We start from the raw sequence: 142,837 nt of genomic DNA, 5'->3' as shown, positions 1-142,837 counted from the left end.
AGCTAGTTGCAAAAAAAGAAAGAGAGAGAGGAGAGAGAGAGCGAGAAGAGAAGAGAGAGAGATAGAGAGAGATAGATAGAGAAAGAGAAAAAAAAAAAAAGAAAGAAAAAGAAAAAAAAAAGAAAGAAAAAAAAAAAAACAACATGCTGGCTACTTGTATGTTAAATAATTATTATCACACAATTAAATGACCAAAAGTCTCAGTGAGTAAAGATGTTTTCAACTCCAGCCTAATGACCTGAATTTGATTTCTGGCACTCAGACGGTGGAAGGAAAGACTGACTCCCCAGAGTTGACCTCTGACTGCCACACACCATGACATACACTCAGCTACATATACATGCATGTACACATATACAAAAAAATTAAAATATGAACTAACCTTCAAAATACCTGTGTTGTCCCACATAGTAGCTACTAGCCAAAGATATTTAAGAGGTACATTGGGGGCCAGGTAGTGGTGGTGCACATCTTTAATCCTTGCCATGGAGAAGCAGAGGCAGGTGAATCTCTATGAGTTCAATGCCAGCCTGGTCTACAGCAGAAGTTCCAGGACAGGCTCCAAAGCTACACAGAAAAACCCTGTCTCACTGGGCGGTGGTGGCACAGGCCTTTAATCTCAGCACTCGGGAGGCATAGGCAGGCTGGCCTCTGGTCTATAAGAGCTAGTTCCAGGACAGGCTCCAAAGCTACAGAGAAACCCTGTCTCAAAAAACCAAAAAAAAAAAAAAAAAAAAAAGAAAGAAAGAAAGAAAGAAAGAAAGAAAGAAAGACCCTGTCTCCAAAAACAAAAAACAAAACAACAACAATCAAAAAAGATAGGTTCGGGGCTAGAGAGATAGCTCAGTGGTTAAGAACACTGGCTGCCTTTTCAGTGAGCCCAAGTTCAATTCCCAATAACCACAAGGCGGATCACACTTGGCTGTGACCCAGTTCTAGGGGAACCATCCATATTCTGGTCTTTGTAGGCACTGCATGCGTGTAGCACACAGACTTTCAAGCAAACACTAATACAAATAAAATAAAAATAAATTTTGAAAAAAGTGGCTAGGTAATTGATGAAGTGTTTTTTTTTTTCTTTTTTCTTTTTTTTTTTTTGGTTTTTCGAGACAGGGTTTCTCTGCAGCTTTTTTAGAGCCTGTCCTGGAACTAGCTCTTGTAGACCAGGCTGGCCTCGAACTCACAGAGATCCGCCTGCCTCTGCCTCCCGAGTGCTGGGATTAAAGGCGTGCGCCACCACCGCCTGGCTCTGACGAAGTGGTTTTTAAATTTATTATATTTTAATTAATTTAAGTAAGTAGCAAAACACAGCTACCCGAGTCCTGTATTGAGCGCGCAGCACAGTCTTAGATTATAAGAAACTTAGGAGAGCAAAGATGTAGTTCCCAGAATGCTTGCCTAATGTGCATGAGGTTCTGATCTTCATTTCATCCCTGCAAAAAGAAGAAACAGAGGCAGAGACACAGGAAGACAAACCCTGACTACAGACAATAACCAAATGCCATACATGAGCTTACACTGAATTATGGATCAGAGGTGGAGAGAAATGAGAAAAAGGATTTGGAGGCCTATAAAGAAGGAGAAAGTCATACTGTTAGATGACACTATTACATTGAAATTAACTTTGCTTAAGATGTAATTTACTTGGTTCTATAGGAAGTTCCAGGGTACAGTCTATCCTAACAGAGAGGTTATAGAGGTGGGAACTGGTACCACTGTGTCCACAGTCAGGAAGCAGAGAACAAGGAAGGCAGGTGCTCAGCTTGCTGTCCGCTTTGTACTTAGTCTGGGACCCCAGTCCGTAGGATGGTGTCACCTAAAGGTAATGAAGGTCTTCCTACCTAACTTAATCTAATGTGGAAACTCCCTCAAGATGTGTCTACAAGTCTGTTCCTGGCAGGGCAGGGGAGGGGGGGGGGTCCCTGTAACTTCACCGCAGGCGGTAGGCCGGGAAATGCACCTGGAGACACAAGAAGAGGGAGTGTTCAGCCCAACTTAGTTGGTGCTGAGTCAAAGAGAGTCTAGCAACAGGCAACTGCATGTTGCCAGCATATTTAAACACAGAACAATTTAGAAAAGTTTCCAGAGAACAATCCTTACAATTCCAGGTGCACAATAAAGCTTAAGGTTTGACTGTGCAGAAACTCCTTTACAAAGTATATGTGACCATGAAGATGGGTTCTATAGCTTAGGGCCTAGGATCTGGTGTGGTCTCTAACAAAGATAACAGAAATCAACAGGCCGTGAGTGTTGGGAGCAGTGAGACCCCAGATCCTGAATTTTTTGTAATCCCCTGATCTGAGTGCCTACAGCTGTTCTGAGTATGAGACCTTCAGGAGTTCCTGATGGCAGAAGAGTGGTTTCTGGTGGGTTTGGCTGGGGCGTGGCTATCTCTATATAATGTGCCCCTGAACAAAATAAAGGGGGCATTCTTGGGGAATTCAAGGATGACCCCTGTCGCTGTCTCTCTGTCTGTGTGTGTCTGTGTATTTTAACCTCCAGCCCCTTGCCCGAAGCTCGGTAATTGGGTAATAGTGCACCGAGTGCAGACAAGGGGGTGCGGTGCAAGGCACGTGAGTACATGTGACATCTCCCCTAAGAATGGGCTCTATTAACTAGAGCTAAAGATAAAAGCCTAGGGCTGGAGGTCTGGGATAAACATTCTGGGAGACTTGGGTGAGGTCTGGCTCTACAGATAGCAAAGGTCACTAGGTCAATGACAATATCTACTCCCAGTTTTCTGGGTTGAAAATGGGTATTTATTTCCTCCATTATGGAGACACTCCTGCGTTGGTAACATTCCTGGTCTCTTCGATGTTTCTCGGCTAGCAGGAGGGCCTCTTGCCCTCTACATGTTCCGATGGTGAGTCTACATTCTATAAAGTTGACAGTCAAGACTAGTCATCATAATCAATAAGCCCACTGAAAGAGCAAAGTGGTGTGAATGTTTTCTTCTGCAGGCTCAAAATTTTTCAGAATAAATGATGAGAAGCAAAAGTGGAAAATGAGGAAGGCAGACATCCACCGAAGATTGGCAGTGACCGTGCAAAGGTGACCACTGTTCCTGGCTTCTAAACTCTGTTCCCAAACTGTTTGAGTAATTCATATTTCCAGATTCTTTTTTTGGGGGGGGGGGGTGTTTGTTTGAGGTTTTTGTTTTGTGTTTTGAGACAGGGTTGCTCTGTGTAACAGCCCTGGTTGTCCTGGAACTCACTCTATAGACCAGGCTGGCCTTGAACTCATAGAGATCCGTCCACCTGCCTCTGCCTCCCAAGTGCTGGAACTAAAGGTGTGCACCACCACCATCCAGCTCAGATTTCCAGACTCTAAATGCATTTTCCTGCCTCCTGTTTATACTGCTTTCCCTGAGAAACTGTAATCAGAATTACAAGTTAGTGAGATGGGAAGACACCTGTCTCCACTCAAGGAGTGAGATTGCTTCTTTTCTCGTTTCCTTGTTGGTTTTGGTTTCTTGAGACAAGATGTCTGAAGGTGGCTTCAAACTCATTATCTAGATGAAGTTTACTTTGAACTTCTGACCTTTTTAAAGTTTGTTTTTCTTATGCCTGTGTTTTGCCTGCATATGTGTATGTGAGCCGTGTGTGTGTGGTGCCAGTAGAGGCCAGAAGAGGGCGTCAGTGTCTATAGCCATACCACCAATGAAAACATCTGATCTCATCAGAAGAGGCCATTGGATCCCTGGAACGAATGATGGCTGTGAGTTTGTGAGCTGCTATTCTGGTACTGGGAGCAGAACTTGGGTCCTCTGTGAGCGTAGGAGGTGCTGTGATTGTAACCACTAAGCCATCTCTCCAGCCTCGGATTTTTGACTTCTGATTCTCCTGCCTTTGTCTCCTAAATGCTGAGATTATAGACCTGCGCTCTCAAGCCTGGCCTGTGATCAGTCTGGCAGAAATTCTGTGACTTGGGGGAGCAGCAGACTTGTACATCTCCCTTCTTAAATCTTGACTCCCCACCTTTCTGATTTAAGAATCTACAACAAGTTCCTCGTCCAGATGCCCTGGGTCAAATGCAAACCTTTGAAATTCTCATTTACTTTGCAACATGCTGTAAGTCAAAAAATTATAAGCTGTCCTGCCAGAGTCCCACTCCGATGGGGTTCAGGTCCCGAAGAGGAGGTATGGAGTCCATGGGGTGTGGGGGAGATACACATATGACATGATCTGAGGGTTAATCAGGATGACTGCCTGATTCTTGAAAAAGGAATACTGTGAGTTTGAGGCCAACGTGGTCTACAGAGTGAGTTCCAGGACAGCCAAGGCGGTTACACAGAGAAACTGTCTCAAAAAACAAACAAAAAGAAAAGAAAAAGAAAGAAAAAAATACACTTTTTATACCTTATAGTTGCACATGAGATTAAGTGGAAGAAAGGGGTCTATAAATTGTGTAGTTTGAGGTGAGGGATTGAGGAAACTAGCACTGACCTTGACAAGTTATAGGCACCAGTCATGTGTTAAAGGAAGGGCCACAAATTCCTCTTGCCAGGGATAAGAATGACTCCTTTTTTAGCCAGCAGGAGCTTTCTTCAAGTCCCTGAGAGAATGGGGACTTTTGTCTAAATGCCTGACCTTGGGAAAAGGACTTTCTTGGGGCATCAGACTCTCTATTATAGAATATTGCAGTTTTTTATATGGCTTGGTTTATGCAAATAGCTAAAGCTCAAAGCGAGCGAAGATGAAGCTAGACAAATATTTCTGTGAGCCTGAGTAGACCTTAGGATTTATAAATCTTGATTATCAAATATTCCTTACTTATCAAACAAATCTTATTTATCAAATATGCCTTACTTATCAAGCGCATGTTACTTATCTGAATTTCTAACAGTTCAGGGTTACCTTGTGTGGGAACAGACAGTTATCGCGATTTATGGTTTCACGTGATGGGGACTTTCTCCAAAGGATTATTTTCTTTAAAAAAGCAGCCATTTTATCCATTTCATCCTTTAAAGCCCAAACAAAACTTCCCAAAGGGAAAGGCATAAGGGATCTCTCATAATGCATCGTGAGAAGCATTAAAAACGAAGGCAAAGGGGTGCTGGAGAATTGGGATCCGCAAAGCAGAAATGCAGGAATTGTTGTCAGTCAGCAGCAGTAGCCATGTGATCCACGCCCCTGTCATATGATATATATATATGGTTTTTCAAGACAGGGTTTCTCTGTAGCTTTGGAGCCTGTCCTGGCACTCGCTCTGTAGACCAGGCTGGCCTTGAACTCACAGAGATCCATCTGCCTCTGCCTCCCAAGTGCTGGGATTAAGGGCATGCACCACCACCATCCAGACTCAAAAATATACATTCTTGAATACCTTATTATTTTTATGTGTATGTGTGTTTTGCCTGCATGTATATGCACCACCTTCATACAGTGCCTGCAAGACCATTGTGAAGTTACAGATGGTTGTGAGGCACACAGTGGTTTTGAGTCACCAGTGCAGGTGCTGGGAGTTAAACCTGGGTCCTCTGGAAGAGCAGCCATGTGCTCTTAACTGCTGAGTCATTTCTGCGCCACCACTCCCCACCTGTTACATAATTAAGTCACCAAACGTCAAGCAGAAGGGCAATGACATAAGTACAAGGGCTGCCCTAAGAAGGGACAAGTTCATGGTGAGATGACTCTTCAATAGGCTTTCAAGCCCCGTTCCTCAGTTTAGAATCTGGTATGGGAATCACATAGGTAATTTACAGACTAAGAGGCCTTCCTACTGAAGAACCTAGATGATTCTTAAGCATGCTAAAGTTTAAAACTTCCTTTTGGGGGGAAGTGAGGGTGTTCAAGACAGTTTCTCTGTGTAGCCCTGGCTGTCCTGGAACTCTTTCTGTAGACCAGGCTCTGCAAACACAGCGATCCGCCTGCCTCTGCCTCCCCCAAATCCTGGGATTAAAATTATGCACCACCACCACCTGGGTAAATCCAAGGCTTTCAGAGTGTAGGAAGATTTAGCTGTGTAGAAAAAAATATGAATGTTTTATTAGGTGAAACTTCCTAGGTAAACATACAAAATCAAAATTGGACCTGGGTTGTTAGAGGCCGAGACTGTGGCTTCATGGTAGAGTGCTTGCTTATTGTACAGAAGGCTCCAGGTTCAATCCAACAGACTGACCTGAAAGGGGAAACCCTGAAGGGGGTGTGGGATGAGCCTTCTGGCCTTCTGTGGTAGTTTAGATTTGTAATCCCAGCGTTTGGAGACTGGAGCATAGGATTGCTGTGAGTTCCTGATTTGTCCAGGGCTACATAACAGGGCACTACAAAAAACGAAAAGGAGAAGAAGAGGACATAAAGACCCTGTTGTGAGGGAGGAGGGCAATTCCCACTTAAGACCATACTAGATAAAGTTGGTAAGTTGATTAAGAGGGTGGACCATGAGCATAGAAGACTTTAAGTATTTATGGGAAGGTTGGTCAGTTTGGGAAAGACAGTCAGTAGACAATGAAGAAACAATGATGTTTTGGAGAAGCTTCATGGGATGAATTAAAGAGCAAACAAACAAGTCCTCAGATCCTGAAGACCGGGGAGCAGGTCAGTGGAGCGCTCCATTGTGGGCGAGATGCATCTGCTCTGCAGGCCTTAGCTCTGTGTGAATTCTGCTAACCAGCTGTACCACTGGAGTTTCCAACAATAGCTCTGGCCTATCTGGGAGCCCGGTTTGTACAAAGGCTAATTAACAAAAAGTAAAGCACAGAAATGCTAAGACATTTACAACGAACAAGAGCGTGAAGGCCAAGAAATGATAAAGGCGTGATGCTGTATTCATTTTAGACCAAGGGCAATGCACATTTGGGGAGGGATGATGGGCTGAGTAGATAGATATCTAGGCGGAGGTGTTGTATTCTAGAGGTGTCTTATAAAGGAGCAGATAGAAGCTGGGAGAAAGGAAGTTATTGCAAAATTTGTGTACTGAGGCTTACTGTCATCCTAGTGGCCAGACTCCCGTGACCAAGGCTATTTTCCAGCCTTGACTTGGAAGGACAGCCCTCCAGAAAGTATCCAAAACAGACCAACGCAAACCAAATTAGTAAAAGCCCAGGTTTAATGTGTAAAACATTCCCAGATGATTTTCTGGCCTCCAAGAGAGGAGACAGGGAAGATAGACCAAAAAACATGTCTGTTTTCTGGGGTGCAGTTTAAATACCCTGTGGGAGTGGTCTTGAGAATCTCTGGGGAGGAGCCGTGTTTGGCAGCCTTTCTGAGATGAGGCAGGGTTTGGGGAGAGAGAGATGGGGGAGGGGGAGCTTCCACCGGAACAGTGTCCCCAATGGGTTGAATTGGGGTTGCTTACAGAGCATGAATGAACTTAGTTACAGGAGCACCGGCAATTTACCAGTGACTACACCACCGAAGGAAAAAAAAGCCTTTTGTTAGGCTTGGTGGCGCATGCCTGGCTTTAAATCCCAGCACTCAGGAGAGGGAGGCAGATCTCCGTTAGTGCAAGGTTAGTCTGGTCTACACAGAGCATTCCAGGACAGCCAGAGCTACATAACGAGAGGCCCAGTCGCAAACAAACAAATTGCCTCTCCCCTGACACCATCAATTGCCAATTCCTCAGGGAACGGAAGGTTTCCTGAGTTCCTCCCTGCTCCGTGACGGACTGATGACGAGCCCAGTCTCTGAAGGTCTTATGCAGAGGGTCACGCTGCTGTTCACGTGTTCACGGGCATAACAGCCAGAAGACATAATTACACAACACCCCACCTACCTCTTCCTTTGGTTTTTACATTCTTCCTAGCGTTTCTTCTACAATGTTCCCCGAGCCTTGGGTGGGCTAAGATGGGCATTCCCATGTTAGGGCTGAGTCACTTCTTCTCAGCACTTTGACCAGCTAGGGGACATCTGCAGTGGATCATTGACGACTACCAGAAGAAGCTTCTCATGCCAAAACTGACAGCACTCATCTATGGGAATAAATATAACACTTAGAAGGCTGTTTGACAGGCACAACTTACCCATTTAACAAGACAACAGTAGGTGCTTCCACACTGAGTCTTAGGTCTCCCCAGCCACAGGCTTTTGACGAAGTTTACAGAAAGGGACGTGAATACTCTATTCGGAAGTTGGCCTTAAATGCAATTAAAAAATATTATAGGGGGTGAGGCAGGGAGCTGGAGAGATGACTTAGTATTTAAGAATACTTATTGCCCTTCCAGAGGATCCAGGTTCAATTCCCAGCACACACTTGAAGGCTCATAACCATCTATGACCATAGTCCTAAGTGATCCTGTGCCTTCTTCTGGCTTCCGTGGACACCAGCACACACATGATACACAGACATACATGCAGGCAAAACACTCATATACATAACATTAAACACAAGCTTAAAAATGATAATAAAAATGAAAGTGATTGGTTGTCCCCTCCGTAGTCACCCCAATAGTGCACCACTGGACACAACTTGCTGGCAAGTTGAGTGTAGCACACACCCAGGGTTCACCATCAATGGCCACCCGCCTCCAGCAGCCTGTGTAGCCCCACCTAGCAGAGAAGCTTCCGGTTCAGTTCCAGCTTGATTTCTTTGTGCACTGCAATCAGAGCATGCAGTGTCTTCACAAATGGGGTCCTGCTGTCTAGTTCTGCTAATCAGTCAACAACCTGTATTGGTTTGGATCCTCAGAGGCATCCCTGAGAAACATTTTAAGAATCAGAATGTGGTAATTGACTTTTGAAAAGGAGGGATTGAGGTAAATGAATGTAGATACAAAGAATTAATAATGCTCAAAATATGAAGTCTACATGGAGGAGAGAAATGAGGAGGCTGAGAAAGGAGCTATTTTTGCAGTGACGTCTAAGAGGAAGGCTGTGATGGATTTGCCCAAGTGGAGATACCTGTCTTTCTCAATACTGAACATAACTGTTCGGAGATAAACAACAAATAAAGTTGTTAAGTTTCAAACCAAGGACAAACAAGGTGCTATTTAACATATCAAAGCAGACCTGACTGCCAGGTTATTTTTCCCAGCATCCCTTAGTCCCTACCAGTTACCGGCTATAGCTGGCTTAACCCACCCTTTTACCCTGAACTCTCCAGTCCAGAGACTTGGCTGCCCTTCCCCCAGAGGCTCTTCCCTATATAATCCAGACATTTTGGTTACCCTCCCTTAATGGACCTTTGACATCCTGGCTGCTGCACCTGGTTCCCCTTTCTCCCCTCTCCCTTCTCATCCTCCTCTCCCCACATGGCCCAGCTCAGTCTGATCATGTCCACTTTGGGCTCTCCCAGATGTCCCTACCTCTGGCTATGCTTTCCTGCATGTCCATAATAAACTTTCTGCTCCCCCATGCCTAGGAGCAGCCATGTCCTTTCCTTTCTCTTTTATTTCTTCTTTTCATTCAGAAGTGAAGACAGATATATTTGAAGCCAAGAGAAATATGCTTTTCTCTTAATATAGAATAATCAACCCAGAGACCAAGAGTTAATTAATCCTTAGGAAATACTTAAAGGGGATAGGATGGAGAGATCTGTTGGAGGAGGGCTGCTTGTTGGTTCCCAGCTAACACTGCTTGGCCCATTAGCTCTAGCTTCTTATTGGCTAACTCTTACATATAAATATAACCCATCTCCATTAATCCGTGTATCACCACATGGCAGTGGCTTACTCGGTAAAGTTCTGGTGTCTGGTGTCTATCACCGGCAGGGCTACACAGCTTCTCCTTGCTCCGCCCTTCTTTCTCCCAGCATTCAGTTTAGTTTTCTCTGCCTAGCTAAGTTCTGCCCTGCTATAGGTTCAAAGCAGTTTCTTTATTAATTAATGGTAATCACGGCATACAGAGGGAAATCCCACATTAGAGATCCACACAAAGAATTTTAAAAAGTGACATGGGAGTGAAAAAAAGAGGGAACAGTATCACAGAAGCCACATGGCAATAAATGTTAAAGGGTGTTGAACTATGTCAAAGCCATGGGAACTGAGAACATGCAATCCTTTAAATGTGAGTGGAGGAGAGGAGACTGGCAAAGCCAGTGATTAGAACAGGAAAACGTTGATGTGTGTGTGTGTGGGGGGGAAATGTTGCAATGAAAGGTATTAATTTGTATACTAACTCTAAGTTTTTATTTTTTGCAAAGGGGGGAAAGGAGGGAATAGTGGAAGAGACTTGCCTCCCCTACCCCACATTGGGCATGGTGTGTACTCCTGGGAAAGGGGAAGAAGCAGAGACAGAAGCAAGGGGATCAGGAGCTCAAAGTCAGGCTTGACTACAGAGATTCTGTCAAAAGAAAAAAGAAAAGAAGAAGAGGGTTGGGAATATGCCTGGGTTTAGTCCCCAAAACTATAAAACTGGGTGTGGCTACAGAAGAATCACAAATTTAAGGTCATATGTAGGTAGTTGAGGCCAATTTCTTACCAGTCACAATCCTATCTAAAGGTGAGGCAGGACAGAAAAGTTACAGGGAGGAAAGTTAAAAATATTTGCCAATCACTTTATGATTATTCAGAACAATTAGTAGCACAAAAGGAATGACCTTGTGTTCAAAAATTAATTTCGTGGCTGCTGTAAGAATGTGGAAGTCTGAATGAGGAACTTTCTCTTGCTTATTCTGGATTGCTATTGCTATACGTAGCATCAAATGCCCATGAATTTGCTTGTTATCGGTCATAAAGAAAACACATTTACAGGTTCGAGATTGACTGTGTCGTTGAGATAACGGGAAATGGACTCCACTTGGGACATGAGAGATGATGTAGTCTTTCATTAATGGCGTGGTTTATTTTAGTGTCATAAAACGTTTATAAAAATGTGATAAAAAAAAAAAACCATCTGGAAACCTTTAAATATGATTTTAAAACATCTGGGGGACAGATTTGACAGGCGAGATCATGGCCTGTGTAGTTCAGGCTTCCCCTCCCTCCCACACACACACCCACAACACACCCACATACACAAAGTTGTTTCAAAAAACACGCCATTGCCGCCTGTCTCTGGGAGAGGAAGGGGTGGGGGGAATCCTGGCAGAAGATGATGACCTTGGGTTTTTTTGATCCTCTTGTCTCCATCTCCCCAAGGCACAGATTACAAGCCTGCGCCACCACGCCGAATTTTAGAATTGTTTTAAAATAGATTTCTGAATGTTTTAAAGTTTGAAAACTTTATGTAGGTTTGCGCAAGGTAGTTAGGAAACTACATTTCCCAAGAGTCCACTCGGCAACTCTCCACACTCTCCCGGCCTCTTCACCAAAAGGTACACTGGGAAATGTAGTGCTCTCAGCTGCCGGGCACACAAGGCTGGCGAAGGAAGACGGGAAGTGCGCCGCCAGTGGCAGGACAGGGACCGAACAAGGACTCTGCACACCCCCAATTTGGTGTGTGCGGTCAGAGAAGGGCCCAGGTCCTCTGTACCTAGCGGGTAGAGCAAGGTGCCAGTAGGGTTCACGCGCGGGCGAGTTGCTTGGAGGTCCCTGACTGGAAGGTGCCAACCACAGGGGGTCGAGCTCGTACCCGCCCCACCCTGGCTGCGGCCGCGCGGGGAGGAAGCGCGCAGAGGCCGAGTGCAGAAGTTTCCTTTTCTGAACAGCTTCAGCTAGACAGGGTGGGGATGCATGACTTCAGTCGGAAGAAAACTCGAAAGCCCAAGGGCTCAAAATAAGCGACTTCCCGAAAAACAACATTAAAAAAACAAGCAACAACAAAAAAAAACCCTCCTCTCCCCACCGCTAGCCATGGGCAGCCGAGATCACTTGTTCAAAGTGCTAGTGGTGGGAGACGCCGCCGTGGGCAAGACGTCACTGGTCCAGCGCTACTCCCAGGACAGCTTCAGCAAGCACTACAAGTCCACCGTGGGAGGTGAGAGGCCGCGCCGGGAGCAGGCGTCGGGGCTTGCAGCGGGTAGTCGCTGGGTGCTGGGGGGGGGGGGGGGGGGGGGGGGGGTCCCAACCTGCGCTGTCTGCCTGCAACGATCAGGCCGAAGCATACAGGTGAGAGATGGAGAAGGTGGAGGGGTCTGAGTAGGGCTGTCACGGCAGCCAGCTGTACTCTTCTCTGCCGTGAGCTTCCCCGAGCAATTAATTAACTTCTCCAATCAGTCGGAGGCAGCTTGAGCCTGGGTTCAAAGTGCGAGCTGGGGAGGGTTTGCTCTGTTTCTCACCGGCAGGGGACTGTGTTGATGAAAAGAACCGACTTGAGCTAAGGAGGGCAGAGCCTAGGAGTTAGGCAGTCAAGAAGGGCCGGATGTGGGTGAAGATTGGGGAACAGATTCTGGTTAGGAACTGATGAGACCTGTGGGTTGCTCTAATAAAGATATTCGTGTTGGACTTCGTGGGAAATGTGAGGAATTCAAGAAAGAATGTCAACTACACCCAGAGTGGCCTATCTTCCCACCCTTCTTCTCTAACGCTAGAGGAAGGGAGGGGAGGACAGAAAGAAACACCAAAAGTTAATTAATTTCTTTCCTGGTGTGGCCTTGAACTTAATTGAAGGGAATCACACCCACCCCCTACCCCCACCCCCCCGCACCACTACAAGTAGAAGGTAGTTAACAAGGTGGTGATATGAAAGAGTAACCTAAAATAAAAAACTAAAATTTTTATTTAAAGCTTGTACCAATATAGACTTTGAAAGTGTGCACCAGTGTTCATATGAAAGTTGTTTTTAATTAGCTATTTACTTGAAATGAAAACTTCAAAGGATATTGGCAAAGATGGGAGAGATGTCTCAGTGGGTACAGTGCTTTATAGCCAAGCCTGACTGCCATGAGCTGAGTCCCCAACCCCACAAGAGGGACAGAGAAGAGACCTCAAAGTTGTCCTCTGACCTCCATGGAAGCACTGTGGCATGGAGCAGGCACACAGACAGACAGACAGACACACACACACATATAAAACATTCTAATTTTTCAAAAAGTATCTGGCAAAATTAAGGGCTTAACATTTCAAAGAATTGCGTTTCCCTACAGTATGAATATAATTGACTCGGACAATTTGGGTTTGCTGGTTTGTCTCCCAGTGTTTATTATTATAAATTCTCCCTGGTTTTTACTTCTGTCACGATGTAGAATATGTTTCCAAACCGAAATTACTCTGTTTCTCTCCTTGACAACTAGGCTTCCCAAGCACAGTATGGCTTTCTATGCCTTTAATTCCACGCTCAGGAAGATCTTAAGTGGGTGCTAGCCTGTGCCACACAACTCGGGAGGTTCAACTGACCTGCCGGCAGATTGCCGCATGGCTCTTATACTTCGTCCTCTGGAACCTTTTCAGTTATCCCGGTTTTCTGCCTGACGTAATCACCAAAGGTCTTATGGACGACATAGAGTCTTTTGTTGTGTTTTCTCGTTTATACTATTTGCTCAGATACCAACAGTGAAGTTGAATGTAGAAGACACAAAAACAAAAATTGGTTTTTTTAAAACAACTTTATTTAACTTTATTTCATGCGTATTGGTATAATGATGTCAGATTCTCTTGAAATGGAGCTACAGACAGCTGGCAAGCTGCCATGTGGGTGCTGGGAATTGAACCTGGGTCCTCTGGAGAAACAGTCAGTGCTCTTAACCACGAGCCATCTCACCAGCCCCAAAAAACAAAATTGTTTAACTTAACTTCATTTCCTTTGTCTCCCTCATCTTTTCCCCTAAGAAACCCCCTAAAAACTCTCCGCAGAAAACCATATAACCTGAGAAGAGGAATTATTCCATAACCTTTCCTATCCTAGCCATGGGGATAATTAGTATCAAATAACTTGATCTGATAGAGGCGAAAACCCTGAATATCTTTGAGTATGAATTGTGTGTCCCGCCGCTTACCAGCCGTGTGGGAACTCCTCTCCCCCAACGGAAGGGCTTAAGCCTAAATGGAGTTTTAAGATTCAGGGTTGTCTTTGTGTATTTAATCTGATCTTAATCCCTGGATTAAAAAAAATATTTGTGTGTGTGTATGCATGAACATGTGTATCATGACATACATGTAGAAGTCAGAGGATGTTTTGTAGGTTTAGGTTATGGGGACTGAACTTGGGTTGACAGGCTTGGCAAAAGTCCCTTTAGCTTGCCCACAGAGCCATCTCACAGCCCCCCCCCCCCCCCCCCCGACCGACTAATTAAAGTATGATATGTGTATATTTTCAGTGGATTTTGCGCTGAAGGTTCTCCAGTGGTCTGACTCCTCAGAGATGGTGCGGCTTCAACTTTGGGATATATTGCAGGTATAAAATGGAAGACCAGACAGGAACAAGGAAGAAATTATTTAGCCAGTAACTGCCTGGGGTCGGGTGGAGGTAGGGTGGAAATTGGAATGGCAAAACTGACATCTTTTTTTTTTTTCCTTCCTGAAGCTACAAGTTGAGCTTCTCTGAGCTTTTGAGATGATTTTGGCAGCATATTGCCCCAAAGACAAGATGCCCACTACCCTCTGTGTGGGTGGAGATTGCTGTTAAGGTAGCAGATTGTCCCATGGTGGATGCTCCCCCTGGTAGGAGGGTGGGCTCTAGATCTTCAGCTGACTTTAGTGAGAAGCAAGATCTCCAGAAAACAAGACAGTGATAATGGTGAATCCCGTATTCTATGCTATCTTCAGAGTATTCGGATTTACTGGTTCACTGGACCTGTCGTGAAAGCGTTTCTCTTACTCAGCAACTGACAGATCAGAAGTGCCAGCCTGACTTTCTTAAAGTTGCACAGATAGTAAGTGGCAGCAGGGATGTGAGCACTGCAGTTTGGAGACAGAATCTACAGTGGAAAGTGACCGAATTTAGTAACCCTTAATGGGCTAGGCAAGGTCAGAAGGGAAGGGAAGGGAAGGAGCCCTTTCTACTGTGTACAAAAACACCCTGTCCTCCAATAAAGGAAGAGGAGAGGATATCAGAGAGGGTGCTAACTTCAGAATCACCCTTTTCCTTTTTTTTCTTTTTTTGTTTTGTTTTGTTTTGTTTTTTGTTTTTCGAGACAGGGTTTCTCTGTAGCTTTGGAGGGCCTGTCCTAGAACTCACTCTGTAGATCAGGCTGGCTTCGAACTCACAGAGATCCCCCATCTCTGCCTCCCAAGTGCTGGGATTTAAGGGCCTGTGCCCCACTGCCCGTCCCAGAAACACCTTTTGAGAGCTTTCTCTTCCTTCCCTCCAGGGCAGGAGCGTTTCACCTCAATGACGCGACTATACTATCGAGATGCTTCTGCCTGTGTTATTATGTTTGATGTCACCCAATGCCACTACTTTCAGCAACAGCCAAAGATGGGAAACAGGATCTGGACAGCAAGCTCACATTGCCCAGTGGAGAGCCGGTGCCCTGCCTTGCTCTGGCCACCAAGGTGTGTGGCCAGTTTAAGTAAATGGCCCCTGGCATCTGTCAGTCACTAGAGTAAAAAGTATCTAAAAGGCCCTGTGTTTCTGAGCATGTACATCCTGTTTTTTTTTTAAGCTAGAGTCTGTGTAGCCAAGGCTAACCTAAAACTGACAGTCCCTGCTTCTGTTGCTAAAATGCTATAATTAGTGCCACCGTGCCCTGGCCGCCAGCATGCCTGGTTTGCCCCTTTCAAGTTGGCAGTCACCTCTGCTTTCTTTGAAGAGATATTGAGAAAGTAATTTTCTCTTTCTCTCTCTCTCTCTCTCTCTCTCATCTCTCATCTCTCTCTCTCTCTCTTTCTTTCTTTCTTTCTTTCTTTCTTTTCTTATTTTGGTGGGGTGGTGTTTGCTTGCATATATGTCTGTACGCCATGTGTGTGCCTGGTGCCCAAGGAGGCCAGAAGATGGTGTCAGGTTCCGTTGGGTCTGGTGTTACAGAGCATTGTGAGCTGACGTATGGGTATTGGGAATTGAACCTGGGTCTCTGGAAGAGCAGTCAGTGCTCTTAACTGCTAAGCCAACTCAACTTTCCTGAGAGTGACTCTTATTTTAAAGGAAAAATCTTGGCTGCAGATTTTAGATGTTGGTGGTCTCAGCCATTGGTTGAAAATTGTTCTAAATGCACAGGTTCCCATGAAGGTTATGGTGTTGCCATTTATGTATTTTCTTTGTCAGAGTGATCTGTCTCCTTGGGCAGTGAGCCGGGACCAGATTGACCGGTTCAGTAAGAGACGGTTTCACAGGTTGGACAGAAACGTCAGTCAAGGAGAACAGAAACATTACCCGAAGCCATGAGGTGAGTAGCTCTTAGTGTTTCTGGGGACAGGCACACAGATTTGCTGTCCCCCATGGCTCCATAGGCCCTCTTTTCTGATTTCTGATCAAACAAGTTACAGATCACAGCCCCTGGAACGCCAGCTTGAGGATGGAGGGGTTGCTTAAGCCCGGTTGTCTTCATGGAGTGCTGCCTGGTGATGAGACCCTGCCTGCTGCATCGCCTTCGTCTCCAACTTCTTCTCAGGCTTATTTCTCTCTTTGTTTTTCTTTTTTTTTTTTTTAAAGAGTCCTCGTTGAAAAGATGATGAACAATTCCAGAGAAGATGTAATGTCTTTGTCCACCCAGGGGAACATACATCAACCTCCAGACCAAGCCCTCCTCTGGCTGGACCTGCTGCTAGTTCTTTAGGCTCCTTTTCTGTCCAGGTCGCGAGTCCGCCTCTTCCTGTTGGTTGCCCACCAGGCATAAAAGTCTATTACGAACATTTTCATTGTCTCTTGCCAACTGCTGCCCAGAGTCGAGGCCCCGCCCACTGGGGCCTTGGAAAAGGGCTGCCTGGAACCCATGTGCATTTTGGTTGCTACTTAGATGTTGTCTCTGACTTAACTGTTGGCCCATGTAGTCCAACTAGAGCGTCCTATGTGCCTGTGATCATCTCATCCCTCAACTGCGGTATGAGTTTATGGGAAGGATTAAAAATTAGTACCGTGTGCTTGTTTGTGTTTGTGGTGCCCAGGATGAGACTCGGGGCCTTGCACGTGCTGGGCAAGCACATTGCTGCTGAGTACATCCAAGCCTTAGCATCTGAGTTTGAAAATATTCTCAGGGTCAGCAAGATGGCTCAGTGCATAAACACATTTCCACCAAGCTAGAAAACCTGAGTTCTCTCCCTGGGGACCACATGTTGGGAGAATTGACTCACACAAGTTTGTCCTGTGACTTAGACACACTCACCATGGCGGACTCTTGCTCTCAAACATACAGAGTAAATAAGTAAATATCAAAAGTATGAATGAAATAATTCTCAAAGACAACTTGTGGTGCATATGCCTACAATCCTAGTACCTGGGTGGCTGAGGCAGGAGAATTAAATAAACATACAGGCACAGCTTGGGCTACATAGTGTCAGATCCCATCTTTCAAAATAATAATAGCAATATTTCTCTCCAGTTTTTTTTGAGATTTTTTTTCTGTTTTGATGTAGAAAAACATCATGAGTTCAGACTGAGAGAAAATAAGGTCAGATGGCCTTTTAGCCAAATTCCCATTTCTTACAGTATTCTCCTGTACTGGATTTAACATTTCAACATCAGATTCTGGGGTACAGAAGGAAGGCATTGGATTAGTTTGGGGCTACTGGTGGGAAAACAGGATCACTATATTTTTAAAACTTTTAGTCATAATTAGTCTTACCTTGTCTTGGCTTCAAGAATAGTCAAGTTTTGGGCTGGAGAGATGGTTTCAGCAGTAAAGAGCTTTCTGCTTTTAGAGAGAAGCTGAGCCTGACACCTAGCACCCACACTGGGAAGCTGGACCACCACCTATAACTCCAGCTGTAGAGGGATTCATTGTCTCTGGTCTCAAACACCTTTATTCACATGCATATACAGACATACACATACATACATGACATACACATATCTATACATAATAAAAATAAAAACAAAACAGAAGGTAAAGATCATCTTCAGCCACATTAAAAAAAAAAAAAAAGTCAAGCTTTTGGCTGGGAGTAGTGGTACTCGCCTATAATCCCAGATCTTGGAAGGCTAAGGCAGAGAATTTAAGACCATTCTTAAATTTAAGAGACTATCAAAACAATAAAAGAGTCTAGAGAGATAGCTCAGCTGCTCTTCAATGCAGAAAGATTCAATTCCCAGCACCCACATGGTGACTCACAAAGTACTGTGACACCAGTTTATGACACTCCCTTCTGGCATCCTCAGGTATTGCATGTAGTGAGCAGACATACATGCAGGTAAAACACTCATATGCATAAGATCAGGGTAAAAAACCAAACAACAGAAAAACTGCAAATGTAAAACTACCTATCCGTATTGTGATGACATTTCTTAGCACACACTTTTTTTTTCTCATTAGTTTCTTAACTAGTATTGGCAGGGATTTTAGGGGGTGCCCTGGGCTGATTTTTTTGTTGTTGTTTCTTTTGTTTTTTTTTAAAAACAGGGTCTCACTCTGTAGCACCATCGAACTTGGGCTGCTCTCTCTGTGCACAATGCTGTAAACAAAGCCAATGGACTTATCTAAAGTCGGTCTGTTCTCCACAGCCCTAGCGGTGTGAATAAGAAGGAAAGGGAGGGGAGGCTAATCAAACAGAATTCTACTGAGCAATTGGATTTTATGAACACAGTGAGTAGCCTGTGCTGAACAGCCACAGGAGGCCAATATGCCCCAACCTTGGCCTAAAGACTGAGAGAGGACACACTGAAAATCATTAGATAGCTTAAGATCTATAAATTCCGCCGGGCGGTGGTGGCGCACGCCTTTAATCCCAGCACTCGGGAGGCAGAGGCAGGAGGATCTCTGTGAGTTCAAGACCAGCCTGGTCTACAAGAGCTAGCTCCAGGACAGGCTCTAAAGCTGCAGAGAAACCCTGTCTCGAAAAACCAAAAAAAAAAAAAAAAAAAAAAAAAAAAAAAAAAAAAAAAAAAAGATCTATAAATTCCGAAGAAATTTGTTAACTTTTCTCCAGAACAGTGATTTACAGCCTACCCAAGGCTAATATTTTCAGTGAGTGTGAGATTATCTTAAGGCCTGAAATTATAGGCTAGGTCTTAAATAAATGTCCCATATCTGGCTCATCAGAACTATCAAAAGTTTATGTGTGTGTGTATATGTACACATGTGTTTGTGGGATGTGTGCATGTGTGGTGTATATGCATGTGTGTGTATGTTTCATGTTTTAAGCTTTTTAGAGAATCTTTAATCTGTTCAATGAAAATTCCCAGTGAAGGGCTGGAGAGATGGCTCAGAGGTTAAGAGCATTGCCTGCTCTACCAAAGGTCCTGAGTTCAATTCCCAGCAACCACATGGTGGCTCACAACCATCTGCAATGAGGTCTGGTGCCCTCTTCTGGCCTGCAGACATACAGACAGAATGTTGTATGCATAATAATAAAATAAAAATATTTTTTAAAAAAGACATAGACAAGTAGATTGGATCAAAAAACAGAAGCCTCCAAGAAACACACTCACCATGAAAGAAAGATATTACCTTATGTAGTGATGGGGTGAGCAGACCTGCTTTTTATCCTGCCCGGCTCCCGCATCGCTAGCTTAGCCCTAGAAATAACAACACACAAACCGTATTCATTTAAACACTGCCTGGCCAATTAGCTCTAGCCTCTTACTGGCTAACTCTCACATCTTGATTAACCCATTTCTATTAATGCGTGTAGCACCACAAGGTGGTGGCTTACTGGGAAGATTCTAACCTACGTCCATCTTGGGCCGGAGCTTCAAGGCGACTGCCTCACTGCCTTCTACCCAGCATCCTGTTCTGTTTACTCTGCCTACCTAATTTTCTGTCCTATCAAAGGGCCAAGGCAGTTTTTTTATTAACCAATGAAAGTAACACATAGACAGATGACCCTCCTCCATCAAACTTAGGGTGAAAGGGTGAAAAAAATATTACAAACAAATGGTCCCAGGAAACAAGCCAATGTTGCTATGTAATATTCAACAAAATAGCAGCTATAAAGAAAAAGTGAATTTTGTAGGAGAATATATTGAACTGTAAAATTCAATATATTTAATAAATTTAAATTTAATAGTGTATTAAATCAGACAATCCAGGCCCAGAATGTCAAATGACACATATTCATCTCATGCGGATACTAGCTTTGAGTTTTTAGATTTGTGTGCTTAATTTGTAGAGCTCAGGAAGCTAGAAAGGGCCCATGAGAGGGTGGCTAGTAGAACATGTATGGTATGAAAATAGAAGGGAGGATTCCTGAGGAATAAAGGTTTAAACAGGGATGGCAGTTCATAGACCTGAGAGTAATAGGTAAGAGTAGCAAAGATAACAATATATGGGAAGCCAACTCTCTGGGAGCTAATTAAAAATATATTTTATGGCTTTATTTTTTATGTGTGTGAGTGTTTTTGCTTGCTTGTATGTATGTGTGTGCATCACATGCACGTCTGGTACTCTCTTGTTTGTTTGTTTGTTTGTTTTGGAGACAGGGTTTCTCTGTAACTTTGGAGCCTGTCCTGGAACTAGCTCTTGCAGTCCAGGCTGACGTCGAACTCACAGAGATCCGCCTGCCTCTGCCTCCTGAGTGGTGGTACTAAAGGCGTGTGCCGCCACCACTCGGCGTCTGGTACTCTTGAGTTCAGAAGTGAGCATCAGTCCTCTGAACCCAAACTGGAATTAAAGATGTTTGTAAGCAGCCAGGCGGTGGTGCCGCACGCCTTTAATCCCAGCACTTGGGAGGCAGAGGCAGGCAGATCTCTGTGAGTTCGAGGCCAGCCTGGTCTATAAGAGCTAGTTCCAGGACAGGCACTGAAGCTACAGGGAAACCTTATATATATATAAAAAGATGCTTATAAGCTATCATATGGGTAATGGGAACTCAAGTGGGTCCTTTGCAACAGCAACAAGTGCTCTTAAACCACTGAGCATAGGGGCTGAAGAAGTGGCTCAATGGTTAAGAGCATTCCTTGCTCTTGCAAAGAACCCAGGTTTGGTCCCCAGAATCCACTTGATAGCTCACAAACATCTGTAACTCCAGTCCAAGGAGATCTGGTGCCCTCTCTTGGTCTCTGCAGGTACTGCATAAGTGTGATGCACAGGCAAAACACCCTACACATGAAAAATGAAAAAATATATTTAAAAGAGTTTTAATATGGGTATTCTGCATGGGTGGACTATGATAAAACCCATAATACATGAGTGATTAAATGAAAATCTCAATGCTGAATGTGGGACTATCTCCCTATAAACTATTTGTCAGGAAGCCCCCAAAACAACACAGGCTATTGCCACTGCTCTTGGCTGTCCACCAGAATTAGGTGATAAGACTCTGTGGCTGGAAATACAGCATACTTTAGTTGCAGGACATACAGAAATCAAGCAGAAATTGACATGATAGCTTTTATAGTGCCAGAAGACTCTATGCAGGCAGATGAGGGAGAGAAGCCATTAACAGTATTACTCACCAGCAAACCGTTCATGCTACAGTTCTGGGCTGCCAATTAAGATTTGCCCACTGATGCAATAGTGGCATAAAGGTTATGAAAGTAACCAACTACTTTTGGATTGGATTTGAGGCCTGTTCCACAAGAGGAAATTCATGCTTGGTGCTGTAAACTTAGTCAAAAGTCCGTGACTGGGAAGGCCATAGTCCCTAGTGGGGAACCTACCACACTTATTTCACTAAATAGACATGCTGCCAACCTGCCTTCTGAATATTTATGTTCATACGCATAGATTAGTGCTGCCCTCCTCATTGGCCAGAGAAGCTTGTCTCTGCAGTGGTTAACAGTTAATACGGAACTATAACTGTCAAATTGCTGAAATTAAGTGATTTCTGAGGGCTCAGCCCCAGACAGGACATATATATCAACCACCACTGCCACCTGCCCTGTTGAAAGGCTCGACGAACATCAAAGAAGAGGGATCAGAAAGGTCATAAGAGCTGGAGGACTGAGAGGAGTGCTGTGAAATGCAAGCTTCTGGACAAGACGAGGGCATTGCACTCGTGAACTTACTGAAGCTATGGTTCCCTTCCCAAGACCCGCACAGGATCAAGGTGACAGCATCAGTCAGCTTCCCAGCAGGCAGCAGTAACTGAACTCACTGAGTTTCCAAAGGAAAGAGAGAGAGGGAGAAAGAGGACATAAGAAGTGAAGAGGGGAATGTGCTGGAGGTAAACAGGAGGAGCAGGAGTGAGTGGGGATGACTTAAACAAGATACATTGTTTAAAATAAAGACTTCCTATTTATAGAGATACATTATTTAGAATAAAGCCCCTCCAACCACTAAGCTAATGTTTTGGCCAATAAGAAAAGGCAAGAATACCCTACAGTGTATTCTGAAAAACCCACTGAATGGATGAGAACAAGGCTGCCTTATCTCTGTTCTTTGAACAGAAGAACAGGTGACTAAATAGTTTTCCCTAAGGAAAACTAGTCATAGGGCAGCCACTAGGGGTCGTCAGCATTTGAGTGAAGATTTGTTATCTTTACTAATTAGCCAGGATTGGTCCACAAGGCTTTCATAAATGACTGGTAAGCTGCAATTGTATTTCTCACCCTTAACTCCCCCTTCCTTTGTTTTGAATCAGAGTCTCAGTCTGTAGCACAATTTGGCCTGGAACTCACTATCCAGCCCAAATTGGCCTCAGACTCCAAGCAATCATTTTGCCTCAGCTTCCTGAAAGCTACAATTAGGTGTGTGCATTATCTCCAGATAACTTTATTCTTTCCATGGTCTGCCTTGCTTCTTTGGGGCACTGCCCCATCCTATCTGAGGGTTGTTTTTGTTGCCAGAGGTTTCTGTCCCACCCTGTCCTGCAGTCGTTCAGTCCCAAAGAAAAACACAGAGGTCTACATTAATCATAAACTGGTTGGCCTATTAGTTAGCTCAGGCTTCTTATTAACTAATTCTTACATCTTAAATTGTCCATTATTCTTGTCTATGCTAGTCACGTGGCTTAGTACCTTTGATCAGTGAGGTGTTCTCATCTTCCTTCCTCTGTGTTGACTGCAGACTAACTCTTTCCTTTTCCCAGAAGTCTTCTGTTCTCATCGTCCCACCTCTACTTCCTGCCTGGTTGCCCCATCTATACTTCCTGCCTAGCTACAGGCCAATCAGTATTAAAACAATACAATATAAGTGCCGAGGTACAAGACCATTGTCCCACAGCATGTTTTTTCTTTTTTCTTTGTAGCTCTAGCTGGACTGGAAATCAGGTTGTACTCAAACTCCAAGAGATCTTACTGCCTCTGCCTTTGCCTCCTGAGTACCAGAATTCAAGGCAAGTGCCACTATGCCCAGCCATGAGGCTTTTTTTTAACCTGTCATCCTTTTGTATGCAGTGGCCCACATTTGACTTGATGAGGAGATGAAATTCTGTAAAATCCAGTGACCCAGTTGCCCAAGGAAACAGACCTCAATGCCTTTTCCCACCCCCGCCACAAGTATTAGTAGGTACCAGAAGTTTCCTCGACTATGTAAATCACTCACTGCTAACTAGAGCCAAGCATGATGTCACAAACCTGTAACGGCACTCAGGAAGCAGAGGTAGGATTGCAAGTTCCAGGCCAGCCTGGGTTACAAGACAAGGCCCTGTCTCAATAGCAATAGTAAGCATCATCATCATCGCTGTCTTCATCATCATCATCATCATTATCACCACAAAATAATTCCCAAGGCTGCATCTGGGAATAGGAAAGAAGTCGCAAGGAAACCATACATTAGAACCCTCCATGTATTTACGATTCAGACATAAATACCAGAAAATGCAGCCTATGTCTAGATACTGCCTGTTAGGAGAATTCTGCTGTAGTTTCGAGAGCAATCTAGAGAGTTTCTGTATAATACCGGTATGTGTACCTATTATAAGGAACATGACTGATTGCTAGCGAGCCCAAACATTCCAGTGTGGGTTCTGAAAGCCAGAAAACTAAGAGAACTGTTGTTCCTGTCTCATTGAAGCCTGTCAGGCTGAGCTCTCTCATACTTGAGAGAAAGCAGCCTTTTGTTCTACTAGGGCCTTCAGCTGATTGGCTGAGGCCTCCTCACATTAGGATGGGCTGTCGGGTCTATACAGTCTACCAATTTAAATGGTGATCTCATCAAAACACAAAAAAGCCAGAAGAGCATTGGGCCAACTACCTGGACTCTCACCCAGCCAAGTGAACATGAAATTAATTATCCACACATTCTTTATAATTCCTAGCAAGCCACGGGTAGTATTTTGATACCTTCACACAAATTCATTTTGATTCACATTCAAATTAAGAACTAATTATGCCAACAGGAGGTAAAAAGGAGGATGATTGGGAAGAGGAAGGTTAAGATTTCATGGTTTATTATGATATGACCCAAAAGACCTGCATATTTAATTCTGTCGCTCAGATCTGCAAGGTGTGTTGGCCTTTTCAATTGTCTTTGAAATAAGAAAACCAAGAGTTCTTTCTATTTTATGTCTGAGGAACAAATGTCTGAAAATTTGACTGACTGCAAGGCAGCTGGCTGCATTTGTAATTGAGCCAAGACATAACTGCACGTCTTCTCATTCCCTGGCTCTACTCTGTCACTTGGGTTTCTGGGAAACATTTGGCCTAAAAAACCCTTTTTGGAAATTAAGCCCAGACATTTAGAGAAACAGAATTGAGTCCTTCGGGATTTAAAGCTCTTGGTTTGCGTTAGGTATATTGCTTTTAAGAACACACGGTGTGTGGGATAGAGACACGTTATTAAATTTGGGGTAAACAAGCTGTAACTTGAATAGCAAGCAGTACAGGCATTTTGCACAATGTTTTGGTGGCCAGTTGTACTGAGATATACCGTCAAGTGTGTTGAATATCTTGGTTTTATTTATTTGTTTGCAAGTTTAGGGACTGTAACAGTTATTCTAATTTCCAACGGTTGCTAGTGGGAGCTAATGTTAACTTGAGTGTTGCTGTAAACCACATATTCCTAAGAAACCCACACAGACCATTTTTATTTCCACAGTGACAGTAAGAGAGAAATACATGAGGAGAGTGAAGCTCATTGATCCTTTTTGTGGTGCTAAAGGTCAAACCCAGGGTTGTAACCCCGCTTGGCAGGGTCAGCTATTCAGGGTCCTCTGAAGGGGCACTACCTGGAAGACATGGGCTGGAGAGAGAAACGGAGACCAAGCAAGATTCTATTGTCAAGGTCTCCCATTTATTGGGGTGAAGGTTACAGCTTATATAGCCCTTGAATGGGGTGGAGATAGGGGTAGGCAGGAACTTTGCCAGGGTAACGGAAGGTCATCAGCCAGCACCTGGTGTAAGCCGAAACATGTGATACATTAAAATTGGAATAAGGGGCGGTTCCGTTAACAGATAGTTCTCAAGATAGTTGGGATGTGGGGCGGGTTCTCCGTAAACATCCTTAGGGCAATGACCTCTGCTATCCTTTAGGACAATGGTCCCTGACACAGGGTCTCAGGCACAAACGCTCTGGACTGAGCTGCACTCCAGACCTACTGAATTTAAGTATCAGATTCTTGCCCTACAGCTGGTGATTATTCCAACAGTGTTCATCAGATCCTCTATTACTTCCTTTCTAATTTGAAAGCTCAAATGAAACTAAGCTTTAAATTAAGGGTGTTTCTGGAATGTGCTCTATTACACTGGTTTTCATACGCTGTCAATAACATCCTGCCTGCCTACCATCATCTTAAACTATATGTTGGCTTCGCCAGGGAAAGCATTTCTAGTTGTTCTTCATGCATTTTTTAAAAATTCTTGGCATTTATTCTTTGGAATAAACTTGAGAATATTAATAAATTTGTAATAAATTCTATGTTGATTTGAGAGAATCCTTGATTCATGTGTGATGGCCCAAGTTCAATCCCTGGAATATAACATGTGTGTGCCTGTAATCCTAGCACTTGTACAGTGAGATGTGAGGTGGAGACCAAAGGATGTGAGAAGTTCTGGGTGTCTAAGCTCAGAGACTCAACAAGCCCTGTCTCTACAAGGTGGGAATAGAGAGGTAACTCCTAAAAGTCGTCCTCTGACCTCCATGTGTTTGCCATAGCACACAACTCACAGACACATATACACAAATAAAGACATAGTAAGACTACACACATATGTACAGACAGATATGTGTATACAAATGAACTTTTTTAATATTTATTTATTATGTATACAATATTCTGTTTTGTGTATGTCTTCAGGCCAGAAGAGGGCACCAGACTTCATTACAGATGGTTGTGAGCCAACATATGGTTGCTGGGAATTGAACTCAGGACCTTTGGAAGAGCAGGCAATGCTCTTAACCTCTGAGCCATCTCTCCAGCCCCACAAATGAACTTTTTATGTAATTGTTAGTTTAGCTCTCTGGCTATAATTGGCACTTCTCTACAAAACAGTCCTGGCTGTCCTAGAACTCACTCTGTAGACCAGGCTGGCCTTGAACTCACAGAAATCCACCTGCCTCTGCTTCCTGAGTGCTGGTATTAAATTCATGTACCACCACTGCCCAGCGACTGACTTCTTTTTGGGAAAAATATCATACCTATACTATATATGTTCACATCGTTTTCCTTTTCAAAAGTATTTATCATTGTATTGTGTCTATGTGTGAACCTAAGGGCATTGTTTTCTTTTTTCAAATGATATATTATTGTAGGTGTGTCTATGAGTGGCCCTATGAGTATGTGGAAGTCAGAGGACAACTTGCAGGAGCCTGATCTCTCCTTGTAACATGTGTGTCCCAAAGGATTGAGTCCTTTAAAGAAACCCTGTCTCAAAAAGCAAAACAAAACAAAAAAACAATTCAGAAAGAGCTGGCTTAGGACTTTAGGTTGGGAGGAAAGGTTGTATTAGAACTCTTACACAAAAGTTTATGTGTAGAACAGTGTTAATTAGTTTAATTAGGTTAAAATGATGATTGTTACATTTTTAGGTCTCTCTCTCTCTCTCTCTCTCTCTCTCTCTCCCTCCCTCCCTTCCTGACCCCCCCCCCTCGGTTTTTTTTTCCCCTCTCGGTTTTTTGAAACAGGGTTTCCCAGTAGCTATGGCGTCAGTCCTGGAACTTGCTCTGTAGACCAGGCTGGCCAACCGTTAGGTCATTCTCTTAACCAATAGTAGTATATCTACCAGGTGCCAGGTACTTGTGACTTTGTAACTCTGTGTGTGTGTGTGTGTGTGTGTGTGTGTGTGTGTGTGTGTGTGTGTGTGTTATTGGGGGCCTTGAGTACCAGCCTCAGTACCCCCTCAGGGCTCAGAATAGGATGTCTATGGCAGGTGAGGATCTTAGGGTGGAAAATTAACTCAAGCATGTTATCTCTGCACGTTCTTTACTTTTCAGGCGAGGGGAGAAAATGAAATGAAGGGGCATAGAGGAGGAGAAGGAGGAGGAGGAGGAGGAGGAGGAGGAGGAGGAGGAGGAGGAAGAAGAAGAAGAAGAAGAGGAAGAAGAAGAAGAAGAAGAAGAAGAAGAAGAAGAAGAAGAAGAAGAAGAAGAAGAAGAAGAAGAAGAAGAAGGAAGAGGTGTTCTCCATGAGGTTTCTAGTTTTTACAGACATAGTTGGAAAATTCCATAGGCAAGGACAATGATAATATGCATATCAAAATCACAAAAAGGGCAGGTAGAAGCTGACAAAGCAGCACTTCAGAACAGGAACAGGTGACACCCTCCAGGAAAGAGTGAGCATTCAAAGGCAAATCCCTGACATTCCAAACCATTAGGTAAGGTTACTAACCATCCCTGAATCCTGAATTCACCCATTCTCTCATTCAATCTCTATTGTCATAACCAGCTTTGGGGACACCCTGATTTGTCTATTAGCTAAGGTGGGGCATGCTACCTTCCTGCTCAGGGCCTGTCTTCTATAGAAATTTCTATGTGGTCTGTTTGCAGGTAATTTTGTGGGATTGACTCTATGTAAATTTGACTGTTAGAACAAAGAGTGAATGTTATTGCTCTAAGGCCTCCTGGTGAGTGTAAGGGTGGTGGGGTGGGGTGGGAGGTGAAGCAAGGTCATTCCCCTTGCAGGGGAAGTCACACTGCTGAGGTGTTTGGGGAATGAATCCCATTTTGAAGGGATGAATCACTGCCTCACAAGGTTTCCACAGATACAACAGCAACTTTTCTAGAAGACAAGTGTTCCCGCAGCTCTGCAAAACGAGTGGCCCATAAGTTGTACACTTGTGGGCCTGCTTTATGAATCTGTCAGCTGTATATTTACTGTATTCTTGTGGGCTCCCACAGAGTGTGCGTGTGCGTGTGTGTGTGTTGGGAGAGCCAGTGTATCATGGCCTGTGCTGTGAAAGGAGAACAGAGGACATGGGTGTTGGTCCTTGCCTTCCAGGGTTTCTTTTTATTTGCCCCTGGGTATGCCAGGTTAGACAAATACTAGGTTTCAAGGATTCTCTTGTTTCTATTTCCCACCTCTCCCTAGGAGCACTGGCATTATAGATATACACTATTGTGCTCTGCTTTTATATTGGTTCTGGGGATTCAAATTCAGGTCCTCATGCTTACGCAGTGCATGCTTTCCCACTGGGCCGTCTCCCCAATCCCTTCAGCCTCTTCTAAAGGGCATTACTCTCTTGCAGGGGCTCCCACCTCATGATCTAGTCACCTTTCAAAGGCCCCACCTCTTAATACCAACATATTGGCGATTTCAAGATGTGAATGTAGAGGAACATGAACAGACCATAGCAGGAGTAGAAATGAGAACATGAAGTTAGCAGCAGGGTCAACAAATAAAGGAGTTTTCTATTTGCCATGTCAAAGCTAGGGCTGGTTCTACAGGCCTGAAATTCCAGCTACTTGGGAAAGTGAGGCAGGAAGATTCCAAATTCAAGGTCCTTCCTTCCTGGTCTACAGAGTGTATTCAAAATTATATCTCAAAACTTTAAAAAATGATATGTCTTCATATCTGAATCCCAGCACCTGAGAGACTGAGGCAGGAGGATTGCCTCAAATTCAAGACAAATCTGAGCTATAAAATGAGTTTCAGATTGAATGGGCTACAACTAAACAAAACCAAATAATAAACCTTAAAAAATGGAAGTTGGCTGAGTTCGAGGCCAGCCTGGTCTACAAGAGCTAGTTCCAGGACAGGCTCTAGAAACTACAGGGAAACCCTGTCTAGAAAAAAAAGAAAAATGGAAGTTGGGTCTGGGGATATAGCTCAGTGGAGGAGTGTTTATACAAGGCCCTGGGTTCAGTTCTCAGTAACACACACACACACACACACACACACACACGGTGGGGGAAGAAGAGAGAAGAAGGAGGGTAGGAGAGAAAGGTGGGGAGGTACACATCACACTGAGGCCTTTGTGCTACAGGATTTTTTGTTTGTTTGTTTTATTTTATTTTTTGTTTTTCGAGATAGGGTTTCTCTGTGTAGCCCTGGCTGTACTGGAACTCACTCTGTAGACCAGGCTGGCCTCAAACTCACAAAGACTCCACCTGTCTCTGCCTCTGCTGGGATTAAAGGTGTGTGCCACTATGCCCAGCATACTACAGGACTTTTTTAAAGTCTTCTTTTTTCTCTTACTGGAAAAAAAAAATACAATCATCACTTCTTTAAAAAGTCAAAATGTCAAAGTGACAAGCTGGTTATCCCACAGTTTTGGGTTATCTACAGTCTTTGAGGTGTGGGCCAGGCTGCATTCTTCCGGTGGCTTCCACAGAAAATAAAGCATATCTCCCATATTTTCCTTGCATTTTCCAGCTTCTAGAGGCTGCTCCCACTCCTTGCCTCTTGAGCGCCTCCGTTCTTCTCCAAATCCAGAAAGAGGATCATTTTTGCCTCCGCTCATCTCTCCAACCTTCTTGCCTCCTTTTCTATGTTCAGAGACACCTGTGACTGCTTAGGACCCTGTGGGGTAAACAAAGTTAGCCTCCCATCTCAAGGTCAGCTGGTAGGCAGTAACTTTCAATGTAGCATCATTTAAATGTAGATCATGGAGGCATCTATCTCTGGAACTGAGCTAAATGAACTCTCTATAAATTACCCAGTCTCAAGCATTGCATTATAGCCACACAGACTGTACTACATCAGCATGTGGGGAAAAAAAAGTACTTTAGAAATGCGATGAAAAACTAATCAAGAGATTTTGCACATTGAGGGCAAACAGTGACACAAGGAGCTGGAGTCAGGAGTATAAAGGCATGAGATTAGAAGGCGAAGAGAAAAACGGTCCTGGGTGGCAAAGGAAGCAACAATTAAAAGACAAGCTGAAAAGGGAGAGAATTACTTGTGTCTCTCATAGCCAATAAGGGGTCAGTGTCCAAATAATTTAGAAACTCATAGAACTTGATAACGAAAAAGCATATGTTCTAATTAAGAAATGGGCAAAGGGCCTGAATCGATATTTTCCCTAAGAAACAAACAAATGGACAACAGGTGTCTGAAAAGGTAATCAACTTCACAATTCATCAAGAAAACGTTAATTTAGGTTAGAGAGGAAGTTCTGTGGTCAGAAGCACTTGCTGCTCTTGTGGAGGACCTGAATGAAATTCTCAGATCTACATGGAGGCTCCCAACCATCTGTAACTCCAGTTCTAGGGGCTCCAACACCCTCTTCTGACCTCTCTGGGTACCAGACACACACATGGTATACATACAAATATGTATTCATTCACATAAAATAAAACATAAAATAAAGAAAGAAAAAGAAAATCAATATCCCAATGAAATATCACCTCTACCTTTTGGAATGACTGTCATCAAAAAGTAAAAAGGTGGTATGGAGAGATGGTTCAGAGGTTAAGATCATTGGCTGCTCTTCTAGAGGTCCTGAGTTCCATTCCCAGCAACCACATGGTGGCTCACAACCATCTGTAATGAGATCTGATGCCTTCTGTTGCTATTCATGCAAATAGAGTACTCATATACATAACATACATAAATACATAGATCTTTTAAAAAGTCAAAGGGTAATAAGTATTGGCAAGGATTTGGAGAAAAGGATTTCCTTATATGGTGTTAGTGGAATATAAACTGATGTTATTATGGTACCAGTACAAACTTTCCTCAAGAAAAAACTAAAAATTTAGGATCAGAGAAATGGATCAAGAGATGAAGGTTCACGCCATAAAGCCTGATGACATGTGTTCAATTTCCCAGGCCCTTCATGGTGGAAAGAGAGTGCCAAGTCCCCAAAGTTATCCTGTAACCTCCACATGTGCATCCTGGCACATACAGGAAAATAAATAAATAATGTCATCTAAAAATGTCAACTCTGTCATTTGATCCAGTATCGCCACATCCACAAAGGAAAGAAAACAAGGAAACAGAGAGATGACTGCACCCCATATTTGTTATGGCATTACTCATAACAGCTAGGATATAGAATCCAGCTATATATCTGTTGATGACTGAGTAAGTAAAGACTATGTGACATCCATAAGAATAGAGTATTACTCGTCCTTTATAAAAGAAGACGGTGCCATTTATGGCAACATGGAGGACGTGATACTACATGAAACAAATATTCCCCTTACATATGTACTCTTGGAACACTGGACTCAAGGAATATAGTAGAGAAGTTATTCCCATGGGCAGAAGTAGGGGAGATGATAGAAAGTAGCAGTTTTTCAGTTATAACATGGATATATTTTATAGACCTAATAACGCACAGCATAATAGCTGCAGTTAATAATGGTGGATTATCGTCAAGAGATGTTCTACAAGAATAAATCTTAAATATTCTTACCATACCACTTGCAGGTGATAGGCCTATTAATTTGATTCTGGTGATCATTTCATGCCATATCCTGAATATTATGTATTAGTGAAATGTGTACAATTTTTACTGGTCAGTTATAGCTTGATAAATCTAGCGGCATAACTGACAGAATTGGGGGCCCTGAGAAAAGAATGTGGGTAAGTGTTGTGTGGAGCTGCGGGCTGTGTTCCTGCCGCCTGGCTCCTGACCACCGGCTAGCTTATGCCCCGAAATAACAACACACAAACTGCATTCATTTAAACACTGCCTGGCCCATTAGTTCCAGCCTCTTCTCACATCTTGATTAACCCATATCTAATAATCTGTGTAGCACCACGAAGTGGTGCCTTACCGGGAAGACGTACGTCCATCTTGGGCCAGAGCTTCGTCGTGTCTCACCCAGAGAGCAGAGGCATGGCGATTTACTAACTTCCCTTCCCAGCATTCTGTTCTGTCTACTCCGCCCACCTAAGGGCTGGCCAATCAAATGGGCCAGGCAGTTTCTTTATTAACCAATGAAATCAACTCAAACAGAAGACCCTCCCACATCAGATAAGGAAGGTGATTTGTTTGGCATAGATAAGTTGAGGCTCTGGATACCTGTAACCCCGCCGGCAGGGTCAGCTATTCAGGGTCCTCTGAAGGGGCGCTAACCTGCAAGACATGAGCTGTAAAAGAGGAAGGAGACCAAGCAAGATTCTATTGTCAAGGTCTCCGTTTATTGGGGTGAAAGTTACAGCTTATATACCCTTGAATGGGGTGGAGGTAGGTAGGCAGGAACTCTGCCAGGGTAACTGAAGGTCATCAGCCAGCACCTGGAGTAAGCCTAAGCATGTGATTCATTAACATTGGAGTAAGGGGTGGGTTCCCTTAACAGATGTGATCCATTAGCATTGGAGTAAGGGGTGGGTTCCATTAACGGATAGCTCTCAAGATAGTGGGATGAGGGGTGGGTTCTCTGTAAACATCCTTAGGACAATGACCTCTGCTATCCCTGTCAGGATGATGTTCCCTGACAAATCTATCCTTAGGAAAATGGTCCCTGACAAATCCCCCTTCCTTTTATTAAGGAAGGCAGCTAATAAGTGGAGAGCACTGGTCAGAATCTAACCACATAGTCAGACCTATAGGAGAAGGGACTGGGGCAAGGAGGACCCTTCTCTCGAGTGGAGTCTCCTATCCTCTCCTGGGAACAGAGGGGTGTCTTATGGGTAGTATTAATTATTTTTTGGCCCTTAATGATGGCCTGTGATGAGGGCTCTTGTCTTAGGTCGAGTGGGGACCAGGTTTTTCTCCCCATTACCCGTCATAGGGTTCCCAGGGCCCTGTCTTAGGTTGGGGGCGGTCCCGCCATCAGATGCCCGTCCTTGAAGCTCCTCAGAAAGGTATCTAGCAAGACCAAAGTAAGCAGGTCTTTGACTGCAGGGTCCCTGTCTTAGGCTATGTGGAGGGCAATCCTCATCCCCTGACATCATGCCATGTTGAGCCGGCCTGTACGGCCTCTGTATGATGTGCTGTTCAGGGGAGGGCTCCACAATATTCCCGTCATTGGGCCTCTGCGTGGATATTAATGAAAAGACTGCGAGGAGCTTCTAAAACAAAAGGTATAAAAGATGTAATTTGGACACCAATGACTCCATCTCTGGACAAGAAGAAAGGGCACCTTCCAAACCCAGTATTCACCTTTTAGTCTGACCTATGGTATAAACTCCTTCCTAAGTGCCTACTCCAATATAAGATTACGAGTGCTGCTTGGCAAAAATTTTTTTCCAGGGATTCCAAGGTCTAACGGGTTTGGGGTCTGTAACAAGGGTAGAAAATTGAAGAGCAGCTGCAGGTCGTTCTGTCTCCGAAGTTCTGAGGTCCTCCGTGGAGCCACGAGTATTTAGGCGATGATAATGAACAGCAACGGAATCTTTTGTTATTTCGTCAACCTGGGTCTTAATAAAGCGGGTTAGTTTTGAAAAGGCCCATGGGCCAAAGGATAAAAGCAATAATAGTCCCAAAAGAGGGCCCAACAAACTGGGCAAGAGTGTGGATAGCCAGGGGGAGGTAGAAAACCAGTTTTGATACCAAGATTCCTGTTTTTCTCTGTTTCTTTTTCTTTCTTCTAAACTGTTTTTTACCTTTTGTATGCTATCCTGTACTAGGCCTGTTTTATCTGAATAAAAGCAACATTCTTCTTTAAGGGCGACACAAAGTCCCCCTTCTTTAAGAAAAACAAGATCAAGGCCTCGTCTATTCTGCAGAACCACCTCTGACAGAGAGACTAATGAGTCCTTTAGGTTCTCCAGGCCCTTTTGTAATTCCTGGATGTCTCTGTCCACCGCCAAACTGAGTTGGGCATATTGCTGTTGGGAGGTGATAAGAGAGGCTATCCCTGTTCCTGCACCTGTGGCTCCTAATCCCAAAATAATAGCTAAAGTGATGGCTGTAATAGGTTCTCTCTTGTTTCGGGGCATAGTAGTGCCCTGTTCCCAAAAGTGGAGGAGATCCTCTGACTCATGTATCGTCAGACGAGGCACCAGCCGCACAAGCACACAATAATCTCTATTGATCAAAAAGTTATTGGTAATTATATAGGTGGTGAGGCCCGAGGCACAAGCAAAATAAAATTCTTCAGGTGCAGAAATATAAGAAAAAGAGATATTAACAATAAATGTCTGATTGCAGGTATACTGCAATGGTTGGGGAAAGCGTAAAGCTGGTCCCCTAAGGCATAGTCCTATGCCAGAGACCTGGCCTATCATAATACCTTCACCGTCGACAGGATGCCACCTTAAATGCTTTGTATCATTAGTTAGATGGGGGGAGCCAAAGGCAGCCACACCTTCATAAAAGGGGGTGAAAAGCAAACCCAGCATTCCTCATATAGGGAATTATTAATGGCATGTAAAGCAGTTATAGAAGCATTGACCATAGATAGAATAAGATCAGCAGAAGAGGGAAGTCCTTGGGGTAAGGTGGGTTGAAAAGGAGGGGCTGTTACAGAGGAACCATTGGTTGGGGGTTGTTTGTGAGATGGACGACTAGGTTGCCCACTAGCCAAAGAATGTAATGCCTTATTGGGGCCTACTGCGGTAACGGAGGATTGGGGGACCGTTCTTAGTAACTTTATTTTAAAAGTCACCCCAAAATCCCTTCCGGCCTTATAGAGACGGAGCCCCCATTCTACCCCTCTAGAGCTGGCCCAGTCAAATTTTTTTCCTGCTTCTGAAAGAAAAAACAAGAGGAAATTTTCTCAGGGTTTACTTTCCCTGGTTGGATTATACAATTTTATCAAACGCTCAGGGAGCCACCTGGCATTTTGAGCCTTGGTATCATAAATACATGCATGGCCTTTTCCCCAAATAAGCACAGGGTCAGGGCCAGCCCAGACTCCCAACAGGGGGTCCTTCCATAGGGCTTGTGCATAAGTAGATTGGGTAGAAGGGTGCCACAATCTGTCCGCAGCGGACTGCCCTTGATTGTCCAAAGTTAGAAAATTGAGCACAAAGAGAGCATGAGCCAATATTGTCTTGGCATTGCCTTTTATGGGGTAAAGAGTCTCTTGTGTCATTAACTTAGAGATGGTATGCTTAAGAGTCTGATTGGCACGTTCAACAATGCCCTGGCCTTGTGGATTGTAGGGAATACCAGTACGATGTTTTATATTTAACTGGGCACAGAACTGTTTAAATTTTTGGCTAGTATAGCCAGGTCCATTGTCAGTCTTAAGCATTTGGGGATGTCCCATAGCAGAAAATGCAAGAAATAAGTGAGCAATGACCTGTTTAGTTGCTTCCCCCGTCTGAGCAGATGCATACAGGAAGCCACTATAAGTATCAATAGTAACATGAACATATTTAAGTTTACCAAAGGAGGGGACATGAGTAACATCCATTTGCCATAGTTCCCCTGGGATCAGGCCCCGAGGGTTGACTCCCAGATGAGGTTCAGGTAAAAAGGTCACACAATTCTTGCAATTTTTAACAATTTGTCTGGCTTGTTCTCTAGTTATACCAAATCTAAGACGCAAGGTTGAGGCATTAAGATGATGGAGTAAGTGAGCAGCCTGAGCCTCCTGTACAGGATCCTGTACAGAGACCGAGGCAACTAAACGAGTGCTCTTGTCCGCCAATTCATTTCCTCGTGTCAAAGGTCCAGGCAAACCAGAATGTGCTCGAATATGGCCCACAAAAAACAAATATGAACGGTCTCTAATTAATCTTTGAATTTTGGAGAACAATTGAAACGTAGGTGTTGAAGGCTGAATGGTAGGAACCATTTCTAGGACCTGAATAGCCCTCACAACATATTGGCTATCAGAGAACAAATTAAATTCTTGGTGGCGGATCAATTGGAATATGGTTAAAGCTGCATATAATTCTACCATCTGGGCAGATCTGTATGGGGTATCAATAGAGTAGGCCTTATCATTAATAACATATGAAGCTTTCCCATTTTTTGAGCCATCTATAAACACAAGTAAGGCATTTGGAATGGGCTGCAAGCGTGTATTCTTTAAAAATGTAAAAGGTGTAATATTAAGAAATTGGATAAGCCTGTTTCCTGGCATGTGGGTATCAAACTTTCCCCGAAACCCAGCAAGTAGCACAGCCCATTCATCATGTCTTTGTTGTAGCCAGGTTATCTGATCTCCCGAATATGGGGTAACAATAACATCTGGGTCACGACCAAAGTATCGAACCGCAGTCTTGATACCTGAGAACAGAACCTGATTCACTAAAAAAGGATAGGAGGGCAAAACCTTGGATGAGGTAGCAGGCGCATGTATCCAAAGAAGTGGCTGCTCCTCTTGCCACAGGAGCCCTGATGGCATATAATCAGTGGCAAATGTCAATAGATAAAGGATTTTTCCAGGATCAAAATATCCTGAGCCTTGCTGGGAGATAGCTTCTTCTACCCTTATAAGTGCGGCTTCTGCCTCTAATGTAAGGCTCCTAGGGGAACTAGGGTCAGGATCTCCTTGTAATATATTAAATAAAGGTTTTAAATCTCCTGTTGTGAGTCGCAAATAAGGGCGTAACCAATTAATATCACCTAAAAGTTTCTGAAAATCATTCAGGCAACGTAAACTCGTTCTTTTTATATGGATTTTTGAGGTGCGAATTAAGGTTGGTTCCAATTGAAACCCCAAAAACAAAAAGGGATAGCAAGTCTGAATTTTTTCTGGGGATATAATAAAGCCCCTATATTGTAAAGCCAAGACTAAATCCTGAGCTATTTTTTGTGCCATATCAGCCTTGTCTGCAGCTATTAACAAGTCATCCATGTAGTGGATGAGGTATGCAGAGGGGTAAAGTAACCTTATGGGATCCACAGATTGTGCCACAAAACGCTGGCATAGGGTAGGCGAGTTGGCCATGCCCTGTGGTAAGACTCGCCACTGAAACCGAGGGTTTGGGCCAACATGATTAGTAATTGGGATGGAAAACGCAAATCGCTTACAATCTGCCGGGTGAAGGGGTATAGAAAAAAAGCAGTTTTTTATGTCGATAACAATCTTGTGAAAATCTTTGGGAATAGCAACTGGTGATGGCAGGCCAGGCTGTAAAGCTCCCATGGGTAGCATGGTCTTATTAACTTCCCTTAAGTCCTGTAACAGTCTCCAGTCCCCATTTTTCTTTTTAATGACAAATATAGGGGTGTTCCATGGGGATGTGGAGGGCTCAAGATGTCCCTGCTCTAATTGTTCCTGCACCAACTGCAGGGCAGCCTGAACCTTTTCCTGAGGCATGGACCACTGGTCTATCCAGACTGGGTCATTAGACCTCCAAGATATCTTATCAGCCTGGAGTGCAGGAGGATCAGTGGCCCTTAGGAAAAAAGGTCCACGCCTAAGCCTAACCTACCTTGGTGTTGGCCAGTAGCAATAGGGTCTGTAAGTCCTTGTTCTTTCTTTCCTAATCCTTTACCAGGGAGGAATCCCATTTTAAGCATCTGTTTAGTGACAATTTCATTAGGACTAAGCATAATAACTCCCATTTGTTTTAAGATGTCCCTTCCCCAGAGGTTAACTGGGAGGCCTGGGACTATAAAAGGCTGAATGGTGCCTGAATTACCCTCTTTGTCTTTCCAGGTTAATAACTTAGAACTTTTTAAAGTATTCTGGGTTTGTCCTATACCTTGTAAGTGGGTGGCAGTGGAATCTACAGGCCACGCTTTAGGCCAGTACCTGGATGATAGTACAGTGGCATCCGCACCTGTGTCTAAAAGACCCTGGAATTGTTTATTATCTAGCCATAAAGTCATCATAGGTCGGGTATCAGAAAGCTGTTGTACCCAATATATGTCAGAAGAGCCGGGGCTCGAGGCACCACGTTTGTTTCCTTGGCAGGGGAATTGTCCCATCATAGGTAATGGCAGGGCTTGTGCTATGCGATGTCCAGCTCTAAGAGTTAAGGGGCCTTCAGTAGCAGTGGCAAGCAATTTAATTTCTCCTTCATAATCAGCATCAACCACAGAGGGAGTAACAGAAAGCCCCTTTAGGGAGCATGAAGCTCGCCCTATAATAAGATAGAACATGCCAGGAGGAGGAGGGCCATACAGCCCAGTCTCTACAATCGTGGTCCCATCCTCAGGGGTTATAATCCGGGTGGAGGAGGGGCACAAATCCAATCCTGCGCTCCCTGGGGTGGCCCTGTAAAGGGGTTTTGACGTTGGGTCGTTCCCCTTGCATGAGCTGGCTGGTACAGAATTGGTGAGTAAGGGCCCCCGATCGGGGCCCCTCTCCCGTTTCCCTGAACCGCAGTAGCTGAGACAGGGGTTAGGGAGTTGCCCATATTATCAGTCTTGGATTTGCAATACCTTGCCCAATGTTTGCCCCGCCTACATCGGGGGCAGGGTCCTGGAGGGCCACCCCCTCTATCCTCAGGACAATTTTGGTTATTCTCAACTATTGATCGAGAGGGGCATTCTCTCGCAAAGTGTCCCAGTTGACCACAGGTGAAACATGTCTTCCCTCCGGGGCGAGAGTGTCCCCTTTGTCCCTGAAATACTGCGCCGATGGCCAGGCTGATTGACTTTGATAGCTGGTGACCAAAATTGTCTACCTCATTGCACACCTTAATCATACCAGAAACATCAATGTTCCTCATTTTTCCCCTTAATGCAGCTTTACATGCAGTATTGGCATTCTCAAAGGCCAGCTGTTTGACCAAGGTCCCTTCCATTTCCTCTGGCCCCAAGATTCTTTCTGCTGTTTCTTGGAGCCGACCCATAAACTGAGCATATGGTTCCTGAGGTCCCTGGATGATTTTAGTGAGCGGGGTGGTAGTGGCGCCAGTGGAGGGAACTGCCCTCCAAGCTGCCAAAGCAGCCTGTGCCGTCTGGGAAAGTATCCCAGTGGACAGTCCTTTTTGCTTGTCTTCATCTGCAAACTTGCCTTTACCAGCAATTTTATCAACTGTCCAGGAGGCAGTCTGACTTAATGGGTTCCTTCTATTTTCGTTTGCAAGGGCTTCAGCCCTATCGAGAAACTCAGACTTCCAAGTCAGGTATTGTCCTCTATTCAATACTGACTAGACCACCCTGCTCCATTCTATGGGCAGCATAAATCCTTCTCCTGCCAATCCCTCCAATATAGAAAAAGTAAAAGGTGCATTCATCCCATAATTTTTAACAGCAGAGTGAAGATCTTTAATATGTTTAATTTTTAATTTTTTATATATGGGCCGGAAAGTTTCATATTCATTTTGTTCAGGCTCTTCCTCCGAATCAGAGGCCATCTGATCTTGCTCATAATTGCCCTCTTGCCTTGGCTCTAGCCCTGGGGGGGTTTCTATGGTATCAGGCTGAGACTCAGCAGCCTCTTCCACTTGTCTGGCTCGTGACCGGGTCAGGACTGGATAAGCCATTTTACGATTAAGTTTAGAGTTTGCCCGTTTGTCTAAAGTCGTGCCCTTTCCCATAGTAAACTGTAAATCCTGAATCTGAACAGAAAGGTCTGAGAGCTCATGTTGTAATGCAAGCACTTGTTTGAGACCTCCTATTTGCGCCTTAAGGGCAGCTTTTGTATTAAGTAATTCCTGAATCAAGGGAGTGGGCAAAGGCATGCTATCGGGGGCAGTCAGAACATAAGGCGGTGGCCGCGGAGTCCTTTTTGGATGACTAAGAAAGACGCGGGGGGCTTTATCCCCTCTACCATACCTTCCTTTCTCATAACTAGCCGCTTCTACCTCTAACTCATTTTCGGACCCTGAATCCAAAGGCTCCTCTGAACTTTGAATCCAGCGATCCGAGTCCTGCAGGCCGGGTTTGATTTCATTTTTAAAAGCGACCAGCGATGGATAAATGCTTTTAGGCGGCTTTTGGATCTCATCTTCAGCGGGCAAGGTCTCTTTTTGGGGAGCTGTTATAGATTTAATAGGTCCTGGGGAGGGGTCCTCGGGGATACTAATAACAACCGAAGGACAGGGGGAGGAACACCCACCCTCTTCATTTTTACAAGATGACGGGCGGGATGCCTCTAAGAATTCAGTGACTATCGTTAGGAGATGGGAACCATCCCCTCCTTTTTCTGGACTATTTATGACGTCCCTGATCAGGGACCAGTAACTAAAAACAATTTCTGGCACAGAATCACCTCCTTTAATCATCTTACTAAGATCTTTGCCCACCTTGTCCCAAATTTTGGGATGTATCTCTGGGCCTGTTAAAACTAACCAAGGGCATTTTTCATCTATAAAACAAAAGAATTCAGCTAAATCTCTCTTTTTAACTCTTACTCCTCTTTCCCTAAGTGACTGTTGAAATTCCCATATGAATTTCTCTTCCTTTGAAAGCGATTGTCCCATGTCCTATAGACGACAACGAACCTGCGCCTACCTCCGTCCTGCAGACCTGTCCGAGTATCACAGCTGGTCAGGACCTTCTATTTTCCTTCGTCCCGGGACTGCGCCTCGTCGTCCGATTAGTTGGCCGTACTTCAGGGTCCCTGTTCAGGCGCCACTGTAACCCCGCCGGCAGGGTCAGCTATTCAGGGTCCTCTGAAGGGGCGCTAACCTGCAAGACATGAGCTGTAAAAGAGGAAGGAGACCAAGCAAGATTCTATTGTCAAGGTCTCCGTTTATTGGGGTGAAAGTTACAGCTTATATACCCTTGAATGGGGTGGAGGTAGGTAGGCAGGAACTCTGCCAGGGTAACTGAAGGTCATCAGCCAGCACCTGGAGTAAGCCTAAGCATGTGATTCATTAACATTGGAGTAAGGGGTGGGTTCCCTTAACAGATGTGATCCATTAGCATTGGAGTAAGGGGTGGGTTCCGTTAACGGATAGCTCTCAAGATAGTGGGATGAGGGGTGGGTTCTCTGTAAACATCCTTAGGACAATGACCTCTGCTATCCCTGTCAGGACGATGTTCCCTGACAAATCTATCCTTAGGAAAATGGTCCCTGACAGATACCTGAGTGGAAATGTGTGTTTAGACATTGTGATCCTAGGCTCGAACACAGATGTGCAGGGAAGCAGCACAGGTTGGTAGAACAGACCCATACTGCTCACAGCTGGAGTCCTAGAGACTGTTAAGGGGTCCAGAGACAAAGCAACAGCATCATGAACATTCAGTGCTGCAAGCTGGCTATGCTCTTGCCTGTGCTGGCCTTTCTCCACCCGACCTGGGGCAGGCTTTGTTGACTCTGTTCCCCGGGGGGTTTCTGCTGGAGGAGTAAAGTTGCTGTTGGACTTTGAATTTGTTCTGTAGTGAAAACAATGTGACCCCTCCAGGGCACAGACACAGTGCTCCACATTCCTAAGGGACCCCGTTCCTTCTCCTGTCACTGTGGCGTGGGAAAGACCCTATATCCTCATCTTCCCTTTACAGATGAAGTCACCGCCTGGCGGATTTGAAATGTGTGGACATCGTCTAGGTAGTAAATTCCAAAGCTCAGTCAGGTGTTCCTTTTTTAGTATAATATACTTTTTTTTTAGAATGTCACCAGGCATGATGGCACATGCCTGACCAGCATAGGAAGAGGCTGGCAGATCTTGGATCTTGGAATTCAAGGCCAGCCTGATCTACAGAGCAAGTTCCAGGACAGCTAGGGCTACACAGAGAAACCCTGTCTCAACAAACAAACCAAAACAAACAAAAAAACAACAACAAATTTTTAAGAACTTCACACAATATATTTTGATCATATTCACCTTCACTCCTTAAAACTGCTCCCAGAACCACTCCCACGTCCCTATCCCACTAAATTTTGTGTCATCTATTTTATTTTATTTTTTTTTAATAACTAGTTGAGTCCAGTTGTTGCTCACATCTCCTAGATGTGGGACCATCCTCAGAAGAATGATGGACCTGCCAGGAACCACACCCTTAAAAACAACAACAACAACAACTGGCTTTCCCTTCCAGAGAAGCCATCAACCATCCACAGCCTTTCAGTTAGGAATGGGGGCTCTCAGACTCCGTCCCCTCAGTGTTAGAGTGTTGGCTGGCTTGATGTCGCACAGGCCTTGTGCGGGCAACGGTAGCCGCTGTGTGTGAGTGCAGCGGGCTCATCATGTCCAGAAAATTCAGTTCTACTCTGGCAGTCCTTGGCTTCCGGCTCTTAAAATCCTTTCCCTGCCCCTTCAGCAATGGTCCCAGAGCCTCACGGGGAGGGTGATACAGATATCCCTTTCGTAGTAGATCACTCCACTGACATTCATTACCCGGCCGGCTTTGGGTTTCTGTGCTAACCATTGTCCACCACACAAAGGGACTTCTCTGATGAACTCTGAGAGCAGTACTAATCTGTGGGTACAGACATACGACCTTAGAGTGCAGTCTGGCAGTACGTGCCCGCAACAGAACAATAGAAGCAGGTTCAGCCTTGGAGCCTGTAAGTTCCCCAGCCCTGAGTTCTCCGCTGGATCTAGTACCAGGCACCTGGTGAAGCGGGCCTTCAATCCAATCAGAGAGTGGATGCTTACTCACATAATATTCGTGCCACTATTGCGCCCATGGGTTTATCTTACCAAGATGTCATTATTGAAGTTCACAGGATTCACGGCTGGCGTTTTTCCTCCAGCAACCCACATAGCATCTCCCAGTACAATGAGAGATGCCATCAGGACAGACACTTCCTGGTCGGTACCGACTTGACTTTTCCATGTCTATGACCAATGAGTACAGTGTTTCCAGCCACACATGGAGTTCTGGTTGTAAGGTTGTGGAGGTCTCTGGAACACTTGGCACCAAGCTTTTTATTTGGCAACTCCATAGCTTCTAGGAACAGCATGGTAGCTCCAATTAAACTCTTTTTAATAAAAAAAGTACATGGACTATATAAAATAGTAGTTTTATATATAAAAAAAGAGTTTACATATGGCCTTTCAAACATCCTACCTGTTAGTTGTTCCTCGCTCTACCGTCCCATTCCCCATGTGACTGTCCTCATTATTTCTATTTTCACTTAATATCACCTGTGTTCTCCTACTTCTGCCTTAAGATATCTCTTCCCTCTCCCCACCAACAGTTCTTATTTAGTTTTCTGGATCCTTCGGATACTGCAGATTAAACACGCAAACCTAAACATTTATCCCCAAGATCCACATACGAGTGAGAACACGCAGCATGAATATTTCTCAGTCCAGGTTGCCTCACTCCTATGATATTGTCTTGTTCCATTCACATACCTGCAAATTTCATTTCTCTTTTAGCTGGATAGGATTCCACTGCGCATAGCTATTGTGAGTAGCTATGAACATGGATGAGCATGTGTCCCTGTGGCAGGAAGTGGAGTCCTTCGGTGCTATGGCCAGGAGCTGGACAGTTGACTCATTGCACAGGTCTAGTTCTAGCTTTCTGAAGAACCACCTTCCTGATTTCCACAGTGGCTGCACCAATTTGCATTCTTAACAGGAATGCATGAGGAGTCCCTCTTTCCCCCACATCCTCCCCAGCATGTTGTGGGTTTGTTTTTAGATTTATTTTATTTCCAGTTTGTGTGTCTGTCTGTCTGTCTGTCTGTCTACTGTCTTGTGTGAGTACCTGTACATGAGGAGAAGTGACTAAGGAGGCCAGACGAAGGCACCAGATCTCCTGAAACTGTGTGGGTGCTGGAAAGCGAACTTGGTTCCTCTGTGAAAGTAGCAAGCACTCCCAACCTCTAAGCCATCTCGCCAGCCTGTCTTTGGCTGCCTTAATCTTAGTCACTCTGAGGAAGGTAAGAGGAAATCTCAAAGACGTTTTAATTTGCACTTTCCCGATGGTTAACTTTAAAAAAATATTTCTTAGCCATTTGTGTTCTGAGAACCTTTCAATTCTACAGCCTATTTTATGCGTGCGTGCGTGCGTGCGTGCGTGCGTGTGTGTGTGTGTGTGTGTGTGTGTGTATATTGTTGTTGTTTTTCAAGACAGGGTTTCTCTGTGTAGCCCTAACTGTCCTGGAACTCTCTCTGTAGACCAGGCTGGCCTCGAACTCACAGCCATCTGTTGTTCTTTTTTTTTTTTAAAAATGGGTCCCAGGCGGCAGTAGGCAGCAGAAATGCTGTAGGTCCCAAATGGTGGTAGCGGGCCATGTGGCAGCAGACAGGGTGGGGGGCGGGGGAGGGGGAGGCCCTGGAAGCAGCCAGTCCCAGGCAGAGATGGCTGCCAGCCAGTCCCAGAGCAGTGGCTGGTCCCAGGCAGGGAGACACATGGCAGGCGGGCGGGCAGAAGACAGAGACACGGACAGACACAACATGTTTATTTCGGGGGGGGGGGGGGAGTTATGGAGGGGAAAGGGAGAAAGGAGGGCAGAGAGAGAGAGGGGGGAGGGAGAGGGAGAAGAGAAAGGAGAGAGGGAGAGAGAGAGCGACGGAGAGATAGAGAGACACGCGTGCACACGCCAAGGGACAGGAAGAGAGAGATTCAAGATGGTGGCGAGAGGGGTCGCTGGGAGTGGGTGTGGCTTGCCCCTTAAAGGGCCAAAAGAATAACACCATCTGTCTGCCAATGAGAGGCCATTGCTAGGCCTAAGTCTCTAGGTCTAAGTCTCTACATCCCCCAAGGTAATGAAGCAGGAAGCCATGAACAATGGCAATGAAGCAACGGTGCCTCTGACAGCATGGATGAGGGAGACAGCAGTGCCATACCTGGATCAGCCCCTAGCGCCTAGTCAAATACGGGAAAATCCTGTATCACCCTCCCAAGGCCCACCCAAACTTGCCCAGACATGCCCTAGGATGAAAGTAGTGTGCCCCCGCCAATTAGAAACAAATTAGTGTAACTGCTGCTTGCTTAGCCAGTCCTGTTTAGGGTGACCTAACATTCCTAGAATTCCCCTCAGCTGTGCCTAAAAGGAGCCTACATGGTCTTCCCCGAGGTTGCCATTTTGCCTGAATGGCTGACCCCTGCATGCTGGAATTTTATCTCAAGGAATAACTGCTCTTGCTAATTGTATATGTGAACGGTGGTCTCTGTGAAGGGCTCTGTGGACCCTAACACCTCTGCCTCCTCGGTGGTGGGATTAAAAGCATGGGCTACCACACCTTCAGAAAGGTCTTAAGAGTGCCTGAAATGGTTTCTTTTAAGTTTTCGGTCTAACATTAAGATCGTAGATCTATTTGGAATTAATTTGTGTGCAGGATGAGAGAAAAGGATCAGGTTCCATTTTTCTACATGTAGTTCTCCAGTTTTCCCAGCACCATTGCTGTCTTTTCTCCAGGGTTCTTAGCGTTGTAAAGAATACAAAACATATCAGGTTGCTATAAGGGCTTGGGCTTCCATCTGGATCCTCAGTTCTATTTCACAGGTCGCCTGGTTGTGTGCCAGAACATTGTTGTTCTTACCACTGTGGCTCTGTGTTGGAACTTGAAACTAGGAAAGGTGGTACACCCAGCAATGTTTTTGTTGTATAAGATATGTGGAGCTGGAGACCAAGGGCTAAAGCTGGGAGACTGAAAAATGCAGACACCAAGGCTCTGCTCGTTACTCCAGTTTCTGATCCGCTCCTGTACCAGAGGTCTCATCAGGCCTGTGTCTGCCTCCCTCTTGAGTAGACCAGAGGCCCCATCGCACCAGCCTTCCTGCAGCAGCACCTCTCTCCAGGTGGCCAGGTTCCAGACCAGTGTTGCTTCCCGGGACCTTGACACAGCTGCCAAGTTTATCGGTGCTGGGGCAGCCACAGTTGGTATGACTAGATCCGGGACTGGCATTGGAACGGTGTTTGGTAGCTTGATTATTTGGTCATTATGCCAGGAACCGGTCTCTCAAGCAACAGCTCCTCTCCTATGCCGTTCTGGGTTTTGCCCTGCTGAGGCCATGGGGCTCTTTTGTTTGATGATCACCTTCCTCATGCTCTTTGCCACTGGAGGCTACATGGGGTCACCTGGCCACCCCTGCTGCTTCAACTCCATGCCAGTCCTGATGCTGGAGGGTGCTAAGCTTTACCATTAAACGTTTCTCTGAGAGGGACTGCATTGAATCTGTCATTAGATAGCTTTAGTGGGATGGCCATTTGTAGAATGAAACGGCGGGCTGTGTCCCGCCACCCGGCTAGCTTTGCCCAAAATAATTACACGGAAACTGTATTCTTTTAAAACACTGCCTGGCCCATAGTTTCAGCCTCTTATTGGCTAATTCTCACATCTTCCTTTAACCCATATTTAGTAATCTGTGTAGCACCACGAGGTGTGGCTTACCAGGAGAGATCTTAACCTGCGTCCATCTCAGAGAGGAGAAGCATGAAGACTCACTATGGCGACTCCCTGAAGCTTCTCGCCACTCCTGCTACCCAGCATTCTGTTCTGTCTACTCCACCTACCTAATTTTCTGTCTCTTAAAGGGCCAAGGCAGTTTTCTTTATTAATTAACCAATGAAAGTAACATAGACAGATAACTCTCCTCCATCAGCCATTTTCACAACATCAATCCTACTCACCCATGTGCATGGGAAGTCTCTCCATCTTTTGATGTCTTCTTCAATTTCTTTCCTCATTGTTTCAAGTTTTCATTGTATAGATCTGTGCTGGCTAAGTTTATGTCAGCTTGACACAGGCTAAACTCATCTGAGAGCAGTGAATTTCAATTGAAAAGCAGATCGGGCTTCCGGTAAGCTCTAGGGCATTTTCTCGATGAGTGATAGATGTGGGAGAATGTTGTGGGATAATCTTTGTACACTGTGAAGATGTGTTTTTGCCAAGGTACCTTCTGATGGGTTTAATAAGAGATGAATGGCCACCAGTTGGTGGTGGTGCACGCCTTTAATCCCAGCACTCAGGAGACAGAGGCAGGCGGATGGATCTCTGTGTGAGTTAGAGGCCAGCTTGGTCTACAGAACTAGTTCCAGGACAGCTAGGGCTGTTACACAGAGAACTCCCGGGGGGGGGGGGGGGGGGGGAGGGGAGGCAGCCAATAGCTAGGCAGGAAGAGGTTAGGTGGGAATTCTGGGCAGAGGAATCTAGGTGTAAGAGAGACGGCAGAGAACACAGAGAGGAAACAGGTGCAAGATGAAAGAGAGGTAAAAGCCATGAGGCGAAATATAGATTAATATAAATTGGTTAATTTAAGTTATAAAAGCTAGTGGGATGGGATTAGAGAGATGGCTCAGCGGTTAAGAACATGAGCTGCTCTTCCAGAGGTCCTGAGTTCAATTCCCAGCACCCACATGGTGGCTTACAACCATCTATAGTGAGATCTAGTACCCTCTTTTGGCCTGCAGGTGGACATACAGATAGAACATCTTATACAAAAAATAAATAAAACTTTAAAAAAAAGAGCTAGTCTAAGCTACAGGGTGAGCTTTCATAATTAGTAATTAGTCTCCGTGTCATTTTTCTTTTTTGGGGAGGGGGGAACTGGTAACTCAAAGAAAAACCCACCTATAGGAGGGCACAGTCCACTGTGGGTGGTGCTAACCTTGAGCTGATGGTCATGGGTTCTATAAGAAAACAGGCTGAGCAAGCCAGGAGGAGCAAGCCAGTAACTCCTCCATGACCTCTGCATCAGCTCGTGCCTCTGGGTTCCTGTCCTGTTTGAGGTCCTGCCCTGACTTTCTTTGATGGTGAACTGTGATGTGTAAGGATAAGCTGAATAAACCCTTTCCTCCCAAGTTTCTTTGGTCATGGGTGTTCATCACAGCAACAGTAACCCTAAGACAAAATCTTTCATTTTCTTGTTAAGTCCTAGAATTTTTTTATGCTATCAGAGACAGATATTTTTATTTTTTTTAGGTTTATTGTATTACTGTTTTACATGTATGGGGGCAGGGGTGTGTGAGTGTGTGTGTGTGTGTGTGTGTGTGTGTGTGTGTGTACCCAGGGAGGCCAGAAGAGCGTGTTGGATTCCCCTAGAACTGGAGTTACACGTGGTGGAAGCCAGGTCCTCAGGAAGAGCAGCACATGTTCATCAATGCTGAACGATCTCTGCAACCCCGATACAGGTACTCTCGCTTACAAGTTCAGTGTTCATTTTGTTAGCCCTCAGGGCCTCTCTTCTCAGCAATGTTCACAGCGCAGTATTTGTTAGCAGGTTACATAAATAAAACTGTCATCCTTCAATACCACAATAGTGAGTTTTCTATGGATTTTTATTGGTGTCTAGTAAAATAGCAAGGACTGGTCTTCGGCTTCTTTTCTTCAGCTTAAATGTCAAGTTGTACATCTTCCTTGTTTTAGCAGTAGATAAGCTAACCTAAGCTTAGCTCTTAACATTCTTCAAAGCAAAGAAGAAGATGGATATCTGGAGTGAATCAAACAACAGAAAAAACACGTGAGAGCTGGCTATGTGGCTCAATTGGCAGAGTACTTCCTGTTGTGAACACACGAGGGCTGGCTATATGGCTCAGTTGGCAGAGTACTTCCTGTTGTGAACACACGAGGGCTGGCTATGTGGCTCAGTTGGCAGAGTACTTCCTGTTGTGAACAAAGCCCAGCACCATGCAACGCAGTCGTGGTGACACACACTTAGCACTCAGAAGTCAGAGGCAGGAGGATGAAGTGTTCAGAGTAGTCCTCAGGTACATAGCAAGTTCAAGGCTGACCAGGGCTACCTGAGCCCCTGTGTCAGAGGGAGCAGGAGGAGGACGATCAGAAAAGGAAAGGAGGGAAGGAAGAAAGGAAGGAAGGAAGGAAGGAGGGAGGGAGGGAAAGAAGGAAGGAACTCTTGAAAAGATGGAGACATCTAACCATGTGCTATCCTAGCCTCGGGCTCTACAGGGGCAAACCAAAGTTACAGAGCCCCAGGGTCCCATGAGTCACCTAGAGTGGCAGAGTCAGCAGACTGGAGGTAAGATTTTATTGACTTAAGCTTTTGGGTGGGGGGTGCTGGAGAAATGGTTCAGTGATAAAAGCATTGGCTTTTCTTCCAAAGGTCCCAGGTTTGATTCCCAGCACCCTCATGACAGCTCATAACTGTTTATAACTCCAGTTCCTGGGGGTCCAGTATCCTATTCTGGCCTCCCCAGATCCCAGGCACACAAATGGTACACACACACACACACACACACATACACACACACACACGTAGCCAAAATGCCCATATGCATAAAACACAATAAAATACATAGTTATTTGGATATTTAATGAGACAGAGTCTCTAGCGCCAAACTACGTGTGTATCCTTGAACTTCTCATCTTTCTGCCTCCACTTCCCAGGGCTGGGATCACAGATGTGTGCCGCCAGACCCAGTTCTCAGAACTAGGAAATTTTAAGAACAACCAGATGTGGTGATACATGCCTGGGATCCCAACACTCAGGAGGGGTAAGAAGGATCAGGAGTTTTAGCCCAATCTGGGCTAAGGAACAGACCCATCTCCACTGTAGAAAAGAAGAAAAAGAACCAGAACTAGACATGCCCTGCACAGAGTAGGAACTGTAAGGCGTTTTTTCAACGTTCCAAGGACTCCCCGCATCCCCCTCCAGCCACCTTCTCTCGTCCCCACGTGTGTGCGCCCCAATCTCAGCTGGTCTGCCAGAGACCCTCTGAGCACGAGCCCTAGTCACCTTCACGGCCCCTTTTCTGCCCCAGCCAAATAAAAGAAGCTATCATGGCCCAGGAAAAACTCGCCAGAGCGTGGGGCACAAGTGCATATTGGTGAAAAAAGAAATGTTCACAGAAAGACAGTGGTTCATAGAGTATAGCCACAGCAGATGACGAAGAACTCCAGTTCTCTTTAAGGAAGTTAGGTGTAAACAGTATCTCTGGTATTGAAGAGGAACAGTGATCCATTTTAACACCCTAAAGTTCAGGCCGAAAACACTTCCAATCACTCGGCAGAGACGCTTCCCAATGCCCTACATCCGCTCTGTGCAGACAGCCTGACAGGCTCAAGGAGATTGGCAGAAGCTCTGCCCAAACAACTGGGAAATGGCACAGCATCCGTTGCCACTGGAGAGGATGAGGAAGTTGCAGGCCTTGTGGAGAATTTAGATGAGGCTTCTAAGAATGGGGCAAACCGAACCGAGGCAACTGTGAGAAGTTACTGGGGCTGCTAGTCCACAGAGTGACTGCTTTCAGAAATACCTCTAATATTTTTAAGTCCAAGCCCCCTTGGACGTTGCAGCTCTTTTCAGTTCTTGTTTATACACAGTTCATTCTTTGTAGCAAGCTGAAGAAGCCTGGGATTCAGGTTTGAGAAAAGGTTAATACAATTCTTTGCCGAGTTAGAAAAGAAGAATGAGGAGAAGGAAGAGGAGGAGGAGGAGGAAAAGGTCCTAGGTATTACAGCACAGTATTTCAAGGAAATGGGTTGGGTTCTCTTTGGATCATGGGAAATTCATCAGTCCTGCCAGCTCAGCACTGCCCAGCTTTAGTTGTTTGGGTGGGTGGGTGGGTGTGTGCGTGCGCGCACACACATGTGAATGCACACACCTGTGTACATGTGCAGATTACTGGACATAAACTCAGGGCTATATATTAAGCACATGTAGTACCACCGAGTTCCAACCCCATCTCCTACCGTTTTTAAATTTTATTTTTATGTGTGTGTGTGTGTGTGTGCACACGCGCGCGCGCATGCTCCCATGGAGACCAAAAGAGGGCATTAGATTTCTGGGAGTTGCAGGTGGTGGGTGCTAGGACCCTAACTTGGGTCTTTTGGAAGGGCAATTTGTGCCATGTCTCCAGGCTCCCTACTGTCTTTATTTAAAAAGTTAGTGTATAGCAGAAAATCAGAAGACATCTTCTACCATGTAGGTCCTGGAGATGGTTAGCAGGCTTGGCAGTAAGAATCCACTTCCTAAGCCATCTTTCACTGCCCTCCCTCTTGAGTTGAGGTGGCTGTTTCACTCCGTTCCTCAGGTTAGTTTTGAACTCCTGGCTCAGGTGATCCTCCCACCTCAACAGGTAAAAGCATTTGTTTTGATTCCTAGGACCCACATAGTGCAGGGGAGAATCTGATCATGAGAATTTTCCTCTGGCTTCTGCATTCATGCTGTGACACACACACACACACACACACACACACACACACACACACACACACTGGGGGGGATGTAATAAAAAAAGGAATTATGGAGATGGATTTTGGTGATGGTTACACACTATGAATGTACTTAATAACACAGAATGTACACTTAGAAATGGCTAAGATGGGCTGGATGGTGGTGGTGCATGCCTTTAATCCCAGCACTTGAGAGGCAGAGGCAGGCAGGTCTCTGTGAGTTCGAGGCCAGCTTGGTCTACTGAGTGAGTTCCAGGACAGGCTCCAAAGCTACACAGAGAAGCCCTGCCTTGGAAAATAATAATAATAAAATAATAATAATAAATAAAAATAAAAAGGCTAAAATGCTACATTTTGTGTCACAGGTTTTTGTTTTGTTTTTCAAGATGGGATTGGGGATTTCTCTGCTTAGCCTTGACTGTCCTAGAATTTACTCTATAGACAAGGCTGACCTTGAACTCAGAGATCTGCTTGCTTCTGCCTCCTGAGTGGTAGAATTAAAGGCTTGTGTCACCACTGCCCAGTTATGTTGGAGATTTTTTTTGACATCTTTTTTAAAGTGAAGAGGGAATGATGTTGAATGGAAAGGACCAAGGATAACTTTTAAAATATTTCTTGTACTATGCTGTTCTCTTCCCTCAGAGAAGTCCAGTTTTACTATGGAGACTTTCAGGGAGCAGATAGTGATGTGGTCTGTTGATTGGGGACCATATCTTCACTTGGTTTTGTTGTCGACTCTGGAGTTCTCATAGTCTCAACTGTCCTTAGGCGCCTGTGTAGCCAGGGTGACCTTGAACTTTTACCTCGACAGGTGGTGTCACGACCTGTTTTAGGTAGTGCTGAAGACTGAACTCAGGGCTTTCTGTGCACTGGGCAAGCCTTATCAACTGAGCAACACCCCCACCTTCCAGCTGGTTATTAACATTGCCTGTGGCAAGGACTGCAGCCTACCTGTGATGTTAAAGTGTCAGTTTTTTCACTGTGACTCGAAAGGCCAATTTATAAGAACAGATTTATTTTGCTATGATTTCATGTGTTTCCATCGAGGGCTGCTTGGCCTTGTGGCTTTGGACCTGCTAAGAGGTAGAGCATCATGGTGCAAAGCACGTCAGCAAAGTAAAACTGATCGTATTGTGGCCACAGGGAAACAGAGACAGTGGTGGTCAAGCCATGGTCCCGACAGCTTTAAGAGCACCCCGATATCCTAACTTCCGCACAATGTCCTGCCTCGTAAACACTCTACCACAGACTGGCCACTTTGGCATATGATCCGCTGGGGGACAGATGATCCAAACTATAACATAAATCCCAGCTATTGCTACAGGGATACTGCGCCCTCCTGAGAGATTTAGGCATTCAGTAAATGCCTATATATATTTAACTAGATAATCTGAGTTGCCCTTAGTTATAATTCAAATGTCTTGAAGCAGCCCCAACTACTTCTTCTGAACCTTAAACTGAACCTTAAACCCAGACTAAAGGCCATTCAACACAGGGCCTTATTTTTAGTCTAATAATAAGGTAATGTTGTTCCCTTTACTGCTGATCGTGAAATTGAGGGGTAGAGAGGGAAACCTATTTGATTGCTAAGTGGGGGACTTAGAACTCTTAACCATCCACCTCTTTGAAATGGTAATGTCGGAAAATGCATGAAGTAGCTCACAAAGATCATACTGGAGAATGAAGAATGGGATCGAAGCCATTCCTTGATTGTAAGCATAACTCTCAACTCCAGCAGCGTGACTGAGCTCGGGGAGGTTAACGCTAAAGCCAGAGCATAGGGTTCCTAAGATTAAGGTCAAATTTTTGAACCTAAGAAATTTCCCTCCAATTCTGAAGTAGTCCCTTAGTGACGAATCTGCTGCCTATCTCACGAGTCTTGCAATTAGATGATTTGCAAAAAAATCACGCCAGGAGCAATTAAATCTATGCCACGAACATCTGATTCTCACTGAACCCTACATAAACCAGGTTCTTTGGGAGGCTCAAGCTAGAACCCAAGCCGAATCTGCAGCTCTGGCGTGGAAGCCAGGGGGCGGGCAATCGGCGACCATTTTTGTTTTGCGGACCTGCTCTCTCAGCGCATCTTGACTAACAGGACCCCATGGAGGAGGCGGGGCCTATCAGGGGGCGGGGCGGGGCCTTGGAGGCGTGATGATTCAAACGGACGAATGGCTAGGGCGCGTCTGGCAGCAGTGGCCAATGAGCGGGCGTGCTGGGGCGGAGCGCCCAGGCCCTAGCGGGTTTGGTTACACCACGGCTTTGGCGCATTTTCGGCTGGTTTGATTCATCCATTTTGAGGAGACGGGGGAGCGGGGGGCTCGTCAGATCCAGGGGCCCGGAACAAGCAGCCGCGGACTCGGATAAGCCAGCAGCTCGGGCCTCGGCAGCAGCGGCCCCGCCGGCCGGCCGGAGCGGGGGGGTGGGGCGCCGAGTGCGCGGGGAGGGGGGTCCTGATCCTCGGCTCCTCGACTCGGTCGCGCCTCGACAGCGAACATGTCTCGGCCTGTCAGGTCAGTGTGGAGTCCCAGGCCCGGGGCGGGGTGGACGGGACGAGTGGCGAAGGAGCCGGGCCACGGGCCTGCAGTCGTGCTCCTGACGACCACACGCGGCTTTCTCTGGGGGTTCGCGCGCGCCCCGGCGCGTGGGGTGCTCGGCGGCGCGCGGGGTGACGGGGGCGCGCCTTTGCTCGCCGCCTCCACCCCTCTCCCGGGCCCGGGGCTAGTTCGAGGCCGCCCAGCCCGCCGTCCTGACCCTGGAGCTGACGCGACGCGCGATCGGCTCCCCGGTAGGCCGCAGCCCTTGGGCCCGACCCGAGCTTGCCGCCGAGCCGGGGCCCGCCACGCGCGATCCCGTCCTCCCGAGGCTCGCGGGCAGCCTAGCGCCTTGGCGAGCGGATTGCCTGTGCCCCGCCGCCCGGCCCCGCCTCCGTCCTCGGGGTCGCGGCAGGCCCCGCCTTCCAGCCCGGCTTGGGCGGGACCCATGCTTTTCCCCCTGGGGTGAAAGTGAGTTTTGTCTCTAAGCCCCGAAAAATAAGGGCCGCCGCTTCCCCCCACCTTCCACGTCTGAGCTCCGGACGAGTTAACCCCAAGTTTTCTTTCCCCCGTCTGCAAATGCCCTTACTCCGGGGACGTGCGCGTTAACCGCGCGACCCAAATCCCGTGTGGTTCTCGTTCCCCCTCACCCGCGTACACGTCTCCGATACTTCTGTAACCCTCTCTCTTCCCGAGTGACGTTAATCGTAAAGGGACTGTGTTCCGCTAGCCGTCAGACTTTGATTACCATGGTTTCAAGAAGTTTTGAATTTCCTCTCTCGGTGGGCTCTCCTTTAATGTCTTCCAGGGCCGTTGCACGGGAATGTGCCTTGGTGGAGGGGTGTGGCTTGGTCCAATCTGTTGAGGCCTGGCGGGGGGGGGGGGGGGGGGGGGGGGAGCGGAGAGACAGAGAGGGGGGAGAAGGAGAGAGGGAAGAATAGAGGAGGGAGAACGAATTCAATACCTGTTACACGTAAAGGAATGTTTCCTAAACAGGTAAATATTTAGTTCTTGAGGATTTTTACAGCTGTCACGTCCATTCCAAGTTTCCATATCGGGAGTCTCTTAGTGCCACAGAGGTTTGGATCTGACAGCGGTTTGGTACCCCACTATTGTGTCTCCCGATGCGGTGATCTCCTGTCACCTGGTCGTTTGGGACTGCATACTCCCCCACCCCCCCTCGTGCGGGGTGGAAAGGCTGAGAATGAGTTACCCACCTGCTTGCTTTTTCCAGTTTGCTTCAACCCACACCTTCAAATTACCACGTCTTCTGTGAGTTTGCTGCTGTTTAGGCAAGTAGTATATGGCTCTTTCAGATTATAGTGAGTACTTTGGGGACATAATAACTGATGAAAAACTGTACATAGTCCAGGGGTTAGGAAGAAGGTGAGGTAAACTCATTGTGGGAGTGAGGGCTGACTGGCAGCTTAACTGGGACCTCAATAAAAGTGAGCTCTAGTTGGGGCTATAACTTGGGTTGCTTTATTTTTTTCTTTTTTTCCAAACAGGTGTATTTATTTATGGGAGTGGAGGGGAGGTTCTCACTGTATAGCCTTGGCAAGCATGGAACTCTGTAGAGCAGGCTGGTTTCAGACTCAGATCTGAGACACCACCTGTCCTACTAGGACAGGTGTCTGGGTGGCTATTGAAAGTGGAATTAGGTAAAGATCCCTGGAATGAAAACTTCATTTTCCAATTCACACTGTGCTGCAGATGGAGTGGAGCGGAGCTGTGTATTTTAACGGCAAACAACTCCTGAGGGCAGTGGAGCTCAGCAAAAATGACCCCTTATTCCACAAAACAACAGTATTGCTGGGTGGTGGCGCACGCCTTTAATCCCATCACTGGGAGGCAGAGGCAGGCGGATCTCTGAGTTCCAGGTCAGGATCCAAAGCTACAGAGAAACCCTGACTGGGGGAAAAGGGGTATTTTTTTAAAGGTTTTTTTTTTTGTTTGTTTGTTTGGTTTTGGTCTTTTACTCCAAGGGATGGGAAAAAATAGGTGGTAAAGTTGATAGTAGTAGGTTTCATTTTATCAAAGTGACTTACAGAACCATTTTATAGGTAACATTCCTGGTCATTTTTCCACCTTCATAGTGACCACGTCATCTTCTGTTTCGTGTATACTATGCTTCCAGTGTTCATTAAATTAAAGAACATAGCATATGTCTTTTTTATCTTTTATTTTAACTTTCAGAACCTTGAAAAGAAAGAAGAAAAATGTTGCTTATAAAAGATAAGAACTGTCCCAGCATGGTGACATATACCTTTAATCCCAGCGCTTGAGGCAGAAGCAGGTGGGGGGGGGTCTAGGCTAATCAGGGCTATACAGTGAGATCCTGTCTTTAAAAAAGAAGGGGTCTAGAGAGATGGTTCAGGGGTTAAGAACACTGGCTTCCTCTTTCACACATGGCAGGCAGCTCATTACTGTCTGTAACTACTGTTGCAGGGGACCTGACACCCCACACAGACATATGCAGGCAAAACACATAAAAATAAATCTTTATTAAAAAAGAAAGAATAAAAAATGAGAAGGCTCAGAGTTACTGGTTCACCCAGTTTTCTTGGTCTAGCATAGATAGTAAGTGTACTTTCTGTGGACTGAAGTCACACGGATCAGCACTTAGGCCTCCATTGTAACATAGCTGATTTATTGCTGTTAAAAAAAAAGACAACTCGATTTTAAATTTTTTTGGAAATTGTATTTACTTCAGTATATGTGTGTTGATATACATACCACCTGTCTGATTGTGGAAATATTTCCATTCTTGTGAATTCTGGGTTTGAACCTAGTCTTGGCACAAGTACCTTTAGCCTCTGAGCTATCTCATTGGCCCTGTTTTTGTTTTAATTTTTCCCTCTGAGATGGTGTGTGTGTGTGTGTACACGTGTGCAAAGAGGTCAAAAGCAGACATCTTGCCCCAAAGCTATAGAGAAACCCTGTCTCAGAACCCCCTCCCAAATAAAAAGACATCCTGTGTTTTCCATCACTCTTTGAGGTAGGGTCTCTTCCAGAGATGCTCACGTTTTCTAAATTGATTAGACAGTAAGCACTGGGACCCTTCAGTCTCTGCCTCCCTGGAGCTGGAGCTGCAGGCATGCTCTGGGACACCTGGCTTAGTATGTGAGCAATGGCATTCAAATTCCTGTCCTCATGATTGTATCAGCAAGCCCTCCTAACCACCAAGGCATACCCACTGAGTGTTTTATTGTTGTTTTGGTGTTTTGAACTGGCGTCTTAAATAGCTCCAGGCCAGCCTCAGACTTGTTGTGTAGCTGAAGATAACCACAAATCTTGCCCTTAACCTCCCAAATGCTGGCACATTTGGTTTTGAGTTTTGTTGTTGTATTCTCTACACCGCCACCACTACCACCACCACCACGCACATCTTTGCAATTAAATGAAAAAGTATAGTCTCAGATGATTGGTGGTGGTAGTGCACACCTTTAATCCCAGCACTTGGGAGGCAGAGGCAGGCAGATCTCTGTGAGTTTGAAGCCAGCCTGGTCTACAAAGCGAGTTTCGGGACAGCCAGGACTGTTAAGTTTTTCAGGATTGCTGTCTTTTCAAAAAAATTGAGATAATGTCTGGATTCTAAAATTTAATATTTTGCCGGACAGTGGTGGCGCACACCTTTAATCCCAGCACTTGGGAGGCAGAGGCAGGCGGATCTCTGTGAGTTCAAGGCCAGCCTGGTCTACAAGAGCTAGTTCCAAGACAGGCTCCAAAACTAGAGAACCTGTCTCAAAAAAAAATTTAAAAAATTTTAAAAAATAAAATTTAATATTTTTTCTTAGCAAGAAAGTAGTTTAAAGGCTAGTTAAAGGGGAAATTTGAAAACTGGAGAAATTTTAGAATTTAGCAAGTAAGTACAAGAGCATGCTTAAATTTAGTGCCCCATTAAATGTGCTTATAGATGAATCTGTTTTCCTTGTGTTTTTTTTTTCTTTTCTTCTAGATGTATAAGTGCCTGTGAATAAGAAAGGTGACTTAAAGAAATTTGTATCTATAGACTTAAATTTTTTTTTTGGTTTTTCGAGACAGGGTTTCGCTGTAGTTTCTAGAGCCTGTCCTAGAACTAGCTCTTGTAGACCAGGCTGGCCTCGAACTCAGAGATCCGCCTGCCTCTGCCTCCTGAGTGCTGGGATTAAAGGCGTGCGCTACCACCGCCTGGTTTAGACTTAAATTTTTAAAGCATCAGGAAAGTCTTATAAGCTAATGTGTAGGTATATGTATGCTTGTCATTCTAGCACTTGAGAAACAAAGCAGGAATATGAAAAGTCCAAGGCCTGGCTGGCCAGATGATGACTTTATTTAATACCCCCCCTCACGGTACCCCCACAAGAATGGTCTCTCTATGTAGACCAGGTCCCTGGAACTCAGAGAGCCACCTGCCTCTGCTAGGATTAAAGGCAGGCACCATGCCCTGCCTAAGAGTGGTACATGTTCTTAACTGCTGAGCCATCTCTCTAGTCTGTGAGACAGTTTTTTTAAAATGTGAATTACAAGACAAATTTATACTGTCTGGTTTTCTACTGCTCAGTTATACCTTTTACACCCAAATGTATGCTCTTAAAATGTTGAGTTTACTGTTTTCTGACAGTCTCATGTATAACCAGCTGGCTTATAACTTAATATGTAGTCAAGGATGGCCTTGGGTTTCTGTTTCTTCTTCCTGGGATTACAAACCTGATGCCAGGCCTAATTTATATAGTGCTAAGGTTTGAACACAGCTTTGTGCCTGCTGGGCAAGCACTCTACCAACTGAGCTGTATCCCCGGCCCTGATTTTACTTTTAGATGAACAATTAATTTTATGCACTAAAAAGTTCACTGATTTAAGTAAACTCTTTGCTTTTTTTGTTTTCTTAAATGAGACAGACATAGCTTACTGGTAGTGTGCTTGGCTAGCATGCACAAAGTTCTAAATTCTACCCCAGCATCACAGAAGGGAAACATAAAAGGTTTATTAGAGCAAAAGAATTCTGTGAAAATGCTGAGTTTTTATTTTAGCAAGGGTTTTTTTAACTTTCACATCAAGATCTTGGAAGATGGAGAAATCCAAACCCAAACAGAATAATGTCTCAGACCGATGGGCAATTGTTATAATCTCTGTTCTTGGCCTGTCATTATGTTCTTGTCATCCTGTCCCCCCCCCCCCCCCGTGTTCCCCCCCCACCACCACCACCAGGGGCGAGGGGCTATTTTATTCTTTGACGTAGGTGAAGACTGGCCTGGAAGATATCTGCAGAAGATAGGAAGTTGTTGGGAGAAATAGAATATGTTGAAATGGTGTGAAGAAAGTCATTAGAATTAGAGTATGAAATCCACTGTAGGAAGGAGCAGAGACAACTGAGATAGATGTTGGATTATGTTAACATAAAGTAGAATTAGTAGAGGAAGGTGTAGCCCTTATTATTCCCTCTCTTTTTTTTAAGATTTATTTATTTATTTAGCATACACTGTACTTCTGGCAAGGAAGGCACCAGGTCTTGTTTCAGATGGTTATGAGCCACCATGTGGTTGCTGGGAATTGAACTTGGGACCTCTGGAAGAGCAGCCAGTGCTGTTAACCCTCTGAGCCATCTCTCTAGCCCCCCCCCCCCCATCTTTTATGAACCACGTCACATTTAATGTGGGCATTACAGGACAGACTTTATCTTTTATTTGGAGGAAATCAACTAGAGCGGCAAGGAGGTTCTTGAGATACATGATGAGTAAGTGTTGAAACCATAGTGTTTAGGGGCTGGGCATGGAGGCACACACTTTTAATCCTAGCACTGGGGAGACGGAGGCAGGCAGATAACTGAGTTTGGATTCAGCCTGGTCTACATAGGGAGCTGCAACAGTGAGGCAATTTAGAGACTGTCTTAGGACCAACCAAACCAAAACAGTATTTACTTTGAAGGAAAAAAATTGAGGTTAACATAAATGTTAAGGGCTACTCTAAGGAGGAACGCATAGGGTTAGACAAGGTAATAACGGTATGTAGAACTACATGACCTAGTCAGTAGATGGTAAAGGCAGATTTGGACTCCCTGTGAAGAACCATTTAATAAATGGAATTGTACCATGGAGATCATGAGTGGATCCTAGTTCTCTTTTGGGATTTTATTGACAAGATTCAAGACTGCATAAGATTGTTTAGAATTCAGTATAACAGAATCTGCTGAGTATTGCTGTGTCTTCCTATCACTACTGTCAAAATCTGATAGGTCTTTTATTATTTTTAGGACAGGGTCTCTTATAGCCCGGGCTGCCCTGGAACTTGCTATGTAGACCAGGCTAGCTGAGGCCTGCCTCTGCACCCCCCACCACACACACCCCATGCTGGGATTAAGGGCATGTGTAACCACATCTGGCTAACAGTGTTTAAACTTTAAGAAGCTTGCTATTTCAATTGAAAAATATTTTGAGTCAGGTTTGAAGGTGTGCTTCAGATTTTCTGCACACAGGAGGCTTAAAGTAGAAAGAACACCAATTTTAGACTGAAAGAAATAGAAGAGGAAGGGTTGAAAAGCAATCTCAGGGATAAAGAGCAATTGCTGTTCTCCCAGAGGACCCTGCTGCCCACAAGCATCCAAAACACCAGCACTAGGGGAGTAGACACCCAGACCTCCTGGTCTCTTCCTTGAGCACCTGCACACATGTGACATTTACTCACACAAAAATACCACTTTTATGGCTGTAGGTTATAAACAAAGTTGTTTTTCTAAAGGTAAAAACAAAAATCTGGAAGTGTCTCTCTGCAGTCTGCTCTCCCCACACCTCCAGTAGCTCTTGAACTACTTTGGTAGAATTCCAATTGAAATGTGTGTATGTTATAATCAACATTGTACAAGAATGTGGATGCCTGGGAGATAGATTGTGAACTTAGATGTGTTAGATAGAGTACAGTTTTCTTTATTTCTAGTTGCTGTTTTTCTTTTAAAATGCATTTATGCACCAATAAATGAGTCCAAGGCCCAGTAACAAAGGTTTGTGGCCTATAAGTTAAAATTGCTCTGCAGCATCTCATTCATCTGATAAATGAGATGTTGAACACCAGCATGAGTGTAGGATCTTCTAGAACTGAAGTTACAAGTGGTTGTGAGCCACCTGACTCAGTGCTGTAATGTGAGCCCAGACATTGCTGTTTATTGCCAAGCCACCTCTCCAACTCCCAGAAAAGTCAGGTTTTATAATAATAGTTAACTTTGGTATAGAAGTAGCAGTGAAATCAAGCATTGGTTGAACTAGGTTATTTAAAAGTCTCTTAGACTTAATGGCTGTGTGTTGTCCATGGTATAGAAGTTTTCCTTACACAAATTTCAGGCAGATATGCAGACTTGTTACAAAACATTAAATTCTAATTGGCATTGTGGTATACAATTTTAATTCCAGCTCTTGGGAGGCAGAGGCATGTGGATCTCTATGATGAGTTCAAGGCCAGCCTGGTCTCCTTAGTTTTAGGCTAGTCGGAGCTACATAGTGAGACCCTATCTCAACACAAAACAGAGCTAAGTTCTTTGTTTGTTTTTTGCCTGAGTGTATGTCTGTAAGGTTGTCAGACCCCTGGAACTGGAGTTACAAACAGTTGTGAACTGCCCTGTGGGTGCTAGGAATTGAACTTGGGTCCTCTAGGAATGTATAATGAATGGTGGGGTTGGCCACTTCCCGCCACCTAGCTAGCTTTACCCAATATACACAGAAACTGTATTCTTTTAAACACTGCCTGGCCCATTAGTTTTAGCCTCTTATTGGCTAATTCTCATATCTTGCTTTAACCCATATTTAGTAATCTGTGTAGCACCACAAGGGGTGGCTTACCAGGAGAGATCTTAACTTGCCTCCCTCTTGGAGAGGAGAGGCATGGTGTCTGCCTGAAGCATCTGCCTGACTCTGCTTTCTTTCTCCCACAATTCTGTTCTGTCTACTCCGCCTACCTAATTTTCTGTTCTATTAAAAGGCCAAGGTAGTTTCTTTATTAACCAATAAAAATAACACATAGACACTCCTCCATCATAGGGAGAGCAGCCAGTGCTCCTAACCACTGAGTGGCCTCAGTTCCATTTTATTAATGTAAAACTAAGGGGGTTAAGTGAAATAATTTCAAAGCATGATAATCTCTAACTCTGAAACAATGTACTCCTTCATTCATCAGACAGAAGAATACTTTTTCTTAGAGCAGACAAATGATATTCTTGGCATGTGAAACTAGCATTCTTGTTCTTTAAAATAATTATTACAGGTTTATTTGTATGGGCGTACATATGTTCTATTGTGTTTATGGAGGCCAGACAAATGATATTCTTGGCATGTGAAACTAGCATTCTTGTTCTTTAAAATAATTATTACAGGTTTATTTGTATGGGCGTACATATGTTCTATTGTGTTTATGGAGGCCAGAGGACAACCATGGGAGCCGTTCTTCTTTTCCACCATGCTGGTCCTAGAGATTGACAAGTACCTTTACCCATTTTACCAGCCTTCAACATGCTTTCACTGTTCAGTAGAAAGAAATTGATAATTATAATTGAAATCCCATTGGTTTGGGGTGGGGGTGTTGAGGCAGCATCTTATGTAGTGCAGGCTGGCCTTCAACTCCCCTGTGTAGCTGAAAATAATGGCCTGATTTTCCTGCCTTTGGCTCCCAAATGCTGAGATTACAAATTTGTACCACCACCACTTTTAAAATTCTGTTACCTTTAAACCTCAACTTACCAATGTTCAGAACCAAATAGTTCATTATCAACAAGCATCCCCCACCCCATTTTATCTGGGGTAGGGAGCCAGTAATAAGACATTCTATCACTGAATTATACTCTGTCCCAAAAGGTACATTCTTTCCTATTTAATGCCAAATCTCCTTTTATAGCCCAGGCTGACCTCATGCTCACAGCAAAGCAGTCCTGTCTCCACCACCCAATGGCTCAGTTGCAGGCCTATGCCACCATTTCAAGCTTCATGTTACATTTTCAGTATAGTACACAGATTTTATCAGCTAAAGTAAGTAAAGGTATATTGTTGAAATTTGAACATTTCTGGGGTTGCTTTTTTCCTCCCAAGCATTCTTGTTTTGCATATTTTTTTGTGTTGGAGATTTTTTTCTTTCTAGTACAAAGTTGTAGACTTGTTTGTATAGAACTCCAGTTGACTTAAATGGTAGAAATTGGTATAATTCAATTGATGTCTTGTGGCTAGAGAGTGGTTCAGTGATTGAGGGTACTAGATGCTCTTCAGATGACCAACGTTCAATTCCCAGCATGATGGTGGCTCACAACCATTCAAAAAAACTCCAGTTTGAGAGGATATGATGCCCTCTTCTGAACTCTAATTAAAAAAGAAAATGCCACCGGCGGCAGTGGCACACACCTTTAATCTCAGCACTCAGGAGGCAAAGGCAGGTGGATCTCTATAAGTTCGAGACCAGCCTGGTCTACAAGAGCTAGTTCCAGGACAAGCTCCAAAGCTACAGAGAAACCCTGTCTCGAAAAACCAAAAAAAAGAAAAAAAAAAGAAAGAAAATGCCTAGTCTTCCCAACCTAAAAGGAAACTGGAAAGCTACCAAAAAACTGAAAATAAGTTAACATGGAAGTAGGGAGATAAATATTTATTGGATAACCATTATGTATGTAGCACTAATTCTCAGGACACTCTTGAGTGAGTAGCTTTGTTTTAAGATTTATTTCGTTTTGCTTTTAATTCAGAGGCAGATAGGTCTCAGTGAGTTGAAGCCATCTAAGACGCTGTCTCAAAAAACTAAATATATATATTTATATATACAATTATAAATATTTGTTTGTGGATATGGAGTCCAGAGGAGTGAGTAGGATTCTCTAGAGCTTGAGTTACAAGAGTCGTGAACCTCTTGCTGTGAGTGGAACTGGTCAAGAGCCACTTCAGCCACTGAGCCATGTCTCCATCTAGTAGTTTGTATTCTTCCTGTTTTACAGTTGAAAAACATGGTCAGTGAGGGGGAATCCCTTACTTAAGGACATAGAACTACTTTGTGGCAGAGCCCTGACTCAGTTTAGTTCAGTCATCTGAGCTATGTTGAATTATGTTGTATTTGCTTACGTTTCTGGTAGTTATTGTTCAACTGAAGAGTTAGTTCCACTTGGCATTTAAATAACAGTTTGAGTCTAGGGCTCTCTGCAGCTCAGTCCACCTCAGACTCTTGACCTCCCTGCCTTCCGCTTCTTAGGAGCTGAGATGACGGGTGTGTACCACCATGTCTGGCTGTAGTAGGATTTTTTTTTTTTTTGGTTTTTCGAGACAGGATTTCTCTGCAGTGTAGTAGGTGACAAGACTTTTGTCTTGGCGAGGAATAAATAGAACATTGCATGACCTGTGCTTTAGTAATCCTCCTCTTAAGTGTTAGGCTTCATCTTGTTGTTTGACAAGAACAAGTTCATTAAAAATGTACTTTAGCCCTAGTACAACAAGCATCCAAGTTCCTTATATAGAATGCTGTATGTGACCTGTGCACATTCCCCTACATATGTCAAAGTCAACTCCAGATTTTACAGTTTTTCGTAGTGTAGTGATGAGCTGGGGGCAGGCCTGCTTTTCATCCCGCCCTGCTCCCGGCCACCGGCTAGCTTATGCCCCGAAATGATTACACGGAAACTGTATTCTTTTAAACACTGCCTGGCCCATTATTTTCAGCCTCTTACTCATCTTGACTAACCCATATCTAATAATCTGCGGTGTTTTACCAGGAAAGATTCAGCATGTCTGACCTGGTGGCTGGCTCCATCGCATCTCTCTCCCTGAGGAGAGGCACAGCAGTCTGCCCCAGAGAGGAGAGGCAGGCAATTGTCTGAGCCATCTACCTCATCTCCTTTTTCCTGTTCTGTCTACTCCACCTATCTAAATCTTGCCCTGTCAAAACGCCAAGGCAGTTTATTAGCCAATGAGAATCCTCCATCATCGTAGAACAAAGCAGAAGACAGAATTCCATTGGTTAGGTATGATGGTACCCATCTGTAATTGGAACAGGGGCAGTAGGAGGAGTCTGAGTTTGAAGTCAGCTTTTGTTGCATAGTGAGATTCCTGTCTCAAAACAAAAAGCAAACACCCAAGTTAGGCACCCTCACAACCATCTAACTCCATTTCCTGGGAATCTGAGAACTGTTCTCTCTGGGTACCAGAATACATATGGTATGCATGCACATACATAGATAATGTACACATACATTTTTTAAAAAATCCCTTTTTTATTAAACTTTTTTTCCCCCACAAGAAGCCGTGGGACAGACACTCGGTTCGCACAAGCAGCACACGCACAGACATGACACACGGGATTCTAACTTGCCGACACACACGCGCACGCACTCGCGCACCCTACACGATGAGCCACCGCGCGGATCGCTTCTCTTTTTTATTAAGATTTATTTATTATGTATACAATGTTCTGCCTGCATATACATCTGCACACCAGAAGAGAGTACCAGATCTCATTATAGATGGTTGTGAGCCCCCATGTGGTCACTGGGATTGAACTCAGGTCCTCTGGAAGAATAGCCAGTGTTCTTAACCTCTGAACCATTCTCCAGCCCCATCTTTTTTTAAACATCTTTGACTATAGTAAAAAAAAAAAAATCTTCTAAGGCTTAATCTTATCATAATTTGGGAGCATTATAACATAACTATATCTTAAAAACTGGAGCTGGAGAGATGGCTCAGAGGTTAAGAGCACTGGCTGCTCTTCCAGGGGTCATGAGTTCAATTTCCAGCAACCACACGGTGGCTTACAACCATCTACAATGGGATCTGGTGCCCTCTTCTGGCGTTCAGGCAAACATGCAGACAGAGCACTGTATATATAATAAAAATAATTTTTAAAAACTTTTTTGTGCTAGGCAGTAGTGATACACTCCTTTAATCCCAGCACTCAGGGGCAGAGAAGAGTGGATCTCTGAGTTTGAGGCTAGCCTAGTCTACAGAGTTCCAGGACAGGCCCTAAAGCTACAGAGAAACCCTGTCTTGGGCAACACTTTTTCCTAGCAGTAATTTTGTTTTATCAAGTATAAATATTGTGCATATAACAGTAAAAATAAAACACACGTGCACGTGCACATACCAAAAAAGGGGGGTATGACTTTAATCCCGGCATTTAGGAGGTAGGAGCAGGTGGATCTCTGAATTATAGGCCAGCCTGGTCTACATAGTGAGTTCTAGGAAAACCAGGACTACACGACAAAACTGTGTCTCAAAAACCAAGAATTAAAAATAGCAGCCAGACATGGTGTCAAATACCTTAACCCTAGTGCTGGGGAGGCAGAGGCAAGAGAATCTCTTGAGTTAGAGGACAGTCTGTGTAAGCAAGTTCCAGAACAGCCAGGACTATATAATACAGAAGTGGGGAGGGGGCTAAAATAACACTTAAAATTTTCGCCCATGAATGTATATGTATTGTAGTTAACTTTTAACTGATTTCTATTAATCTGTGTGCTTATCTCATGAATGTACTTTCCATGCTGCTTCTCTGCATCTTTTGGTGACTCCACATTCCACCCTTCTACCCAGCATCCTCCTAGTCTGGTTCTCCTGCCCAATCTCTTCCTGCACAGATATAACCAGTGAGAGTAATACATATTTGCAGTGTATAAAGATTGTTTCTGCAGCAGTGTATAATAGATGTATATGGAATGTCTGTGTATAATGAATACATGCGGTGAATGGCCCTGGTTTCCTGTTCTGTTTTTGGGGAGGTAGGGAGTATAAAGCTTGGGAAGAGCAGTGTTTATGCTGTCACTGAGGTAAGTGGTAGAAGTTGGAGAGTTGGTTTTGTCTGTTTGTTTGGATTTCTGTTATTGTTGTTTTGAGGCAGGGTCTCACAGAGTTTGCCTGACTTCAAATTCATATAAATCTGCCTGCCTTTCTCTCCCAAGAACTGGAATTAAAAGCATGCATCCCTGGCCTGAGAACTACTGTTTGTAAAACTAAATGTGTATTCTGGTGTCTTAGAAGTCATACTTTTTTTTTAAATTACCTATATTTGTCTTTTTCTGCAGAAATAGAAAGGTCGTTGATTACTCACAGTTTCAGGAATCAGATGACGCAGGTATGTTTTTATTTCTACAGTCTTGCTATACTGACCGAACTGTCAGCTTGTGTGCTTTCTGTCATGCTTTTAAAGGTCTCTTATTTAAAAGTACCCAGTGATCTGTGTCAAAGAAAACAATGTGAACTTGCCCATTTTCTTTGAGATAAGGTCTGTTACCTAGATTGTCCTTGAACTCAAATGCTCTTGCCTCACATTTGTAGGGTTGCAGGTGTGTGCCACTATGCCTGGCGCTCAGCTTTTTCTGTAAATCATTGAAGTAAACACCTGATTTTTTTCTTATCTGGTTTTAGAATCCAAAGGTTAAATGTCCAGTAATTTGCAGTGTTTATTTATATAAAATACCCACTGCTAGCTAAGCTCATACCACTTAGGAACCTGAGACAGAGCACATGAACCCAGAAATTCCAGACAAACTGTGATATTGCAAGACTCTGATTCAAAAACAAGAAAATTGTGCTATTGTTGCAGTTATTATCACAGTAAAATCTGTGCCTAAGAATTTATGCTGTTTGTATAATGAAGTAAGATGGGTCTTTTTATTACCTTATTTTACTTGAATATTTTATTATTTTATGTTTTGAGTGTTTGCGCCTGTGCACCAAACTGTATGCCATCCTGATCAGATCCTGAAACTGAACTTACTTCCATTATGTGCTGCTGTATGGGCGCTGGAAGACCAACCAGTGGCTTTAATAATGTACCCTTTAGGAAGGCTTGGAAGATATGTAGAAGAATTAAAAACATAAATATATGATACATATATAATTCTATCTCTGAAGTAATATAAAAATCAATTACTTGTACTACATGCCAGGAACTGTTCTAAATGTTTGTGTTTATTTAATAGGTTATTTTTTGGAGCAATACTGTTAGGAATCTTCTGTTTCATTTTACAGCTAAGGAAACTAAGCATAGTTGATACTTAGGTCCCTTAGTTGACATGTAGCTGTTTGACCTTTTTCTTTTTGATTTTCATTTTTTTAAAATGTAGTTAATGAACAGCAATATATGACTCAGCAGGCAAAGGCCCTTGGTGCCCAGCCTGACAACTTGAATTTGATCTCCAGAATGCAAACGGTGGAAGGAGAGAACCAGTTCCTGCAAGTTGTCCTGTCTTGTACATGCACAACCTGGCAGGCATGCCCACACACACAATAAATGTTTGGTGTTTTTTTTGTTTTGTTCTTTTAATGTGGTAGAGGGATCATTTTTGATTTTTCAAGACAGGGTTTCTCTGTTGAAGTCTTGGCTGTTCTGGAATTCACTCTGTAGATCAGGCTTGCCTCAAACTCACAGAGATCTGACTGCCTCTGCTTCCTGAGTGCTGCGATTAAAGGCACATAGGCATAGGCATGCTTGATGTTTTCTTTTTCTTATTTTTTATTTTTAAGAAGCAGAAGATGGTACACTCGTTAAAAATATATACTGCTGTTGCAGAGGACCTGAGTTCAGTTCTCAACATCCATTAGCTCATGTGCACACAACCACATACAGCCTACACGAACACATAATTAAAATAAATATTGCTGATAATGGTTAGGATATTCTGCTAAGGAATTCATAAAGAATCCAGAAACTTAAGAATTGCTGAAGTCCCAGAAGACTAAAGTTTTAGGTATCCAGTGTGTATTATATATTTGTTATTTCAGTTTAAGAATAATTTGCTTGATCACGATATTATGTTATGATTGTAGATCTTAGGTTCTTTTTAAGATGTTTATAATAAAACTATTACTACAATTTTAAGTAATTATGAAGATGTTGAAACATGGGAAAATCATAAACTAAATGGAAATGGTATTAAATGACAAGCTATGGTGTAACTGGATAAGGTGTGTATATAAGAACTAGATAATAATATGTGAAATGGGATTAAAATAGTTTTCACTTGTGTGTATATGTGTGTGATACGTATGTGTATGAGTGTGGGCACAAAGGGAGATCAGGAGAAAACTTTTGGGAGTGAGTCCTCTCCTACCATGCCTTCCAAGTATCTAAATCAGGTTTCAGGCTTGTGCAGCCAAGTGCTTTTAAGTTCTGAGCCATTTTGCTGGCCCTCTTTTAATTATTTGTTTTTGTGGTACTGAAGAGATAGATCCCAGCCTCCTGCATGTTAGATAATAAATATTTCTAGCCCCGATTTTTTATTTTTTTTACTTGTATTTTTTTTTAATATTTATTTATTATGTATACAATATTCTGTCTGTGTGTATGACTGCAGGCCAGAAGAGGGCACCAGACCCCATTACAGATGGTTGTGAGCCACCATGTGGTTGACTGGGAATTGAACTCAAGACCTTTGAAAGAGCAGGCAATGCTCTTAATCTCTGAGCTATCTCTCCAGCCCCTAGCCCCAACTTTTTAAAATCTACTTACTTATTTTGGTTTTTTTTTTGAGACAGGGTTTCTCTGCAACTTTGGAGCCTGTTCTGGAACTCTCCCTGTAGACCAAGCTAGCCTTGAACTCACAATCACAGAGATCCACCTGCCTCTGCCTCCCAAGTGCTGGAACTAAAGGCATGCACTACTACCGCCCGAAAGCCCCGATTTTTTTTTTTTTTTTTTTTTTTTTGGTTTTTCGAGACAGGGTTTCCCTGTAGTTTCTAGAGCCTGTCCTGGAGCTAGCTCTTGTAGACCAGGCTGGCCTCGAACTCAGAGATCCGCCTGCCTCTGCCTCCCGAGTGCTGGGATTAAAGGCGTGCGCCACCACCGCCCGGCTAAGCCCCGATTTTTTTAAGAGTACTTTTTGTTTGTTTGTTTTGCCTTCATGTACATCTGTGTACCACATGCATGCCTGGTGTTTGTAGAGGCCAGAAGAGAGCATTAGATCCTCTGGAACTAGAGTTGTGGGGTGCTGGGAGTCAAACTGGTTTGTGCTCTTAACCACTGAGCCATCTCTCTAACTCCCCTTCTCCCTTTAATTAAAGAAACCATGAGGGAAATCTGGTCCTATTTATTTAAATAGCATGAGGAGTAATGTGTAATTTCAGCATGTAAACATCATAATCTAATTAACCAAATTTGAAAAATTGCTTGTTTAGATGAAGATTATGGAAGAGATTCAGGCCCTCCTACTAAGAAAATTCGGTCATCTCCTCGCGAAGCTAAAAATAAAAGGCGATCTGGAAAGAATTCACAAGAAGACAGGTAGGAGGCATCATTGTTTTTATCTTCCTAATTACAGTGTCAGAGCTCCAAAATGAAGGCAATCTGAAGTGGGTGAAGCTTTTATGTGCAGTCTGTTTCATATCGTGTAGGCCATGCTTCTAGGCTTGTGGGTCAGCCTCTTCTCCAGAAGCAACTTGGTCTGAACTCCATCCAGGATGGATGTGATCTCCATCCAGGAATCTTTTTTGCTGCTTCCTCAAATTTAAGAGCATGAGCCAAAAGAATGTTTTAAGTTTGTAATTTGTTATCTAAAGTTGGTATTGACACTTCATTGTGATGATCAATAGCAGAACCATAACTATAACTAAACCTTGTGGAATTCTAAGCTTTGAACCCTGTTGAATTTTACTCTAAAAATGAGTCTATTGTTCAAGTAATCATTTTAGATACTTAGCCTCTCCTTTTAATTTTTTATTTTTGTTTGTTTGTTTGTTTGTTTGTTCTTGTTGCGGTGCTAAGAATGGATGCAGGACCTTACTTGTGCTGGGCAAACATTCTGCAACTGAGCTATTCATCTTCAAACTTTTCCCCTTAGTTTTACAAATGTGTTCACATAAATTGCAATTTAACTATAATTGAGAAAAGGATGATAGAATTTTTCTCCTGGTTTTCAAAGTGAACACACACATTTCCTAGTATATAACTTTAAGACTTGATGAGGATGGTGATGATAAACTTTAAGACATGATGATGATGAAGGAAAGAATATTAGTGTCAGGCTGTGTTGTGCTTTATGTACATTGTCAGTTCTCATAACACTTTTATTAGGTTGAGGAGTTCAGTGAATAGCAGGAGGTTAACAAGCAAATTGACCAGCAGATTTTGAAACCATACCTGGTGGACCTCAAACTCCACTTTTAACCATCAGTCTAAGACTCATGGAGGCTGGAGAAATGGCTCAGTGGTTAAGAGCACTCACTGTCTGTTCTAGAGTGCCCACGGTCCATTCCCAGTATCCACATAGCAGCTCATTACTGTATGTAATCCTAGGTTCAGGGGATCCAATGACATCTTCTGGTCTTGATGGGCACCAGGCACACATTTGGTGCACAAACAAGTGCAGACAAAGTACCCATACACATGAGATAATAATTTTAAAAGAAAATAAAGACTCTTAGGATATTAAACTCGCCAGGCAGTGGTGGCGCATGCCTTTAATTCCAGCACTTGGCAGACAGAGGCAGCCTGAAGTGGGTTTCAGGATAGGCTGTAAAGTTACACAAAGAAACCCTGTCTGAAAAAAGAATATTAATATAAATGTATTCATTTACCAAGTAGTTTTTGTTTGTTTATATACCTAACTTCTGATGTTTTTAGTAGAGAATTTCAGAGATGTGGTTTTGAGAAAATAATTCAGTATTATGTCTTTAAGAAACAGTTAAACGTCTCTCTTTTTTAAAAAAAAACATATTCACTTACAGTTCTTAAATGTGAACCGTTTGTGGTTTGTTTACATTATCTTATCAGTGTCTATATCTGGCCTAAAGTTTTTCTTTGTTTTTTGGTCAGGGGCAAGCAGGATCTCAAGAGTGTAGCTCAGGCTAGCCTTTAGGTTGATCTTAAACGTATAACTCAGTGTCTTGTTGAGTTTTCTATTCATTTGTACTTAAAAATTGAGTTTTGGGGGCCTGGAGAAATGGCATACTGGTTAAGAGCACTGAATACTCTTCCTGAGTACCTGGGTTCAATTCCCCGCACCCACGTGGCAGTTCATAACTGTCTATAACTCAAGTTTCAGGGGACCCAACACCCATGGCAAAACACCAGTGTACATCAAATAGAAATAAATGGAAAAAAAAGTTTTAAAAATTGAGCTTTTCCCTGACTTTGCTCATTGAAATAGCCAGCGAAAAATCATACACTTGATCATAAGTTAGATTTATAAACTTTCCTTCATTGTCTTTTGTTTCTGAATTTTGTTTGTTGTGGCCCTGGGAATGATTAGACTGGGAGCCTTGCTGGACCTTTGGGCTTTTTGTTTGTTCAAGATACTTACTCCCTTTCCTGTTGAGTCTTGGGACTCAGTTTATTTTTCCATGTGGAGTACAATCACACCTATTCACTAGCATCCCTGAAGATAAGGGAATAATGAAGCAGTTTCATTCCTTAGTATCTGTGTTTGAACTTTTTTGGGTTTTTGAGACAGGATTTCTCTGTGTAACAAGCTGTGGGTGTCCTAGAACTTAGAACACATCCTGTAGATCACGCTGGCCATGAACTCACAGAGATCCTCCTGCCTCTGCCAACCAAGTGTTGGGATCAAAGATGTGTACCACTACACCCAGCTTAAGGTCTGTTCTTTAGTTCTGGCAGACCTAAAACAGACTATGTAGCCTATGATGGGTCGGAACCGATTGATGTCAGTCCTCTTGTCTGAGCATCCTTACTACTGGAATTATGAGTGTAGCCACTCAGCCCGTCGATCTTTGATCTAAGTCTTAACAAATATTTTCTTTTTGTTTTTTCCTTACAGTGAAGACTCAGAAGAAAAAGATGTGAAGACTAAGAAGGATGATTCTCACTCAGCAGGTAAACTGTGTTTACTGCAGTAGGAATAATTTATATACTCTTCATTTATTAAGAAGTTTTGGGGGCCAGGCAGTGATGGCGCACGCCTTTAATCCCAGCAATTGGGAGGTAGAGGCAGGCGGATCTCTGTGAGTTCAAATACTGGAATTACAATACCATTTCTATCTTTACCCAGGTAAACATTACTCTCCATCTTTATGGTTTTTTTTTTTTTAAGTATCTACAGGTTATGTTCATGCAAAATTGAGGTTAAAACCTTTTTATTTTGGTGGCTGTCGAGATGGCACAGTGACTAAGAGCACTAGCTTCTCTTCCAGGGGACCAGGATTCAATTCCCAGCACCTACATTGTACCTTACATCTGTCCATGACTCCAGTTCTAGGAAACCTGACACCCTCATACGGACATACATGTAGGCAAAACACCAGTTCACATTTTAAAAAACTGAAAACTGTCTTTAAAAATATTTTACTTAGCCAGGTGGTGGTGGCGCACTCCTTTAATCCCAGCACTAAAAAATATATATATACTTAGTTGTTTGAAACAGGGTTTCACTATGTGAATGTGGCTGTTCTGGAACTCATTATATAGACGAGGCTGGCCTCAAACTCTGAAGAGATACAACTGCCTCTGTTTCTTCAATGCTGGGATTAAAGGTGTGTGCCCAGCTGCTGTGCAACTTTTATAGGAATAAAGAAATTACAGCAAGTTAAGTATATGCCAATTGAAATAATAGCCGTAGAAAAAATATTTTGCAAAATTTTTTGATTAAAAGAATTAATATGAACCAAGTATATTAGAATATATCTTTGATACACCAGCATCCCAGATGCTGAGACAGGAGAATTACTGTAAAGTACAAGGCCAGCCAGGTGTTGAATAAGAAGATCTTGTCAAAAAATTATAGAAAGACGAGAGATGGCTCAGCAGTTATATAGTGTGCTGGTTGCTCTTACAGCAAACCTGAGTTCCGTTCCCAGCATTTATGTCTGGTGATTTACAGCTTTCTATATTCCTTATTGCTTCTGGCTACTTTAATTTTAACCAGTATATGCCTCCTTTGTCTTCTTGAATGTCCCTTTTCATGACTGCTGTTGAACAAAAATGTAAAAGGTAGACAACAGTCTGCTAAATTAACTCTATTGACATGTTTGCCTTCACTACTACCTAAATTGTACTATCTAGTGACCCAAAGATAATGTAATGTGCTTTGGCATTCATTTGCTTTGTGAGCCCTAATTTAGATTTCTTTATTAAGATTTTTAATACTTCCAAAATGTATATGACTGTACTTGTATTAAGCACAACTCTTTCCAACTCAGTTTAGTTTAGGCTCTGCCATAGTCAACTTTATTCTCTAATTGTCTCTAGATGAGATCTGGCACTAGAAATAGTAAATATTAACCACGAAGGGGAGAACCTTACATACAAGGCCCCAACCATAGTTGAGGAACTTTTTTTAAAAATATTTATTTATTTATTATGTATACAATATTCTGTCTGTGTGTATGCCTGCAGGCCAGAAGAGGGCACCAGATCCCATTACAGATGGTTGTGAGCCACCATGTGGTTGCTGGGAATTGAACTCAGGACCTTTGGAAGAGCAGGCAATGCTCTTAACCTCTGAGCCATCTCTCCAGCCCAGAGGAACTCTTTGACAGTTAATAGTTACTAGAAATTGGCCACTGGTAGGTTGTCCATGGTCTATTAGAAAGCCACACACCCTTTCATGTATTAATAGCACTTATTGGTCTTACTGGTTTATTAACACATGCATACCATGAAATTAGGACGGATATGTGTTGGGAGTGAACCAGGGGCGATAAGTTGAGTAGATGGGACCAAATGCATCGCATGTATATTTTTATTCACAAAGAATAAGTAAAAGGTGCTGTTTGGTTTTTTTTGTTGTTGTTGTTGTTGTTGTTTTTAGCATTTCTAGACAGGATTTCTTTGTGTAGCCTTGGCTGTCAGGTGCCACGCTGCTTGAACTCTTTTTTTTTTTTTTTTTCCAGAAGAAAAAAATGGGCCATGCAAGGCTTCAGGGACTGTTTTAGAAGAAGTATAACAGCTAAACCTTTAGGGAAGCCTAAAAGTTGAGTAAAGAGCTCTAAGTAGAGACCGGCAAAATCAAGCTTAGTCTAGAGCTGGTAGGCTAGCAACTTGGCCTTTAATTACCTGACTAAATAACTATTGATGAAACAATTAATTTATTGTAGTGTTTGAGAGTAATTTTTATAAGCTTGGCCTTGGATCTTTAGCTAGCTCATCTAAATGTACTTCTAAAAATTTTTCCGTGCCTGTCTCTAAATTGAAAAGGTCACCCAATCCATTGTAAGGAGGAGTAATTTAGCATTGTTGTTTATGTGTTTTTTATCTTAGGATAGAGATAATTGGAAGGCCTCCTTACTGCTTCTATTTTAAAATATTTTTTTCTCACTTTGGCTTCTAAAATCAGTAAACATAGGTTGGCATGTAACTGATAATTTTAGGATTAAACAGTTATAAATCTAAGTGTTCATAGTTTAATTCAGCTTTGTAGTTTTAAAAAACTACATGCCTATGCCAGGCATGATGATTAAAAAGCCGGCAGGTCTCTAATTTTGCGGGATTATTTTCTTTTTAACGCCTTTATTCTTTGAGATTTCACATCATGCGTTCCAATTCCTTTCACCTCCCAGTCCCTCTATATCCTCTTCTCATCCTTGCAATGCCCCTCAATGAAAATATAAAACAGCAGCAAACCCTTTTGCTTCTCTTTCTTTCCTGCCTCACCAATATATCCTCATTTGTCCTGGTGGCATTGGGGTCTCAATCTGCATATAGTATAGCCTTTTGTCTGTTGCAGGAGGAGGCCATTTGTTGGTTCCCAGCTGCTCAGCCCTGAAATAATCACACAGAAACTATATTATTTAAAACACTGCTTGGCCTATTAGCTCTAGCTTCTTGTTGACTAGCTTTCATATTAATTTAACCCATTTTCATTAATCTGTGTATTGCCATGAGGCTGTGGCTTACCAGGAAAAGTTCTGTGTCTATCTCCAGTGGGGCTATATGGCTTCTCTCTCTGACTCTGCCTCCTTTCTCCCAGCATTCAGTTTAGTTTTCCCCACCTACCTAAGTTCTGCCCTATCAACAGGCCAAGGCAGTTACTTTATTAGTCCCAAGTAGTATTCACAGCATATAGAGAGGAATCCCACATCATTTGTCCTATCAGCTTTACTAGCCAATGTTCATTGCAATGAGTCACTGTCTGGTTCAAGATAATTTCTAATACACCGTCATCACTGGGTCCTCACCAGAACTTCTCTTGGACTTATATGGCTGCATCAACTCTTAGAGATCCTGTGAGTATTCTGCAGGACCAGTCCCCTTCACCTACTTCAGCAGGTCCGGGGGCGAGGGGGGAGAGTAGATGTTAGGTTGGGCCAACCCAAGGCCTAGCTGTGGGCCTGGGTGGTAGCTGAGCTGGTCAATTCAGGTCACTGGAGTCACTAGCCACAGGTGAGGGGACAGAAGTCTACTCCCCTTTATCTATGCCCTCAGGGTCAGTTCACCCTTACAGGGGTGCAGCCATCTCCTGACTGCAGGGGCCAGTTCTCCTAGGGTCAATTGAAGGGCTGATCTGACTCATTATGGTCTTTTGATTTCATCTCCAGTGATTCCTAAGGCCCACTGAGGTGACACAGGACACAGATCCCAGCTACACGGACCCAAACATGGCCCTCAGTAGCAACCTGAGACCAGACGACCTCTGCCTCTGGGTGGAAGCAGTGGCAAATGCTGAGATTAAAGGCGTGTGCCACCACCTGGCTACTTTAAGGAATTTTTAAGGATAGGTTTTATTCCTTTCTGAATGAAGTTAAGCTGCTGTTATATCCTCTGTACGCAGATGTGAAATTTTTTTGATTGTTGTATCACAATAACTTATATTGCAGATGACAGTGAAGATGAAAAAGATGATCATAAAAATGTACGCCAGCAACGACAGGCAGCATCTAAAGCAGCTTCTAAGCAGCGAGAGATGCTCTTGGAAGATGTTGGCAGTGAGGAAGAGCCAGAAGATGACGATGAGACACCTTTCCAGGAGAGTATGTACAGTTACCCACTGTTTAGTCATTTGTCTAGGCGGGCTCTCCTGTAGCCCATGTTGACCTCAGTTGTGTAGTTGAGGATGACCTTGAATTACTTACTGATCTGCCTGCACTACCTCTCCCAGTTTTATGGAGAAGTGAGGCTCTAACCCAGGGCTTTGTGCACGCTAGGCAAGTACTCAGTCAATTGAGCTTCATCTCCAGTTCCGGTCCTTGCAACTGTAGATTATTTTGGTATTTTCTGAGATACTAAATATTTGCATCCAGTCCTTTGCATCAGGCAGATGCTACCTGTTAAAAGATAGAACTGTGCAGCTGGGTGTGATGGAACATACCTTTAACCCAGTAAATCTATCCAATCCTGAATCAAAAGGATTTTTTTTTCTACTCTAAGATATTTGTATCCATACCATACCTATCCATTCTACAGTGGGCCAAGGGCAGCTCCAGCCAAGTTGGTATTGTAACTCCTTGTTGAATCCAGTCTTTCTCAGCACTCTTTCCCTTTGTTCACTTGGAAGGATGTATACATTTAAGTTGGACGTTGAAATTCTTCTTTCCTCTCAGAAGATTCTGGCAGCGATGAAGATTTCCTAATGGAAGACGATGATGATAGTGATTATGGCAGTTCAAAAAAGAAAAACAAAAAGATGGTTAAGAAGTCCAAACCTGAGAGAAAAGAAAAGAAAATGCCCAAACCTAGACTAAAGGCTACAGGTGAGGCCCATGAAAGTAGAAACACATTTCTGCCTTTAAAATTTTTAAGGACTAAACTTTCTCAACACAGATTCTTCATTAGGCCTCAGCATTGGCCTTGTATTTGATAGAAACCCAAAGGGCTTTTACATGTGTCTTTGGTCCCTTCAAGACTACTGGAGAGATGGCTTGGTGATTAAGATGATGACTGGTTTTCCAGAGAAGCCAAGTTCAGTTCTGCAGCAACATCGTGAGGCTAATAGCCATCTGCAACCCCAGCTGCCACTGCTGGCTACTTTAGGCACCTGCATATGTGTGCATACCTACACACAGGCAAACACAATTTAAAAAATAAATCTTGAAAAAAATAAAAAGAATGGGCTGACAAAATGGCTCAATGATTAAGAACACTGACTGTTCTTCCAGAGGACTTGGGATCAATTCCCAGCACTCACATGGCAGCTCACAACTGTCTGTAACACCAGTTCTAGGGGCTCTGACATCCTCTTATAGGCATGCTACAAAGTACCAGTGTGCATAAAAATGAATATTCAAAAGAAGAAAAAAAGAGCCTGTGAGCTAGGCCTGTCAGGCATAGTGTTCCTCACTGTGCTCATAGTGCTGACTGCTTTGAGGTTGGTCCCAGCAGTTAGGGAAGGTTCTCTGTTCTGGCAGAGTAAAACAGTGCTGACAGAAACAAAACCACCATTGATAATAAGGATTTATCTTCTGAGTTTTCAAGGGTTCTGTCAGGTACTTTCCTAGTTGGAGCTAGTTTGTTAAATTAGAAGTCTAGATTCACTTTATTCTGGCAGACATAATTTGTGAATTTCTTGTTTTAAGCTTTTCATACTGTAGAGGATGGTGGAAGTCCAAAAACTATTTGGTTCCAGTTTCTGCTCAGAATGTTACGTTATCCTCTTAGGAGTAATATATTTTTATCTGTGGACTCTATTTCTTAGTGAGGTGGGATTATTTTTTATACTTACAGACTTTTTGAAGCTGTTTTTAATACTTTCCTTTTATTTTGTGTGCATTGGTGTGTTTGCCTGCATGCATATGTGTGTGAAGGTGTGTTGTTGGAGTTACAAGCAGTTATAAGTCTTCATGAGGGTGCTGGGAATTGAACTAACCGCTAAGCCATCTCTCTCTCTGTCTCTCTCTCTCTGTAGCTCCTGTAGCTGATTTTTTTCAAAGGCATTTTTTTCTCTTTCTGTCTCCAAATTGTTACTTTCTGTATTTCAGTGACGCCAAGTCCAGTGAAAGGCAAAGGAAAAGTGGGTCGCCCCACAGCTTCAAAGGCATCAAAGGATAAAACTCCTTCTCCCAAAGAAGAAGATGAGGAAGCAGAAAGCCCTCCAGAAAAGAAGACTTCTGCTAGCCCCCCACTTGAAAAGTCTGGAGATGAAGGGTCTGAAGATGAAGCCCCATCTGGGGAAGATTAAAAGTGATGTTTGGGGAGAGATTTTATTCAAAAAAACAAAAAAGGAAACCTACGTAGGACACGATTGGGCTGTGGCTTGACTCATGGGCTTTCAGTGCTATTTCATTTGTCTAAAATACTGTTTCTTTCTATATCTATCTCTATATTTATCTCACTCTCAAAACCAGTGTATGTTGAAATGTTTAAGTTGCCATTTTGTCTAATGGTCTTTTTTTTTTTTTTTTTTTTTTTTTTTTTGCCAATCCCTTCCTCCCCTTCTCCCAATGAAAGCCATGTCAATTAACCACTGGGTTGACTGCTTCATCTTTGTATTTTTAGTGGAGGTTAAGAATCCCACGGCTGTAAAGCAATAAGATTTGAGATGGACGCTATGGAAACTTGCTTTTTGCTAAAGAATAGCAACTTGAACAGTAATCAAAAAAACTAGAAAGATTTTAGTTGAAAATTATTGTTCTTTCTTTTCCTGTACTTTTGACAAACCAGTTATAATTTACCATGAGCTTATATGTCTAAACTCTACGTGTCAAAGAATCATGACTCTAAACTTAACTGATGAGGCAGTTGGGAGGTGAACATGAATTCTGGGCTGTTAACTCGGACCTACTCACATTATCTCCTGGGTGTGGAGGGAATACTCTTCCTGGAGCTTTTCTGGAAATGTGGGCTTTCTTATTTTGTACTATGTTATTCTCAAAGAGACTCAAGAGCCAGTGGTTCTTTTGTCTCAATAACAGTCCTTTTTAAAAATGGGCCACCAGAAGCCAAAATCATTTTTAATTTCGTATTTCATTCATGTTTTCATTGATTCATGTTTTTTTAAATGTATATATATATATATATATATCCATCCTGTTTTTTGGATAGAGTTTTACCAATGATCAGAAAACTAAACAGAGATTCCCTAGAGTTTGGATGACAGGCTGAGTGTACACCTCATGGAGCGTTTCTTCACAGGCTGATGATGTTAGAGTTTTAAGCAAATAAAGTTTTGAGTTAATGTGAAACTCAGATACAAAGGATTGAGATTCATCCTTTATAAATACAGGTAATTGAAGTTCTTTTATGTTATAAATGTGTTTTCAAGGGCCCATGAACCTTGTCGGTTTTGTTTGGGGATAGAATTGATTTCCTTTTGATATTTAAATCTTTTCTTCATAGTAGCATACTATGATATACATCTCACAGCTTTGTCCTGCTACTTCAGAATCTCGCAGTTCAACCATGGAATACTGTTTTCATTACTGACAGCATGGGATGTGTAAAATGCTGCTTCCATCCTGTGGAATTGTTTTACTACTTCTTCTGACCCCTCCTTTCTGTTCGTGTTTCTCAAAGCAAGAGCCTGAGCCTCAGGATGAGTGAACTGTATTTTAGGGTGCCGATGTGCCACTGATAACAGTCTAGAAACAGAGCGTCAGGACATAGATCTATAGGTTTGATCCTCCACAGTCAGATCCCATGCACCAATAGAAGCAAAACTTAGGGGTCCTATTACGCTACTAAATTAAAGATTTAGTGGAATTAATTTCTGTATATTTTTCTGCACTTAAGCTAAATTTGCTCCTTCAGTATTCTGCTTTTGTGTTTTTTAAGTGACATGTTTGTCTCAGACAAGTCATTTTCTTATAGGTGTTCTTAGGACGAAGGGTTATTTAAGAAATATTTTTACTCGGGTTTTTAAGACACTTTAAAGAACATTCTTAGATCTGCTTTAAAATAAATAAATAAATAAAACACCCAGTGGCAGAGAGTCATTTCAACCCTGCACTGTTAATAAATGAGTATTAAATATGGCCAAAAATAGAGACTTGAACATAAGCAGTTGCATTGTTGTATTGTGTAATGGAATAGTTGTGAGCTGTGTAGTGAGGTATTACAGATATCTGTTTGCTTTAGTGGGCTTGCTCAGGTACCCATCCTTAAGCAAAGAGGAGACTCACCATCAGTTTCCACCAGGATCTCTCTCTCTCTTAGGGGTTTACAACTCAGTCTTACATTCCTAGTGACATTTGGGCTTTTCTTAGGTTACGTTTCATGAAAATTTGTGGATAGGGTCTCCTTCAACTTTAGCCTCAATTTTTAAAGTCTCTTTAGTATATTAATCTGCACTAACATCTTTGATTTTTATCTACCTATAATTGAGAAACAATACTGTCTTGTAGATTACTTGTGTCTGTTTGGGCTTCTTGTTTAGCTAATTAATTAGATTGAATATATTTTCTAATCACAGGCTGATTAAGTTGATTGGTTCTCAAGTGAGCACACAGGCGCTGAATGACCTTTGCATTCACGTTTTTTTAGTTGTTTGTAACACTGGTCATCCTTCAAATCATGCATGCAAATAGGAAGACATTTAATGTGACTCAACTGGAAACAGGTGCTTAGCAGTTAGGTCTAATAAAGACATCTGGATAGGTCACAGCTATAAGCCCTTAATGACTGGCCCTTTGCATCTCCGTGGCTTACTGTCCGTTCTCCTTTTTTTCTGTCTCTCTCCCCTGTGTGCCTATAGTGAGGTGGCAATGTATTCACTGTCTTGCTTTGCAGTGCTCAGGAAATGGGGATGTTCATTTGAAGGTGCTTGTCTGTTACCTAACCTCTTCTGGGTTTACCTCCAACAGATTATAGCAGCTTTGCTGACTAACACTACATTCTAGTTCTCTTGAGGCTCTTTTTAAAGCCTTTCTCTTTCGCAGCCAGAAATGGTAGCCTCTGTCTCACCCAGTGGTACTTACTGCTGCTTTTAACCCTCCACCTCAAATAGATTTGGAGAGGGGACCCAAAGGATATATTTTAAATACCTCCCACTCAGAATCAACCTTAAAAACTAATGGTAGGATATTTCTTCTAAAGTGGTAAGAGAATCCTCTACAAATGCCTTTTCTTTAGTAAACAAAACACAGCATTTTGTGTACCCCAGGCTGCCTCATTTAAACTCCTATTTGTTTTTTCAGAACAAGTTTTATTTCAGTCTTACTTCTTTTTGATACTGTTTCAAATATCATTTTCTTCCAAATAACAAATCAGTAATGGGTTTTGAGGTTATAATCTAGTAAGATTTTTAATAGATATAGTCAGCTAAACTTGACTTTTTCTTTTAAGCATGGAGCATGGTTTTACTATGTAGCCTGGCTGAGAGACCTCCTACCCCTTCCACTCTTAACACTGCTGGGAATAATGCCGCCATGACAGGTGACACTTTTTTAAGATAGGTTTTTATTTATGAAAATGCAGGTGACAAGTGGACTTTTGGCCTACAGGTTGAGAGAGGAGAATCGTGTAAACAAACTCAGGTTTAGGGCTGCTGCAAGAGCAGAATTTAGAAGCAACAAATCCTTGTTGGTGTTGTGGAGTGAGTGCCTGTTAGAACAGTTCTCTTTACCTGTAGGATCGGAAGCTACACTAAAAAAGTTCCCACCTGTGAATGGGTAGGAGAAAATCCAAGGTAGGCTCCTCATGGTATGTAGATAGAGGTCAAAACAAGCAGTGCAGGCTTCCTGCCAGGGGGTAGGGAAAGTTAAGCCACGGGCTGCTCTTGAGGGTGGAGTATTGTCATTTTTTCTCTGGAGGAAGCTGCTAAGTTACTTGGTAATGGGGAGTTTGTTTTGAGTGTCGGGATGTCAAGCTGTCAGTCATGTTCCTATTTCACTCTCACTTTCCTTCTGTCTTAGAGAACAGAATACATGATTCTGAATATCAAATCCATGCATTGTACTTTTGTTTAAAGCCTAATTAACAGTGGTGCTGATTGTAATAACCACTATGGGGAGAGGGTCCCATATGCCTATCTGTTGCCATGCCAATGAGTAACTGAACCAGTGACACCAGTGACATCTGTTTGAGCATGCTCTATATGGCTGTAGAGCACCACAGTTGTGCAGACACTTTGTATATCGGGTGAGGGAGGGTTTTCTAGATTTGGGGGGAGGGTAAATTGGACTTTTTTTTCTTTCTTTTTTTGGTGGGGTGGGGAGTATAGTACTCAGTCATGCCCTAAAAATAACATGTATAAAATCCTGAAGTGTGGTGTGGGTGTGGGTATGTGTGAGTGTGTGTTTGTAAATGTCTAGCAATTAAACCTTTATCTCTGGAAGTTAGTGAATTTTTTTCCTTTTTTCTCTGGAAGTATTTGTTACAAGATTTGTAAATAAGAGCTCTACATAGTTTACCATGAACATGTTGCAGCATACATGCTTCAGTCCTACAAGGCATGACTTGCCAGGTTACGCAGCAGCCACAATCTCAGTAATTGTTTGCTTTGATTCATCTATTAGACTTCATTTGCCAGTTCTAAAAACTCCCAGTCTTCCTCGATATTAGTCCTTAATCTTTCATGTTCTGAGCAGGAAGGGTCAGAGAACTAGCCTATCTTAGGCTGTGGGCTGAGAGCCAGGCATCCTTTTTTTTCATGTTGCAGTGTGGCTAGACACATGATCAGACATCAGAGGGTTGGGCATTCTTGCAATACCTTAGCAGTGCTGAAATAGGCAGCATGGTACTAAGGAAGTTAAAGTTTGAATGTAACCACTTATTTAAAGTTTTCTTTAATTTAAATTAAAGTTGAAGTGAACATGTTTTTGTTGACCATGTTTGTGAATTACAGATGCAACATGCATTGGTAGAATCGTGTGATGGTCTAATGTGATTCTTCATTTTCACATCTCTCAGTCTGTATGTATCTACATAAACAAAAAGAAACTCTTGCTTTGCTCTGATTGGAGGATTTCCAGGACTGCTGTCTTCTCCTGAACTTCATTTTAAGTGCGTGTATCCTTTGCTTGTATTTTGTATTAAAAAAAAAAAAAAGGAAAAAAAAGGAAAAGAATCCTTATTGTTGAGCATGTTGGCTTTGTCCCCTTTATTTTTTTCTCTTTGGGGGGACATATGAAGCAAGTTATTTTCTGTATCTTTTTCTTTTATAAACCTTTTGGTTTGTTTTGTTTTAAAATGGCTTTATAAAAGGGCTTTTGTAACCCAGATGTGTGCTATGTGTGCTTCTTGAGATATTCAAAGCAAATACACTGCCTCTTGTGCAGCAGTTACCTTGGCCTATAACTACTCATCTGACTTGAAGGGTGTACAGCTGTTTCCCAAATTGTTTAGTGACCACCTGTGTCGAAAAAGGAACACTCATCTTGCCTCAGAAGTCTGGAACATTGAAAAAGACTAATAAGTTTTGCTTGATTGGGAGGGGTTAGGTATGTGGGAATTCCTAGTTTGCAGATCCCTAGTTTCTTGTCTCCAGAGTGAGAAGGGCGATTAAAGTTCAACAATCAGATGTATAATGAAAGTTAGTGTTTTTTATGCTCACAGAACACATTTCTGTACAGTGCCAAACACCCCAGAACTACATGTCATCTTGTAACAGTACCAGACAAGCTATTGACATAATCTCGTTCTCAAGAAAAAGTACCCTTTCCAAAGGTAAAGAACGATAGACCTGTCAGCAGTGTGCTGGGATGGGAAACATGGTGCATGATCCCTCTTTAGAATTGGTCTGAGACCACCTATTTGGGCATTCCCCCCCAACTTTTTCTCTCACTTGCGAGTTGAAATAACCAAATGTTTGCTGTAACTATTATGTACATGTTTAGGTAGGGTCTCTAGCTCTGGCTGTCTTAGAAGTCACACTATAATAGGCCACGCTAGCCTTGAACTCATAATCACCTACCTCTTTCCTGAGTGCTCAGATTAAAGGTTTGCTTTTTCTTTGACTGGTTGGTTTTGGTTTTGGCTTCTCTTCCTAGCCAAGGCTGTCCTAGAATTCACTCTGTAGGCTAAACTGGCCTCAAACTCAGATCTGCCTCCTGAGTGTTGGGGTGAAAAGCGTGAGCCTACCACAGCCTGGCAAACTATTCTTACTGGATTACAGATTAAAGCTGGTTTCTGTAGAATTTTTAGGGATTTATGTGTATGGGTGTTCTGCCTGCATGTATATCACATTCATGTGTGTGCCTGCTGAGGTCAGATAAAGACAAGTTCTTGGATATCCAGAGCTACATAATAGACCTTGTGTCAAAGTTGGCTTTTGAAAACAATCAGCTTGACTACACAGTTGTCCTCTGCCAATAGAGGGCAGTGTTAACACAGCCTGTGGCGTGCCTGCTCTCTCCCTGGCTCATTTTCAGATGCTGTGTCTGTCAATCAGCACAGCCTGCCACCTCTGTTACAGTCTGTGATCAGTGTGTCCATTGGAGCATGCAGCAGTAATCTTCAGGGTTTTAAACAGGAAGTAGGGTCTCTTGATTTATGCATACTTTCTCTTGTGCTGTTCCCCACATAGAATTCTGAAGCTTAGCAGACAGCATCCTGAAATGAATGTGTGCACTGAGGTTTCAAAACTCAGTTGTGAACTCTTGGCCCAGTTTTGAAACAAGTGTTGACTTTTGCAGCTGTCCTCTATTCTGAAGGTGTCAGCACTGACAAGTATTCATACAACAAACACAGAATCCTGTTCTTGAAAAAATGTGGTAGCTGGCCACTCCTTGATCTTGATGGCATGTCTCTCCTCTATTCTCTCAGCCCAGGGGACAGCTAACCATTCTGACATGCTTTAGCTGGGCCACTGCCAGGAAAAATGTGTGCTCCCTGTTTCAGTAGTGAAGTTCTGGACAAACATTGTGGAATACAAGCTGTGCTAATTCTGTGGACATGGAGCTAGAGGGTATAGCCAGGGTTTCCAACCTAGTAAAGCAAATAGTTACTTTAAGTGTGATAACAAAATGTTAGAAATGATTGTTTGCCTTGACTTAGTGCTCTGCGCAGGCACTGGAATGACGATTTATAAGATATCCAAAGAACAGCAAGAAAGTGTGTGTATATGTATACGTGTGTAATTAATCGGTAATGTTTTAAAGTATGACTGGGAGTGTGTGTACACCCATATATACCCTTTCTGTTCAAGCATATAAGAAAGACACCTCTAGTGGTTAAGAACATTGTTCTTTTTCTAGAGGAACCCAAGTTCCCAGCACTCGTCAGTTGGCTCAAAACTGCCTGTAGCTTGCTCCAAGCGTCTGTACTCATGTGCTCCCTCATGTGTTCTTTCTCTCTCTCTCTCTCTCTCTCTCTCTCTCTCTCTCTCTCTCTCTCTCTCTCTCTCTCTCTCTCTCTCTCTCTCATGTAAAAACAAAAAATAATTTATTTTAAAGACATCAGTGGAGTTGATGATGGTGCATGCCTTTAATCCATATTTAACTCAGGAGGCGGAAGCAAGCAGATCTCTGACCAGCCTGGTCTACAGAGCCAGTTCCAGGATAGGGCTACACAGAGAAACCCTGTCTCCAAAAGGAGGGAGGGAGGAAGGAAGGAAGGAAGGAAGGAAGGAAGGAAGGAAGGAAGGAAGGAAGGAGACGCCAGGCGGTGGTGGTGGGCACGCGTTTAATCCCAGCACTCGGGAGGCAGAGGCAGGCGGATCTTTGTGAATTCGAGACGAGCCTGGTCTACAAGAGCTAGCTCCAGGACAGGCTCCAAAGCTACAGAGAAACCCTGTCTCACAAAAGAAAAAATGAATGAGAGCAAAAGAAAAAAACCATTCATTGGCTGAGGTGGAGTGTTGTGTCTAAATGTATTTTCCCCATCTTGGGCAGCAACAGGAATAGGTTGTATGTGTTCCTGACTATAAGAGACCAGGGCAGGTGAATGAAGTTATTAATCCAAGAAAAATGATGGTTTAATTTTAGGGGAGCCAGGCAGCAGTAGCTCACGCCTTTAATCCCAGCACTCGGTAGGCATAGGCAGGCAGATAGTTCAAGGCCAGCCTGGTCAACAAGAACTAGTTCTAGGACAGGCTTCAAAACTACAGAGAAACCCTGTCCTGAGAAACCAAAACAGAAATTTTAGGGGAAAATGGCTACCAGTTTGTAATCATAGCCGATGAGATACATAGTGAGAGGTGATCCTTACCCACATGTATCTGAATATTTGGTGAAATACTTAACCACAAGTAAGTTTTGAAACACTTTAACAGAGACCATGCGGACAGTGGCACTTCTCAGACCCTTGTTCTGCGCTCTGCAGTTTGCTCGTTTATGTATTTGAGCGCTCTGTTTACATGGACAACTTTATACTGGAAGAGGACATCAGATCCCATTCTAGATGGTTGTGAGCCAAAATGTGATTGCTGGGAATTGAAGTCAGCTCCTCTGGAAGTGTTCTGAGCCATCCCTCCAACCCAGCAGTTCACTGATTTAACCTGAGTAAAAATACTGAGCACAGAAAAAAATAAATACATGATTTTACTGCCAAAGTAATTAAAAATAGTGAAGTAACAAAACTCTTATGTAAGACTCAGTTGACATTCTGTTTATTTTGTTGTATTTGTTTTGTTTGCCTTTTGAGACAAGGTCTTACTTAAGTAGCCTTGGTTGGCTTGAAATTCTTTTTGTAGACTGGGCTGGCCTTGAACTCAGTAACCCACCTATTTCTGCCTCCTGAGTGCTGGGATTAAAGGCACGTGCCGCTACCACACCTAGCCCTGACGTTGTTTTGATCTTGGATTGTCACCTGGGAAGTGGTACCCTAACTTTGTATCTACTGCGTGTCTCATCCCAACTATAGGCCGAGTGTTTTATGTTTCCTCCTGCTTCTGGCCTTATTTGCCACCATTTCTTGTTTCCTTCTCTTGTTTTTGTGAATGACCATTTTTTTCCATAGGTTTAGATTTTTCTGAGACAACTAACATTGTTTAGCTATGAACCAGTCCCCTGGATGTGGATGGGGAGCCAGCTGTTCTGTAGAAAGCTACACAATTGGCCTGAGTACAAGATAAACAGCATTTCCTTGTAAACCGGGAACAATGTAGAGCTTAGATTCCAAAGCTCTATTGTGAATGCTGATCCGGCTTCAGGTATGCAGGATAAAGACGGTATCTAGTTCAAGAGTGTGGGTATTGTCCTCGACCTTGCACAATGGGTCAGTGTTGGGCCATCAGCAAAGCAGGTCACCTCTCACACCCAGTATTCCTTGATTCTTTCCCCACCCACGCTCTTGGAGCAATAAAGCCTACTTCTTACCCTTCTTTAGAAGTCAACACTGTTGAGCAGTCTGAGAAGTAGGCACTTGCTCTGGGAAACTTAAGAGTGGGTACACACCTGCAATGCCAGGCAGTGGGAACAGCCGTTCCTAGAATGCCCATTCCTCAGAATTGGCAGGCAGTTTTTATTGACTGGAAATTATGGCTACTATAGTCTAACACACTAGCTGCAGGCGCACGTGCATGTGCACACACACAAAACAACTGAGTGGTACATCATATTTCTTGACAAAAACCAGCTTAAGAGCAGTTTAGGTCTCCGAATATTGACATGTCCGACTTTTGTCTTAAGGAACTAAAGCTCAAGATAGACAACTATATTATCCCAGGGAACTGATCTAAGCGGCACAGAAAACAAGTATTGGGGCAGTGGAGCCTCGCAGGGTGCGCATGATTTCACACTCCCCAACACATACACACCTGTCACTCAGCGAAGTTTTGTGGCTGGGTTTTTGTTGTTGTTGCTTTATGGCTGATCTTTTTTCTTCTCAACTTAGTAGCTGTTTTTTGGTTTTGTTTTCTCAGTTTTGTGACTGATTTTGGTAAGTCAGAAGAAAAGTTTACAGGAAGATCTTGGGCAAGTCACTGGCCTCTCCACCCTTCCACTCCCCTGCCTTCTCCTACAATAAGGATAATAAGGGACTGTTTCTTTACTTCAAAGGGACATTGTAGCACAAGAGAGGCTGGAGCCCTGGCAGGCTCTGTCTACACACCATTGCTGGCGGCATTGTGAGCCACCAGCATCACACAACAACAGCAATGCTAGTTATCTCCCCGCAAGGCATCCTGGAGTCTAAAACCCCGCTCCTGCAACACGAAGCCTTGAGCGCTGTCTCAGGGATAAATGAGTTATTTATTAGTACGAGCACCCTTGCAAAAAGGTAATCTTTAACAGGCCCACAGTAGGATAGTTCTAAGAGAAAGGGTGACAGTGGCTCCAAGTCACCTGCGCTAACTACTGAGTGGAGTCTGGGGTTTTTCCTTAGTGTGACTACAGGAACTATTGGTGTTCATCTTTTCAGCTTCTTATAAGAAAAAGGAATTTTACCCAGTGATCCCAAACTGTATTCCTAGTTATTAAGTACATCCAAATGGGAGAATGTTGGTCTGAGTCTGAGATTAGCGGTGGTGGCGCACGCCTTTAATCCCAGCACTCGGGAGGCAGAGGCAGGCGGATCTCTGTGAGTTCGAGACCAGCCTGGTCTACAAGAGCTAGCTCCAGGACAGGCTCTAAAGCTGCAGAGAAACCCTGTCTCGAAAAACAAAACAAAAAAAAAAAAAAAAAAAAAAAAGAAATCCTTGTCAAGTGATGGGGTAGAGTTCACTTGCTGATCATTGTGTCGTGTGGGGTCCTGGGTTCAATCCCCAGCAATGGGGGGAAAATGGCATGGTTTTGGTATGTGAAATAACCATGTTTTGGTGTCTTTGCCTCGAATTTAAAGGAAGATACAAAAGTGGGTCCACAGTCCGTGGCAGAACCATTTAACTGATGAAGTGTAATGCCCCATGTTCTCAAATACTAAAACCTCGCGAAAAATGCTTGTTCTGGAGCACAATCTTGAGTCCCTTTATGACTAATGGTGTTTTGGCAGCTGAACGCAGAAGCAGACTGCAAGATGGATGCCTTCCTCCCCACGAGTTCTTCAATCTGCAGGGAACAAAGACCCAGTTTCAACAGATAGGAAAGCATTTGGTCTATGTCTGTTGGGCAATGCCCAGCCTATATACATACTCGGTTAGTCAGGAACCTGTTATCACATAATCAGCGCTTCCATCAGATCAATGTAAGCATCATCTGTGTTTTTTAGACAGATAACTCCCAGAAGTCCTAAGTTCCTCTTGTGTTATCTGGTTGTTCGTTTTGGCTTTAGTCAAATTTTCAGTTTTCTCTGCTCAGTTGCTATCACTGAGTTCCGTTAGTGTGCATGACACACGCTTCCCCTCGCTAGACATTTGGACAAGTGTCAGCATTTAAGGTCATGAGAACTGTATTTTTGTTCCCACTAAGAGTGTGGTAGAAAAAAAAAAAGCTGAAAACTAGGATAGTATTCTTCTCCCAGGCTTAGCTCTCTCCGTTCTTTTAGAACTGATTCTCAGGTTTTAGTGTTTCCTTTTCTTTTTGAGACAGGTCTTGCCTCAGACAGTAGCCCAAGCTGCCTTGGCCTCCATAGGGCTAGAATTTGGGGGGCATGTTACCAATTCAGGATAAAGTTTGGAACTTACGTATATTCATCTCTTCTAATCCATGAGGCCAAGCAGAGCAGTTGGGGAGTGAAGTATTAAGGAAGGATGCTGCAAATTGATACTCTGGCTGCCCATAGAAGTACTTTATATCAGGGCTGTCCAAGCATGGCCCTGGCCAGTGGCCTCAACCTTAGCTGGAAACTGGTCTGAAAAGTAAAGTCCTGGGTGCTGCCTTGACCTACTAAATCCCAAACTGGGCATAGGACCTAGCAGTTAGGGTTTAACAACTCCAGTGGATTCTGATAGCCACTTCCAATATAAAGTACACCCAAGAATCAACTGAACTAAAATTGCACCATTTCCTCCTCCATCCTCCCCCTGCTCCTCTTCACCACCCCCACCGCCTTTGCCCTAGTGAGGTTACTGACACAGGCAGTTACAGTATCATGAGCTGATGGTTTGTTTAGCAGCACCAGTGAAATCTTACCACTGCATCTTCATTTACCATTCCTGGCAAAAGTTTTACTCATTTTTTATTATGTGCGCACATGCCACCCATGCATATGGAAGTCAGGGGACAACTTTGTGGGGTTAGCTCTCTCTCTCTCTCCACCTTTATATGGGTTCTGAAGCTTGAACTCGGGTCCTCAGGCCTGCACGGCAAGTGCCTTTGCCCACTGAGACATCTCTCTGATCTGGAAGTAATTAATTTTTTTCTTGGATATTTCATCTGTTGGAATCAGCAAGGATAGAGGTGACCTGTTTCTCTTCTGTGACTCATCACACACCTCTTCTGACTCCTCTGCTTTTTATCCTGTGACTCAAGAATCCTGTCTGCTAAGAGGGCACTGTCGCTGGCTCACAATTGTCACCCACCACTCCAGAAGCTGAGACAAAAGCTATAAGTCTGGGGGCAATGTGTGTTCCATAGTGATTTCTAGGGTAACCTGGGCTACAGAATGAGACCCTGTCTTGTTTGTTTCTTTGTGTTTGGTTTTGGTTTTTGAGATAGGGTTTCTCTGTGTGGTCCTGGCTGTCCTGGAATGCACTCTGTAGACCAGGCTGGTCTCAAACTCAGAGATCCACCTTCCTCTGCTCCTAAATGCTGGAATTAAAGGCATGTGCCATCAATGCCTGGCTGAGACCCTGTCTAAAGAAACAAAACAAGGGCTGGAGAGATGGCTCAGTGGTTAAGAGCATTCATTGCCTGCTTTTCCAAAGGTCCTGAGTTCAATTCCCGGCAACCACATGGTGGCTCACAACCATCTGTAATGGGGTCTGGTGCCCTCTTCTGGCCTGAAGACATATACACAGACAGGATATTGTATACATAATAAATAAATAAATAAATAAATAAATAAATAAATAAAAATTAAAAAAGAAACAAAACAAATAAACCTCGATGCTGGCGAGATGTTTCAGTGACTAAAGGTGCTTGCTGTCAAGCCTGATCACGTCCATTCCGTCACGAATTCATGTGGTAAAAGAGAACAGACTCCAAAAAGTTGTACCCTCCATGAGTACCCATATGAGTACCTACACACACACACACACACACACACACACACACACACACACGTCTTAAGAGAGCGAGTTGAGAAGATGGCACCATAGGTAAGGGCATTTGCTTTGTAAGCACAAGGACCTAAATTTGAACTCCCCACATAAAAAGCTGAACATGCCTGCAACCCCAGCATTGGGGCTCAGAGCCACATTGACACGTAGGACCAGCCTAACTAAAAGGGTGAACATCTGGTTCAGGGCAACCCTAAGGCAGAGAGTGACAGAAGACACCTGATGTCCTACACTTGGTGATGTGTGTGTGTGCACAGGGACACTCACCTGTACATGTATGTGCATATACCATGCATGTATAACAAGCACATGCCCATACCCACCAAGAATCCTGCCTGCTATTAGGCTTCCTACTGATTCAGGCCTTGTTTAGATTCCTTCTCCCACTCTAGAAGACAACTGAATAAATGCCTTTAAAACCACAGGTAGCAGAAACCACAGGCAGTGGTGGTGCACGCCTTTAATCCCAGCACTTGGGAGGCAGAGGCAGGTGGATCTTTGTGAATTCGAGGCCAGCCTGGTCTACAGAGCAAGTTCCAGGACAAGCTCCAAAGCTACAGAGAAACCCTGTCTCCAAAAACTAAAACAAAAAGACAAAACCCACAGATGGTCGTGTTCGAGAGTGGTGCACAGAGCACACAGTTTCATCCGGAATAGTGACAGTCTCATTGGGGCTGTCACCTTGTTCTCCTAACACACCGAGCCTTAGTAATGAAGTTACCACTTCGTGAATCCTTACCACACATGTCCTTGACTTAAAGAGGACTAAACTGGGATCTAGAGATGGTTAAACAATGTGCCCCCTGACACATATAGCCTGATACCCCAACACTGGGCAAATATTTATTGACTAAAGTCAAAAGGGATCGATTGCAATTTGGTTCCCTTTGTTTGTGTACCAGAATAGCTTCTGGCAGAAACACCAGGTCACCAGAGGCTACAAGAAAGGAGCATTAGTCCAGTAAAAACTTAGGGAAAATCAGGGTCCTGGATTTGAGCTCAGGATCTCCACTACCCAGCCTCGGTAAGACACTTCGCCTCCCTGAATTCCAGATTCTGCAGCTGTGAGCTGTCTGCAGCATCTTCTCAACGTGGCTGTCAGGAACACACACAAAACACCTTGCAAAGGCTCACAGGAGGCCTTCTCCTGGGGCATGAGAGGTTAATGGCCCACCCGGAGCAGAAGCAAGGAACAGTCGCTGAGCCACCATGCCGTTCATTCTTGCTGCACAGGGAAGCTATCTTGCGGAGTGTTTTCTCTCAGGTTTGGAATGATGGCGTAATCTAGGTAAATCAGTGAGAGGGAGTGCCAGCTCGGACTCACACAGCTGTCCACTCGGTGTTCCTCAGGCCTCCTGCATGCCTTGCCTTAGGCACTATCTGTACTCATCCTGAGAACCACCAGGTAAACAAGAGCCTTTAATACATCTTTATACATGTGAGTGATCCAGAGAAAGGCCTTTGAATGTCCTAGAACATAGGAATGGCACAAGCCAGGCCTACCTCCCCAGATTCTCTTGACTGGTCAGATCTTCCCAGTTAGGGGCCATGGATGCTAAACAGGTGGGACTGGCAGATAACTAGTAACCCCCGAGTTACTCTGGTAAGGAACACATCGTCATGAGCTCCTACCTGGGCCCCCCCCCCCACTTTCTCTGATGATGGAGTGCAGGGTTAAGGGTGGGCAGGTGGCTCATGGGAGAATCCTGCAAGCTCTTACTTCTCTTTTGCTGGACACTAGCTGAGCCTGAATCTTGTGGAACAGGTTACACTTGGGATAGTCCATCAATATCATTTCTATAGGCTCCTATAGAGATTACAGAGTGCCAAACTCTCAGTCCCCTTGCCTCAGCCTCCTAAATGCTGGGACTCTAACTTGGCTCATTCCTCATTTTGGAATGGGGGAGCAAGGAGAAATTCAGAACTGAAATCTCAGAATGATTAGTTTTTCTAGATCAGGGTCTCCCATCCTTGGCTATCTCCTGGGGGCCTGTGCCGTGTGCTGGGGGCCTGTGCCGTGTGTTTGGGGCCTGTGCTGGGTGCTGAAGGGTGCCTTAGCGTATTTGGCCTCCACATTTCCTGGGTGCCAGCAACACCCCTCCCCCCATGGTATAATAAAAAATATCTCCAGGCACATCAATGTCCCCAGGGTACAAAGCTGCCTTGAGTTGAAAACTATCCACCTAATGGTTTCCTGGGATTTCCCCCTAGCGAGCTGATGCTTTTGTTCAGGGGGGTCCTCTTCTAAGAGTCAAGGGGAGAACTGGCTAATGAGAAGAATCCCAGCACTTGGCCTCCACTTTCCATACCCCGCTTCGAGGAGCCCAAGGGAAGCCTTTTGCTTCTCATATGGACCACTGTACACTGCAGCCCCCCCACCCCCAGCTATCCATGCCAGTTTGAAATGCCAAGCGAGGCTGGCCCACATTTGCATCTTGATATAGCATGCCCTCAGTGTAACACTGCCAGAGGGTTCGCCCCACGGCCCATGTGTCCACAGCCTGTGTGTGTGTGTGTGTGTGTGTGTGTGTGTGTGTGTGTGTGTGTAAAATAGTGTCAGAAGGAAAAGGCTGACCACCGTCCCTGCCCTTCACTGAAACAAAGGCAAGTTAATGGAAGAAATTATATTTATGTAATCAAAGCTTGATGTGACATTTGACCCTTCAGACTGAAGACCCAGGGGAAACTACTTTTATGTTGAGTTGATGAAGAAGGGTCAGACGTAGAAAAATGGTGGACATAATGACAACCAAGAAGGACCCATCAAGCCTGCCTTAGTTCTTCTTGGCCTCTCTGTAAAGTGTGGAGTCGGACTCTGCTAAAGTAGGGGTCTTTGACCTTGACAAGTTAGGGCTGCCTTTGGGGAAAGGACCTCAGTATCTCTGGCCCATCTTGAGGGAGGGAAGAAAGTCCCGTGTCCGGAGCTTGCCCCAGTGGCAGATGAAGGATGAGAGACAGAAGAGCAGAGAGTTCTTCAACCGAGGCCTCTGGGACTCTCTTCTTGAGATACTGTGTTCTGAACCCTAACAAGAAAGGCAGACTATGGGGCTCGGGGATGCTTTCCTTCTCGGACTTCTTCCATTTCCCCAGGCAAATTACACGCTTCTGTAATGAAGTAGTTTCTGGACTGAAATGGGAAACTCAAGTCCATGGTGCCCCCTCCTCATGAGAGTCCTGGGAAGGGAAGGAAGAGAAGCAGTTTCTCTTCCGTATCCCGGCCAGGGAGCCTAGCCTGGGACAGAGACTGCTCCCTTCAGCCAGCAGAAGCTTCCAAACCTGCCACTAGGCAGAGCTGGGATGTGGGCAGTTTCAGAGAAGCCGAGCAAAAGATGAGATTGTACGGTAGAGGGGGGCCCGAAAAGGTCAGAGTTTTTATTCTCAGCCTGTCAGCGCCTGGCGTGTAGCTGTCCCCTGCCACTGCTGAGGACAGTTCCTGAGCACAGCCTGACGGGGGAGCAGGTGACGCTGGCTGGCGTCCCAGGACAGGCCTGCAGGAGCATCCTTTGCCACTAGGCTTCCCTAGTGTCTCTAGGCTTTCCCGGGTCAGCGCTGTCCTGGCAGGTGGTTTTAGAAAAACAGTTCCTGTGGGACCATAGGTGAGGAGACAGAGGGGACAGCTGTGGGAACAGGAAGCACTGATAGGATGTGATTCTCGGGGACCATTGTGGACAGAAAGAACTAGGGGGTAGGGGCACTGAGTGGAGCTCGGAGAGAGACTCGGGCCCCTGCCTGGCTCGCATGCTCTCTCCTCTTTCAGCTCTCCCTTCCAGTTCTCTAGAAAACCTAAATACCAACCGTGAGGTGACAGGGGTGGAAGATGAGGGAAAGAAGTGGGTTTATGGTCCTTTGCCGGCCAGTTAGCAGTTCCTTCCCTGAGGAAATCAGACAGTCTGCCAGATTCCTCAAAAACAGGAAAAAGAATCGGGGATACTTTAGAGACCGCACACCCTGGACAGACTTCTCAATCTTACAAAAAAACATTTATTTTTATTTTTTTAAACAGCAGCAGGGACAGAATTTAGGGCCTTGCACAAACCGACCACTGAACCAAACTTTTTTTTCAATTAAAAATTTTTTCTGTGAATGTGGACGTGTAGTTCAGTTGATAGAATACTTGCCTAAGATACACAAAGCCACAGGTTCAATCCACAGCACTGCCCAAATTCGGCATGGTGGCACATGCCTACAGCCCTAGCACTTGGGAGACCAGAAATCAAGGCCTGGGTTACATGAGACTCTGTCTCAAAAAAAAAAACATATTTTTTTTTATTTAGACAGTTGTATATTCTCATACTTACAAAAAAAATGGTTGGATGTGGTGGCACATGCCTTTAACCTCAGCACTCAGGAGGCAAAGACAAGTAAATCTCTATGACTTCCAGCCAGTCTGTGGTACACGGCGGGAGGGGGGGGCTCCAATAAATATGTAGAAAACCAATAAATATGTAGAAAGCTGGAATCTAGCTCAGTATTAACTAGAGCACTTTCCTAGCATGCACAGGCTCAGGGTTTGATTCCCCAATTCCAAGGTATACAGAGGAAGAAAAGAAAAAAAAAAAACTATTTAGAAAGCTCACTCACGCACTTTGCCCTGTGTCTCCAAAGATAACAGTTTGCGGGAATACAATGATACCAGAGCCAAGATATCAGCTCTGATGCAGATGTACCCACCACTCCCACTCAGACAGATGACTGGGCCTGTGTGTGTGTATGTGTGTGTCTAATTCTATACAATGTATATGTGAATATCCATCACTAGAATCAAGTTCTGAATGTTACACATACATTCCAAGGATTCCTCATATTGCCCTTTTATCAACACACTGTGACCTTCCATTCCCTCCTCTGCCTCCAGTGCTAAAGTTTTGTTTCGAAATGTTTCAAAGGGGCTGGAGGGATTGCTTTTCCAGAGGACCAGGTTTAGATCCCAGCACCCAAAATGGGTGGCACAGAATCATCTATAACTTCTTGGGATCTGATGCCCTCTTCAGGACTCTATGAGCATTGGCATGCCCCCCCCACACAAATAAACAAAAACAAATGTTGTTTTTGGTGTGTTTTTCAAGACAGGGTTTCTCTGTCTAACAGTCCTAGCTCTCCTGGAACTTGCTTTGTAGACCAGGCTGGCCTCGAACTCACAGAGATCCGCCTGCCTCTGCCTCTCGAGAGCTGTGATTAAAGGTGTGTGCCACCACCACCCAGCTAAAAACAAATCTTTAAACAAAATGTTTTGTGTGATTCTGGGAATGCTTGTCTGTCAACGCAGTCCCTTGCATAGCTAACCGATCATCAGTAGTTCATTTCTTTTTATTCCTGATCTCTTAGTACTTGTAGTAATTTGAATGTAATCCCCCCCCCCCAGTCTCACAGGGAGTGGCACTGTTAGGAGCTGTGGCTTTATGGGACCAGGTATGGCCTTGTTGGAGAAAGTGTGTCACTGTGGGAGTAGGCTTTGAGTTTTCCTATGCTCAGGATACTATCTAGTGTCTCAGTTGACTTCCTGTTGCCTTCTGATCAAGATGGAGCCAGCGCCATGTCTGCCTGCATGCCGCCATGCTCCCTGTCATGATGGTAATGGACTGAACCTCTGAAACTGTAAATGAGCCACCCCAATTAACCTGTTGAAGGACATGGGAGTTTTCCCCCTAACTTAGTGATAGGCAAGATAAGGTTACTATAGGTTACTATGTGCTTACCTATGCCAGCCCTGGTGGTATAACCTTGAAATATTTTTTTTCTGAGACAGGGTTTCTCTGTAGCTTTTTTTTAAAGTTTATTTAAATTCATTTATTATTATTATTCATTTATGTGCATTGGTTTGAAGGTGTCAGGTGCCCTGGAACTGGAGTTAGAGACAGTCGTGAGCTGCCATGTGGGTGCTGGGAATTGAACTTGGGTCCTCTGGAAGAGCAACCAGTGCTCTTAACCACTGAGCCATCTCTCCAGCCCCTCTCTGTAGCTTTGGACCCTGTCCTGGAACTAGTTCTTGAAAATCAAGCTGGCTTCAAACTCACAGAGATTCGCCTGCCTCTGCCTCCCAAGTGCTACAATTATAGGCATGAGCCACCACTGCCTGGCAACCTTGAGCTTTTCATCCAGTTAGAGCATCCTCCTGGGCACATCATGGACCCTCAGTCACTAGTCCTTGGCAGTGACTGTAGATAAGGAGTTTGGTCCCAGTAAGGGGAAGGGAGAAAGTGAAAAATGGGAATTGCAAAAAACAATGACCAAAAAAATCAAGGCCCAGTTTGAAAAAGGTCTGACCTAAAGTCAGCGGCCATCATTAGCACAGAGTGGTTCGTACTGTAAGAGAACAAAACGTAGTTTGATATGTGTGGCAAGGTGAAGAAGGCCTGCAGATGCCAGGTCACTGATGGAGGTGAGAGCAGGGCTGGGGGACAGGCCTGACTCTTGCTCACTCTCACATTCTAGAGAGACACTCTCTCTGAGGCCCACTTCCTAACTGTAATATGGAGAGCAGATTTCTGTCCTAAGGGTCAAAGGGAATAAATAAGATAGGATGTATATAGTTTTGGACTCCCACCAGCCCCAGAGCAGCTGTTAGTGTTTATCGGCCTCCACCCCAGTCACACAGATGCCGAGGCAGGTGAGTTGAAAGAGACTGGGAGAGGAGGTGGGCCTGGAGCACAGACAATAGGGACAACAGGGACAACAGAGGTGCCTAGGCTGCCTAAGCAGTGAGTGTTAGGTGGACATAGGCCCTTCTCTAAGTCCAGGCCATGTTTCAAACAGAGTAGAAATTCACAAGTCGGGATTAGACGCAATGGGTCCATCTACCATTCGGCTGGGCACCTATGTCTATTGCCTCATGTCTTAGTCAGTGTCCTATTGCTGAGAAGAGACACCGTGACCATGGCAACTCCTACAAAAGAAAGCATTTAACTGGGGCTGGCTTATAGTTTCAGAGGTTTAGTTCATTATCATCATGGCAGGAAACACAGAGGTACTCAAGCAGACATGGTGCTGGAGAAAGTGGCTGGGAGTTCTCTACATCCAGATCCTCAGGTGGCGGGAAGAGAGAGGACACTGGGCCTGGCATGGACTTTTGAAAACCTCAAAGCCCACCACCACCAGTGACATACTTTTTCCAACAAGGCCACACCTCCGAATTATTTCAAATAGAGCCCCTCCCTGGTGACCAAGCAATGAAATCTAGAGCCTTTGGGGACCATTCTCATTCAAACCACCACATTATCATCATCTTCATCACTACCGCCACCAGCATCGCCATCACCATCAGCATCTTTTTCACTGAATGCATTGATACTTTGCCCTGCCAGATACCCAATTCCCAACGTGATCTCTTTTTGTTAATGATTTTATTTTTATTTTATTGCCTGCATATGTCTGTGTGGGGGTGTCGGATCCCCTTGGAACTGAAGTTATAGATGGTTGTGGACCACCATGTGGGTGCTAGGATTTGAACCCAGGTCCTCTGGAGGAGCAGTCAGAGCTCTTAACCACTGAGCCATCTCTCCAGCCCCTCCCCCGACGTGATCTTAAAAACTATAAATTAAACCCTGTCACTCCTTGTGTCCTTTTGAAGGACTTCCTGTTACAGAAGAATGGGATCTACACCATCTGGTTTCTGCCAGTTTACCTGACACCATTTCTGTTTCCTCTTGCTCTGACTGGCTTTCTTCCTGGAGCTCACCCACCTAGTAAACAGTCCTGCCTTGGGGCCTCCGCACCTGCCATTCTGTCTTCCTAGTGCTCTCCTCCAAGATCTCCCAGGGGAGGAGCCTCTTAGGATCAGCTCCAACATCACCCCCAGGGCTTCCCCCCCCCACCCCATCATCACATTTGACTTTCTCCATACCAGCTGAAGTCAGGAGTGTGGGTTGTTGTTGTTGTTTTGCTTTTTGTAAATTCTCCAAGTCAGTAGGGGCTTCATCTGTCCCATTCACCTGTGTGCCCCCAGATTACAAAAGGGCCTAAGAAATATTGCATTGGGTGACACAGGGAACAGCCCGAGATTTCATTGGGACTGAGAAAAGCCCACATTATGAGAAGAATTGTATGGGTCTTGGAGCCCAGAAACCCAGAAGCCCAGGCAAGGGGCTAGACTTCTCTGCAGTTAGTTTTCCTCATCTGCAAGGAAGATGTTGCTACCACGCGGTGTTCAGGGGAGCGTGGGAAGGATGAGCAGAGTACGTGAAAGACCAAAATCGGTATGAATACGCTCTGACTTCAACCTGAGTCCACGTGCTTATCTAAAGAGAGTGAGACGGTTTCGGGGTTGCTGGTTGGGGAGCTCGTCTTCACACTTGTAGTCAGGGCTGTCATACTTTCCACGTACGAAAGGAAGCTGGCCTCTGGCATCCTGAGAGGGTGGTGGCAGGGTGAGGACCCAGAAGCTACTCCCCGCAGTCTGAGGAGGTCCTGTGCTTCACAGGGAAAGAACAGTGTTCATATTTCTTTTTTTTCCCCCAGATTTATTTATTTTGTGTGTATGAGTGTTTTGCCAGAATGTATGCATGTTCACCATAAGCATGCCTGGTGCCCATGGAGACCAGAAGACACTGGATTCCTAGAACTAAAGTTACAGATAGGTTGGTTATTTTTTGTTGTTTTTTTGTTTGTTTTGGTTTGGTTTTTCAAGACAGGGTTTCTCTCTGAAGCCCTGGCCATCCTGGAACTAACTGTGTAAACCAGGCTGGTCTCGAACTCATAGGGATCTACCTGCCTCTGCCTCCTGAGTGCTGGGTTTGGTGTGCGCCACCACTGCCTGGTTACAGACAGTTTTGAGCAACCATGTGGGCAGGCTGGGAAGTGAACCTTGGTCCTCTGCGAGAGCAGTCAGGGCTCTTAACTGTTAAGTTGTCTGATTCCAGCTCTGTCTTTTCACATTCTTAAGTGGTTAAAAAGAAAATCAAAGGTGTCTAGGGCCAGGTGTGTAGCTGAAGGGTTCAAGCCCTTCCTGCTAGGACAAGGCCCTTGGTTCAATTGCAGTACTGGGGGAGAGATTCCTTTTGGGACACATGAAAGTCAAACTTCAATGTCCACAGACGCGACATCACCTTCACCCATACCTATGGCTGCTTTTGCGCCATAAGCAGAGGCAAGAAGCTGTGGAGACCACGAGGACCCAAAATAACTTCTGTCTGGCCCGTTTCAGAAAAGGTACGTGGGCTTTGGCAAAAGTCAGGGGCCTGTCTAAGAGTCTGTGTGATGCTACTGAGGGGTAAGGATGGCTCCAGAGGACCAGTCCCTTTCCAGAGCTCCAGCTGCAAGCACTCAGGAGGCAGAGGCAGGCAGAGGTCTGAGTCTGAGGCTAGCCTGGTCTACAGACAGAGTTCCAGGACAGCCAGGGCTACACAGAGAAACCCTGTCTTGAAAAAACTAAAGAAGGAGGGGGAGGACGAGGAGGAGAAGAAGAAGAATTAGAAAGGCCTTGCTTCACCTATGTCCCCAGAGACAGTGCCCACTTCCTGGAGCCGAGAGGGCTTTTAGGGAGGAGTTCCTCAGCAATTGCTGGGGTGACCTGCCCGTTACTGTTTGCCCCCTCCCTGGTAGGTAGGGAGTGGGATCGTCGAAGTGGCTCCACTTCTTTGAGACATCAGCTCTTTCAGATACAGGTGCCCTTCCCCAGGGAGTTACCCTGTGTGCCCTCTGTCCTGGAGACTATCCCACCCACATCCGCTCTGCAGTCTGTGTGGGAGACAGCCTGCAAGAGTCTGTTGAATTATTCTTAGAGAGGAGAGGAGAAATGGTGGCTTCTGGAAGGTGGGAAGTCAGCTCCTAATAACAGGCCTCTCTTTCTGTCTCTGGGGAGTGTATAATAATCCTCCGTGTGACAGAGATGCCAGGCCTGACGGAGACCAAGACATCGAGGGAAGTTGCTTTGTGGCCTTGTTAGGGTAGGGAGTGGTGGTACATACTCAGGGCTACAGTGGGAAGTGGTTCCAGCCTGCCTGGCCTAAGCTAAGGTGCCAGGGGACAGAGTGAGAGAGCAGGAAGAGACTAGCTACCTAGGAGGTGAGGACGCAGGGTGGCAGTATGACTTGGGCAGCCGCATGCCCACTGGAGCCTCCTTCTTCCTCTCTGATCTTCCACCATACCTGGGAAGTCTGGAGCACCAGGTTGGAATGCCCACAGCGTTGCTTCCTTTAAGGAAGAGAAAGGTCCCTTTTCCTAAATGCCTTCGGGAAACAGAGATAGAGTATATGTCTCCCGCCTCACTTTGGGGTGCCTTCCTTAGAGGGGGACCTAGTTTGAAGAGAAGAGGACAAGGTCAGGCTCCTGCACTTAAGGCTCCATGGCTCAGGCAAGTAATTCATTGCTCCTCTGAGCTTACATTTCCGCCCCATAATAACACCTGTCTCTCAAGGTCACTGTAAAAACCAAATGACAGGTTGCACACAAAAGCCACTTTGAAAACCAGGAAGCCCAGACAGGAGCATTCACTAAATGAGCTTCAGCCTTTCTGCTCACGCTGTCTGGGCAGACAAAGGGGACCTTGCTCATTACACTAGCATGACTTGGGTCCCGCCAGACTGTAGAGAAAAAGCAGAATATTTTCCCAACAGGACAGATTTCTGTCCCCAAAAGGCTGAGGGTGGTGCTAGCACGTGCCATGGCCGTACAGGCTCACACAGTTCCCCCTCCCCCAGGGTGGTGTGCTTGCATCTCTGATAAGGCCCTGGCTTCCTGTTTAAACCCAAAGGCCGTTAAGAAAGAATGAGATAGGGTGGGTTTTGGTTTCCACAAAACTAGCGTTTTGCTTCCCAACCCTGGGCTGCAGGTGGCACCTCTCTCAGCTTTGATGCTTGGGAAGGTCATGAAGGTTCTAGAAATGCCCATGTGACTCAGAGGAGACCAGGGCAACAGGAGCGCTGGGAGTTCCAGCCATTGCTGCCACTCTGTCCACACAGCCCTTAACAAGTCTCATTCTGTAAACCAGAACGGGTACCCTTCTGTCCCCTTCCAGAGCTGCGAGGGACCAGCAGCAAGTGCTCACAGAGGTGAGCTGAACTTGGTGCCGTGTGCACAAGCATAGCAGGGCCATGACCCAGGTCAACCATGGCACAGGACTGCAGATGAGGGGGTGGGGACAGAAAAGTGGGGTTCCCACTGAGTACTCCATCCTGCACTCCACTGGTATCTGACCTTCATCCTGCGGGACAGCTACCCCATCAAATCTTACAGAAGATTCCACCTACTTCAGCATTCAGATCCCTAGCACACAGTATGGGCTGTGGGCAGGCCAGCTCAAGTCGGCCTGGCTGTTTCCCCTGGTCTTCATGCCTACCAGGGATGTAGAGTACCCAATTTGATTATGGCTATGAGATTAAGCTAGGGTAGGAGAGAAGCCAACTGGAAGAAGTGTGGAGGGAGGCGAAGGTACAGTGGCCCCACATCTGACCCTGTGTCTGTTGTGTGTCCTCTGGTCTCAGCACCCTCTCAGTGCCCCTGGTGAGCCCATTTGCCCATGACTGCCATGACATTCGTCCATGTGATCTCATGTGCTGGTCTGGCATCTCTCTTCCCACGTCCCACTGAACTAAAATAACTGTCCCCACTCCCTTCTTTTGCCCTGGAACCCTTAGGTTTCTACACTGCTGTTTCTGAAGCCCATGTCCCTGGCCAGATACCTGGACCCAGGTTGCCACTCCTTCCCAGAGGCTGGTTAGACTGTGTGCACCCTGCTACTTCAGAACCTGGTTATTAATGACTTGCTCACTTGTTATCTTGAGCATTGCATCAGCACCGTGAGAATCACTTTATTGCCACTTAACTTGGTATCAGCCCCGCTGGCTCCCTCAGTCACACAGGACTAAATGCAGCAGGGAATATGACCAAAGCGATTCCCAGCCTAGCTCACACGGTTCTGGGCTTAGCTCACACAGCTCCCAGCACACACAGCTCCAGGTCCTTGCTAGCCATCCCAGTTCTCAGCATCCTCAGATACCTAAGAAGGAACCAGCTCATCTCACCTGCCTGATGCCCTTGGATTAACTTGCACTGGATTCAGTTGAGTAGACACGAGAACAAGGTTAGATTTTATACCTTGCTCAGACACCGCAGGAAGTCTTCCTTCTCACCGTGGTTCCAGTGTCTTCCTGGCTTTCAGCTTCCACTTAGTACACTGGTTGAGCAAACACTACGGAAACACTGATTGGTGTAGGTGACTTTTCATCCTTCTGTCTGGGTTGTGCAGTGTGAGCCCAGGACTTCTTCTCGCACCCTCCTACCCCTTGCTCGACCCCTCTGCTTTTCCTACCCTGTAGACTGGAGTCATAGCTCACAGCCAAACCGAGTCCCTCTGTGATCCTCAGCCGGTGTGAGCTCTGTCCGGGCCTGCTGCTGCTGTCACATGGCTGGGTACAGAGCTGGTACTGAGTCAGCCCCCACGCTGCAGGACAAGACACTCAAGCCTTACCAGGCACACTCAAGCCCTGCCTGGGTTCTTACTTTCCTTGGCTCTACCACCGTAGGCAAGTTGTTTGCCCTCAGTTCCTCCACTGTAAAAGTGGCACCTACCTCCTGTAGAAATAGCCGTGGGAACAAAACCCAGGATGTCTTGAGAAGCACCCAGGAGCTGTGAAGCTCAGCAAAGGACCAAGCAGCCATTGGGTCCTGTCTCCAACATCCTATAAGCCTAGTGCCGCCCCATTCTGCCCACTTCCCTGACTGGCCCGCTGAGCCAGGATTATCTTTACCTCGAGGCTTGGCACGGAGCCTGCCAAGTTTGTGGTTGTAGACATATGGCTGAGGCACCTCTAGGTGCCACTTTCAGATCCTGGGACCAACTGTTATCTCTATGGGGCAGGAACTATCCAAGGTGTTCTCCATCTCAGCATGGCATCCAATTTAGGGCTCCGTATCAAAGACAGAATGGGTATGATGGCTTTGACCCCAAGTATGTTTAACTTGTTTGAAAGTGTCCTTCTAGGTGGATCTCTGTGAATTCCAGACCAGCCTGATCTATGAAGCGAGTTCCAGGACAGGCTCCAAGGCTACAGAAAAACCCTGGGGAAAAAGAAAAGGAAAGGAAAAGAAAGGAAAGGAAAGGAAAGGAAAGGAAAGGAAAGGAAAGGAAAGGAAAGGAAAGGAAAGGAAAGGAAAGGAAGGAAAGAAGAAAGAAAGAAAGAGAAAGAAAGAAAGAAAGAAAGAAAGAAAGAAAGAAAGAAAGAAAGAAAGAAAGAAAGAAAGAAAGAGAAAAAAGAAAAAAAAACAGCCTTCACCTGACCCTTGCAGGCAGGCAGAGTGACCTAACCCTAGGTACAGCATGACTTTTACTTGTTACTTAACAAGTAACAGATGTTAGTGGTCCGAGAAATGATGGCTCTGATGTCCATTGAGTAGCACTCCTCTGTGGGACACCACAGTCCACACTTGCTACACTGTAGCAGTCTCCTGGTGACAGACTCATTGGCGAAGAATTTCCATTTCCCTGGAGGAATGGAATTGTCAGAGCTCTGTGTGGTCTCTGGCTCTTCCCCATTCTCTTGACCCAGGTAGGTAGCCCTGCACGCAGCGGGAGCTCTCATGGAAGCTCATGAAGACACAGCACCTCCATGGCATTGGGACCGTGCTGCTGTCACACAGCTGGGTGAATGACTGACAGTGGGGACTTACAGTAAGGTATGGGGTTCACTTTCCTCCATGAGGAAGGAGATGGCTTTACTTTTTATGCCTTGATCTCTGACTTAAGACACCTTCATCAGGTGTCTAACCAAATCCCAATGTAGCCTCCTGTTTAGGCTTCTACAAGAGACACCTTAGGATGTACTTGTAACACATGTGGATAGAAAGAGAGAGAGAGAGAGAGAGAGAGAGAGAGAGAGAGAGAGAGAGAGAGAGAGAGAGAGAGAGAGCACGCAGCTCATCCACCCCAGTGTCCTGACCTTGCTTAATGCCCACTTGAAGTCATTTGGGCCTTGCCTCTAGGTGCATATCCTCTCTATCCCTCTCCATCTCTTTGAAAGCTTGCTCTGCTTGGCTCCCCATAACTCTGCTCTTAGTTTGCTCTCTGAAGCCATTTCTAGATATCGCTTTCGCCCATGCAAAAGCCAAGAGCTTCCTGCAGCAGGAATGGGCTCAGTATTCCAGGTCTATTACGTTTGTTTGCTCCCACCCCTTACGCTTTACCTCTGCTTGTTGAAGCTGCAGCTGGGAGGCACCTGGTTCTCAAAGATTCCCTGGGCCTGGTCAGGGAAGCAGTGAGGATGGTGGGGGTGGGGGAGTGGGGAGTGGTGCCGTGCCATAGCCTCAACAAGGAAGTTTGAATGCAAGAGACCGGTCCCTTATAAAAGGGTTCCAGAACATTCTCTGAGGGAAGCTTTTCCCAGAAAGTGCCTTGAAGAGCGGGACTGTTGTTGTGTCCCAAGCTATGTGGTGAGGACCTCATCTGTCAACAACTGTAAGGCTCTCTGGCCTCTGACAGCAGTCAGGGTGGAGCACAATGACCCCACGACCCAGAGGCCACGAGCATCCCTGAGCTGGAGAGGGGAGAAGAGCCATCTGGTTCTGTCAGTGCTTTCGATTTCCTACTCTTTCACTCCCAGAACATCCTGGAGCTTGGCATGCTCAGCACTGGCAGGCCTGGCCCAGCTGCGGCTGCGCAGTCTTCCAGGTTGCTCCTTATTCACCCTTTCCACAGGGTTCCTCCTGGATTCTTCCTCACACCATAGGGCCTCTGTCAGGAGTATTGCTCAACTGTGGCTGGCTGTCCTGTTTCTGGCCTGCCCACCTCTAGCCCACTGGGCACAGGTGGCAGAGACAGCCACAGTGCTGACCACTCAATTCTCTTTCTTTCCCTTCCTTCATTTCATTTTAGCTATTTAAAAATAACATTTATTGGGCCAGCACACACTTAATACTCTGAGTTTGATCCCCAGAACCCCCATGATGGAAGAAGAGATCCAAGGAAGTCCTGCAAGTTGTCCTCTGACCTACACACACACACACACATACACACACACACACACACACACACACACACACACACAAAATAAATAAATGTCAAAAAAAAAAAAAAAGCCAGGCATTGCAGAGAATGACTGTAATCCCAAAGCATTTGTAGGCAAAGAGACAGGAGCTTCCTGGGGCTCTCACTTTAAAACCACGTTTTGAACCTTGGACTAATTCTAGATCACAAAAATAACAGTGAATTCCTGTCTGCTGTTGGGCCAGTTTTCCATAGCTCAGTAATCAAAACCGAGAAATTAATACTAGCGAAGTGCTGTTTACAAGAATGAGATTTTATTCCAAGTCTACTCTTTCCATTGACACCCTTGCTCATTTCAAGATTCAATCCTATTATATGAAGAGAGGCATCATTTTTAAAATAATTTTAATTTTTTTAAAAGATTTATTTATTATGTATGTCTGAAGGTCAGAAGAGGGCACCAGATCTCATTACAGATGGTTGTGAGCCCCCAAGTGGTTGCTGGGAATTGAACTCAGGACCTCTGGAAGAACAGCCACTGCTCTTAACCTCTGAGCCATCTCTCCAGCCCGAGGCATCATTTTTCACACAAATCTATAACTTGTTGTGCATGCTATTTTGTTACTAGCTCTGCTCACTTGATAACACACCACAAACCCTTCTCCAATTGCAATCATAATTCGACTTTTTTGCTGACTGGACTGGAACCCAGGACCATGCTAAAGACATCTTCCATCATTGAGCCGTGCTTCTCCTCCTTAGGGTTTTGAGATGGATCTCACTGCTGTAGCCCAGGCTGCCTCAAATCACGATCCTCTTGCTTTCCCTCTTGAATGAGGTGATTACAGACACCCACTACCTGTCTGTCATCATTTTTAATAGTAGCAGAGCTTTTCATTATGTGGATTTACCATAATTTGCTGAACCAGGGCCTTGTTCTACGGCTTTGTTTCTAGCTTTTCCCAGCTCTGGAGAATAATGAGACACGTGCTTCTCAAACACACATCCCTGGCTACTTTGTTGTAAGAAAACTCCCAGGAATAGAACTGCTGTGTTCAGGGGACCCATTCTTTCTTCCAATATGCCAGCATGGATTTGACCCTGTTGCCGGTCCTTCTGATTTCAAGAGACTGCTGACTCTCACCCTGAGGCAGGCAGGCAGAAGAAGAAAGAGATGGCGAAATGGCCATAGCTTCAGGGTTGCGCAGACAGGGAGAAGACATTGAAGGATCTGTGGGTCCTTCCTGGCTTCCTGGCCTTCTGCAAAGCCCACTCTCAGCTAGGCATGAAAGGAGGCTGCTTGCTCTGAGCCCAAGGATAATGGGGAGAAGATGGGGAGGGGGTGGGGCAGAATCTGCTAATGCATTTTGCCAGCATCTTTGGTTTCTCCAATATCCAGCCAGACTATTAGCAGGTCCCCAAGGATGGCCTTATTCCTCACATCATCCCCCATTTCCTATAAATGGGAAGTGACTAGGGAGTAGGGTTTTAGTATATGTGTGCACATGTGAGCCATGGGGGAGGGACAGGAGAGGAAGGCAAGGCTCCTGGTGGTTTTCCTACTCAGTGGAGATCCAGAGAAGCTATTTGTGCAGAAGGGCCGCAGCATGGCGGGGAGGAATACAGGTGTGACAATTCCTCTGTGCTCCAAAGTTACAGGCAGAGCTAGATGAGGGGCTTCTGCTTCTGCCTGGCGTCTGCAGCCAGAGACTGTGATCGGGGCATTGGGGGCTGAAACTGAGAAACTGCCTCAGTGTCTTTAAGTAATATTCGTGGCCTGGGTAGTCTTGAGCACTCAGAAACAGCTCCTGGCATACTGGTTACCCAGGATTATGACAGACGGCTGCTCAAGGAGGAGGGGATATTAGAGCAGAAGGCCTATGGCACTAAAGTCTAACTGTGGCTTGGGAAGGAAGCACCTTTGTGGAAAACACAGTCGCAGGCAGTTGTTCAGGTGACAGGCAGGCTGCTGGATCTCCTACCAAGCTGTGCCCTCACTCTCTGGAGCCCTTCCCCCTCTTCCCTGGAGCAAGGAATGAAGCCCAGACAAGAGAGAACACTCCCAGTCCTCTGAGGTAGGACAACACTCTTGCTCCCGCTGTTCTTTCCCAAGCCTGGAAAATACCACTGTCCACTCTTCGAGGCTCTGTAATTTTCCACCTGACCACCTGACCCAGCATTCCCCCTGACTCCTGCCCTTTATCCTGGGGCAAAGGGGACACTTGCTCAGGGACCCAGGACTCCTAGGCTCTCTGCTGGCTACAAATAATTATGCCAAAAATGTTGGAAAGCCAGGGTCCCGGCTAGGGATGGAGGCTCATGTGCTCCCAGAGAGGCCATGCCCAGATGGTTTTCAAATTGAACTTAATGACTCAAAATGTAAGTTCTTGACATTTTTGTCCTCTGCTTGCCCCTATACACACACACTCTCTTCCCCACTACCCCACTTCTCCCTTTGATATCTCTTTCTATTCTGCCCCCATCCTCCCACCCGGGGGTGCCTTTAAGGATCAGCCGACTAGCTGCCTCTTCTAACAGAACCCAGAACATGGGAAGGACTTGCCCCGTGGTGCACAGCTGGTTAACACCGGGCTAGCATTACAATCCAGCACCACAGAGGCCAGTTTCGACCTAAGGCCAGCCAGGTCCTTCCCATCAAAAGCATCTCCTGGGACTTTGTAGTGCAGATGGTTCCAGGACCCTGTGGACACCCGATCCATCTCAAGATCTCAAGGTGTAGCGTGGTATATTTGAACACAAACCTACACACATCTTCCTGAAGACTTCATCTCATTGACACATTACACACACTTAATACCATATAAATGCTCACACAGGTAAGAACTTGTTATGCCTACCTTGCTCAGAGAATGACAAGAAAAAAGGTCTATTCATATTCATACCGAGACAATCAAAATAATCCTCAGCCTAACACACAACACATATCAATGTAACATTTTTCTCTAATATTTTATCATCAGCTGAGTCTCGTGCACCACAAAAATTCGCAGAAATCCCTGGCCTGTGATATTGAAATTAACAAGTCGCCTAAATGAATTTCTCTTCTCTTTATAAAATTCTATGTATGAAAGAGACGCAATAAAGCCCCCATCCTCCACCCTGAGGTCAGGCCAGAACTGCAGCGATCTGCGTCTCACCTGCGCTGGCTTCCTGCTAGTCAAGGGACTTTTAGAAACATTGACTGGGAACATTTTAGTGGCAATATATCACCTCTCCTTCCGTATACATAATCACAGTAGAAAAAAAAAGAATTGGGAGTTTGTCTTTGAGTTGCAGAAGGAGGCACTGAGTTAGCTTTCTGAGAGCAGGGAGAGTAACTCGCAGAATGTGGCAGATCCTTTCAAGGCATGCAGGGGCCAGGGCGGGTACCCCGGTCGTAGCTGTGCCTGGACAGCAGGATGTCCAGAACGGCACGCGCGGGTAATGGTCGCAGACTGGCTCGGGAGCGGAGGGGAGGTACCCCGCGGAGCCGGGTAGTTTTTACCAAAATGTTTTGGTGGCGAGCAGCAGAGGGGGCGGTGCACGGCCCTAGGTAATGATAGGGCAGCCTAGGAGCCACGCGGGGGCTGCCCGTCCGGCCACGACCAGAAAGGAGACTGCTTTTCCACCTCCCGCTTTCTTCCCTTGGGGACCGGCCCCACCCCTCCATCCCCTCCCAGCACCCCCCACCTCCGACCCGCCTCGCCCCGCCCCCCTCCTGGCAGCCCCAGCGCGCATGCTCTCTCCCCCCACCGAGTAACCTGGAGATTTAAAAGCCGCCCGCTGGCGCGCGTTGGAGAAGCAGGGGTCCGAGCTTGCACGCGCCAGCCCCAGGTGACAGCCGCGCGCCGGGCCAGGTAGGGGAGGGGCCAGTCCCGGTGGGACAGGAGCGCGCGGGTGGCCACGCTCGGCGGTGGCGTTCTGCTTCCCGCGGGATGGGGCCGCGCCGTGGCGTCCCGGCCCTGCGCGAAAGGAGGCTCGTGGGGAGGGCGCGGCCCCTGGCGGCCCGGTGCCCAGGGCGGGCGCCCGCTCGCGTCCGCGCCGAGTGCGCTTCCTCCGGGAGCGCTGAGCTGCGGCGCCTGCTGTCCGGGGCCGAGCGCGGAGGGCGGGATCGGGGCCGTGGAGTCCCGGGCCAGGCCGGCCCTGCTGCAGCCTCCCGCTGCAGAGTTTTCTTTGGAAAGTTGCGTTTATTTCTTCCCTTGTCTGGGCTTCGCCCGAAAGGGGCAGATGAGTCACCGCGGCGTGCACAGTTCACACTTAGGGGGAGTCCGAGAAGGGGCCTCCGGCTGGGCGCCGTGGTCCGGGACAGAAGGGGGACTTAACTTTCTTGGCGGTAGAATTGGGGCAAGGCTTTGGTGGAGTTGAGGCTGGATTGGTGAGTGTATGTGTACACGCGCGATTCTGTGCCCCTCCTCTCTGCCTCGGTTATTCTAATCCTGAGGAGGGGAAAGCAGCGCGGTCTGTAGCTCTTATGTCCCAAGGCTCAGGTAGGGATGGGGAGTACTCTGCGGTTCTAGAAAGCGCTAGGCGGGCGGCAGCACGCCGGTTGAAGAAACCCCAGGAGCCTGCAGGCTCAGCCCTCCGCTGGTCTTCGCTCCCCTCCAGGGAACCCTGTGACTGCTCTCTCCCTTGACCTACGACTCAGCCCACTCCTTAGTGACACGCACTTGACTCTTTCAAGGCCACGGGGTACCCGGTGCTTCCTCTTTCCCCAGGAGTCTTGAGTTAGAGGTAGGAGGAGTTTGGTCCGGTGGGTACTTGGAGAGAACTTGATGTCCAGCTGTGACAGACCCTATCCCAGCTAAGCTGAACTTTGAATAGCCCAATTGGGGCCTTGCAGCCGGGCATGGCGTAGACACGGGGTTCAGAATGACTCTTGCTGGAAGCTTTACTCGGTAGGGAGGGTGAGATTGTTGGAGTTTCTGACCTCTGTTTCCTAAGCGAGAAGCACAATTCCTTTCCCAGAGTGACAGCTTCGGTGTGGGCCCACGTGCCTAAGGCGTGGGGAACAGGTTGACATATGGAGCTGGGAAGAGGAGGGGCCCAAGAACTATGCTGGACAGGAAACCTCAGAACCTCACAGAGCTCCATGTCCTATGGAGTAAGAAGGACATGTTTGAAGCCTCTGGCCCTTCTGTTGGATCCGTTTCATCCCCTCATTCCTCCCTTATCTCCCGCCAGCCCCAGCTCCAGGGCTGTCCTGGAAGCAAGACTGTACTAAAAGTGCCCAGAGAATGGAGCTTGACTCACTGGATGAGTCTAAAGATAATGATACAGCTTTGGACACACAGGCCCCAGTGAGGGTCTTTTTCCAGCGGAGCTTTCCTATGCACTTTTGGGGTGGAGGGTGAAATCCGCTGTCCTCCTGGTTCTCTGAGTAACCCCGGAGGAGCTGGAAGAGGAACTGGACAAGGTCCCGGGGTGGTCCACTATGCCCTGCAGGCTTCTGGGTACAGGTCCCAAGGTGGAACAGAGCCCTGGGGACAGAGTGGCAGGAAGGTGGGGGAGGAATGCATGGTTCAAGGTCACCGGAAGTAAGGCTGACTTCAGGTGGGAACCACTGGACCCTTACAGCACGGGGGTGGGGTGGGGGGGGGGGTGAGAACACAGACTGCCAGGAGAGGCAGCTTTTCCATCGCCTGTTCTGCTCCACCGGCTGCGCTCCACCAGCCTGCAAGTTGTGCTAACTTTTTTCAACCTTGCTGCGAAATGGGGACGATGATGATAATGACCATGCCCTCTGTACAGCTTTGTTATTTAAGTTAATTACAGCGCACAAATAGCACTAAGAAGATACACACAGTCTAAACATATAACTTCATCAAATAACATATATAGAATTTAACTGTGTGTCTTTAGCCCAGCCTGATGGCCTACACCTGTAAGCTCAGCACACTTGGGAGGCCGAAGCAAGAGGATTAGGAGTTCAAGGCCAGTCTCGTGTAGGTAATGAGTTCCAGGCCAGCCTGAATTATGTGAGACTAAAATAACAACAAACAACCCCCCCAGCAAAACAAGCAAACCCATTTTATGTCTGAAAATGTAGTAAAATGTAGTAAATGCTCAATGCACGCTAGTCTGAGCTGTTATATTTATCACCCGTGTCTGGATGGTCTGCAGCAACTGGTTTGAGACTCTTTGGGGGCCCTGCTGTTTTTTGTGACAGTGTCTGGAGCTCAGGCTGTTCTTGAACTCACAACTGTCTTGAACGTTCTAGTGCTGGGATTATAGGTGTATACCATCACGCCCAACTTGGGCCCTGCTCCATATAAATATATATATATGTATATTTATATATATACATATATATATATGTATATTTATATATACATATATATATGTATATATATATATATACATATATATATGTATATTTAAACGCTACTGTTTTAGACTTCTTTAGACTCCTGTCCCTTTGGGAAGTTTGTTCAAGTCTCTAAGAGACTTGGCCCTAGCAAGTGGCTCAGATCCCATTTCCTCCAGAGTGAGTTATTGGCCTCCTGACTGTGCTTTCTCCTCTGCCAAGCAAGCATACTAGGACCTGCTCTCCAGGATTTTGGGATTAAGGAGCCGGCCGCAGGTAAACCTCTGTGCAGAGTGACTGCTTATGGAGATAAATGTCAGCTGCTGCTGTGTGCAGGCAATCATGGTGGATTAACTTAGAAACTGGTTTCTTAGCCAGGGACTGTCACCATATAGAACCATACATAAGGTGCGAGGGAACACATTTGCGGTTGAATTTTGGGTCCGGTGCAATGAACAAACCAAGACTGAGTGGACATCTCTACTTTCTGACGTGTTCTATGATTAGTGCAGAAACCACTGCCTGCCTCCCTCCCAGGAGCATACTCAGTCTGGAGGAGGGCACCGTGAGGTAAGGGAGTGAATGCATGTCCTGAAAGGTTAAGAGCCTTCTGTGTGGATAGGTTACATGTTCTTTTAGGAAGACTGTGGGGAGGGTACCCTGAAGTGAGAACTCCTGTGTCTTCTCTCTCCAGCCTTTGGGGTCTTTCGGGCTACCCTCTGCTATCCATGAGGAAAGCCCAGCCTATCTTTCTAGGCTTTCATTCCGTCACCGAGTTAGATTGCAGTCCTAACTTCCTAAGTGGCCCTGCTTGCTGGACAGTGTGCGTGGAGGCTGGACCAGCTGGTGCCAGGCCCAGCATCTCAAATGCTGATGCCACTTGACTCCCAGCCACAGAGCTGGAGTTCTGAGCTTTGTCTAGTGTATTGAGTGTTGCCTGGGGTGGGAGTGGGAGGGGGAATGGGGCAGTGACCTAGCCTTATCAGCGTCCTGATCTTTGGCCAGAATTACCTGTTTAATCCCATTTGCTGCTACAGGGTCTGTGCTTCTTCATCCTTCGGCTGAGGGACTGGAATGGGGAGCCTTTTTAATTCCGAGGTTGAAGATGTCATCCTGCCCACACTGTTGGCGTTTTTCTCTCTGTAAGGTGGAGGTTCTAGTCACCCTGCAAGGTTGTGGTGGGAATTAGATGTGACATATGTCGGCAAAATCTGCATAAACCAGATTCTCAAAAAAATGTATGTTTGCCTTCCCCAAACTCTGGACATCACTTTTGCTGGGGTGCTGGGACAAGCCAGAAGTCGGAAGAAACTCCTATCTTCGCTGTCATTGGTCATCAAACCCAGGCCAGGCTAAATGGCCAGCCAGATAGGGTACCCTCAGGACCAACCAGCCCCCAATAGCAGTTCCTCTCCCTAGAGGGCCGTCAGCACCCCCAAGTATCTAATCTCAAGTGTACTTGGAGCTAGCAAATAGTATCCAAGCTAGGAGCACGTCATCAGTGTAGGGGTATAGCCATGTAGAATCTCAGCTCCTGCTGCTGGAGATCTGTGCACCCAGATGCCTGAGAGTGCCCCCGGCTGACTCTTGGACTCCCTCATTCAATCAAAAAATTCCTGTCTTGGTCTGCCCTCTGGACCCCCAGTGCCTGGGCTGTGCTCTGCTTCTTGCTGTCTGGACTGCACAGGGTGGGTGCCATGGGAAAGGGGCAAACCAGAGACTGAGGAGCAAATGCAGAATCCAGCCTCGTGCCTTAGTTGTGGCAAAGAGTCGGGGGAGAGAAAGAACATGACGTCTTGGGGTTCAGGGGGAGCCCTGGAGAATTAGGACTTGAGCTAGAGGGGGTTCAGGTGAAGGGCAGAGGGTGCTCAGAAAGGGGAAATAGCTGAAAGCAAAAACCAGCCAAATGCCAGTGAATTCCCCTGTCTTGGGCCCAAGGAGGTGTGACCATCTAGGACACACCGACCTGGGAGCCGGATCTGAGATCAGAACCCAGTGGTGTGGCTTTGGTTCTCATGTTCTTTCCTGTATACCTCACTGGAGAGGGGCCAGGAGGAGGGCTGGCTGTGTTTGGAAATCCCAGGCTCTAGGGGCTCTGTGCCCTTTGTGTGTGCAGCACCTGCTTACCTTTCGTGACTCAGCCACAGGTCCACTTCCTCCAGGAAGCTTTGACTCTGACACTGCCGTGCCCCCTACTCGCTGGCCTGTGTCTCGGCTCTTGGCTCTTACACCGCCTGACCTGCACTCGGATCACACCTCATCAGCTTTCTCTCTCCTGCTAAGTAGAGCGCTAATCAATTATTTCTGTGCCTCCATCACTTTCACTGGTGTGGGGGAGTACTGATGGGCACGTTTTTAGGGCTCTTAGATGCTTCTTTTTTCTCCTCGACATCAAATTTCTCTGTGTAGCCCTCGCTGTCCTGGAACTGTTTGTAGACCAGGTTGGCTTTGAACTCACAAAAACCCGCCTGCCTCGACCTCCCGAGTGTGGGACTAAAGGTGCATGCCACAACCACTCTCTTCGTCATTTCTTTAGGGGTCCTTAGGTTGCACGTTGAAGTGTACTTCCTCCAAGGGTGGGTAAACCAGCTTCTTCATGTTTTCTTTTGGGATCTGTTCTTAACCTTGTTCACCTGTGTGATTGTTTTTTCTAGGCTTGGGATCAACTATAAGCTATATAGGCTGTCCCTGCTGAACTAGACACCAGCCTGCTTTGTTTTTGAGACATAATCTCACTGTGTAGCCCTGGCTGGCCTAGAACTCACCATGAAGACCTGGCTGACCTCAAACCCATAGTCCTCTTGTCTCAGTCTCACTAATGCTAGGATTACAGGTGTGTTCCTGTCTTTGGGACTACACTTCCACAGAACTGACTGCCCTAGATCCCTCTCATTACAGATAGACTGATCACAGACCTGAGTATGTCAGGGTAGAGAGAGGCCGCCAGACTTACGACCCTAGAGGTAGGGCATCCAGAGCACTCTGCCCAGAGCTCTCCTCAGCCCCGAATTTGGCTCAAATGCTCAGCCCTGGCCTCTTTCTTGTGTTCCTCACCTCTAGAAAGAGGCCAGCCTAAGGGAGAGGACTCCGATTGGCTGTGTGCACCATGGGAAGAGCTGCCCAGGCTGGCCTGGCTGACGGACAGGTGTCAAGTTCACCGAGAGAAAGGCTGTTGAAGTTTTCCTTTGCAGAGGCTCTGAAAGAGTGGGAGGGAACTTCTGAGTGGCCTGGAGACTGTGCCGAGACCCCCGTCACTCCCTTGGTTCTCTTCCTCCTCTGTAGAGAACTTCAGGACTTTTTGGCACTCTGCTTTTATTGTGGACCAAGAATAGAAAGAATTTAGTTACTGATTTCTGCCAGGAACAGAGTCCAGCTCCAGAAGAGAGGAGCAAAAAGGGCAGTTCTGCCCTGGCGCCCTGCTTACTCGGCTGCATTTCAGGTGACTTCTGACCTTGGCATAGTGCTGGGATCTAAGCAGTGTGTGCACGGGCCTGATGGGGTAAGTGCTGCTGGGGAGCTCTTCCCCACTGCATCTCCCTGACTCATGGAAGACAGGCTGTGACCATGAGATCACCCTAGCAGAGACGCAGGACAGGTGCTGGTCACCTCACTGTGCACCGGAGGCATTAGATTAGCTTTACAGGTATAGAAACTGAGTCAGTCCTAGGGCTGTGAAATGGCTTTCCTGTGTTACACAGCTGTCAGTGTTGCCGAAATAGGGCTACATCTTTCTGGCTCGCGGTTCAAAGTGTCTTCCAGAATTTTTTGAATGGTTGTAGATTTCCTGGTTTTAGTTTTTCAACCTTGGAGGTTCTCTGAAACTGAAGTTTGCTTCTTGGGAAATAGGAATATGAAATAGCAAGTCTGTATGGTAGACCTTTATTAAGAGATCTACCACGCTCTTGGCATGTACTAAATGTCCGCTGGGCAGTTGGTCGGGTCAGTTATTGTCATTGTCCCTGTAGATGGAAACAACTGTCCGGTAACCATGGGACAGCCTTCCCTCGGCAGCAGATCTGTGGCACTGACCTCGCCTCACCTGTTGGGGCCAGCACCTGGGAAGGCGTTTACATTCTTGGCATTCCTCTTGCCCCTGGGGGCTGCTGGGATCTGGTGAGAGGCCTTGTAGGTGGGGGAAGAGGGGAACCTGAGGAGAATGGATCTTTTCAACCGCTGTGTTAGGTCCTGAGAAAGCCCCTTAGCCTTTTTTTCACGTGGCTTTGAAGTTGTTGGCTTGTAGGTTTTGGGCTTCGTGGTGCTCAGGCTGGAACTCTGGAACATTCTGCATGCTAGCACCCTATCACTGAGCCATACCTGCAGCCTGAAATCAGCAGCATGAAGTTCCTTCTGTGAAACAGGCATGCTAGTTGCACCCCTGTCACCCAGTGAACTGGCGGAGTAAACTGATTGGAAGTGGGGCTGGCATGCATGTAGCCAGCAGTCACACGGGCTAACTGCAATTATGAGCTATAGATGTGGAAACTAAGGGTCAGTAGGTCAAGTTACAAGCAGGCTGAAACTGGCATCCCCCAAAAGCTGGGTTACTGTGGAACCTGCCAAGGTGCAGGAGAGCCCCAGGGATGGAAGAGGGTTCCTTCTGGTAAAGACTGCTGCTTGTCCTGGTACGGAGAACACATACAGTGTGACCGTGGGTGGCAGCTGTTGTCAGCAGTGAAGCCTGGAAACAGACACACGTGTGTGCTGACTGTCACCAGGGCCAACCAGGAGACCTAAGGGTACTGCAGCCTCAGCCTGGGCTGCCAGGACTGACTGCTGGCCAAGGTGAGGTTCAGGCCAGCCCCTGAGTCCCTGTCACTAGATTGGAGAGGGAAGGGGAGGGGAGATCCGCGCAGCCTCCGGGGATGGCTTGTTACCCCTTCCCTCCCCTTCCCTCAGGCTCTAGCATTTGTTTCCTTCCGAAGCTGCGCTGGGCTCTCAGACACCGCAACAAAGGCCACTTTCCTCCGAGCCACTGCCACCTGTTGGGTTTTCACACATTTCGAGGGAGTGGGGGGAGGGAGCCGTTGCCCTTTTCCCAGTGTCTCTGGTGTGCCCCCGCTGCCCCCCCAGGGCCTGGGATTCTCTTTGCTGCCTGGTTGTGACAGGACTCTGGAGCAGGAGGAGGTGGGGGGCCAGCAGCAGCTGGAAGGGGAACTGAGTGGGAAGGGGCCAGAGCTGGCAGCGGGGGAGAGTTTGATGGATTACTCCACAGGCCCAGAGGTTTCTCCCTAATCCCCCTTTGTGTCCCAGCCTGCAGCCCCTCACTCTCTCTGACAAGCTGCTGAGCAGAAGGCTTCTAGTCTGAAGGAAGAAAAGGCAGCTCAGCAGGGTGAACTCTAAATCCCTGGCCTCCCAGCCACGGGGGAGGCAGGAGCTGGGGAACCTGCCTGGGGTGGGGCCGGGTCCCCCTTCCCTCTGCCCAGCCCTTGTTCTTTGTTAGGGTTCCCTCAGAGTGGCGAGGTTACCTTGTGAGGGGGTCCTCAGATGCCTGTGAGGTGGTGCTGCTTGAGTAGTCACTGTGGAGTTTTTCTTGAGTGGGGCAAGGGATAAACAGACCCTCCCCATTTGGAAATAGCGGGTCCCAGAAAGCCAAAGACCAGTGATAGGCTGGGAGGTATGGGGACTTAGTGGTTCCACGCTGCGTTCCCCGTCCCAGGTAGACATTTCCACAGCACCTGCGTGAGGTCTGTAAGAAAGGGCTCTAAAGAGCAAGCTTGGTGCCTCAAGGCTTTTTTTTTTTTTTTTTTTTTTTTTTTTTTTTTTTTTTTTTAAGGTGTCTCTAAGTTTCCTTATGAAGCTACCATGAGGATGCAGCTGCACTGTGCTGTGTGTCAAGATTGTTAGGCAAGGCTCAGGGCATTGGTCTCCTGGGGCTGAGGCAAGGGTATGGGCAGTAAGGGTGTTGCGCTGGGAAACACTCAGACCCCAAAGGGTCATCCTCTTGCTGCCAGCCTCAAGGGTCTGCTCAGTGTGGAACAAAGCATTGAATCCCGTCCACTGTGGAGGAGCAGGGGTCCCCACCTCCTTTCCCTCTGGCCTTGCCTGGAATGGGCCAGAGAAGTTGAACTGGGGTGCTCAACCCCTCTCTTTGGCTGTGCCTGCTGCAAGACAGTCCCTACCAGGTTTCTCTCTCCAGCTAGAGAAGTGTGTTCTGAGTCTCCAGCGGACCCCGTCTGTGAGAAAGCAGCCCTCTTTGTGAGTGTGGAGGGGAGGACACAGGGTCGCAGAGCCTGCGGGGTCAGTGTGAGGGCCGAGGCTGTTTGATGTGCCTGGGCGGGGTGTGGGGACTCCGGCATGCATAAAGAGGCCATAGAATTTCTGTGTGACAGTGGCGGGGCGGGGCCTGTCCCAGACTCTGCTGGCTGTGGCCTCTGTCAGCAGAGGGTATCTGCTCGCCGGGCCACCTCAGCCGTGTGGGGTGGCAGGAGCCCCTTTGAAAGCCCTCAAAGGCCTCTTTATGTCGCCTCTGATCCGCCCTTCCCCTATGGAGCCATGAAGGACAGGGCTCACTTGGGTCACTTTCCTGTGCTGGCCTCCACGCTTGTCTTTTGAGTTTTGGACAAAGTTCAGGCCAAGTTTGTTCCTGTGACTCAGTTTCGCTTCCCTAGGCTGCCTGCTGGGGGTGAAGTGGGGGCATTCTGGGCCAGCAGGATCTGTCTTGGCCCTCACTGGGTTTGTGGCTGGGCATGTTATAGGTGTGTTTGGGAGGAAGACTAGGCTTTCCATCCTTTAAACCCACACCTCTGCTGAATCTGTTCATCCCTTTGCACACACGTTTCTAATTCTAAGGTCCCTAGTCTTGCTGGGAAGTGTGTCAAAGAGTTGCCTGCCCTGGGGCTTGGTGCTGCATCTTAAGGTTCACAGAATTGTTAAGAGTCCAGGTTCACTGACGCCCCCATTCTGCCACCTTCATAGGCTTTAATTCTGATCCTTATAGGGATGAGGAAGGATGGTTTAGGGAAAGCTCCATGAAGGGTCCGAGTGGTTTCTCCTGGCTGTCTCGCTGTTTGGCCATGAGGACCCACAGAGGAGGAGGGAGACGTTTGAAGCTTGAGAGGAACATCTGCAAGGCTGCTCATGCTTATCCTTCCTCCCCTGACCTGGTCAGCCTTCCTCCGCCTTTCTCTTCCTGCCACCCCCTCTCCAGGTGAGCAGCTGGCTCTGCGGGTTGATCTCCTGTTTGGCAGACCAAGCGCTCTAGGAGTCGTGGGGAAAGCACCTGAATCTGAAAGTCTCTGATGAGAAGAAAATGGGGAGAGCTAGATCCTGTCGTCCTGCCGGTGTTCCTTAACCCAGGAGGATGAGAGATCCCGGACTGAAAGGGGCAACTGTGATCTGTCCCTTCCCAGCTTTGATGAGAGCACACTCTGGTGCTGCTGCCAGAGTGGTACTGGGTTTCTGTCTTGGTACCTGGGGCAGAGGGCCCTGTGGGTAATTCTGTCAGCTGGAGTCAGGGCATGGGGGCCTGCACTGGGGTTGGCAGACCCTTATCAGGGCGGCAGTTGAGGAGGGTAGGGCAATGAGGTAAGAAAGTAGGACTTTGGGGGGGACGTTCTTTGGGGCTTAGAATTCCTTGGATAATTCTGGACAGAAAAGTTGGGCCGTCGAGAGGAGTGTTTCTCCTACCAGGGCACAGAAGGTATGAAAAGAGGGAGGGCAGACTCAGCAACCAAAGCACACAGGCCTGGGAGCCTGCCTGCCCACTCATTTCCATGAATTAATTGTGTGAGCCCCTGGCCGGACCCCAAATACCAGGTAGAGGATCTCTGTGGGGTGCAAAGAAGCACCCTAGCTCAGAAGCTGCCTGGACTGCAGGAGGATGGGGAATGCTTGTGTTCCTATTCCCCCCCCACCCCGTGGCCGAAGAACTCCCCACTCCCAGAAGTGCCCAGAGGACTGAGGGAGAGCTGAGGGAGAGGGAAGGAAGGCAGGTGGAGTGACCTGACTAATGGAGAAAGCAGGAATTGGAGAATAAGGGCAGGTTTATGGGTGAGGTTGGGTCTGGCAAAGTCTCTGTTTGCTCAAGGAGGACCTGGTCTCTTAAACCCAGTGCAGGAGAGTGCCCAGTCCCTCCCAGGCCGAGCGAGGGTGGGGAGTAGAATGGCTAGAAGTCTTTTACCCCAGAACCTGCCGCTCTGGGCTGGGGAACACTTTCCCTTTGTATCACTAGGGAAAGGGCAGGGGTCAAGTTGAACCCAAGTAGCCCAGCTCACGCTGATGACTGTCGCTGCTTCCGCTTCAGGAATGTGTGGGTCAGTATTTTATCTTCCTTTTTCATGCTGCCCTTTCATAAACCTTACCATAAACCTTTCATAAGCCCTTACCAACGTGTAGGGACTTTGGGGAGGGAGCTGCCAGGTGCCCAGATTTATCTCAAGCTGTATTTCCTGGTTTTCAAGCAGCTGAACCCCAGGGGGCCAGTATGGAGTAGACAGACCTTCGGCTAGATGGTGTCTGGTCTCTCTGGGGCAGAGCTTAGCACCTACTAAAGGCTTTTTGACACACAGGGTGGGGGGGGCATGGGGCCTGGTGTTAGTGGAGAAGATAAAGGAGCGCCTTTTATCAGGAGCTGGTTGCTGGGAGCTGCAGCCGCCTCAGCCCTCCCCATCAGGAGTAGCCTCTCTTCGGTAACATTTATAGGGTTGATTGGTGAGGAGTGGAAAGGTGTGTCCCAGTGGGGTGTAGTGGCAAGTTTTGTTTCCTCTTCCTCTTTTGGGGTAAATGCAGGTTGGCAGGCTCTTAGCTTTTCTCACCAGGGCCTGCTCCCCGTCTTTTAGTACATTTTGATGCTCATTTGAAATTTCCCCTTTCAGTCTTTAAAAACAATGTGTGTGTGTGTGTGTGTGTGTGTGTGTGAGTGTATGCGCGCGCGCACGCATGTATATATGCATAGCTGTATGGCGCTGCTGCAGGGTTGAGCCCAAGTCTTTGCACATGTTAGGCAGTTTCTCTACCTCTAAGTTACACGCAACCCCTCCTTTAATATTGGGGCTCACTATATAGTTCAGGCTGGCCTCAAATTGATGATCCTTCTGCTTCAGTATTCGAAGTGAGGGAGCTGTATGTAGGACTACTTACTCACCATGCCCTTCTTTCATAGTTTGCATAGCAGGCAGCAGTAGTGCCTGTCGGGAAGCAAGACCTGGCAGTTAGTCACCCAGTGAACCCAGTAACTATGGAAGGATTGTGTGAATGGAGGCCAGAGGTCAGCTAGGAAGCCATGGCATCCCACAAACTCAGGGCTCATCAGTATCATCTCAGATGCTACCAATCAATACCTAGGGCTGAGAGGTCTCGGATCCTGTGCTGTGAGGCTGGGGTTTAGGAGTGGTCCCAGCTGGTTGGGACATTTGGGCAGTCGTGTATGATTGCACTGTCCCCCACCTCCTGGGAACAGTGAACTCGAGGGAAAACTCAAGAGATCCTTGGGCTCCTAGAGGAACTCTGCATCTCAGTGACAGGCTGAAACCCCACGTGAGGAACTGTCCCCTTTCTTCTTCCCTCATGTCTCTGGCCTGGGCGTGGGGGTTACAGTGTTAAATGCATGGCTCAGGGCCTCGGGTAGAGAAGAGGAAGTGCCACTTTATTGTTTTGCTTTTTAACAGGTTACACGAGCGTAATTATGTGTGTGCTGCGTGTTCTTGTTTGTGTGAGTGGAGGCCAGAGGTGAGCTAGTGGATGTCTTCCTTGACACTCTGCTTTATTCTTTTGAGGCAGGATCTGTTGTTGAACTGGAGCTCACCAATTGGCTAGGCTGGCTGGTCCATGAGTTAGAGCCGCCTGCCAGGCTCCACCCCAGCACTGGGACTGTAGGCAAGTGAGGCCACACTGGCTCTTATATGGTGCTGGAGATTGGAATTTAGATCTTTATGTTTTTGTATCAGGCACTTTGCCAACTGAGCCTCCACCCGCCCCCCCCCCCCGCCCTCGCCTCGAAGTATGTGTGTGTGTGGTATGTGTTCATATGCATGTGTATCGGTGTGTGCAAAGGCCAGAGATTGATAATCAAATGTCCTCTACTATTGCTCTCAGTTATTTTCTGGGACCAGGTCTTCTTCACTGGAGCTGGGAGTCACCGACTCAGCTGGATGACCCTGGGATCGTCCTGTTTCTACCTTCCAGCCTGAGGGTTACAGATATACATTACCGTGTCCAGCTAAAAATCTGCCTGGAATCTCAACTCAGTGCCTCTTGCTTGCACAGTAGATGCTTGACTGAGCCACCTCTTAGCTCCAGAACTGTCACTTTGAACAAGAATTGAGTGGCCCCATCTTGGGAAGTTGGAGAGAAAAGCAAATGAGTTGGGCCTGGCAGAGGGTGTCCAGCGCCACCTTGGGAGCCAGTCCTGAGTTTCTCCAAAAAGGGGCAATTGTGGAGATGCTTCAAACAAGAGGAAATGACATCTGCTTGGCCTTGGCGTGCCGACGGTCAATTGTCATTTTCTCTTCTATCAATGCTAGACTAATATTAACATGACTTTCCTGACAGAGTGTCTGGGTTGGGGGCAGCTGAGTGTAGGGCTACCTCACTGGCCTGCAAAGGAGTAGGCTTCAGAGAATGTGAAGCAAACGCTGGAGATCTGGTGCCCGGGTCCCAACATTTCATGTGACTGTGACTGTCTTGCCCTTCTAGGATCTGACTGATGAGCTATGTCCCCATCGAGGCACTGCGTGATGACGTGTGTTTAGCGTGGGATGAAATGCTGCTTGGGTACCAAAGGGCTGACGGAAATGGGAGTCTGGCTGAACCCTAGGAAGTTGGTGGTAGCGAGGAGACGCCATGGCAGGGCTGAGCCAAAGCAGCTGTGGAGTATGTGAACAGCCCCTGAAGCCCTAACTGCCCTGTCCATCATGATCCAGAGGCTGTGGGCCAGCCGCCTGCTACGGCATCGGAAAGCCCAGCTCCTGCTGGTCAACCTGCTGACCTTTGGCCTGGAAGTGTGCCTGGCTGCTGGCATTACCTATGTGCCACCCCTTCTGCTGGAAGTAGGGGTAGAGGAGAAGTTCATGACCATGGTGTTGGGTGAGTCTCTCCGCCTTCCTTTCCGCCTGTTCTAGTAATGCATCTGGATCTCCTGCCTGGGAGGGGGTGGGGTCATTACCTGTTCCCCTTTACACCAGCCCTTGGGGACAATCCACTTTACACACAAGGAAAGGGAAGCTTAGGGGAGACTAGGTCTGTCTTCTTTAGCCTGGCTGGTGTGTCCGTTGCTCGGTAGATAGAACTGGGACTTCACCATGGTTTCCCAGTCAGGATTCTCCTTCCCGGGCACAGGACAGGTGGAGTGGGCTTCTGATGCTGTGAACAAGCTCGGCAAGAGCCACAGACAACAGGTGGTTACTCTTGTGGCTTCCCTCCTTCTGGAGAGAATGCCTTGTGAGGAGGATGCAGAGATGCAGGCTCTGGGTTCTGCTATTTGTTGAAACCCTGCTTCTAACCCGCAGCAGACCCGTGTCGTTGCCTCTCAGGTGTTACATGCCTGCCACAGTTTCCTCACCTGAAAACAGGGTGTCTATGATACACCTTACCGAGAGGAGCAGAGACCCAGCCAACGCCGAGTGTGGGATCTTGCCTCAGTATGACATGTTGTCATGCCAAGGAGCTAGACCTTTTCCCCCTTGTCCCTCTTGTCCCGACCACTGATTTGTGCTATTTGTCCTTGCAGGCATTGGCCCAGTGCTGGGCCTGGTCTCTGTTCCACTCCTCGGCTCAGCCAGTGACCAGTGGCGTGGGCGCTATGGCCGCCGGAGACCCTTTATCTGGGCTCTGTCCCTGGGTGTCTTGCTAAGCCTCTTTCTCATCCCAAGGGCTGGCTGGCTGGCAGGGCTGCTGTGCCCAGATACCAGGCCCCTGGAGTTGGCCCTGCTGATCTTGGGAGTGGGGCTGCTGGACTTCTGCGGCCAGGTGTGCTTCACTCCGCTGGAAGCCTTACTCTCGGACCTCTTCCGGGACCCAGACCACTGCCGTCAAGCCTTCTCTGTCTATGCCTTCATGATCAGCCTTGGGGGCTGCCTGGGCTACCTCTTACCTGCCATTGACTGGGACACCAGTGCCCTGGCCCCCTACCTGGGCACTCAGGAGGAATGCCTCTTTGGCCTCCTCAGCCTCATCTTTCTCGCCTGCATGGCAGCCACTCTGTTTGTGACCGAGGAGGCAGTCCTGGGCCCACCCGAGCCAGCAGAAGGGCTGTTGGTCCCCTCCGTGTCACCCCGCCGCCGCTGCCCGTGCCGTGTCAGCCTGGCTTTCCGGAATCTGGGCGCCCTGTTTCCCCGGCTGCACCAGCTGTGCTGCCGCATGCCTCGCACCCTGCGCCGGCTCTTCGTGGCTGAGCTGTGCAGCTGGATGGCTCTCATGACTTTCACACTGTTCTACACAGACTTTGTGGGAGAGGGGCTGTACCAGGGCGTACCCAGAGCCGAGCCAGGCACCGAGGCCCGGAGACACTATGATGAAGGTAAGCCTTTGGCCCCAGGGGAGGCTGCTGTGGGTGCTGCCCTGCCTGGTGACAATACCCTGGGCCCCAGCTCCTTGTCAGTAAAAGAAAAATGATTCATCTATGTGCTCATGAATGTGGCCGCTATCCTTGTGGTCTCAGCAGGGCATCTAAGTCTGTTTGGCTCCATTTCCACTGGGCCTTCTGCTCCCTGCTTACTTTCCCAGGAACTCGCCATGCCTTCTAATTCAGGCATTGCACAGAGCTGTATTAGAGCCAGTGTGGAGCCATCTTGTGCTCCTCAGCCCTTCTCCGTTACACAGCTTGTACCTCTTCCTTAGTGTATCTTCCTTTGCCCTTGTCTGACAGCTCTGGCCACATTCACTGGTCACAATCTGGATCCCATTGTTGTGGGCAGGCGGGGAGGGCCCTGGGCAGCAGGTGCCCATGGCCACTAGTCTCTGGCTCCCCCAAACTTTGTAGGGTCCTTACCCCACTTCTTCCCTACCCCCAGGCATCCGAATGGGCAGCCTGGGGCTCTTCCTGCAGTGCGCCATCTCCCTCTTCTTCTCCCTGGTCATGGACAGGCTGGTACAGCGGTTTGGCACCCGGGCAGTCTATCTGGCTAGTGTGATGACTTTTCCTCTGGCTGCTGGTGCCACATGCCTGTCGCACAGCGTGGTCGTAGTAACAGCCTCAGCTGCCCTCACCGGCTTCACCTTCTCGGCCTTGCAGATCCTGCCTTACACGCTGGCCTCCCTCTACCATCGCGAGAAACAGGTATTCCCATTGGCCAGACACAGGGTGGGGCGGGCTGAGCCCTTCTGAATGGGGTGTCTGACCAGAGATGTTAGAAGAGGCTTGGCTTTCTCTAACCAGAGAGGACAGCTGGGGCCAGAGGCTCCAGCTGCTGAAGAAGTGTAGATTAGATTCTAGGAATGACTTCCTGGCTTTAGAACTAGAGAGCTCTTGAGTGGATGATTGCAGGAAGTGCAGAGTCCGTCGCTGGGAGTCCTGGAGAATAAGCATGCACGGAAGCCCTCTATTCCGGGCTGTATTACTGTATTACTGTATCCAGAGGTAGGGCGTGTGGCTGCAGCAGATGGCACGGAATAGCCTGGCCTTAGCTATTCTTTCAGAGAGGAATTTGATCAATCTGTATCTTGCTTGGGAGAAGGTTTCTTGCCTCTTTTTCTGGTTTACCTTCTAATCCTCCCTGTGTCTCTGTCCCCCACCCCTGCCTCTCCTGTTTCCCCCTTTGCCTCCATCCCCTCTCTCAGTCCCCTCAGCGCATATCTGATCCTGACATACTGACTTTGTTTGCCTAAGCAATAAACTGAGGACCTGGCTCCTTGTTCAGCCAGCACTAACCAGCCCCTGCAGAAGGCCCCTTCTGTGGGAGGTCTCCTGACCTAAACAGCATGCTCACCTTGACCCCTGCCCTGTCTTCACTGAGTTTAAAGACCTGGATTCAGAACTCTACCCTAAGGAGCACGTGTTGGTGTAGCTTAGGGGAGAGACTACAGGCCTCCCACGTAGAGTTTTCAGAGTTAGGAAGGACACGGCCCTGACCACAGCCAGTTTGCTCTGCAGTAATTTGCAGCGGTGTGGAGAGGTGGTCTGGGAATGGAAACCTGCTCCCTTGGGCTTCTGTTGGCTCTCTTGGAGCTCTGGGCTGGGCTCTAAAAGCTGCTGTCTGCTGGGTGGTGACGACTCATGCCTTTAATTCCAGTTCTGGGGAGCAGAGGCAGGTGAGCTCTCTGAGTTTGAGGCTAGCCTGGTATACAGAGCTAGTTCCAGGACAGACTCCAAAACTACATAGAGAAACCCTGTCTCAAAAAAACAAAAACAGAAAAGCTGCTGTCCAAAGACCAGGCTTGAGGACAGGGTCTCTAGATGTCTAACTCCAGCAGCAGCTGCAGACAGGCTTGGTCCTGCATCCCTTCTGTCTGTCTGTCTTCCTTTACCACTCTCTGAGCTATGGAATGGGTTGATGAGTCATGAGCCTCCCCAGCCTTGGCCGCCAGCTCCCAGTTCTCTGGTGCAGGCAGCCCCGTCAGGCTTCCGTGCTCGACTCTGCCTGGCACAAAGACCAGTGTGGGATAAGACCTCATCTTGTCCTGCAGTAGGAGGCCCCAGGCCATTGGGGCCTAGGGTTGGTGGGGTCAGGCAGCTGGGCTGTGGAGGTCACTATAGTGACCTTCCTGCTGCCTCTCTCTTCTTCAGGCCCAATTTCTGGGCTCTCTTTGGTCAAAGGCCAGGATAATGATGACCTCACCTTGGGCAGTATCTCCAGCCAGAGCCTGGACCCTAGAGGAGAGACAAGACAGTGAAAGACATCTATGGCCCAGTAGAGGAAGGGGTGTGCAGGGGGTCGAGGTAGCTTCTGTGGGACTGGGGACTTTAGGAGTGCCTCCTTTGGGTTTTGTTTCTCTGTTCTGTGTCTCGCTTCTGTCTGTCCCATTCTTTGTCTTTTCTAGAGAGTTCTGTGCCTCTCTCAACCAGCAGATCTGAGTTTGTTGGCTTCTTATCTATTCTCAGAAAAACTAGAGTAGACTTCAGGCTTCTGATTCCGGGGTTCTGTGTAGATCCACAGCAAGTAGGGTCTCCCCAGTTTTTGGAATTTTTTTTGGAAGGCCAGTTGCCTAGTTTCTTAGAGCCTCTGAGTCAGAGGTAGTGAGGAGCTCTCCTCATATCTGGGGATCCCTGTACCTGGACACACACCTGTCTTTGTTTCCTTTTTGCCCCCCACACTCAGGTGTTCCTGCCCAAATACCGAGGAGATGCTGGAGGTGGTAGCAGTGAGGACAGCCAGACAACCAGCTTCTTGTCAGGCCCTAAGCCAGGAGCTCCCTTCCCCAATGGACATGTGAGCCCCGGCAGCAGTGGCAGCATCCTGGTGCCTCCACCTGCACTCTGCGGGGCCTCCGCCTGCGATGTCTCCATGCGAGTGGTGGTGGGTGAGCCACCCGAGGCCAAGGTTGTGAGTGGGCGGGGCATTTGCCTGGACCTTGCCATCCTGGACAGTGCCTTCCTGCTGTCCCAGGTGGCTCCGTCCCTATTCATGGGCTCCATTGTCCAGCTGAGCCACTCTGTCACTGCCTATATGGTGTCAGCTGCAGGCTTGGGTCTGGTCGCCATTTACTTCGCTACGCAGGTAGTGTTTGACAAGAATGACTTGTCCAAATACTCTGTGTAGATGCTGTTGTAAGGCATCGAGGAAGGGTCTGTCTCAGGAGTCTCGGCCTAGAGGGCTGCTAAGCTGGCCTTTCCAGGTCTGTTGTTGCCTAAGTGGTGTAGCTCTCTGCTGCCCCCCTAAGGCCGTGAGGTGTGTAGTTGCACAGATAGAAGCCGGCCCACTGGCCGCGTCCCACATGGGTGCCCGGCTAAAGTTCCGCAGGGATGCAAGTGTGGGTTTGTACCTGTGCGTCACCAAGGCTCAGAGTTAATGGCTAATCTCCTGCTTGAGTCACCATGGAGGGATTTGGGGACCTGAATGAACTTCCCTCTTAAGTCTCTTGTCCAGATTCTGCCCCCGTTGCTCTTGCATGGGCCTTTCCTCCATGGGGTGCGACAGGATGGAAGGAGGAAGGAGGAGCCCTAAGAGGCATGATGAGACCCCGCGGTCCACAGCGCCGCTTTTCTGCCGAGTCTCCCGCCCCACCTGTTCCGGGAAATGGCTCGGCTTGTTGGCCCTTTCGTTGGCCCGTGTGTTGCCGTCAGGGAGGCACAGGCCTTTAAATATTTAATTTATTTATTTAACACATTAGAAGTAAAATTCATTCCCATTTTGTGTGCCTAGGAGTTGAGTAGGGTGGGATCCCCAAGGATTGGTTCCACTAAAATAGCCGATACTGCAGACTCCTCTTCTAGGGTGATAGATACGGTCCCCCAAACTGCCAAGCCAGTACCTTGGGCAGTCCTCTTCACCCTGACTGAGAGCCATTGAGGGAAAGTGGAATGGGGTCCAGGCTCTTCACAGCTTGCCAAGTCCCACTTTTCTCTTGCCCCAGCTTGGCTCCCTGACTCCCTCACTGCCCCCCTATAGGACTGAACCCATGAAGCAACTGCCCTTCCAACTCTGTCCATTGGCTCCGTGACCTCTGTGTGGGACTTTTTGAACCCGAAGCACAAGTGTGGTTCCTAAGGCCTCTGCCCGTCGCAGCCTCGGGGGCGTACCTGTCACAGCCTGGGGAATCTCACACAAACTCAGGAGTACTCCCTGCCAGAGCCAAGGAGCTCTCGTCTAGGGGGTGAATTTCAGTGCTGATTGCAATAATGTTGTGTCTTATTTATTTAGCAGAGTAAATATTTTATACTGTATGTGAGAAATCAGAGTATAATGTTTATGGTGACGAAATTAAAAGCGTCTTATATGTTTATTTGGTGCGTGTTTGTCTTTTCTGGCTGAGAAGGGTCCATGCTAAAATCAGCCTGATTTGGTTCCTGGGGGCTCAGCTTTGGCAGCTTCAGTTCCATTTGTAGCCAGCAGATGGCGCCATGGACCATCACCCAGGTGACTGGGACAGAGAGGTCTTATAAGTGCATCAAGGTACACTTTTCTTTCTCAAAAGGGTCACAGAAGATGGAGCATTCCCAGGACATAGAGGGTAGCTGGCACATGGAGGCTGGATTTCAGCAGTAGGGTGCAGCGACGACCCTCTTTTTACATCACATTCTTCTCTCCAGCTCTGGTCAAGTTCAGTCCTTCCTGCCTTGCTTTCTCCCTGAACGCTCCAATCCTGACTGGCCTTCCTGCCCCTGACACTCTAGAGAGGTCAGTACGTTAATACCCACAAAAGGGCTCATGTGACTTCTGAAAATGTTTTCTATGGGGCAGGAGAAGAAGAGATGGCTCGGTGGTTAAGAGCACATATTGTTCTTGCAGGGAACCCAAGTTCAATTCCCAGCACCTATATCACCCAAAACTGCCTGTAAACTCCAGTTCCAGGGGATCTGACGCCCCCTCAGACTTACCTTCTACACTGACATACACATGTGGTACGCATAATAATAAAATCCAAATAAATGTTCTCCGTATTACTTAAGTTAATTGTGAGACTTGTCAAACAGTCCCGAGGGGTATGTTGATGTAACCAGAGCCCAGCTTCAACAACTCAGACCATGCTATTTGTTTCTGCTCCTCTCCAGGGGTTATTTCTAAAAATCATATGCCAGACCATTTTAGTTCACCTGTAAAACTTGGGTATGTAGCTCTAAGAAATTGAACTTCAGCTGGAGAGACTGCTCAGTGGCTCCTCGCTGTTCTTCCAGAGAATCACACTTCCATTCCCCAGCGTGCACAAGCTCCTGTAACTCCAGCTCTAGGGGGGCCAAACACTTTTCCCGCCTCTGCAGACACCCACATGCACACGTGTGTGCGTACACAATTTAAAAATAGACTGCTTAACCACTTGACCATAATGCCGTGTTATCCAGTGAAGTATAGAATAATTGCTAAGTATTCAGACCATGCATCCCCTGTAGGCTGAAGGATGCCAGGAGAACCTGGCAGCCAGGCCCAGCTTTGATGTGTTGAAGCGGCCCTTCAGCTGCTTGTCTGTCTTGTTGGAGGAAATGTCTCACTGGGGATGCGAGGGGGGCTTGAGGTTTCAGAAGCTCAAGCCAGGCCCGGTGTTGCTCTCTTCCTGCTGCCTGGGAATCTGGATGTAGAACTCTCAGCTTCTCCAGCACCATGTCTGCCTGTGTGCCACCCTGCTTCCCACCAGTGATAATGGACTAAACCTCTGAACCTGTAAGCCAGCCCCATTAAGTGCTTTCCTTTGTAAGAGTTGCTGTGGTCATGGTGTCTCACACAGCAAGAGAACACTGACCAAGTCAGTTAGTTTCAATAAGGCCTCGGGTTATATGCATTACCTCTAGTTGCTTTATCTTGTTTACTGTGTTCCTGAGTTGTCACCTCTTTTTTATTTATTTATTTATTTATTTATTTATTTATTTATTTATTTTGGTTTTTCGAGACAGGGTTTCTCTGTAGCTTTGGAGCCTGTCCTGGAACTAGCTCTTGTAGACCAGGTTGGTCTCGAACTCACAGAGATCCGCCTGCCTCTGCCTCCGGAGTGCTGGGATTAAAGGCGTGCGCCACCACCGCCCGGCTGTCACCTCTTTTTAAATTGCCATTTATTTAAGATCAGTGAGCTTTTCCTGAAGTATTGTCCACATTCCCTTGGGCTGGCTGTTTCTTTGGTGTGCTTAAACTTAAAATGACCCTTTGTTTCCTTCCTTCCTTCCTTCCTTCCTTCCTTCTTTCTTTTCTTGTGCTAGGAATTGAACCCAGGGCCTTGGGCATTCAGGGCAAATGCTCTGTTACTGTGCTACACCCCAGCCCCAATGCTCTTCTCCCCCATCACCACAAGCTGCTAATAAGGTAGACTTGGTTAGAGTCGGGGTTTATTTCGGTAAGACTATATCACAGGCAGGGCTGCATCCTTCATAGGTAGACAGTGCCTTGCTGCCCCAGTTTTTTTTTTTTGTTGTTGTTGTTGTTAATATTGATTAGTGGATGGGTGGTGTCAGCTTATCTGATAGACTTTCCCACCAACCTTGCATCTAGGCCATTGGTGATCATTGCCTAGATCTCATTTCATTAGTTGTAAAATTACACACTTCTGCCTCGCTCCGGGTCTGGCTGTCTCTGTCTTTCTACTATCATTCTATCTTTTGTTCCTCCTGTGTGAGAGAGAGAGAGAGAGAGAGAGAGAGAGAGAGAGAGAGAGAGAGAGAGAGAGAGAGAGAGAGAGAAGTCTCAAACCATAGACAAGCAGCTGAGGTGCCTATTTAACACATCAAAGCTGGCCCTGGCTGCCAGGTTCTCCCGGCATCCTTCAGTATCTACCCCTTACAGGGTATGGCTGCACACCCTGTACCTGAACTCTCCAGCCCAGGGGACATTGTGGTTATTCTTCCCTTTTGGACCTTTGGCTCTTGGCTGCTGTACCTGGTACCCCTCTCTACTTTCTCCTCTTTCCCTATCCTTCCCCCTTTGCCAGCTCAGTCTGGTTAAGTCTTCTCTGGACTCTCCCAGATGTCTGTGCCTCTGGCTATGCCCTCCCGCATATCTACAATAAACTTTCTTCCCCACCTTACCGAGGAGCAGCCTTGTCCTTTTCTTTCCTCTTTATTTCTTTTCGTGTGTGTGTGTGTGTGTGTGTGAGTGAGTGTGTGTGTGAGTGCGTGCGTGCGTGTGTGTGTGCGTGCGCGTCTGTGTGGTGTGTGAGTGAGTGCGTGTGTGCGTGTGTGTGTCTGTGTGTGTGTGTGGCTTTTTGAGACAGGATATCACTTTGTATCCCAGGCTGACCTGAAGCTCACGCTGAAGCCTAGGCTAGCCTTATTCTCTCAACTCTCCTGCCTCAGCCTCCCAACACTGGAATTACAAGTATTTACTACCACACCCTGCCCATAATTTTCAGTGTTTAGTTTAGCTTCTGTATTATTTAAGACAAGATCTCTGTGTAGCCTCGGCTATCCTGGAACTTACTCAGTAGACCAGGCTAGCCTTGAACTCGCAGAGATCCACCTGCCTCTGCCTCCCAAGTGCTGGGAATAAAGGATAAAATCGCACCTGGCATGATTTTCAACTTCTTGATCCTCTGTACTTACTTGATGTGTTTCTTCCGGTAAAAAAATGAAAGGCTGATATACATCTTTATGTAGGAACTCAGGTCCACCCACCTCTGCCTCCAGGTGTGCCATCGTGCCAGCTGGAGGTGGTCTCATAGATGCTTCTGTTGCCCCATCTTTCCTGTGTTCTTTCATGACTCCAGCGGCCTGTGCTTTTTCCTTGTTTCTGGTGGACAAGGTGGTCATCCCAGTCATTTCCTGCCCTAGGTGTGTACTCCGACATTCCTCCACGGGTCTCTGGTCTTAGGGTAGGATTCCCGTTGGCGTGCAGGTCGTGTCAGTCTGGGTCAGAGCTTATTTTTCAAAGAAATAATACGGTGATCATAGTATTATTGCCACAGATAACACCGCCAAAGTTAAAACGCTTTTTAAAAATGTCTCCTTACATTTTATTTTGTTTGTGTGTGGGGAGATGTCTGGGAAAGTGCCCACCTGATATCACAGTGAGCACAAGGAAGCCAGAGGACAACCTGCAGAAGCCAGTTCTTCCCTGTCGTGTGGGTCCCAGAGAGCCAACCCGGGTCGTCTTGGTGGTAGGCACCCTTACCTGCTGAGTTATCTCACTGGCTCCAATTTAAGATTTTCTTTTGTGGTTGCTTTTGGCTCTGAGATATCTCCAATTAGGAATATATAATGAATGCTGTTTTCAAGATAGGGTACATACATACATACATACATACATATATATTTAATATATATGTATGCTTTTTTTCTTTCATGTTGGGGCCTAAGTAAATCTCATATGTTGCAATGGGTTCTGTCTCTTAAGTCTCATAATCCATGGTTACTGCTTCTGTTTTGTTTTGTTTTTTTTTTCCTTTGAAATTTGTTAAACTGGGAGGCTTATGCAGGAGACATCTGCATTCCCACAGTGACTCATGTTTTCTCTTGGACAGAATCTCATGTAGCTCAAGCTGGCCTCAAACTCAGTATGTTGGGTAGGGATGACTTGAATTTTTTACATTTATCAACTATGTGCACATGGGGCAGGTATATGCCAGGTAATCAGTGGTGATTGGGTCTGTCCTCCTTTTCTATGGGTCCTGGGACCTGAACTCAGGTCATTAGGCTTTGGAGCAGGCAAGGCACCCGCACTGACTAAGCCATCCTGCTAGCCCAACAACAATGAACTGATCTTCTTTCTCCCGCCTCTTGAGTGCTGGGATTATAGACATTCGCCACTGCGCATGTCTATAAGTACTGCCGCGTCTGCAGTACTGGGGATTGGTGCATGCTTGGCATACACGCTAGCAGCGCAGCCGCATTCCCGGCCCTTATACGTTCTTATTGTCCTTGTGTTTTCTGCAAACTGCTGTTTAAAGTCAGATTAGATAAGATTTGGCTTGTTTGTGTCAGAACACTGAATTGATTTCTGCACCTCCGTGTACTGTCTGAGCGACTGCCTCAGCTGCCTCTCTTGTCGGGTGTTCAGGAATCACTGACAGCTTTTATTTAAAATTGCTGTAGTTTGAGTGCCTTTTATTGAGCATGCTTGCCACAAGTGTTCCTGACTTCCTTTTTCTTTTCTTTTCTTTTTTTTTAGATTTTAGAATATTTGGATTTTTTTTAGATTTTAGTATATTTGGATATTTAAAATCTCTCTTAGAGGTACAGACCTCAACACAAAATATCTTTATGCTTCCTGTGTTCCTTGAGGTAATTTTATATCATATTTTCGTTGTGAGCATGGTAAGGTATCGTGTTGGCACTCGGAGTTTTGAATCTGGGGAACTGAAATATTTTAGCTTAGGCATACACAGCTCATATTTGCCATGACGGTAAAAGGGAGATCGCTAGAATTTAGAAAGCTGTGCCAGAGAGACGCCATGCCACAGAGCTCAGGTGGAGGTTGTTTTTAATTGGGGGAAGTGAATGGGAAAGGGGGGGAGGGGAAACCAGCCTCTGGGGACAGGAGTGGAAAAGGAGAAGACAGACAGACTGACAGACAGACAGACAGACAGATGGAGATAGAGAGAGATGGGAGGTGAGCAGGGCCCTTTTAAAAGGGAACGTGGTGAATGTGCACAGGAGGTGCTCTTAGTGGCCAGAGCTGAGGACGTGTACCCCAAGGTCAGGCCTGTACAGATGCCTGGACACTAACAGTGATCACCTGTCCTTTCTTCAACAAGTCCCTGACTCCCTCCTTGTGTCTACTGTTTTATTATTAAAAAAAACAACAACAAAACTTAAAAAAAAGATTCCCCAGCACCCCCTAATGACAACAGTATTTTTCTTTCCATGGTTTAAACCAGTTTTTTTTTTTTTTTTTTTTGATTCTTATTCAAGTACAAGTTGTCTCCTTCTAGGCCAGTAGGAACCTCTTTAAGTTGGTGTCATAGCCCTTAAGACTTAATTCCAAGTAGGCTTTGGACGCTTATTTGCATTCAAGCGCACACTAGCATGCAAGCCCATCTTGCGGACCTGGGATGAGCTAATTCTTCTTTTCATGGAAATGGCAGCTGGTGTTGCCACTGGGACCATAAATACCACACAGGTATTGGAGATGTTTGCTATGACTAAATTGGTCTTCGGTTTAGGGCCTTTTTCAGTGGACAAAGCTAAAAATGTTTGTTTGCTTGAGACAAGGTCTAACTATGTATTCAAGGCTGTCCTTGAATTCTGATCCTCCTGCCTCCACGTTCCAATTTACGGGATTACACAGGGTAGCCACCATAACTGACTAATATATATATTACATATATATATTATTACTAATATATATATAATATGTATTTATATTTAATTTTATTTTTAAGGTTTATGTGTCAGCCAGGTGTGGTGGCACACACCTTTAATCCCAGTACTCTGGAGGCAGGGGCAGGAGGATCTCTGAGTTTGAGGTCAGCCTGGTCTACTGAGTGAATTCCAAGACAGTCAGAGCTACACACAGAAAACCTTGTCGCAAAACAAAGAAACAAACACTTAGGTGTTTTACCTGTAAGTTTCTCTGTCCACTATGTGCCTGCTGTACCAGCAGGGGCCAGAAGATGGCGTCAGATCTTTTGGACCTGAAGTTAACAGTTAATTGTGAACCATTAATCTGTACATTCTGGGAATCAAACCTGGCTCCTCTGGAAGAGCAGCCAGTGCTCTTAACTGTTGAGCTCTCTCTTCAACCCCATATATTAAAATAAATTGTTTTGGTAGCATTGGGGATTGAACTCATTGTCTTTCACGTGATAGGCAAGCACTCTGGAGGTATATCCTGACCCTCGTGCCACAGGTCTCGTTCTCACCTATGTTCATAGCAGCTTTGTTTGTCATAGCCAGAACCTGGAAACAACCTAAACACCCCTTGATCGAAGAATGGATAAGAAAATGTGTTACATTTACACAATGGAGTACTACACAGCAGAAAAAAATAATGAGAGCTTGAATTTTGCAGGCAAATGGATGGAGCTAGAAAAGATTATTTTGAGTGAGGTAACCCACTCAAGAGACACCATGACCATAGCAACTCTTATAAAGGAAAACATTTAATTGGGGCTGGCTCACAGTTTTAGAGGCTTAGTCTATTATCACTGTGGTGAGAAACATGGTAGCATGCAGGCAGACATGGTGCTGGAGAAGGAGCTGAGAGTTCTACATCTTGATCCGCAGGCAGCAGGAGACTGCATCACACTGGGTGTAGCTTGAGCATATGAGATCTCAAAATCTGCCTCCACAGTGACACACTTCCCCCAACAAGACCACACCTCCTAATAGTGCCTTTCCCTATGGGCCAAGCATTCAGACCCATGAGCCTATGGGAGCAATATTCAAACCACCACAATAGTGTATTCCCTACCATATCCTTTCTCTGTGCAGCAGGGGAGGGCTGACATATATCAAGGCCTCTGGGTCTTGCATTTCTCGTAAGCCTGATGTTTGGATGGCATCGAGATTGAAGGTTGATCCAGAACAATTAGAAGTGTATGCCTGTAGATTCTTTTCTGCAGAATAAAGTACATGTGTGCTATTTTTTTTATATTGTGTTCTGCCTGCATGAATGACCGTGCACCATGTACTTGGCTGGTGCCCATGGTGGTCAGAAGAGGGCATCAGAGTCCCCGGAACTGCCATGTTGGTGTTGAGAATTGAACCTGTGTCTTCTGGAAGAAGCAGCCAGTGCTCTTAACTGGTGAGCCATTACTCCAGCCCCTATATGTGCTCTCTGATATGTTCTCAGATGGTCTCTGTCTTCCCAGGGGAAGGGTAAGACATGTCCAGTGAACTTGCTTCTCCCAGGTGGTCAATGCTATCATGAATTTGAGGGGCGTGGCAACACCACTGATAAGGAAGATGTCTTAAAACAGGAATAAAGATCGGTGTGCATGCCTGTAAATCCCAGCGCTTGGTAGGCTGAGTCAGGAGGACTGAACTCCAGAGGCCAGCTGGACCACAGAGCAAGATACCCCGATAAAAGTCATTTTCCAACTGGAGAGTGGTGGCACATGCCTTTAATCCCAGCACTCAAGAGGCAGAGGCAGACGGATCTCTATTTACAGCCTGGTTTACAGAACAAATTCCAGGGCTACACAGAGAGACCCTGTTTTGAAAAAAAAAAAAAAAAAAGAAAAAAAAAGTAATTTCCCTTAGGAAACTAGTTCAGAGCTTTTTTTCCCCCCACTTAATGAACTGAGAAAGATGTGTGTGCTTCAGTTGATAGTGTGTGTATTCACTCAGCCTTCATGCATTAGTAAAACTCCCAGCCTAACAGAACTGAAGAGAGAAGGCCCAGAGGTTAAAAGTACTAGCTGCTCTTCCAGAGGACACAGGTTCGAATCCTAACAAACACATAGTGGCTCACAACAGTCTGTAACTCCAGTTCCAGGACATCTGATGCCCTCTGCAGGCTTCCATGGGCACCAGTCATGCAAATTATACATAGGCATGTATGCAAACAGAATATTTATACATATAAAATAAAATTTAAAAACTACTAGGTCAGCCTGGGCTACATACATAGCAAGACCTCAATTCTACATCCCAATATCCCTCACAAGGATTGTCTGATGGCTGGTTGACCGTGGTGAGTCAAGGACTCTTAAGAGACTTCACACTACTCCTCTCCCTCTCTCTCCCTTTCCTCCTCTTCTTCCCTCCCTCCTTCCTTCTCTTCCTCTTCATCCTTTTGAGTCAGCATCTTTCACCTACCCCAGGCAGGCTGCAAGTTCAGTATGCAACCAAAGATGGCTTTGCAGTTGCAATCCTCCTGTCCCTGCCTTTCCAGTGCTGGGTTCCCAGGCATATACCCTCATGCCTGGCTAGAGACACACACTTCTGCACATAGCACACGAGCCAGGTGCTGCTCCTATTGCTCCATCCACCACTTTCACACACTAATCCTGCTTCCCCAACTCAAAGCCTAGCCTAACCACAATGAGCTGTTTCCTGGCACTCAAGCAAATTTTGCTCATGGGTGCCTCTGTGCCTTTGCCCTTGCTGCATCCCTTCTGTGGAAAAGCCTCTGCCTTGTCTCTGCCCCCTGAGGCTGTGTTTATTCTCCAACTCCCAACTGCACCTTTTCCTTCTATGGCTCCCTGAGGATGTTCAATCTCTCCTTTGTGTGCCTATATCATGTACTACTATGGAATTCATGAAAATTAGGTAGCAGCTTCAACTTACCTGACATAACCATCCGTCTATTTTTTTTTTTTTTGAGATAGGGTTTTTCTGTGTAGTTTTGGAGCCTCTCCTGGAACTAGCTCTTGTAGACCAGGCTGGCCTCGAACTCACAGAAATCCACCTGCCTCTGTCTCCCAAGTGCTGGGATTAAAGACATGTGCCACCACTTCTGGGCATAATCATCTATCTTTAATACAAACATTCATTAAGCCACCACCACATGACAGGTTGAAGACGGGGATGTAGTTCCGACAGGTTGAAGACGGGGATGTAGTTCCCACTTCCTTGGATGTCTGCAGCCCAGAGTGGTCACAGCCTCCATTCTAGAAGGCGTGATGGCGGTGGGCAACTGGTTCGGCACTAGACCAGCCTGAGAGGAGGCGGTGGGAACCAGGATGGGCTCCTCGGGGAAGTAACACCAAAATGAGAGCAGATGCCCAAGCAGGGATCTCCCACCTGGTCCCTGTCAGCTCTACCAGTGAGAAGCCTGCATCTTAGTCATGGATGTGTTGCTCCACGTCAGCTCCGTGTTTCCGCGCAGGAGGCTCTTAGTGTGTATGTGCTTGGTTAAATGCACGAGTGAACAAACACAATGCATGGCCCGGTGAAATGCTAAGCAAGAAGGTGACCTCAGCCTGACACTCCCGTTAACCACCCAGACTGATACTGAGGCTGCCTTGGCCTTTGCATGACCTTTGCGCTGGGTTCAGTGGTGCAGCATCTGTCTGCATCCTAAAGCCCCAGTGCACTCCTGAGACTGCAGATAGGGCTCAGCCAACCAGAGTAATAAACAGATACTCTTTCCCCATATATATAACATATGAAGCGTTTAAGTCCTAAGTTAGGCACAGGGACACTAACGAGGAACTAATGAAATCAGACAATTGTAGCTATATCCCACAATGGAAGTTGTGTGGATGCAGTTCTCAGCTCCCACAGGCAGGTAGTGTATACTCTGTGGAAACTCTGAACGATGGCTCAGGTGAGATGGGGCAGGGTAACGCAGACTTTTTCATGCTCATCAGAAAAGCAGGCAAAACTCTTATGAGCTGTCTGCTTCTAGAATTTTCCACTCATGTTTTTGAATTGTGGGTGATTGTGGGAGACAAACCACAGAAAGTGAAACCAGGGAGAAGGGGGAACCATTGTGCTGTGGGAGTGATCAGTGGTTTCACAGTTCTGAAGAAGAATTTGTGGCATCTGTTTTGGTGTATGGAGCCAGAACTGCTTATTTTAGAAGCACTTGTGAGGTGGATGAGTGATGCTTACCTAAACTGCCTTGTGTTTTCCTTAACATAAAAAAGTCCCCTCCCCAAAGAGTAACACCATCTTTTGCTGGTTAGTGATTCACATGCCTTTAATCCCTGCACTTGGGAGCCGAGGCAGGTGGATCTCTGTGAGTTCAAGGCCAGCCTGGTCTACAGAACGAGTTCCAGGACAGTCAGGGCTGCACAGTAAGAAATCCTGTCTTGGAGGGAAGGGGGAGAAAAAAAAGGTTATAAAGAGTAACAGAAAGGAATCATGGGCTGTGGGCAGGGGTTGGGAGAAGTCATCCAGATAACTGAGCTAGCCTTGCCTTTGTAACCCGAGTCCCAGGAACCTACTCACCTGGAAGTGCCCTGTTCGCAGCCAAGATCAGACCTTGTAAGTGTCCATCACCTGCCTCTAAGAATATGCTGGTGAGTTGGGGGGTGACTCAGTGAGTAAGAGCACGTGCTTCGTAACTCGTGACCTGAGTGTGAAATCCAGGCACCCATGTAAAAGCCAGGCATGACCACACATGCCTGTAACTCCAGCACTGAGAGGCACAGATAGGCCGATGACAAGCACTCACTGGCCAGCCAGCATAGACTAAATGGTGAGCTTCAGGGTTAGTGAGAGACCCTGCCTCAAAGCAACACGGTGGAGAGCACTAGAGAAGGACACTGATGTCCTCCGTTGGCCTCTGACTAAGCCCATGGGGGCATAGGTGCCCACATCCACAAACTCATGCATCTGCACCATAAACACACATGCATGCAAGTGCACGCACACAAATATGATGATTTATTTTATGTGTCTAGATGAAGTACCTAGATATTTTTTTCAGTGTTACAGTGAACCTATTTTGGGTGAGACTAACATCTACCGAACAGCTAAGTATAGCTGATTGCCCTTCTTTATGTGAGTGAGTCTCAGCTAATCAGCTAACGGCCTGACTGGAACACAGAGGCTGAGCCATCCACTGAACACGAATGAACTCCTCCTGCCTGTCTGCCTTTAGCTGGTCATTGATGTCTTGCATCGTGAGCTGTGGGACGTCACTGGAACCACACAACTGCTCTCCTGAGGCTCCAGCTTTGGAAAAGTGCAGATTTGAGGATTTGGCAGCCTCTATAATTTTGTAATCTGATTTCTCTCTCCCCTCCCCCACTGTGTGTGTATGTCCGTCCTTGTGTTCATGTGTACCCATGTGCATGAAGTGGACAGAGGTCAATACGAATGTCTTCGTCTATCACCTATTACTCTCCTTTTTATTTTTGTTTTTTTTTTTGAGAAAGCATTTCTTATTGAACCTTGAATTCATTGGTTTGGCCACACTAGATGGCCATTGAGCTCCAGGGATCCGCCTGTCTCTACACAGACCCTGCTTTGCAATGTTGGAATTAGAGATGTCTACGCTACACCCTATTATTATCTGCTGTGAGGTATCTGAACTCAGATCTTTATTCTTGTACAGCAGACATTTCAATAACTAAACCATCTTCCCAGGTTCCTAATGATCCAGTTCCTTTAATTTTAAAAATTATTTATTTTTATTTGATGCATTTGAGTGTTTTGTCTGTGGTGTGTGTGTGTGTGTGTGTGTGTGTGTGTGTGTGTGTGTGTGTGTACTACAAGGATGCAGTGCCCCATGAAGGCCAGAAGAGGGCATCAGATCCATTGGAACTGAAGTTAAGGTTGGTTGTGGCTGCCTTAAGAATAATGGCAACTAAACGTGAGTCTCCTGAAAGGGCAGCAAAGTCTCTTCACCTCTGAGCCATCACTCCAGCTGCTCCATTCTTTATTGTAATTTCCTCCCTCTCTCCTTCCCTCTCTTCCTTCTTTTTGGTGTTTTTGATACAATTTTTTCACTATGTAGCCATTGGGCCAGGACATTGCAGTGACTCCCTTCACCCTGCCTCTTAAGTGCTGTGGAATAACAGACATGAACCAACACAGCCAACATAACACACACACACACACACACACACACACACACACACTCCCTCTACTTGTTCCGTTTCTCTGAAGAGCCCTGATTATGTGGCATAGCTGTGTAGGAAGCCCAGGGCTGGGTAGTGCAGAGGGAGTCCCTTCTGTGTTTACTAACACCAAGTAAGCTTGACAGGGGCTCTAGAACCAGTCTTACTCCTGACCTTACTTGGAGATCATACTCAGAACCAGGACTGTAAGTGCAGGGGCTAAAGAGATGGCTCAGGAGTTAAGAGTCCTTGCTACTCTTGCACAGGACTTGAATTCAGTTCCCAGCATCCATATGAGGTGACTCCCAACCACCTGTACCTCCAGCTTTAGGGGATCTGAACTCTCTTCTGGCCTCCTCAGGCACCTGCCCAAGGAAGCCAAGAGAGGGTATTGGGTCCCCTGGGAAGAGCCATCATGGAGTTGAACTGGGAATTGAACCACAGTGCTCTGTAAAAGCAGTCAATGCTTTTAACCACTGAGCCAGCTCCCATCTTGTATGTCTTAAAAGCATTGAGTATAAAGTTTTTCTTCTTCAGTTAGAATTAATTTGAGGGGCTGGAGAAATGGCTCAGGGGTTAAGAGCAACTGCTTCTCTTCCAGAGGACTACAGGCTTGAGCTCCCAGGCTCAGCAAGTTCTGTATAAATTGTTTTTAAACAGAGTCTCCCTGTGGTACCCTGGCTGTCCTGAAACTTACTATGTAGACCAGGATAGCCTCAAACGCATAGATATTTCTTGCCTCTGCTTCTGATGTGCTATCACACCTGGCTTCTACCTTATTTAAAACCAAACAAACAGAAACAAAAACAGGCACAGGAGATAAAACAGTAACTTCTCCTGCAGCAGCCTCTAGTCCTTCAAGCTCTACCAACTGCGCTGCCCCCAGCTCCCAAAATAGTATTTTTAAAAGGAGTCAGATGTTAATGCAAGGAGTTGCACCTTCTAGCCAGGATCTTCAACTGTGATCCAAGATTGGAATTCAAGAATTTCTAGTCAATCAAGGAGCATTTTTCCAAGGTCCAATTAGAAACAAAGTATAGGTCCCTTTGCCACTTCAGTTTTTATAAGCCCAGAAAAGTGCATTTATCAGACTAATAAAATTATTTTTCATCAGAGGTATTAGTGGAGGAAGAAGCAAGCAGACTGGATGTAGAGACCAAGATTCAAATCATATGATGTTCTATTCCTGGCTGTGTTTGTGAAGCAATTAGTCTTAGGTCATGGCTATGCCCCAGGCATGTAACTGTGGTAATTCATGCCTTGTCAAGCCCTCTGTAAATGATGCATACTGTGGGCTGGCAGATGGTGTCTGAGCTTACCTCATAGTCTAGAGGCCACGGTGCCTTGTTAAAGGACCTTTCTATGGGGATTGTCTCTGAGCCTTGAATACTTTTTGAATTATCTTAACAAGGAGGAAACTTCTTTGCCGAGAGTAATATTGTTGGTGAAAGATATCGCTAAACATCATTTTATTGGTTTTACTTGGCAAAGTTTTTGACCTGGCTATGGAGTTTACAGATGCCACCCACCAGGTTTGATTTACAACTACTCAGCACTTATTTTCAATAACAACTTCTCT

General features: G+C 46.0%; 3 protein-coding genes across 6 annotated transcripts; all 3 read left to right on the top strand.

Moving 5' to 3' along the window:
* Positions 1-11,233: 11,233 nt before the first annotated feature.
* Positions 11,234-16,769, top strand: Rab29 (RAB29, member RAS oncogene family). Its single transcript, XM_038349221.1, is given in 10 exon segments — positions 11,234-11,792; positions 14,071-14,142; positions 15,061-15,140; positions 15,142-15,174; positions 15,176-15,247; positions 15,957-16,009; positions 16,011-16,065; positions 16,067-16,077; positions 16,344-16,410; positions 16,412-16,769. Coding segments are annotated over 10 exon segments (615 nt in total). The 5' UTR covers positions 11,234-11,668; the 3' UTR covers positions 16,460-16,769.
* Positions 16,770-53,139: 36,370 nt separating this feature from the next.
* Nucks1 (nuclear casein kinase and cyclin dependent kinase substrate 1) lies at positions 53,140-83,319 on the top strand. 2 transcript variants are annotated; one of them, XM_038349512.1, is made up of 7 exons: positions 53,140-53,337; positions 66,359-66,408; positions 69,453-69,558; positions 72,053-72,108; positions 76,047-76,199; positions 76,773-76,919; positions 78,144-83,319. In XM_038349512.1, the coding sequence occupies exons 1-7, from the start codon at positions 53,321-53,323 to the stop codon at positions 78,341-78,343; spliced, it is 729 nt and encodes a 242-aa protein (XP_038205440.1). In that variant the 5' UTR covers positions 53,140-53,320; the 3' UTR covers positions 78,344-83,319. The 2 variants fall into 2 exon arrangements, with proteins under 2 accessions (XP_038205440.1, XP_038205438.1); XM_038349510.1 differs by having other exon boundaries at positions 53,146-53,337; positions 76,770-76,919.
* Positions 83,320-109,799: 26,480 nt separating this feature from the next.
* Positions 109,800-129,168, top strand: Slc45a3 (solute carrier family 45 member 3). 3 transcript variants are annotated; one of them, XM_038349406.1, is made up of 5 exons: positions 109,800-109,906; positions 122,986-123,375; positions 124,019-124,807; positions 125,301-125,566; positions 127,545-129,168. In XM_038349406.1, the coding sequence occupies exons 2-5, from the start codon at positions 123,204-123,206 to the stop codon at positions 127,983-127,985; spliced, it is 1,668 nt and encodes a 555-aa protein (XP_038205334.1). In that variant the 5' UTR covers positions 109,800-109,906; positions 122,986-123,203; the 3' UTR covers positions 127,986-129,168. The 3 variants fall into 3 exon arrangements, with proteins under 3 accessions (XP_038205334.1, XP_038205333.1, XP_038205332.1); XM_038349405.2 differs by having other exon boundaries at positions 109,813-109,883; XM_038349404.2 differs by lacking the exon at positions 109,800-109,906 and adding an exon at positions 114,475-115,852.
* The last annotated feature ends 13,669 nt before the right edge of the window (positions 129,169-142,837 follow it).

This window comes from Arvicola amphibius, chromosome 12, assembly GCF_903992535.2.
Source record: "Arvicola amphibius chromosome 12, mArvAmp1.2, whole genome shotgun sequence".
Classification (NCBI taxonomy): Eukaryota; Metazoa; Chordata; class Mammalia; order Rodentia; family Cricetidae; genus Arvicola; species Arvicola amphibius.
The sequence above is the reverse complement of the archived record's forward strand: the minus strand, read 5'-3'. Positions and strand labels throughout refer to the sequence as shown.

What these genes read in the sequence shown, in the direction of transcription:
- Slc45a3 (XM_038349406.1), top strand. Translation starts at nt 123,204, where the DNA reads ATGATCCAGAGGCTGTGGGCCAGCCGCCTGCTACGGCATCGGAAAGCC. An exon ending in CCGGAGACACTATGATGAAG is followed by an intron (nt 124,808 to 125,300) that starts GTAAGCCTTTGG and finishes CCCTACCCCCAG; the next exon opens with GCATCCGAATGGGCAGCCTG. An exon ending in TCTACCATCGCGAGAAACAG is followed by an intron (nt 125,567 to 127,544) that starts GTATTCCCATTG and finishes CCCCACACTCAG; the next exon opens with GTGTTCCTGCCCAAATACCG.
- Nucks1 (XM_038349510.1), top strand. An exon ending in AAGAATTCACAAGAAGACAG is followed by an intron (nt 69,559 to 72,052) that starts GTAGGAGGCATC and finishes TTTTCCTTACAG; the next exon opens with TGAAGACTCAGAAGAAAAAG. An exon ending in ACCTAGACTAAAGGCTACAG is followed by an intron (nt 76,920 to 78,143) that starts GTGAGGCCCATG and finishes TCTGTATTTCAG; the next exon opens with TGACGCCAAGTCCAGTGAAA.